Here is a 130,288-nt window from a genome sequence, read left to right on the forward strand (position 1 = left end):
AGACTCCAGTGCTAAATCTCTATCCTTTGCACAGTCCCCCATACCTGTCATTTACATAGTCAAGTGAATACATTTAAATAAACAGCCCAAGGGGCAAACATCAGTAAATAGAAGATAATTCATTGGATCACTGAGTGACTGCAGATCATTCTTATTCTGAGGGCATTAAACATTTCCTTGTGTGAACTACTTCAAGAACAGTAAAGAAGACTGAACAGTTTAATACTAAAAATCAGGGGCTTCCTTTATATGTACCGGGAAAGCAACATCCTAAGTGTTCCAATTCCACAATAACAAGGAAGACACTGGGGCAGAACCTGCTTTTGCAATACGTAAGCTGAGTTACAGTACTGCTGAAATGGCAAATGTTTCCAGCCACTGAACATCCAAAGCAAAGCTTATTAGCACTGAAAACAAGAACATATGTCTTTCTTACTAGCTTTCCTGTTACACTTCATTATTATTTTGCACATAATTGTTAGGTTTAAAGTGAGTTTTCTTTGTGCACTGTCAGCGTATCTTCAGAGCAGCATGTCTTACACACCTTAAGAAAAGTTGCACGAATGTATTCTATAATGTCTGCAAAATATGATGAATTAACATAAAAGTATGTTTATAATCCGTCTAAGTTTTTTGCACTCTAAGCTTGTAAATCACACACTTACACTGCCCCAGTTTAATGGTTACTATCAAACAGAAAAGCTGTAAATGAATGAAACCTGCTGCACCCTAGTGGTCTGCTCTTCCTTGGCGGAAGGGTCAGATAGACTCCAAAGGTGCTGCTTGTTTTTACGATAGTCCCTCTCTTTTGTTTACGATATACCCCAGCTGATATCATTAAAAACATCAACATCTGGGCTTCGGGGGTAAATGAATTATTGACATATGCTTCATCTCATTAGAGTCTGAATTCCTCACCACGGCTATGAATTTTTCAGTAGATGCTCTAAGCTCAACGCATTTTACATAAGTGCACTCTGCAGTTTATTCTCATGCAGAACCCTGTCAGGAACGAGACCAGAACATCAACCACAAAAATAATCAGTGCATCCTCAATAAAACTATCCTTTCTCCATGTGTGTGATTTCTTCAAAGAGGTTCTGAGTTGAAACCCCCAATTACAATTGCTGCAACATGTTTTGAGGTTTTCAGAAGGATTTCAGTGATTTCTCTGCAAAAGTATTATAAAGGACGGTGTCTTTTAAGCAGCTGCAGGTTCTATCATTAGTATTTCTTTCTTCTTTCATTCCTCTCTTGCACTATACTTTCCATCACTTTGCCCATGCTTTAATCTGTTATTTTTCTGCTTGTTTTTATTTTCCATATGAGACCAACTTTAACCAACAATTATGTTTTGAGAAGACTTCACAAAACTGATTAAAGGGAAATGTGTTTGGGTTGCAAAATATCCAGCACTGCAAAACCCTCTAAATCGCCTTACTGGAGCAATGTTCGGTTAAACCCTATGCACAATGACCTATTTCCTAACCTCACATTCTTTCTAAAAGCATCTTTTAAGGGTTTTTTTTTTGGAACCAGTCAGAATAGAGAAAAGCAACATAAGCAAAATCATACACAGCAGACTTTTGAGACCATATGCAATAGAATGTGAAACACGAATCACCACCACTACCACTGCAGGTCAAAAAACACACTAGAAAAAGGTAAAGCTAGGGCAAAATATTATGGCCTCCAATAAAGCCTCATACTGAGTTATAGAAACAAGTTGTGTTCTAAAAACAAACCAACAATATTAACAGGAAGACAGTCATCAGATATTAAGCTTGTAAAATGTCATTTGTTTGAATGTGGACAGTTTAATTTTGAGATCTATTTAGGCCACAAATGCTTTAGGCTAGCTACCTGAAATAATGGGGTTTGGATTTTGGTTTTCAGACACAGGCTGAAGGCATTGTAAGTTATCACGAAGATTAAACTCATTACTTTGACAGATGAGACTTGGCTGAATTCTATCATTTTGCAATCCCTTTTCTATCCAGGCACCCTATGGATTCAGTTGCAGCATACAATGAAATGGTTTGTGGAGCTTAACAGACAGCAGAGAAAATTCTACCCTATTATGGACAGCAGTGCAAAATTAGGCTGTAAGAAAAGAAACCTAGGTTGGACATATATTGGAGACTCACTTCTAAACAGCTTGGGCCACATAGGAAGTTTCCTGTACAGGGAAGTAACCATTTTCAAATTATTGACAAAAAATGTTTCAGCAGTGCTCATCTTAAGGCAAAAAGAACAAACTAAATAACTAAATGCCCGGATCTTAAAGAATACTTTGCACATTTGCATTGTGCTTTATTAGTAAACAAAGTGCAATGATGGATTTTAAAATGGTCATTGAAAGAAGCTTCATAAAGTAGAAAGATCTAGACCTTGTCTGAAGAAATTGTGGATATTCATTCACACAAATACCTTGTGCAGCACTCTCCAAGAGTCTTGCAGTGACTGACAAGAGTGATATTGGTCTGCAGATCCCTGTACCACAGCTGTCAGCAGTCTTAAATAAAGGCAGCACCCTTTGATGTTTTCCAGAGGCCAAACTACTAAACCCGTGGTGATGGAATGATTAAACAACTGTGTTAATAGAAGAAACTTTTTTGAAAGCCTAAAGCGGTTTGTTATCAAGAATGTCAAGGTGCAGTAGTATGATTATTTTAAATCCTAGATTAGTTTCTAAAGCCCTAAGGTATGTCTAAGTTAAATTTTGGAACACAAATAGCAGGTTCAGACAACCAAATGTTTATTAAAGCAGCAATTGTAATCACATTCAACTATACACATATATCATATACATGTACACAGCAACTACTTGGCATACAGATCAAATTGTCAGGTGGTCACATGAATATCAGTGCAAAAATTATTTTAAAAAATGTTGAAGCATGATTAATTTGGGGAGGGTCAAAGGTGTTTATCAAAAATGAGTAAAACAGTATTTTTTTACGCTTGGATTTCAAAGCTAAAAACTAGTATTTTTTCCATATACAAGAAGCTGAAAATTTCAATTAGGTGCAAAATACTTGATGAATTATGCCCCTTGTGGCTCCTGACAGAATAGAAATCTTCCTTTCTGCGGATATCAAGTTTAGAATGTTGTATCTCAAAGAAAGCACTTGTGGAAGAAGAGATAAAAACAGGACAGAAATAGCAAAAAGAAACCCTGTGTATGTTAATCACCTGCCAAAGAACCAATTTTACTGTGATTTCACCTGAGGATTTAGGAAGTTACCATCTCCTAAATGCATCTCAAAGTGGAAGCACGAAAATCTAGCCGAGTTTTTTTATATACATAATCTGATCAGTGTTTAAGCAACACTAATGAAAATTGAAGTTCACATAATCAGACAATAACTCTGTTGCTAATATGCAGTTTAGTCCACCATATTTCAAACCTCTGTCCACTTATTCCTACCTCCTGTAGAAAGATAATGGGTACCCATGCCTAACTGCACACAGACACTAAGGCTTTCAGACAAGTCATTTACTTTTGTTTTGCTCTAATTTACACAGTGTATGCTTTTGTCTCTAAGCCTGGAGATTTAATATCGCATGCCCCATTGTAATATTCATCAGTGTAAAAGCAAAAATTCTCAAAAACATAGGCAAGTGAATTATTTTGGTGTCTGCCTCACGGAGGCAATCAGAAACAAATTGAAAATGTTCTCTGGCTGATTTTCACCTAAAATTCAATCTGAGGAACTGATGGGGCAGACAACATGGTAGTGACAGACTACAGGTTATGTGATCCCCAAGAAATATTGAAGGTAATGTTTTACTAATTTCCTGACTCCATAGAAAAGCCATTACTTACAATGTGAACTGAATCTAGTGCTGAATGCATTTCTACTCTGTGGAAGCAATTTCCCAATTAGAAAATGAGCAACAGGTGAGTATGTTTAAACGAATGAAAGCTGCTTATCTATAATTCATCTGGATGTACCCAGAGTGAGAGAAAAGTAAATTCAATTTTTTAACCACTACCACAACAACTCACATGGACTTACTCAAAGAGTCCTCACCTGTAGTAATCAAATTAGTCGAATGCATTGAACATCCACGTTTATAGAATGATAGAGTATAGCTGAAAAAACAAGCAATTCCTTTTGAAGGAGCTGTTGTTCTTGTCAAGTCCAGGTTGCTTTCTGGTTTATTTACTCTTCCTGGCCCTAATTTGTCAGACTTTGAAATTTCATTTCAGCTTTGTTACACTGCCAGTAAATTAGGCAGCATCATTAGAATGCCATGCCATTATACTATTTTAGAGCCATCTACATTCTGAAACGATTAATTTAAACAAACTCAAGCATATCAGAATACATGCATATTGTTTAACTACAGTATGTGTCATTATGAAAGCATACAATTTACACAATAAACATACATCTATAAGACTATCAAACCAAAGATATATTATGCATCTGAGACAGAAAGCTTTATAATTTAATTTATACAAGTTGCCAAATCTATCTTATACAGCACCACCAAATGATTACAACCCATAAGTGTTACCATAAATCATATTCCCATTAGCTCAAAAAGCAGTGCTTCACATGTGTCATGTCTCAGAAAAAGTGGAAAAGAGACTGCTATATCTTCCAAAAGAGAATCATAACTCTAGTGCCACCTCATTTTCACGTGCCATTCCCTTGTTCCTGCTTCCTCTGAAGTTTTGACTCCAAGACAGAATTCCCCACAGGACAGGTTTCAAATGATTAGAAAGATTATTTTTTCCTCCTTCCAACATAAAGCAAGCTGAAACATGAGCACGCTGCATGGTGAAATCTCAATTTAGCGAAAAACAAAAACCCTTACCTGCATAATTTGCTGTGCTGAATTGTTCTCATAAATCTAGGCCAAGCATATTAATGTGAAAATAAGGAAACAGCAAATGAGAAAAAATACCACCACTGTAAACTGAACAGAAAGGCTGAAAGTTATCATTTACTATTTACTCATTGTATGCAGTAAATATTTTAGTGGGGCAATGCATACCAGTTAGTGAGTGCCTTACTTACATGCCTGCTGCAATCAAGTGAACAGCAGCTGAAACTGAAGTAAACCTAGCCAATTACGAAGATGGAAGGTCAATGGGCCCATCTCATTTAGGAAACTGAAGACGTGTAACATTATAGAAGGATGTCCTTGAGAAAGCATTGCCTAGATGTTTCTCATTGGGTTGGTTGAGTTAGGTTTCTTCACCATCTGCATTTGTTTTAAACCTCTGACAAAAGAAGCAGGGCTGTATTTAGTGATTACTTCAAACCCAGGCCCCGAATCATTAAATGGGAAGACAGACTGTTCCAAAGAGCCGTTACCAGTTAGAGGAAAAATGTCATTCATAACTGAAGCTCTAAACATGGCTTGTATTTCAAAAGAAGGCGTGAGCACATGGGGAACAATATGTTGTGCAAGATAGCGGGCAATATATCCCTTAGCTTCTTGAAAGCTCTTATTAAATTCACTTCACAATTGAAAGGTAATTTGCCAAGGCAAATGTTTCTGTAGTCCATGAGCCATGAGAATCTCAAGAGAGTGAATTTCTTTAAAGATTAATTTCTGTCTAATTCTAGAAAAGCAACACAATCTGACAGACCTCTTAAATTAAAAGTTCCCTAATAATAACTTCTTCCAGAAAGGCATTCAGGGGTATGAGGTCTATTAAAAATATAACTATAACACTCCATACAACATTCTTATCAAAGATAGGCTCTGTCATTCTAAAGTATATTAAGCAGTTAAAATTAGCAAAGCAATTAATTGAAATAGACAATGAACAGAGGCTGAAAAAGTTATCATTTACTATTTACTCGTTTTATTTGTTTTCTAGAACAGGAGGAGGATGATGGCATGCCCTGTCTAGACAGAGAACAACAATAACAAAAACAAAATAAGTAGAAGATGAATGCAAACCTAAGCTGTTTCAAGATCAGAAAATCAATGCAAAAGTGAAAGAGCTGGTGGTTGCTTTCTAAACATGGCAGAACTGTTGTACAACTTTCATTAGGAAGGATCATGGCAAACATTACCATACATTTAAGTCTCTCTGCTTTTCTTTGAAAATGTTTCACACTGATATTTCAGAAAGGGCAATACTCGTTTCCATTACCTATAATGCCAAGCACATAGACACAAATTGTTAAAAGACCTGCAGTTTAGTGACAGGAACTCAATAAGAAATCACGATTTTGCAAATGCAAAGAAAAAACAAAAGAACTTAGCTGTTTATTCTAGCAGCTCCTTGCCATTTGCAAAACTTGCTGTCATATTTAGATATAAACAACTAAGCTGAGCTAAAAGATGAGAAAATCCATTCTGAACCATTTTACAGGCATCAAAATACACTTCTAACATCTGGATAAAAGACCTGACATTAGAATTTTACCCCTACTAGTGATTCACGGACAGAAATCACAACAAATGTCCATATCTGATGACTGAAAGTTTGTCTTCTTCAGCAGGTACCCTACAATAGTACAGAAAAGCCGTCTCTAAGATGTGCTCAGAACTGAGATGTGTGACGTTTTCATCCACTTCCTTTGGATGCATTGCAATCACTTTTCTGTTGCTTTTTTTAAAAATTCTGTGACAGAAGACACCTGAACCCCAATGCCATCCAAGGCATGTGTGCACCCCTGCGCTCTTATCCCCACTCTGTATGGGGCACCTTCATCCAGCCCCCTGAAGGTGGAGGCATTAGGGAGACTGGGAGGTCTGGTATTGAGAGAAAGTGTGGAGGTAGATCACTCCCCAGCGAACTGTCAGCCCCTTCTGCTTTAAGGACACTGGAAAGAGATGATGAATAGTATATAAACCATGTATTTATTTAAACCCTGTTAAAAACAAAAAACATCTCTAAATTGTATTATCTCACAGTACCTGTCCGTGTATTTCAGTCTGCTGTGATTTCTCATATAGACTTAATACATACAGCATATTATTGAAAATCTAACCAAAACAAAAGTTTTCAATTGCTGTTTCCTAACATTCAGAAATTGACAGGTTCTTAGATGTGTTCCTAAGAACCAATGGTCTCGTTTCAACAAATAACACTGATTATCCATTACTCCTTCTTAGGCATATTTTCAGTGGAGCTATAGAGGAGTTTGCTGTACTGAACAGCTGCAGGACCCAAAAGCTAGTCTGTACATTTTCATTTCACTTTTCAATTGTATAAACTCCGAAGACATTTACACAACATAATGACTTCAGTTTTCCTTCCAAGTGATGGCATGGATTTGTATTCACATCACCCTTACCCAACTCACTGTAAAGGAAAATTAACCGATAAAACAATAAAATATATGCATATATACAAACAAAGATGGTAGCAAACTGAAATGAAGACATCTCAACTTCAGTTGATGCGTATAACCCTGGACTGAACTGGTCCTGTCTTGGAGAGATTGGGGATCTGTTGAAATTAACTGCAACTCCAATCTTAATCAAGTTGTTTGTATAAAATTTCAAATCACCTGTTTTACAAAGTTGCTGATTAATGTCCTCAAAGCCCATGTTTGATTCAGTGTCAAGCATGCAAAAAATGGATAAATCTGTTCGCTGTTCCAAAGAAGGGAGAACTGAGGTGATGTGGGGATACTGCTTGCTTTTTATCTGGGATATGACGCATGTCTCAATCGTCACATTAAATGCTCAAAGAACGCAACTGGCTGGTTACTTAGTTTGCCATACCTTGTGCTCTCAGGGGCTCTGTGCCTCTTCTCTCTCTGTGCCAGCCAGTCCTCGATGCTCCCCAGTGACAGCTTTCTGCCAAGATCGGGATCATCTTTAAGTCGTCTTTCCTCTGTTTGACACGGAGACACATGCATTTTTTATTCTGCGAGGAGGGGAATCAATTAGAGGAAGCGCATATGAAGTCTATGGCACAGCCACTTAAATAAATGTCACCTCATATTTACGGATATCTTAGTAAGGTGAACATCAATGGCATTTTCCCTCAAACCTTACACACCATGCATCGATTCCCAGTAAACCTGCCATTAAGAAAGCTGGACTTCAAGGGCATTTTAGCACTTCATAGCCTCTATCATCCTGCTATTGCCTGTCCCCTTGGAATTCTCCAAGTAAACTACTCCAGCTTGGGTACTACAACATGCATCACAATCTTTTACTTTAGTTTTTGAAAACTTGTGAATTTTAATCCAATGCAGGCCTGTGGGACTGGAAAAAGCAGGGCAAACTGGATGCACATGGATGAAATGCATACAATATGTAACCTATTTCACAACAGACTAAAGGATGACTGAAGTGTATTTAATAAAGTCTATACTTCTAACCCTTTCTTAATTAATACAATTTAACAAACTTCAATGTATGAAGATAACTGTGTACTTAAGATTGTCTACCACCAAAGATTTATTACTTCTTTTTACTGTACGCTTCTTAAAAATAGTTTTCTCACTACAGATAGTATAACTGCTAAAGAAATATCCCATAAATCTCTAGAAGGAATAGAGAAAAAGCAGTTTTCAAGACTGAAATAAGGTATTCACAGCATTTCTAACATGATGAAGACAAAAGGTTGTTCTAAAACACTCTGTTAAACTCATCAATGGCATATTAGTGCCACCTTGTGTAAAACAGATTTACTCACCTTCAATCTGATGTTTTAAACTTCCTATGTCTCGGTCTGTCATGTGGGAGAACCTACAGTTTGACCCAAAAACACACTGGCCTAAAACACAAGTAAACACAAGACATTATAAATAAAAACTGTTTTACATTTTTGACCTGATGATAAGATGACAAGGTTTTAAACAGGCTTACCGGTCTGAAGAAACTTTCTACACGGCTTTTTGGTTTGCTCATCAGCCAAGATTGCAGATGCATCTGTACAGGAAAAATGAAAAACATTTACTGAAATGCTTTTGCAATATGGGTTAACAGTGCCTGGTGCAAATGCTTATTATAAAGCCTTGCACATTCCTAATAATGAAGAACAGAACTTCCTTTAAATAATGTCTTATTCCTTTTATTGTGAACATGTGTTTGTGCCACGTGTTGCTACTAAATTTAGTTATATGTATAAAAAGACTAATTTGAGCATGTTACATATAAGTTAAATGACTTTTGACATGTCTACATTTTTATGTTATTTTGATTTTCATGTTGCTCATTTTTGAAAAATTAGGTCTGGTGTCTTAATAATAATAATAATATACTAATATAGCGCTTTTCTGGACACTCCACTCAAAGTGCTCTACAGGTAATGGGGATCCCCTCCACCACCACCATTGTGCAGCCCCACCTGGATGATGCAACGGCACCCAAAGTGCACCAGTATCCTCACCACACATTAGCTCTCAGTGGGGAGCAGAACAGAGTAATAAGGCCAATTCATAAATGTGGATTATTAGGAGGCCATGCTTGGTAAAGGCCAGGGGGAAATTTGGCCAGGACACCAGGGTAACACCCCTACTCTTTTCTAGAAACGCCCTGGGATTTTTAATGACCACAGAGAGTCAGGACCTCAGCTTTACATCTCATCAGAAGGACGGCGCCTTTTTACAGTATAGTGTCCCCGTCACTATAATGGGGCGTTAGGATCCACACAGAATGCAGGGTGAGCTCTCCCTGCTGGTCCTATTAACGCCTCTTCCAGCTGCAACCTTAGTTTTTCCCCAAGAGGTCATCAATCCAGGGATTGGCCAAGCTCAAACCAACTGAGCTTCAGTGGGTGGCCAGTTGTGAGTTGCACGGTAACATAGCTGCTGGTCTTATCTATTAAATCGTGAATCTGAAGTGGGCTCTTGCCTCTGAAGTTGTCGAACCAGGCCTTTTTGCTTCTTTGGTGCTGAACACCATTGAGATGCTTCTTCCTGTTGTGCATGTTGTCCTGGAAGGAGCGGTCGCAATAGTCGCAGTAATATCTCTTCCCCATGGTGTCAACACGACTTTCCTACGGCAAAACTAGATCAGAAGAATCACGATGACATTACGGTCAAAAGACAGAAATGGTCTAAGATCAGAGCTAAATAGAGCAGTCGGTTGAAGTAAATAGTTCTTAGATCTGTTTGGACATCATCAACAGACTTACTGGTCAGGTTAAAATGCATGCCTTCTCTCATGAAGTACTTGAGCTATAAAATCTAGCATTTTCGCAAGTAATTATTTTAAATTATAAGACAACAAGCCAGTTAATAATTACCTAATAATAGAGATTTTTAATCGTAGCACTTACATTAACTATCGCCTAACAATTTTAATTGCTTCATAATTTACTTTATTCTGTGATGCAACTTTAAACATTTCACAAAACTTTCTAAATATTATCAACAGCAATGTGGCCTACTTACCTTTAGTGTTAATAAAAAATCCTACACCAAATGCTTACAAGTTTATGTAAAAACATAATTGTTAACACAAACGCTTTACAGAAACCTTCCACACGCCAGCGCATCAGCACAACACGCCAATTTCCGGTTTGAACAGTAGAGGATCTGGGGAAATGTAGTTTTTTTTTTGTAAATCTATGGGTTAGATGGGCTTTCCGTGATTTTTTTATTGCGGTTAAAGTCCCCATCGTATGTGGGTATCGGTAACAAGCGTCGCTAATTATACTTGTACTAGTTAATCTAAAACATTAGCCCAAGACCAGTCCAGATCAAGGTATATGAATCAACATAATAATGTCATAACGTTCTTTCGTCAAAAAAAAAACTACTGGGAGATGTCTGAGAGAAATTGACACACCACCACAACAATTATAATTTATATTTTGTGCACTTTACATTTTTTATTAAAACTCTGCTGGTTTTCAACGACTACCTGGTCATTAAAGATAAGATGTGTGCTTCAGTAAAAGAGCTTTATTATCCAAGGAATTGTATACAACGCCTGACTCTATCGCTCTAGTTAGCCTCAAGAGCTATATTCGATTTAGACGTTAATTTGACGTCGTTTTTATTAACTACAAGTCCCGGCGTTCTTTTGCCACTTCCTGTTCCTGCCTTCGAAGGTGCACTGCAGCAGCAGACATGGGGCCGGGTAGACGGGTCTACAATTTTCTCTTCGGGCGAACCTCTACCTTCGTCTTCTCTATCGTGGTGGGAGCCGTCGTGTTCGAGCGTGTGTTCGACCAAGGTGGAGATGCTCTTTTTGAGTATCTGAATCGTGGGGTGAGTTCATAAAGTAATACCGGCATGGCATTTGTATCCTAGTGCACTGTAGGCCTGACCTTCTAGTTGAAAAGGACAGACTGTAGATTTTGAGAATGCTATCTTAGGCGGCGCAACGACGTACAGAGTTTCACTGTATTTTGTGCCTTGTTATTACTGTCAGTAGTGATCTATAGTAAAAAAAAAACTACGCTATTGCTAAATAGTCGCGTTGTGTATTGTCCACTCGTTAACGTTTTTGCATTCATTTTTTAGAAACTGTGGAAACACATCAAGCACAACTATGAGAAAGAAGATGAGTAAGGTGTGATGAAGTCGTTCCCCTTATTTGTGGAAATCCTCGGATGAAGGCGCTCCAGAAGACGAAGATGTGTTTCTGTCACCCCAAAACCAGAATGAATGCCTGGGACAGAGACTGGACTGATTGTCTTGGACCGCTGGACCTTTCCCAGCAACCCAGAACAGCAGCAAAACAAGTTCTGGCCTATGGTATACAGTGACTACACAATATTATGTTGAATTTGATGGGACTGTTAATAAATTTAATTTAAAAACGTGTGAATTTGTTTTGTATCCACAAGCCTTGGAATGGGTTAGCTTCTACATGCTGTTTTATTAGAACATAATGTTGAAGTGAAGAACACATTTCTTTGTCAGAAATAAACATTTAAAACCTATTCTTATCGATGTAACGTTAAATAATTCCCTGCAAAACAAATAAGCAGCCAACAGCCTAATTTTATTAGATGTATGCATTAAGTACAACTTGAGCAGTTTAAAATGTTAAAATGAACAATAGCTAAAGAAAGCTGTTAAGATTTCGTTCCTTTTTTTGACTGTAAGTCAGTTACAGTGTTATCTGGGAAATTTGATTTCATAATGGGGCAATTAAAATATTTGAGAATTAAGCTTATTAGTGTTATTTTTAACATGCAGGAACAGTTAAGTACTTAACTGCATGCATTAACTTACAGCACTACTACATACCATTACATTGATCCAGCTCAGTGGAAGTACAGGACAACTGAATTATTTAATTTGCGAGGGTAGTGCAGTACACCTAGCAAAAGGATAAGGCCCATTAAACATGAAAGTCTTTCATCAAGGCAATAAGCATCATCCTGCTTCCAGAAGGAATTGTGAGGATTTCATTCATATCTGCTGGCTGGCTTCCAAGTCGCTGAACTGCCTGAGATGGAATTGCAGGGTGAGTTTTCGGGTCATGACTTTGAGCGCCAGGAAGGCAGTCAGGACCTCGCCAAGGATGAAGAGGAGGTAGACGATGTGCACAGCTCTTTCCAAAGGGAGGATAATAATCCCTTCATCCAGCAGGAAGAAGAGCACAATGGGGAGCTGAAACAGGAAGGAAAGGAGCCAGAAACTTGCCAGTTCTGGCACCTGATGAAACAAAGTCAATAAAGACTTCATTGAAACATTTAAATGGCTGTAAATGAAAGAAATATTCTCCCTACACAGTACGGCCAAAGTATGTATAAACTATTAGGAACACAATTTTTCTTTTTGCCATTGGCAGTAAAATTAGCGATGGATATCTTTTGAAAGCAATTCTGTACATGGTTAAGATTTATTTCTGTGCCGCTTGGCAGTGCTGTTGCCTTATAATCATGTGCAGCACCTTCTGTGTGACGTTCGTAATTTCTCCTTGTGTCCATGAGGGCTTTCTCTGGATGCTCTAGTTTCCTACAACAGTTCCAAGACAAGCTGTCTAGGCTCATTGGTGTTTCTATTTGTCCCACCTATGCATGTGTGTGCATGCATACAGTATGTGTGCCCAGCACTGGGCCAGAGTCCCGTTCAGGGTGTTGTCCCACCATTCACTCTGGGTTTGCCAGACCAGGCTCTGTCTCACAACGGCTCTCCAAGGATAAAGCAGTTACTTAAGATGGATTCATAGCATACCTTTTCCTTCAGGTTTCCTACATATCCCAGATAGAGCCGCAAGCACTCGGACACTGTGAATAGGACCATCCCTGTCACCAGGAGAAACTGGTAGTAGCTAGGCAACAAATAGAACTAAAAAACACAGAAATGACAGTGCAAGAAATACTTCGGTCAAATTCACATCAAGTCAATTTTTTAAATGCATTGTAACAGGAAAACAAAGTACCTTTAACTCCAGCATAAGTACTTCAGACACCCACCAGACAGGAAAATAGAAGACATTGAAATACAGCAACATCTGTAGGGGTAGGTGTGACACTATTTCATGTGCTGAAAACAAATATAGTACAGAAATTAAAATATAGAAAAGGACGTTTCTATGTTCTGGCTGTAACCATGAGGTCAAAGCTTTAAAGAATTCGTTGTTACCCAAAACCCATGATGAATTTATATTAACCACAGTTCTATAATCAATATAAATAATTGTGCCGTCAACAAATTTACTTTGAATAATGACATGATGATAGAACATTAGGATAGTCCCATCATTGCCCTGTAGCCTCATGTTGAAGATCTATTTTAGAACATTTATTTTACTGATAAAGTGTTTATTGCAACAGTAACAGCCTATAATTCCAGAATCACTTGTAATACACATATGAAACATTATCCATGTGCAAAATCTGTTAATGTTATCTTAAGAAACTGAATAATGATACATTCAGGACTAAATAGAAGAAGCATTTTACAGTCATGTTATTTTTTACTCAATTTAATTAAATGTAAAGTAAAATGTAATTTTACAGAACATAGATTTTACTGCACCAAGAAAAATTTACACCCCCTCAAAAAAAGAATTCTAATACTATTCCTCAACGAAAGCATACAATGTAATAATGTAGTAATATGAGCTATCGCAAACATGATATAAATATTGCCCTTTCGTTTATGTCCTATTCTTTCAGACATTAAATCTGCATTACCTGCCGCACAAGTCTGTCCATCTCCACTGTCCTGTGTTCTGTTGTGTGTGAAGACAGAACCACTTACATAGGCCAGACCCAGACGCAGGTTCTGTGGTATAGGTGTGTAAAACACAGGCATGACTGCCCCTTCTACAGACACAGACCAACTCCATGGCTCCCCATCTGCCACTAGGCTGGTGGGATTAACTGTACTGCCCTGCTAATCAGATTATGCACAAGAAGGCCTTTTCAGAAGAGATCCCAAAGGCCACTGCCTTTTCAAAACACAAGGCGAATTTGCCGTAGGTGCAGGTGTGCCCGTGAAATACTCAGTAAAACAGCAGGACAGTTTCGCTACGTCAAGAGTAATAAAAGCCCAATGGCATCCGATGTGACTGAAGTGTTTGCACATTTTCTTGTGCTTTCATTTGATTTCCATTCCGCGACCGCGATTAATAAAATATCAAATAAAACATCGGATTGGTCTCCTTTTCAGTTAAATTAGATATCAGCGGAGATCGGGGACGTTTTTAAAATTAAAATAATGGAACATGCAAAAAAACGCTTTCTGAAAAAAAATTCATTGTAACGTGAAACTGAGTATTATTGGTGTTAAATGAAAACAAACACATGAAGAATTTATCTATGTATATTTAAAAGGGCATATAATTGGAGATCTATGCAGCAGAAACTGAGAAAAAGAGGCAAAAGACCACACGGAGACACAACACGCGAGTGATCAAGCACCAGTGATAATTCCTGGCGAGACTTATTCAATTAACCTTACATTTTCCAGTGTCACGGAATTATAACGTTATAAGCTTTCTGCGCCTCGGCAACGTGTTATCGCCCCCATGTGAATCTTACAGGGATCACCGGTGTCTCTGCAGACACCAATCACACGTGGTATCACAAGACCAGAGCATTGTGTGGCCTTTGCCATATATACGCACGAATGTGCTATAAAATGTACTATCATTCACAGCTTTGTTATTACCCAATCATAAACTTATGAATACATGCTACCATAATAAGATTATTATAACAATACAGTTACCAAACATTGTAGATACTTTAGCTAGAGACCTAAATAGAAAACGCAATGTTTTCCAGCCTTCTGTAATTCGTGCAGCTTGTTAAAGCTTTCTAAACAAACACATAAAACTTACTACTTATGTGACCATGCTGTTTTGAAATAACGTCGCTAGTGTTTTTTAATGACAAGAGCAGTATCCCCTCCCAAGCAAAATGCGCAAGATATCTCACAGTCGTCTTCAGGCACAGCAAAGAAAGAAATGCAAACACATATAATTGAGTCATATTGTTGCAGTTTTTTATTATTACTTTAAGTTTGTAGTGTGCTCAGCTTTTTCGTACTGCAAGAAATGCGCTTTCTCAGTTTGGAACCAGACAGATCTGCCTTTGGGTCCCACACGTCATTCTTATTTCCCGCAGCAGTTCCGAATCTGTCCACTAGGTGCCCTCAAAGTTCATCCTTAGGCGCCTTCAGGGGGAAGTGCTGGAATTCTTTTGGGACCTCCTCTCCTTTCTGCGACCTTCTGTAGAATCCCAAAGAATCCAGGAGCCTGCTAATCTCGTCTGCTTTCATGTTTTTCACAGGAACTGACTGCAAACGACAACATTAAGTGTCTCGATCAGGTAACTTGTGCATTTTTGCAAAACACGATTAAAGGCAAGTTCTCCCAGCGCAAACCTGACCTCTACAACATCCTACAGTATTCCTGTTGCTAAAGATTTTGACTGCTAGTTTTGCACTTTGCTGCATGGCTTAAAGCCAAACGTCGAAAACTGATACAAGCCCAAAATTACAGAAGAGGTTCTGCTGAAATGACAGCCTTTTATTAGATCTGGAAGGATGTTTTGTTTTTCTTCCACCTCTAAATTCTGTAATTTCGAAATTTAAATAAAATATTAAATATTGATAACAGGTTTTTTAAACGACAGTATATAGATGCTTCGTGTGTACAATGGACAGGCAGGTCCAGTAGTTGTGGTGTTAATATTCCGCTGAGAGCACACAGCTTACCTTCACAACCTCTTCTTTCGCATTGAAGAACACCAGCTGCGGCTCTTCGCTGTCGTCAGAGTGATATTCTAGGTTATGGCTAAATCAGGAAAGTTAAGGTAAACTGTGTAGTGTTGAGAGGGTGAAAAAATAGAAATTATTCTCTACAATGATATAAATCAGAATATTAATCAGAATTAAAGTACTATGAACTAGGTTATCACGTGTAAGCTGTATACCAACCTGAATCTATTAAGCCTTCAGTACAGACAGTACAGAAAGACAGGTAAATGATAGCTGGTAGTGTTATTATTCCAAGTGGAATGCAATGCTAAAAGATACTAGAGAGCCCAGCGCTCCATCAGAAACTGGTAAAGCTCTGGGATTCTCTTGATGGATCATCCAACCACGCTGGGAGCCTGGCAAAGCAAATATACGATTTATTACTGGCGTCTTACAGGTGTGTGCCCAGAGGGGACATCTACCAGCAAGACAAAAATACCCGTTCCCAAAGAAAGGCTATTTTACAGTCAGTGAACTTACCACCAGCTTCCCTTTGGCTATTTCCAGATTTTGTTCAGTTGTTGTTTCTGAACTTTTATTTGCCATGCTTTCTTTTGCTAATAAGGCCAGCAGACATAGCAGAAAAGCCCACATGTTTTTGGTCTGTAAGCTGCTTAAATAAACTATATTGGTAGCAAGAGGTTGAAAAGGCTGAATTTTTAGCCAGTTGTGGACTAAACCAAACTTTTAAATAGGGGGGTGTGATGGGGGAGTCGGAGGTGGTGTTGGGGATTTTGCCAAGATAATAACCCAAAAGCATATAAATTGTTCAAATGCAAAGCAATAAATTAGGAAATTCATTCTCATTACAATATCATATGGTGTATGTTGGACTATTTGATGCATTTTGCACCCCCTAACTGACATTTAAAATGATTTTTTCCAAAAATACACCCTTGTTAGCAGGTGTGTTATTATCAGCTTTTCCCATAGAAAGCCTCATGCTGATAAATGAGTTCAGACTGCTTTTAACTTTTAACACATCTCATATTAAGTATAGCATGTCATGAGCGAGCAAATTTTGAAATGCTAATCAGGCGAATGAAAACTTCAAAGTACAGTCCCATCTCCCTTTTAATTATGTATTTTGAAATCCAGTTCCTAAAGAGAATTAAGAAATTGAAACCCTCACTTACAAGAACATAAGCTACAATTAAAAATGTATTTCAGCAAATCAGTAAATAACTGATAACATCTTTTTGACTGCAAAAATGTCAGTAAATGGAGCTTTGTTGGGGGGGGGGGGGTTGTGACATAGAGGCTCGAGGAAAGATTATACCTTGTTATAAAACTATCCTTGAGTTAATTCTATATATTATTTTGCTATTTCAGTAAAATTTTCTTGCAGATATTTCACTCCTGGACTGTTGTTCACACTAATACAGTTACATTTATTAAACTTACTGGAGCTCTGAAGAACAATATGGTTCTGCTTTTGCCCTAAATTCAGTCTTACACAGTGGAAAGAGAGTTGCAATTTGAAAGCTTGCAAATGTCTACCAATTAATTTCTTTATTAGGTTCCCATTGAAGAGTGCAGTTTTCAGCCTCACCCCCAGAGGGCTCACAAGTCACATCTCTTGTTTTTCTGGCAAAAGGGAAGGTAAAATGTACTTCCAAGTACAGCCACAGACAATTATCTATCCAACTAAAATAAACCCTTCAGGATAGGAATGTTAGAGAAACCATCTTGCTATTCTTTCCCTGGTCAGTCCTGCATCTCTGACTTCACACGGTAGGCAGTTGTGTGGGTGATGTGTCAGATATGATCATCCTTGATTTAACATTTTCTTTAGTGAGAAAAACATGTGACTTGGCATCATGCTTCCTGCAGCCCTCATGGATAAAGGATAAATATTTATATCTCTGTATATCCTGTGTTGGCCAGGTCTGATTTACCAGATGCACAGAGATGGTAGTCACATGCAGTGTTCAGAGTGCACTGCACCAGTGGAAAGAAAGCATGCAAGTACAGTATTTCACTAACCAGCACCCCCTCTCCTTGCTGAATCACATGTGCACTGGAAATATGCATGTGTCAGAGGTGCGTGACTAGAATAAGAATAAGGAAGTGGGGTAAAGCTTGCTCTTTCCACTGTCAGTATCTTGGCATCTCTACCAGAATATGTGCAGGCCTTTTAGCACCGTCAAGAACGTCTTTAAAAAGCATCCATTTAAATCACGACAATCACGAGTATCCTGACTGTTACTACTATACTCGCAGAATCATGAACAGCAATAACAAAATTACTATGAATAAAATAAAATATTTGTGACTGATAATAGTAATTGTTGTTTGTGTGGGCACTGAACAGAAGAATGTGCAGCCGATTCTCTAATTACAGTCCTTATATTCAGAGCCTATGAAAGCATGGCACACCATTAATAATTCTACACATGCATATGAGAATTTGCAATGTAGTACTAAACCATTGTAGTGAACAAAGTCTATGAAGTAAATTGAGTTTTTTGCTACTAATTAGTGTCCACAAAACACTTATCAGTCTGCTAAAATCAGAAATATTATGGTCTGACATGTATGTCTTTGCCTCCTTTTCTCAAAACTGGAGTAGTAATTCATTATCTGTAATGGCATGTAAAGGGATAGGGTTCACGATAGTTGCTGCGGGTGAGTCCTTCCGGTTTATGCTTGAGGGTATGTAGTTGAACATGAGGTGAAATGTAAATGTGTTCAAGTCGCCCTCCATCACCACCGTCGTCTCTAACTTCGTCATCATTGTCAAGCTTCATCTGAGACCTTTCCTCTTAACAGTTTTGGAATACGTCCCTAACGGGGGGGGGGGAGAGTTGGAGGAGCACATCAGAAGGAGCTCATAAAAGTTTGTTAGCATGGTTTCGGTCAGACAGCAGAGAAAGCAATAACACACATTCCACAGCTGGTGAAAATGTGGAAACTTGGAGCTACGGTAGAAGGCAGGTCATTTGGTCAGAGTAACTAGTCCCAGTGGAGTTAATGTGTAACAGAACTCTCTGTTCCCTGCATCTGAAAACCAGCGGAATAGAAGAAGGAAAAATCTTTTTTAACTCCAGATGGAATTTCAACCAGGTTTCTTCCCATAATTTTAATGGATATGGGAAAGTGTATTCTTTTTATTTTTCTATAAAGCCCCCTTTACCATACCTGAAACAAAATTCCCAAATTTGTCAGAACAGTGTGATTTGTTTCATTTATGGATAAATTAGAAGATTTACTTGATGCTGTTTTGTTTCTTTTGTATAAAATACAGAAGGCATTATATTTGTTTACACTATGGTTGAATTAACTCTGTATCATCCATTGGTTGTGCTGTTCAAGTTATTATAATATCCTAAGAGCAATTAAATTATATAAATCCATAATACAATAATAATCTGATTTCTTTTCTGTGTCTGAAGGTATTCTTTCTTTCATTGTTTTTAATTATTACCCGTCACTGAGGTGGTGTACACTACAATTTCAGGTTTTCTGCTCTACATGTCTCCAACTTTGAAATCCTGGGGTGATTTTATCCGGATGTGCTAGTCCCTGGCTTGTTTTTCAGACTCAGCAGTTAAGTATTGTTACAGTTTACCCAACTTCCCTCCACTAACACTGCTGCTTTACAAATGAAGGTTGTTCTTTTGATCTCTACTGTCTGGAAATAATTTTTATGGCTAATTGAGACCTCATTAAAAACGTTGTTGTTTTTAATTAAGTCTTCTAGTGGCAACTGAACAGCCAGGGAAAGGTTTCAGGAAAGTGAATCTAGGACTCTCCCGTGTGGATATATGGTAAATGTTCCCAGAAAATGGAAAATGATGCCCTTTCTATTGAATACTGTGTGCCATATAAAATATTCCCAGCTCAGCATGGATTGATCTTTTACAAAGACTCCTATCCATGATTTTGTCTGATTAAAACCCTTTACAAAATCAGCAACCTATTACTTGCTGAATGGTATTTTGAGTCATGGGTTTTCATTTTGTTTTGGGAAAGGAAGACTCCAAGATGTGGATTGTCACACATTATTATTATTATTATTATTATTATTATTATTATTATTATTATTATTATTACTACTACTACTACTACTAATACTTATGCCTATATATAGAGCTTTTCTGGACACTCCACTCAAAGCAATTTACAGGTAATGGGGACTCCCCTCCACCAATGTGTAACACCCAATGACAGCAAAGGTGCACCAGTACACTCACCACACACCAGGTAGTTGTGGGGAGGAGAGGAAAGTAATGAAGCCAATTGATAGATGGTGATTAGTAGGTGGCCATTATTGGTAAATACCATTGGGACACATGGCCAGGTTGTTAAGGTAACAGATCTACACTTTTTAAGAAATGCTCAGGAGTTTTTAATATCCACAGAGAGTCAGGTTTTACATCTCATCTGAAGGACAGCGCCTTTTTACAGTATACCGTCACCCTTACTATACTGGGGCATTAGGACCCACACAGATCACATGGTGAGCTCTCTCCACTGGTCCCACTAACACCTCTTCCAGCAGCAGCCTTAGCTTTTCCAGGAGGTCTCCCATCCAGGTACTGACCAGGCTCACACTTCTTTAGCTTCGGTTGTGAGTTGCAGGATGCTATAGCTGCTGGCTATAAATGTGTATATATAATGTGTGCATATAGGTTTTATTTATGAGTAAATATAATATATTTTTAAGTTTTACAAAAGTTGTGCTAACATGTTTTAAGAAACAAAATCTGAATTCCTCCATAATTTTTCTGGCCATTTCTTGGTTTAGAAAGGTTTTAGCTCATGCTTTTAAGAGACATATAATAAGAAAATGAATTAAAACCTAAATATTTGGCAAATTCTATAAAGCCTGAACAATGCAGGCTATGTTTTAGCTGTATCCACCAACAGAAACCACCGACTACCAGAAGCAAGCACTATAGTAGGTAGGCTCTATTTACTTTTAAATAAGCAATCACTTTGCTGAGAAAGCACTTTCCTGAAACAGCCACATTGAAGCTTTGTTTTTAATAGGGGCTCTTGAATTACAATGTGTCACCAAGCACTGTAGTTACAAACTTCTGCTTGTGTAAGAACTTGCATTTTTGTCCATGAGTAATTATGATGGGTGGGAATAAAATGTGAAAGACAGTGGCTTAAAGGAACTGAAGGTGTTGTTCGCACAAATCTCTTGTTCCCTGGAAATAGAATGGTACCAAACACTAGTGACATACCTGTACACTTTCTGTATAGATGTTACTAGTGAATATAAGTGAATGGTCTCACAGCCTACACAAACTGATTTCTGCCTATAGGACATCAATCAATTGCCATAGAGAATACTTAAGCTGAAAAAGGAACAATAGGTCTTTATTTGGGTCACTAATATTAGTTTAAACAAGCTTCTAAAATCTTGAATAACTTGGAACAAAGTTTTCTGTTTCAGAGATTTTCTCCTTGTCATTTTCTATATTTACAATTAAAATTTATAATGAACAATTCCTGTCAACCAACAAACCCACACAGTATCAGGAAGTGGTTTGTGAGGAGGGTAAGGGAAATAATGACAATATCAAAGATTTTTGAAAATGCACAACATACTGTACCACTCCAGTAATGTAGTATGTAATGCTCTGAAGTAAAAGGAATACAATTCTCTACACACAGAGCAACCCATCACATTTAATTACATTTTAAAACAACCAGAGCTGTATTCAATTCAGCACTGTAGTTTTGCCAGCGCTATATTCAATATCTGGATCACTGAAAACCAGTTCTATTTTGTGTGTTTATCAAAATAGACTGGGACTGAACCTTAAAAGAAAAGTCAATAGAAATAAACTAGCCTTAAAAATACAAACTAAATAATAACCACCAAAATTATGATTTATAATAAGATATTTGTAAGCACTTTTATTCTTAAGTGTCAACAGTAATGTTTCAATTATATATTTTGTAATTTGAAGTTTTGGCTGAGCATCATCTTCCAACAACAGGCTGTTAAGGCAGAGTTAAGTGTTTTGGTCCTGATTTCTAAAAACTAAAACATATGATTCGAAAGTTTATCAATTCTAGACATTTGTGAGACTCTAAACAAAGACTGCAGATTGATATGAAGGCTGACAGTTTGTGTAAATAACGGACTACTGACTCCAGACAACTTCAAGAGCGATTCTATTTTAATTTCATTCAATGCATTTTCCATGATGCAATATCTCTTCCTCTGCTTGTAAGTAGCCCTAGGCTTTGGGTATCAAAGTAGAATTTTTCTTAAATATTTTTTTATAAGAACTTAAAAAATACAAAGTACTTTTTGATCAAATGAATAATTAAAAAAAAAATATTATTGAAAAATTCTACTTTGATACCCCATATTATTTGAATCCCCCGCTTTTCTGAATTCTGTGTCAAATGTGCTGCAATGTATCAGGTTTATGAAAAATCATCAGGGTTTTGGATATGGATCTCAAATCCATACAAATTCTGTTCCTTAGAGTGGAAGAAAACTAAATATTCCTGATCATCTCCCCAGAGCAGAAATAGAGGATAACAGTGATTGTGATATAATAAGTTTCATGAAGCATTTAGGACTGTTTTTCCCTAATGTTTTTCTTTCCATTTCTCCATTACATAAACATTTTTCTGATTCTTTATGGACAAATTGATCTGCCATTGAAATGACACTGCTGTCTGATAATTCCCCTGTAAACCTAGTTGTCACAGTACAGTACGTGCTGATGAAGCTAAGCTAGGAAGAACTGCTGTATAGTTGTCTTCCTTTTCAAAATACTGTAAATGAAAACTTTTACAATTTGTGGAACTGAGCATTCACTGCAATCAGAGTTTTTTAGGTATACCTTAACAAACATAATATCTCTAATTCCACAGTCTTGCACTGTACATGGTTAATTTATTTGCTGAATGCAGCTTTGTTCCACAATAGTGGGCTGTTTGGTGTTTTGTCAGTGACAAATCATAATGTAACCCTTAAAACAGGCAAACCACCAAACCAGTCTAAGGCAGGAAATCTCAAAATGAAATACAGGCAAACCCATGTCTGACAGTCGGTGGCACCAAGTCTAGAAAGACATACAGTATTTAAACATTCATCACTTGGAGGAAAGCAATACATACTCCAATGTATTATTTTCACGCTGTTACATTTTACCATGACTCTGTAAAATGTACTGTAACCTGAAATTAATTCTAAAAATCATTCTGTGGGTTTGTATGCTGAGGGAAATCACCTCCTCAGCATATTTAAGATTATTTGGCTGATTAGTTTTGTATAATCAGTATAACAAAAGCTGAATGACTTAATAAGTAATACCTTAGATCATTAAGTATTGTTTCTGGCGATAGTAAAAAAAGAAGTCCTATTTAAGATTTTTAGAGCTTGTTTAAAATGTAGCATTGTTTTTCCTTTAATTCCAATGTTTGTGAGTTGTGCATTAACAAAAATGTTACCACAGTTACATCACAGTGGATGACTATTTAAAAATCTCCAAAATCTATCAATGTTCAGGAGTTAACCACATCAGGGTACTTTGTGGTTACAATATATGCCATGAGACTGCCACTCCAGCTCTCCTCTCCAATCTGCCAAAGTTAATTTAAGACAGGATTGCATGTTTGCTTTAATGGTTTCAATCTGTCTCTTCTCTGTGTCGCAGATATGCTTGTTGTCATTCTAGGTTGCACAGTTCCTACTGTCATGTGTCATGTCTTTTATAGCATCTGTGTGGGAAGAGTTCTGCATTTTTAATAGCTATGCCATCACATCTGGGAAGAGTTACTGACACGTCAAATGCAGATATGGGTGTGAATGGTATTTTTCACATTTCAAATTATCTCCTTATATAGGCTACCTCTATCATTAACATTGTAGGTTTTCCACCTTCAAAAGATTTTGAAATTAATGAAGTTTTGCTCCACACAGAAATAAACATGTTATAAGCAGCAAAATATGATTTCAGTGAACAAAGCAGCACTCAGTAAATAATTAAGTATGATTGATTTACCCAATTGTAATGGTACTGATGATTAGACTACACATACTGTACTTAGAAACTAGAAAACCAGATTGATGGAGATTGCCAGATTATCTCTTTCTGACAGCACTGCTAATACAATATCTTGATCCCTCTCATTGCTTCAACTATTTTCCCCAATCAAATCTAGGATCATACTTTAATTTTCCATGTATTTTTTAAACAGAAAAAGCAGTGCTTCATGTCAAGGGAAGTAGGCCTTAAAATTAATCTCTGTCACATTTTGATGTTTGGTTTGTAAAGCTACCATGTTTAAGAGAAAAGAGCCTTCTATAGTCTTCTGCCCTTATTAACAGCAGCACTGACTATGTAGTGCATATCGAAAAGTCCACAGTGTGCGTTCTGAGTACTGTATGTGAAAACTAAAACCTTGAACCACAGAGTTTCCTCTGCTGAGAGAGCTGTGACCTGTTTTCCATTAAGCAGAAATCCTCCTTGATAAACTCTCATAGAATTTTTGCTGACAAGGGGGAAAATATAATTGCAATTTATACTGTAGTTGTGGACAAAATCCTGCACACTCTTCTATCTATTGAATTCAGACTTCTTCAGTCCACAATGACACACTGTAGAAGTTTAACATTCCAAAGCCCAAAAAAAGATCATAAGAAGAAGAAAAAAGATGTTGTCAACTTTTCAAAATGAATAAATATACTTCACAATTGGATCTTTAAATTATACTTTTTCTTCCATGTTATCATGCAGTATGGCAAGGGCAATTACTGTATGTTGCAGTGACCATTATCTTGGGAAATATGCCTTAACTAACAATGTTTTGTATTTGAATTTTTACATATCACAATTGTGTGTACTTTAGAACTGTAATTACAACACAAGTAAAACCATATGTGGAATGAGCTTTAGATATGATTGGGGGGGGGGGGTCAGTTCTTTGTAATGACTTGAGAAGCTACTGTGGGGGAAAAGAAAATGTTTCGCAATAGCTCTAAGATGGTATTTTATACTATTCATTCAAAAATGAAGTGGATTGTTGGAAAAAGAGTTCCAAACACAGAGAAAGCAAGAGAATTTGCAGCTGATGTGATAAGTTGAGGTTACAAAAGCAAGACATCAACATATGTATAGCAAGTTGGGTGGAGCTCCCTGAAACTGCACTACAGTTTGCAATTAAAAATGTTTGAGTCAGGAAATGGCTTCAATGTGCATCGGAGTTTGGGCAAAGACAGAAATATCATGCCAAGAAAACATTACAGATTTATTAAGCTTTTCTGTTAGATCAAGATTTTAAAGGTATTTTTATGTTTATATTTTCTTTTGGTGTGCTAAGTAATGGGGAAATTTGCTACTTGTCCAGTTTCTTTTCTTTTCTCCACAGCCAAACATTGTTTCTTCTTTCTGTTTTTCAGTATGGAACTAACCTTGTTACTACTTAATTCTTTGCAGTCAATGATAAGCCTCTGGGAAAATATGTGAATGAACTGCTTAGCTAAGTCATCACATCAGTGTGTACTGTATGTTACAAACACAGCAGATCAAAATGAACAAAAGAAGCACAAAATGTAAAAGTGACTCAAAAAAATTACTACTGCTGCTCTGAGAAGATATTAAATAAATATCATGGTCAAATCACTTTAAATAAGGTAGCTACAGGTAGCTGTAGCTGCTACATAATACAGGGAGATCTCTATTAGTTACAGCTGCAAAAGATCACTAGGAATTAGCATTAGATAACCTATAGATTTGATTCACACCCAGAGCTATCTTTATATCTGTTCTGCCTTTCAACTACTATCCTTCAAGGGAAAATTCCAATCCAGAAGCCCCATTATACTGTATATTTATTTAGTTATCCAAACCATATGTGTCAGTCTTAAAAACAGTCCAGTATTAAAACTCTACACTGCACATTGTTTAGCTTCTTAAAAAAACACTTTCATGTGAAATATAAAAATGTTCTGGTGCTCTAATAAACACAAGGGCCAAGGCAATAAATTGCAGATTAGTCATTTTTATGTGACCAGAGATTACAATAATTCTAATTTGCTATCATTCTAATAACAAAAATACAAATTAAATAAGGAGCAAAGGGTTGACATAATTCTTGAATTATATTGACTTAATATTGGATTATATTTATCAATGTGGAATCATGGACAGAAATCAAATTCAACTTCACTTTTACCTTTTTATGGGAGGAAATGATCTTGACCCGGAAGTTAAAATGCTCATTGAATTAGTCCTTATTATAACCTAAACGGTTTTTATTTCTCATGCTGTGTCTGATAATGAATCCCAGGGATTCCTAAAAAGTAGTTTTGATCTCCCTCTACCTTTTAAATTCAAATGGAAAATGATCTTGGTTGAGTCACTTACAAATTATGCCAGGACCTGACCTTTTAAACCAGAAGGTTCCTGGGTTAATCTAACAATTACCACAGTCAAAACTAATCTAAAAGTAGTACTTGTTGTCAGTGTATGAAAGGAGGGAGATTACTCTTAATCTCTGTTCAAATGTGTGAGAAATGAAGTATATGTAGGTAAGCTGTGTAGTTCATCCTGTTTTCCCCATTAAATTTACCCCACATACTTCATTTTTACTCCAAATTAAGATCTTCTAGCTCCTATAAGTTGTCATCTTACTGAAGTTTTATATAGTGATTATATGGTGAGTGGATACTCTTGCATAATGAATATATATAAATATTTTGTCATCATGATACATGCTTCAAAAAATTAATATTTTTCATCTCCTTCTCAAGTGTTAAATTACTTTGGCTTTGATTCTGCTTTGCTTTGCAGAAAATAGTTGCCTTTTTTTCTCCACTCATAAATTTCTTTCTTCCTCTTTTTTTTTCAGCACTCAAATAGCTACCAGATGTGAATGCATTCTCTCCAAGTTACCATAGCAACAGGGAGATCTCATTAGGCTTCTGGGCCTAGGTTGCTGGCTGGCTTACAGGCCTGGTCTTAGGGCCTAGTTGTTTCTTAGTCCTGGCACTTGATTACAGGCCAGGGTCCAGGATATGTTTAACTTGGCACTCAACAAGTAATTTCAGTTACTTTTTTTCATTTTTTTCAGCAAACATTATACCACCATATCTGGATGAAATGAAGCCGTCATGTATAGTTTCTTTGTTTCTTTCTCTCATTTGACATTTGTTTAATAAGGTTCCAACCAGCAGCGGAAAACCTATTTTTAATTGACTGTAGCTTTGATATTGACCTACTGTTGAACTCTTATTCTCCTTAGACAGCCTATGTGGTACCTGATCTGGAAATACAAAGGCCAAGTTCAGGCATATAAATAGGTGCTGAGGAGGCATACTTCTTTTTAAAAAGTTACAACAAACAAATTAAAAAAAACAAAATGTCCTAATATCATTTTTGTTACATCACTGAAAAAAGTATTCGGTAGTAGAACAATTCTTTGTGTTGCATGCTTGGAAATGCATTATGTCTCTTTTCTCTCTCATTCTCCTTGTTATTATAGGAAATGGTCCCTACAGATTTGAATTACGAATTAGTATGTTTGTTACAGATGGGAAGTGTAGTTATAAATTAATAATTAATAAAATGGCCTTCTTGGAGCTTCAGAGATATCATAAGCTATATGGACACTTTTGTGAAATACAGTTCGGATATCAGCATTTCAATAGGAGTTCCCAAAGGGTGGTCTTTTGTTTTTCTGTAAAGGCAAAATTTCATTCTCTTAAAAACTTAAATTTCCTTGTGGTGGTAGAATTCCAGGAAAACATTTCTGTGTCAGAATAGTGAAAGTTAATAAAATGTAAACATACTATAAAGGGAATGTTTGCACACTGTGTATATTTCTACAAAATAAATTCTTCTGTTGTTTTTCTTAGGGCGACTAGACATAAAAGATACCACACTTAATAGTAACCTGTCATATTGCACTAAGAGGGTATACCACTATAAACAGTGGAATATTCAGTTTAATTTTCCATTCTGTAAAGGAGAAGTAACATCATATAATGATTCTTACTTTTAAAGGAACGAAGAAACACCTGACACTTAGCACAGATTTATCAAGTTTTAAAGATTCCTTTCTACATTGTTATCCTTAACCCTTTTTGAGTTATAATAGGTCTGTTACATTGACCTCTGTGTCACATCTGGGATTTGCCTGAGCAAGGAGCTACAGAGGACATTTCATTTGTTTAGTCTGTGCAGAAACAGTAATTGGAGCATCATGTCAGCAGAGAAATGCTCCAAGGTCTGGATTCAATTAGTAACCACATGATCCACATTTTCTATTTCTTTTACTGCTATGCCCCCTTTTTCCCCCTAAAGAGTACAAATATTCAGCACATGATACATTAACTTCAGGGCCCATTGCACAGTGCTCTGACTGTTAGGCCATGAATAGGCCTCTTGTCCTGAAGTGAAACCCAGCAGTGGGTCCCTGGCTCTAGTTTCTTTCACTGGTTCGATCTGAGCACAGCAACCCCTGGTTAAATTGATAGTCTTGTTTCTGAAAGGGCAGCCAGGAGTATCATGAAAGAGTAAAAAAGCAATATGAAGACAACAATTTTCCCCCCAAACTTGTGACTGGTGCAGGAGCCATGTGTCAACAAAACCAACTCCTGAAAATCACACACATCAATGTGAACGAAATTAACGTTAAAATATATCAAACTACAACGTTTACTATGGGAGATCTCCAGGGAATCTATGGTTATTACTGGAAGTGGTGTTAGTGGGACCAGCGGGGGGCTCCCACTAACTACTGCACTAAGTGCTGCGGTCTGTGTGGGTCCTAATGCCCCAGAATAGTGGCGGTGACACTATACTGTAGTGGACGCCGTCTTTCGGATGGGACGTTAAACCGAGGTCCTGACTTTCAGTGGTCATTAAAGATCCCCGGGTATTTCTCGATAAGAGTAGGGAGTTATCCTGGTGTCCGGGCCAAATCTCCCCCCTCGGCCTTTACCTCCAAATTGTCCCCGTGTATGATTGGCGACACTGTATGGTATAGAGCAGTTTGGCAAATGACATGGCATGATGACAATGTTTACTTAACATGGAATTCCTTTTGTAAAGGGGTGACCATTTCTTTACTTCATTCCTTAGTTATTTTTTTAAATTTGCAAATAGAACCCAGTCCCAAACCACTCTTTCACCCAAGTCTGTCACAGTCAGTCATGAGAAATTCAATGAGTATGAAATTTTATTTAATTAAAAAACAAACCACAAAATCACACCAAAAACAAAACAGACAAACAAAAACCTTGTTTGACGCCCTGCTAGAGCACTATGCGGCCTGTTAATAAAAAACAGGCTTGGGCCAGTCAGACTTGAAATGAACCTATAAGACAGGTAATTATTCTTAAATGTTGTCTGTTATTTTGCTGCACCACTGTTTGTATGTTTCATTAATTGAAATAAAAAAAGTTTCTTTGTGGTAGTGATAAGTTAGACTTAGAGGAAAAGGGGTTTATGTGGAATTTACTTCTAAGGTCAAAAAGGGACCTATTCTGAAACCTGAAGAAAATGCTTATCACCACTTTTACAAACAAGATCTGTGTCTCATATAGTAGCTATTGCATCACTTAAATTTAACAATTGCAAGAAAAAATATATGAGCAAGACTAATGAACTCCCCAGTGAAAATTCGTTGTGGTAAACAATAATACATGTCCAAAATGCAAATTAGCCAATACAATATGAAAGCCAGTTCATTGACAACAATAAAATAACAAGAAATAGCAAATATTCCATATTAATAAGCACTGCTTATGCACATTTACAATAATACTGTTAACACAAAGGACTTCTTTACAAATAGAAAAATATGAAAGCTCGTAATTTAGAAACCAGCTGTACCATTAAACAACAACAAAGACAACAATGACAAGTAGGAAAAACCAGCATTCAAATGGTCTGAAAGTCAAGAGGCCTGAACAGGACAAATGCATCTCAACGCCTGTATATTTACACTCTCTGCAGGTACGGTGCTGACATACACTTGGCAAAAACAGATTTCTAACATCATGAAAATATTTCATTTTACTGAACCATTTTGTTCATATGGAGAACACTCAGAGCTCAGCCCCTTCAACTTGAAAGACTCCCTGTCCTAACTAGTGTCTGTTAGCAGAACTAATCTGAAAATCTGTATCATCTGTTGTCTGACATCAGGTAAACCCTGGGCATAATAACTTGAGCTGATTATTTTCCTCAAGGCCTTTAGTACCCAAGCTCTGCTTGAAGAGAAAATTATTCAACAGCTAATCATGCACCAAAATTCAAGTCCTAGGCCACGCTGGGTAGTGTAACAGTCAAGGCTCTGGACTCATAGCTAGAGAGTTGTGGGTTCAAATCCCAGGTAAAGGGATACTTCCTAAAGGAAGGTTCTTCACTCATATTGTTCCAGTAGAATGCCCAGATGTAAAAATACATGCAAGGGTAAATTGCTTTGGATAAAATTGTCAGTCAAATAATCTAATAGTAGACAGACACCATCTTGGTGAGGGAGGCATTCAGAGGGGCTTCACTTTGACACTGGCACACATAAAATCCTTCCATGTTAATATAATGTGCAGATCATAAACTACAATGTGGAACAGTAGCAGTTCTTTTTATGTCTCCAAAACACAAAATGGGGACAAGAGCTGTTGAGGCACGCACACTAATTCCCACACCAGGGATGGTGGTTCATTATTTACCTGGGAGCCTTCCACTCCAGCTATGTTAACATGCAGCAGTTCATTCAGAGCACAGCTTTCAGTAGGTGTAATAAAATGCAACAAATAAACTCTTCATATCCAGCACACCCCAATATACACGAATATATCACTACTGGCATTATTTAGTTGGCAAACAATTTCAAATACTCAACCTGTCAGGGTTCAAATTTAACTACTAGACAACCACAGTACAGTCCACCAATATTCTGTCTTTCACCTTGACAATGACATAGTTTAGATTGTTTTGTGTGGATTTCTGGGTCTACTTTGGTATTTTTGAGTCTTTGCTATTGGTAACTGCTTTGGTATTTTTTGGGAGAAAGGTACATTAACAACTGTACTGCAATATCAGAATTTACCATGTGAAACAGCATTTCAACGCCTTTCTTATCACCAAGACAAAGGTAGTGATTTCAATCTCTGAAAACAAAGATCTATTTTAAATTCATGGTTGATTGTTTTATGCTGATAAGTGACATTTTAGTTTTTTGGTCAATTTCCAATAATGGTGAAATGAGTCAACAGATCAAAAGAGACAGCATTCTTAACTTTGGCTTTAACTCGCCTGGCTGAGGAAAAGACAGTACTAGTCAGAGATCAGGGCTGTCACATCCATTCCAAAAAGTTCCTAAAACCCAGATGCAGATTTTAAACACTGAGTTAAGAGAAAGTTGGTTGAACTGTGCCTTCTCTGGAACGTAGTAGAATGTGTGTTTAACATGGAAAGAATAAAAAAGCGTGTATGATGCAAGTCTGATTAGATTCGGAAACAGTGCATGAGAAGCCCCTATACCACAGGTGACATAATGCAAGTCAGCAAATACGTGACAGCAGTATGGTCTAGTAGCAGTACTAGTTAGAATAGATGAAAAAGTATTCTGAGCTAAATATTGGGAAAGAGAAGGAATATCAGATACGTCTTCGACTGGAATCTTTAGGAGGGGATAGAGTTGAGGGCCAATATATGACCAGTTGGACACCAACTAAAGGGGGGGGGGGGCGGTATACGATATAGGCTGGGGCCATAGGTGCAGTGCACTGGACACTAGACCAGAATTGTAGAAGGGGGGGGGAGGGGGGTCGGAAACCAGAGTGGGTGAGATTAGGAAAAGAGAGAGGGGAGGGGGACAACACTGTCAAAGTTGTTTCCTTTTTCTGTAAGGCTTGCTTACATTAGGAGTCCTTATAGAAAAACTCAGATGGGATGGTGGATGCAGCGATGCTTCTTTTCAACGGAGGGCTGAGGCTGAAGTATTAAAAAAAACAGCTCTAGTCTTGAATGAACATAATGAAGGTAAGACATGCTAAATGTGAAACACCAAGTGCTAGAAAAGATGCAGACAGCCAGGGAGCTTTATGTGTAGGAAAGTGGAAGTGTGAGAAGGTATTTCCATTTTCCAGCTTGAACTGTTCATAAACAGCTGTAACTTTCCAAACATCTTATTACGTAGTTCAGGTGGGTAGCTGCGTCAGCATGCGTAGGCTGCAAAGGAACAAGTAATAGGTTTATTCCGGTGAAGAAGGCTCCACGGCCGACACGTTGTGTTCTCTTTCTTCTTTTTTTCAGCATGGAATAAACCTATTACTTGTTCCTTTGCATCTTATTACGTAGCAAACTGCAGCTGTTTCTTGTACCTTAGGGCCATTGTTACATTGTCCCTCAAATAATGTTCTGTTGTAGAGTATAAGTAAAATCCATTTCAAAACTATACTGCTATTTTGCTTAGATTTGTACCTGTAAAATCTCACAATTACTTTAAAAGCATGGGGATTTTTTCAGAAGCACAAATATGAAAACCACCCTGTAAGTGTTTTGTAACAGTTACAAATGTTAAATACCAATGAGGGCAAGAACGATATTAGCATTATGAAGTAAATCTACTTCAACACGCAGCCGTTGACTTCTTAAGTTCAAATCTTTGAAGGACTTTGGAATCAAAATAATAGCTAACTTTCTGAGATAGCAAATTTGTGCTTGTTCAAAAGCCCAGAGTATCTAGGAGACTGGAACACAATCTTTATAATAAAGATTGAACACGCCATTTTAGTACTTTCTTTTTAGTACCGTTCAGAATCAAAATATTGGCTACTTTACTTGCACATTAGTTATGTATTAAATACTATACTTCAAAACCAGCATCACCTGGAGTATATTAAATACACATATACAAAAATAAGATGCAGAAAAACAGTGAAAGACTGCTTTCTGAATTTCTTTTACTATCCTCAGAAAAAATCAGAATATCTTATGTTGCTTGTTATAACAGAAAATACTAAAAACACTGCATGTTTACAACTACAGCAACATAAAAAACTGCATAAAGTCCAGATAATACTGAATGGCCCATAGTCTGTCTTAGCATTTCAGTACTCCAAAGTCTGATATTAGAAGTTTAACCTTTTCTGTTCTGCAGGAAGTACTGCGTGCAACATTTGGTCCATTCCATAAAATCTTGAAAGCAAGTAAATTCACTCCCATAATATTTATTCATAATAACTGAACAGCTGTTTTTTTCTTTGGTTATTTAATTTTGGTAGGTATAATAGTTGTCCTTTCCATTAGGAATGGAAACCCTGGTAGTTTTCCTTAAACTGTGCTCTTTTCATTTCACTGTCAGAGGTGGCATTATTGCCGTCTTCGGGTGAGACTTAGATTCAGAGTCTAAAGTTCCTTCCTTTCCTTTCTTCCTTGGAGGTTTTTTGATGGGCGTCTTCCTTGGTGTTGGGTCTCCTGGCTCTTGTCTCAAGTTATCAGACTCCTGTTTTTCAAGGGTTTTTGTCTCAGGCGACAAAGTTTCTGAAACAGGGGCTACCATTTTTTGCAAGCTGTTAGACGTGGACAACAGAGGCTTACTGGAATTCTGGTTGACCGCAGCTGCTGAGCGTTTGGCCTTCTGTGGAGGGGTGGGTTTCTCTCTGTGTGCCTGCGGAGTGGACAAGCCATTCTGCTTTGCAAAACCTTCACTTCGGTTAATGCTTTGAGTCTTCTCCTTCAGTTGTGCGGCCAGCAAAGTGGCTGCTTCTGAATTCATGTGAGGATGGATCACTTCACGTGACTTCCTGGGGCTTTTTGGCTCCTCTTTTGCATCGCTGCCTTTTTTGTCAACGTGGAAGTTACCAATCTTCTTTAATGCATTCTGAACAGCTCCATTAATGTGTTCCATCTGCTCTTGGCCTGGCCTAGTTTTGTGTGATCTGTGCTTGTTTGGGGAGTTTGCCCCTTCTTTGGCATCTGGAGAACTTTGCTCTTTATGCTTGCTACCTTTCTCCTTGACCCTGCCACTATGCTTCTCCTCACTTTTCCCAAGGTTCTCACTCGAACTTTGCTTCTTCTCCTTGGCATTTGGTGATACTAGACTTTTTTCTGGTGTCTGGCTGGACCCAGAGGTGCCATGGATCCATGACACTTTGGGCTTCGTAGAAGGGTCTGGTGGACGAGGCTTGGTCCTCTCTGGTGATGGAGGTTTGTCAGTGCCTTTGACATCAGAGCTGCCACTGTCTTCATCATCTTTGGATTGCTTGGATAGCCGTGCAATTTTGGCATACAGGGGTTTGGTGGATTCTGAGCCACTGGTGGATCCTTCACTGTCAGAAGACTTCAGCAGAGATGTTTCACTTGTGTCCCCGAGGCACTGTTTACTGGAACCTGTGTCCTTCAGAGAAGTATATTCCCCAGCATCCTCCTCACTGATGGGCGTTGCCATCTTCTCTACTACATTGGGGCTTCCCTTTTCTTTATTCTCTGACACAGATTCTGGATGGAGATTAAAAAGAGCATGCATTTATTAAAGACAGTTATGTATTGCTGTTGTATATCTCATGTTTTGGTGAGCCTGATTAATAATATAGATGTGTGGGTCTGTTTATTCCCTCATTCACCCATTATTTGCTTATCCCGGTTTGTAGGATACAGGAAGCACAGAGCAATGTGAGCCCATGAGCGTTCTCCCCTTGAAAGTGCTGCCTGTCAACAGGGCTCAAGAGAAAGGAAACATTTGAATATCCAAATGAACCTAATCAGCCTGTCTTTGGGGGCAGGAAGGTAACCTGAGCACCTGTTGAAAACTCATCCAAACATGGGGATAACACACACAAACTCCACAGACCTTTGAGGCTGGATTGAAATGCACAAAACCAGGGTTATGAGTATGTTTTTTCTTTAAATTAATTCTTCGGCAGGGACTATTTTCTCTAAATTTGTAAGAGGCTTGGACAGCCTGTAACCCTGTGCCAATAAAGCAAATTACAACCATATCTACATCACATTATCGTTACTTTCTTTATGTGCAGTACATTTCCTTGCCTGGTATACAGTCAAGATAATGCTGTATATCAAGAAGATATTTTACATGGCTTTATCATAAAGTTCTAGACCCAATACAGGAAGTTGAGCCCAGAAATTATGCAACAATCCTAATTTTCTTCGGAAAATAACTGAATAACGCAATCCTCAGTGAAAATTATAGAGTACTATTTTGTGGCTATGCTATGTAGAATTATAGCTCTGGTAGTTGACTGAAAGATTGGTAACTTTTCTACAGATTTCCATGTTTCACATTTAAAAAAAAAACCCAATGAGTCACAGGCTGGAAGTGTGCCATGGGCTGAGCTGGTCCTCAGAACATTTCCTGTTTTTGTTTATACTGCTAATGGGTGTAGTGTTTGAGTAGATAAGAAAGATAAAGAAAATGTTAAAGTCTGCCATTTGAAGCAGGGGTGGCCTTAGTCTCATTTAGGTTTTAGTAATTTCAAATGTTTTTGTATACAACATGGGGTGGCATGGTGTCACAATAGGCAGCACTATTGCCTAACAGCTCCAGGATCGTATGTTTGAATCTGACCTCAACGTTGTGGAATCTGCATGTTCTCCCCATGTTTCCATGGGTTTTTATCCCTTTTCCCTGTGGCCTTTCCAGGGGCACAGCAGGTGCGAGCTTGGTCAGTATTTGAAGGGGAGACCTCCTGGGAAGTTTGCTGCTGGAAGAGGTGTTAGTGGGGCCAGCTGAGGATGGTCAACTTGTGGTCTGTGTGTGTCCTAATGCCCCAGTATGGTGATGGGGACAGTATACTGTAAAACCGAGGCTCTGTGGTCATTAAAAAAGAGGTTATTCTTGAAAAGAGTAGGGGTATAACCCAGGCGTCCTGGCCAAATTTTCCATTGGCCCTTACCAAACATGGCCTCCTAATAATCCCCATCTATGAATTGGCTTCATTACTCTGTTCTCCTCCCCACTGATAGCTGATGTGTGGTGAGCGTGCTGGCGCACTATGGCTGCCGTCGCATCATCCAGGTGGGGCTGCACATTGGTGGTGGTGGAGAGGAGTCCCCATTACCTGTAAAGTGCTTTGAGTGGAGCGTCCAGCAAAGCGCTATATAAGTGTAAGGAATTTTTATTATTATTATTATTATTATTATTATTATTATTATTATTATTATCTTAAGGTGACCCAGTGGACAGGCAGTAAAATAAAGCACTTTAACTGATTCTCCGGACAGTTGAAGCTTATGTAGCTCAGTCCTACTGCCTGACTCACCTTCATGAGGAACACAGTAGACAGGCCCATCATCACTGGTCTCAAAAGAGGAGAAAGAGCCTTGTGATGACCAGGATGGGGAAGGTTGCTCGACCACAGAGGGGGGCTCGATGAAGCTGCAGTTGAATGTATTTTCAGGGTCATGATGTGCCACTGAAATGTAGAAGAATACAAAATCATCATCCATTGTAATAAAAAAAATAAAATACTAAAATGTTTCAGCATTGGCTGTCTCAGAATAATTCACAACACAGGAGTCTCTTATGATCGAATGATGAGTAGGAGTGGCAACTGTAAAAAAATGGAAAATATCAAGGCTGAATCTTGAAATACTGAAATACCAATATTCCATCAGGGCCATCTTATTTAAGAGAAAACGTAAAATTCGTAATTATGTAGTATACACTAACAATACCATGTCTAGTCATTTAGTATTCTCCCTCCTAGGTTACCCTATATTAGTAATTGTTCTTTATTTGTCTTATATGAGACAAAAAAATCTATGAATTTTATTTAGATTTCTGAAAAAAACACAAATAAGAAACAACTGTGCTAAATTCCAAACAGGACAGTACATGTCTAACGTTTCTGCTTGATTTCCTTCTGCTGCTTTGTTCTTGCTAAATCCTTTTGATGTGGATGTTTTATTCTGACCAAAAACGACAGCTGAGGAAGGGCTGTGGTTCGTTTCCCATCAGTTCACAGGCTGAAAGAGGAGGATTTCATTCTGACCACAGAAGACATGCCTGTTTACTTGGCCATGGTCTCGTTTTGTTTTCGAAAACGTTGTGGGGAGATTTTCCGTGACTTCTCTGCTTTAGGTTTGAGATGTCATGTACGTTTACAATAAAAAACGTCAGTCAAATCCTCCCATTTATGAAAGAGAAAATTCTTTTAAAATGTGCTTAGGTTCTGATTACAGTTCACATTTCTAGAAATAATTTAGGTATTCTGCAATGTACAGTATATATGTGATTATATCATACCCTCTTTACAAAAAATATTTTAAAATATCAGAAAATATATATCAGTTATCAAAATATTTCTATGTGAGCTTCCACCACAGAACAAATGACACCAATGCTCTTCATTGTTATACAATGTTGTGATGATTTCTCATGTTCACAGTCCTTCATGATGTCATCCTGTGGGAATCACCTCTCCTCCGACTTTTACAAACTCTTTTGAAACGGTATGTAAGGGGATGTCAGAGGCACAGTTCTAGAGTGAAAGCATAATGCCCCCTTTTACAATGCTTTTTGCCAAGAGTAGGGTATTAACAGGGATGGAACAAAGCCTGATCCATTTACTAGAATTACATTTATTTTGTACATTCCATTCCACAGGATTCCACTTTTCAGATTGAAGGGACCCCATCTCAATCAGTCATGGCATTAGGGCATCCAGCTACAAATCTTTTTTACCTGCTTTTATACCTGGGTTTAACTTTCTTTCCCTGGGTCACTGCCGTTCAGCTACTCTTTAAGTTGTTGAATCACAACAGAGCTCATTTAACACAGCAACTTCATTATATCAATGCATGTGTGCCTTTCCATTTGCCTCTAAAGTATATTTATTGCATTAACAACCTGTAAGATGTTAAAGTGCAACAAAGTGTTACATAGTATTTTTGTCAGATTGTGAGCTTCTCTGCAATGTCTCTGAAATTCTGAAAGCTATAGATTCTGGCAGTTTATGATTTTGCATAAATTGAGCTGTTTCATTCCAGAATTCCACAGGGTCTCTTCTTATCAGACACAGCCACAAGAACAGTCAGCTAAAGCTTAATTTGTTAGAGCTGAGATGGCACACAACCCATGCTATATAAATACTCCAACGAGGTTTAGTAGAGAGGGGCCACTGAAGCCAGAACTAAACAGCACTACAAGACAAAAGGCACAGGCCTGATGAGACCCAGCTGTAGAGTCACTCACAGCTGCACGAAGCTGGACTTTAACAGCAGGTGTCCACATTCGGAAGTGGTTTTGGATGAGTTTTTGAAAGAAGGAAAGTGGATACAGAGAGGTAGAAAATAACACATTCATATTAGTCAATCACAGGAAAAAGATGACAATGAGGAACGGAAGAGAGGTAAAGCTATTACTGGGAGAATGGAATGGCAGCAGCTTAATACGCCAATAAAAAAGAAATTAATGGCTGAAGTTATCAGGAAAAGCGATGGGTATAGAGCAATGAAAGAGACGATCCCAGGAGCAGAGCATTTCCTTTGACCTCCTCCCTTTGTTTCAAACATCTGCTGCCACTGACCCCACAGTGGATAAATCACAGGACTGACGGAGGCTGGGATAAATTTGGCCACTTCCTGTGTTAGGCCCAGAGGCCCCCCTGTGGAATGCGCAGGGTTTGGGATCCCTGTGAGGATAGAGTTTCAAACAACGACGAGTTCAGTTCTGCGGGCAGGCAACGAGGAAAGCAGAGCATCGGGCGGGGGAAAAAAGAGGCACATTCAGCTTTTCCCGTTGAGTACAGAGCGGGACTCAATCGCTGGAGGGATTTTCAACTGGATGTAGCGTAAAACACTGAAATGAGATTATATTAACTAATAGTTTATCCTGGCTCTCTCTTTTCTTCTCCTTTATTGCTTCTATTTTGTCTGCTACAGTTTTCATCTGGTATTCTTTTTAAGAAACGGATAGATCAAAGTCTTAAGTTGATGGTTTTAACTAACTGTATATATATAGTACTCCATGCAACATATACTTAGATGTTTTTGCACAAAAGTACAATTTGTAAATGGTAGACTACAAAAATGCACTACTCAGAACTAATCAGTTACACAACTTCCTGCTGAAAGAGCTCTATATTTAGTATCTGAATGACGAAAAGATTCTTGAATACTTTAAGTAATTAGCTTGTCTCATGGAAAATCTGACCTTTAAGCCCTCACCATGTTATTACGAGGCTATAACGTGTTCTTTCAACTTTCATATGATCTTATACATAGCTAGATTCCTCGGTTTTCACTACACAAAATTAGAGCTCTGACTACAGTCATTCAAATCTGCAATGCTATTCCACGTTTATAATTTTATTGATCAGCTGTATTGTTTAGTAATACTTATCAAAAGAGTCACAAATGGACAGCCATTTCACACTATTAAGAGAGCAGATCCCATAGGCATACACACTCACTGTATGTTCCTAATGTTTTAAGGAAAGTTCATGGAGTTGAGATGAGAGTGACAAGGCATATAAAAACAGTACTGTAGTCATGTTACAATAATGAAATCTGCTGACTAGAACCTGAAAACAGAACATAAAAACATTTACAAATGAGCTGAGATCATTCAGCCCATCAACTGCAAATCATTCAGCTTTTTCTAATCATTTCAGATAGCTGGGATATCTGCTTCAATAACATGGCTAGGTAGCTTGTTCCTGACTCCCACAACCCTCTTGTGAAGCAGTGACTCCTGTTCTAGGTTTAAATGCACTTTCCCACAGTTTCCACTTGTGTTACTGTTGGGCTGACCTTGTCAATGTGTCCTGAGGATATTCAGAAAGTCTTCGAAAGTATATAAGATGAATCTCTAGCTACAGCTAAAAACTATACTTTCCAATAGTCTACCCTAAATCAGGTCAATCTTAAAGGGGATAAATTGGAGCAGTACCATCCTCCCCTGTGTGTTAATGTGAATTTGGAAATAAGTACAAATCACAGAAATATATCTGTAAATTCATAATCTGTGAAAAAATTGTAATTTGCCTTTACATCCTTATGCATTTACAGTCACAAGGCCAAGATCATTGCAAATTAGAAACAAAAGGCTTTGACGTTCACATATAATTAAAATAACTTTTAATAAAAGATAATAAGATAATGCCAAGTGATCATTTTAAAATGCACTGTACAAGGAAACGTTGTATAAAATCAGTATAATAAAGCAATGTATGTTTGCAGTACTCCTTACATGACTTAACTGATCCCATTTTCTTTTCTATGGTGAGAGAAACTGGGAGAACTCGTCTATGCTGGTGCAACTGATGCAGGTGAACCAGTAGGTGGTGTTCTTCCTCCTGGACCTGAATTTCCAATCCAAGTTACCCCAGTATGATGTAAGAGGACTAACAAATAGGATGAGGACACATTGTGCTGATGAAGATATGCTATATACAAGACATGCAAAACTACACATTAAAGATCTCATGTAACAATAAGGGAGTTAATTCACCTTTACATCCTTATGGATGTAAGCCCATCAACTGCAAATTGCCTGTGTCCTGTGTCCAGACAAACTTCTCTCTGTGCTTGTACAATATAACCTGACAAAAATCACCCCTTCAGAAGCAAAGTTGCCCCTTTCAATACAAATTCTCACTTCTCTAACTGAGTTGCTGTGTAGTGTTGCTGTTGGCACTCTTGACAGATTAACCTTTGATGAATGATCATTCACCAAAGAACTTGTATACCGTGAGCTTTCTCATAATATAGCTCTCAGTTCAAGAGTCACTTTAAAAAAAGAAAAGCTCGTTTAAGGTTGTAATAATATGAACACATGGCATATAAGAGTGCCAAAAATAATAAGGCTTGCGACCAGAACATTCCATTCAAATGAAATAGCATACCCATTTGGCAGTATAAACAGAGTTTTTCAACCCTATTTACAGTGAAAAAATTACTCCACAGGCAAAGGATTTTGTTGGTGTAACCAGGCTTATATATTTTATTTCTTAGTATTGAAACAAATACTAGTTATGAATTTTATTCTGCCAATACTCTGATTAAGAATGCCTCTAAGAGTTTGGGGAAAAGTGTGTTTAATGTCATCTCTGAAGCTCTCCTGAGACAGGAGATCTCATATTTTTCCTAAAGCCTATTTTAGATTCCAGTGGTTTGCAAGGCTACCCGATTAAAAAAAAAAGTCATCTTTGGGCCAAAATAAGTTCAAGGTTTAACAATACATCAGGAAAAATGTAAGAAGCACTCTCAACTGGACAGTATTATAAATACAGTTGTGTCAACCAATCACACAATTATCAAACATCAATTGATTATTTTAAGAAGTCGAAGATGCATGTCACACAGAAGCCAGGGCATGAACTCAAAGTTTACCAGCAAAAACACTAGATCTTTGTTAGTCCTGTTGAAATAGAACCTGCACCAAAAACCAAACCCAGATGATAACTAAAACAAAACAGCTAAACCACAACTAAGCACACTCATAAGATTACAGAGATTATAGTTATTAGATTTTCTGCTTGACATGTATGTGTAAGTAAGCAAACATGTCAGACAAATATCTCGGAATTGAAATGTTTTGTCTTTTTGATAGCTCTATATGGCCATAAACCAAAAAAAAGCGAAGGGAGTTTAATGGAGGTATCATTTCTCTGAGATACGACTGGAAAATTCTGCTATGATTCCACTGCTCTTGTAATAAAAATCCAGACTTTGAAAAAGAAAAATATTCGAAGAAGTGAGAAAAAACTAAAAATAGGTAAGGTATGGCATTGATAAAAAATGGATAAAACTCCAAAACAACATGTTAGGTTCCAAACACAGGTTCCAAAACATTTAGTTTTTCCTCTATTTACAGTTCAGTATTAGGTTAACCTCTGCTTCCCCCTGTGCAGTTCACACACTGTAGCATATGTGAACAATATCTTCAGTTTCCAGGGTTCACACATGGCGAATCCCATAGCATGGATGGAGAAGAGCTAAGTCTTGGGCTTACCGACAACCTTTGGTAGTTTCTGTCGCCTCAGTGGGATTCTGGGGAGTTTGGTACTAATTCTGCTGAACCTCCCACACAGACGTCTTTTGGCTTTTTTGTTGTTAATAGAATTATCACGATCTGGACTGAAGGAAATACAATATGGGGAAAAAATCAGTTTCTAATGTTCATGTGAGACATTTAGAAGTTCTGGTTAGAATATACAATGATGCTAATACATTTCTCTTCCCATTATCATATCTACCAAGGCGTGACCATATTGAAAGTACTGTCAGGTTTTTAATACTATAAATTAAACTATTTTGTCACAGGTAAATACTTAAAAGCAGTTTTTCACTCTCTTCAATACTGCTTATAATACAATTTGTATTAAAACACATTAGCCTGCAACTCCCAGCTGGCAGCCCCACTGAAGCTCAGCAGGTGTGAGCCTGGTCAGTACCTGGATGGGAGACTCCTGGGAAAACCTCAGGTTGGGCAAGGGCGCTCACCCTGTGCTCTGTGTGGGTCCTAAGGCCCCAGTATAGTGACGGGGACACTATACTGTATAAAGGCACTGTCCTTCAGACGAGACATAAAAAAAGAGGTCCTGACTCTCTATGGTCATTAAAAATCCTAGGGTATTTCTCAAAAAGAGAAGGGGTGTAACCCTGGAGTCCTGGCCAAATTTCCCATTGGCTCTTACCAATCATGGCTTCCTAATAATCCCCATCTATGAATTGGCTTCAATACTCTCTCCTCCCCACTGATAGCTGATGTGTGGTGAGAGTACTGACGCACTTTGGCTGTCGTCACATCATGCAGGTTGGGGCTGCACATTGGTGGTGGAGGGGAGTCCCCATTACCTGTAAAGCGCTTTTAATGGAGTGCCCAGCAAAGCGCTATATATGTGTAAGCAATTATTAATTATTAAATAATTAACACAGACCCTAATGTGTAATGGAAAATGCAAAAAACCAGGAGCAGAAATGCCAGAAAAGCACAACCCATTTGAACAACAACTTTAGTTACCAATACTTTAGGAATGAAGGCACATTTACACATTTTAAAAGACCAAGACTTCTATTTAAAACACGGAATAAAAGGCTGGAATGTTTTCTTGATAGAAATACACGTAGCTGAGGACATTGGATCCCCTTTCTCTGGTGTAAACATAGAAAGGGGGCCAAGGCTTCTCACCCAGCTGTCACCGCGGAGGTCTCCTTGTGAAGGTGGTGGGCCTGTACTTACTTGTTTTCATCCTTTTTACGGCACATGCAGCAGCAGCACAGGAGAGACAGCAGGAGAATGAGCAGGAAAGTCACGAGAGCCCCTGCAGCAATCACGCCCATTCTCTGATTAGGATCTGAAGACGAAAGCACAGACTGTCACCAACCTGTGGTCAGCCCATAAAGTGTCCCAGGGTAAGCTGGCTTCCAATTAATTTCCTATCAATGGCATCAATAACCTTACTAAGGGCACGATAATCTGTGCCCTTAATCTCAAATTTCAAGATCTGGGATACTTATTATATCCCAAATATACATTCATTAACTCTCACAGCATTATCCAAATGAAAAATGGAAATTCTAATGGTAGAAATCCAACAGAAACTTAAAATGTAGGAAGACAAATGATAATATTGAACATATGAACATAAAGTAAGCCCTTTATACTCTTTATACAAGCACCACACACATTTTCTTTGAGAGCTACTGTACACTAGATGTGCCCCATTGATTCACACTTCCTTTTCCCCCTGGCTCCAGCACAGACAAGCTGCCTTTTCTTGGCATTGACCTTGAGATCAGATTTCATTCCTTCCTACAACTCAAAAATCACCGTAAGCCAATGTGACAGGTGGTCTGAAGTTTGCTTGAGAAGCGCTGGAGTAGTGAAGGACCCCATGACCTAAGAAAGCCTTGTGTTCTTGTTTGTTCCTGTGACACTATGCTTGGAGACTGACAAGTAGTGCTTTAAATTGCAGTTATTTAACTTACTGTATACTGTTTAGTCTGTCGGGTCCATTTTCATAATGTAAAAACTACAGAAATCTACTTTAAACATCCAATAGACAGTGCTTAATATTGAATTGAAGAGCTCTGATAAAACTTTACAATGGATGTTTGTATTAAATGCAAACTGTAGCCCAGCTGTTACCACATTATTACCTATTCCTGTCAAGGTCTGACTTTGGCCCTTCTCTAGATGTTATTTACATCATAAGCTTGGCTTTTTACAAAAAGATTTAAGAAGAATTATGACATTACAGATTTGGCTGTTGATATTTCTAGTTCGAGAGACTTTTTTGGAAGGCTTGGAAAGACACAGAAAGAATGAATATCTTCTTATCTTTTCAGAATGGTGATAGCTGCACTTGGCAACAAGCTGTGCTACTGTCCATAAAACAAGCTAAAGAAGACCCAAAATGCAGCTGGGTGTTAGGAGTTATCATCTGTGATCACAGCTGAATAAAGGAAGGGCTTGTTAAGCCTTGACATTGTGACATCATCACAGCTACTCTGGATTTCCCTGCATGTCCACCCACACGACCTCTGGTAACCTTGCTTCCCAATAAATTCCCTTTTCCTTTCAGCAGCTATGAGTACAAGCCTTCTCCCTGTACTCTCACTCACTTGGTGAGAGGGAATTCTGCCAACAAACACAGCCATAAAAAAGACACAAGATCCCCTTCTGGAAATACAATCAAGGGCACAGTGATAAGTCAAAGCAATATCTGGATTGACCACCTTAATGTATGTATATAATGTATACTATGTAATCATTATATACTGGTTGATAACTTGGGAATTCATAGCTTTCATACCACAAGGAAGACAACATTTAAATCTACCAGAGACAACTCTGAGCGTTTTCTACAGGCTCAGTTTTCAACAAAAACAGCAAGAATTAACAATACTGTATAGTTTGAGAAGGCTAAACTTAAAAACTTGCCTTGCCAGAATAATTTCTCTCTCACAGAAGGGAAACAAAATTCTGTCAATGACACGTTGAAGAGAACTGTAATACTCATGTGACATAAAAAATAGACAAACAGACTGCAGAGTAACAATCACAAAGCCAATGAGCAATAGGTAATCATTTCAGAATTCAAATGGTAATTTCATAAAATAAATTGCTAAAAAAATATATTTAATCCCCCTGTTCTCAGCTACGTCGTTTTTATCCTTCATTTGTTAATTTAGTTAAAGGTTGAGCAAATGAATAAGTGGACATTTTTATTCACTTGACACTTTTTATCCAAGGAAACCTATAAAAAATAGTTTATCTAAACTGAGACAATTATATCCCTTCATGGGTACCTATAACAAACTGTGCAATAATGAGAGACACAAAAAACCATTGAAATAAGAAAGACAGGATATGGAATAAGTAACACAGTCAATGAAGAGCAAGAAATATGATTACCAAAAAGATCATAAGAATGACGGCCAAAGAATTCATTATTAAAAGAAATGAAATTAGAAAGAATGCTTCTACAGTCAACGTCAAGCAGTGCAGTGTTAATGCTGAATGGTAGGTTTCAAGGTAGACAGGGCATAAAATCCAGAAGTGAAGCCTGAGAAAATTAAACGGTGATAGGAGATGGTCCTGCAGGTAACTCATTCCCCTAAAGAGAGGCTAGAGAACAAAAGGAATGAACAGACAGACCAGGAGATCAAACAGAAGACAGCACTGGGCCTGTCCTAAGGGTTCAGGGTCCATTTTTCCACATCTAGTTAACTTATAAACAGCAGCAGGCCTGGGTGAAGGATTAAGCTGCCGCAGTTAAGGTTTCACAGGATCTTTTTATAATAATAATAATAATAATAATAATAAACTTTATTTTATATAGCGCCTTTAAAGGTGGCTTCTCAAAGCGCTTTACAGGATGACAATAACAATAAATAAGAAGACTACAACAATAAATAAGAAAATTTCACAAGACAGGACACAATTATAATTACAACAATACAACAATAACAATAGAGGAGACCGTGGAAGATGGTATTAAGAAGAGCAGAGGGGTGAAGAATGGAAGCAGTTAAGTAAAGGCTTTTCTGAAAAGGAGGGTTTTGAGTCTGGATTTGAAGGAGTTTAGAGAAGGTGACTCTCTAATATCCTTGGGCAAGGAGTTCCAGAGCTTGGGGGCATAGCAGGAGAAGGCCCTGTCGCCCATACAATGTAGACGGGCTTGGGGGACAGTAAGGAGGGCAGAATTTGAAGAGCGGAGGTTGCGAGGTGGGGAGTAGGGAGATAAAAGTTCAGACAGGTATTGAGGTGCCAAGCCATGTAAAGCCTTGTAGGTGAGCATGAGGATTTTAAAGTCTACGCGGAATTTGACCGGAAGCCAGTGCAAGGACTCCAGGATAGGAGTAATGTGAACACTTGCACTAGATCTGGTCAGGATTCTGGCTGCTGAATTTTGGACATACTGCAGCTTGTTCAGAGTAGATTTAGATACCCCAGGGAGCAGAGCATTGCAGTAGTCAATTCGAGAGAATACAAATATGTTGATCAGCTTTTCAGCCACAGTTAATGATAGCATAGGGCGTAGTCTTGCGATATTTCTAAGGTGAAAAAAAGATGTTTTGACAGTATGCTGTACATGTGGGTCGAATGTTAAGCCAGAATCGAATATAACCCCAAGGTTTTTCAATTTTGATTGGAGCTCAAGTACAGAGCCATCTACAGACAGGGTTACAGGACTGGCTTTACGAAGTTGATGGGGGGTACCAATAAGCATGACTTCAGTCTTGTCACAGTTAAGATGAAGGAAGTTTTGAGTCATCCAAATTTTTATGTCAGATGCAATTAGATAGAATAGAGACAGCCACATCAGTGTCGGGTTTGGTATGGATGTATATTTGAGTATCGTCAGCGTAAAAATGAAAGCTGAGGCCATGTGATCTTAAAAGCTGACCAAGTGGGAACATGTAAATGCTGAAGAGCAAGGGGCCCAGTATTGAGCCCTGAGGGACACCAGACTTGACAAGACCAATTTCAGACCTGTACCCATTGAGAGAGACAAAGTGACAGCGATCAGTGAGGTAAGACTTAAACCATTTGAGGGCAGTGTCAGAGACTCCAAACACAGTCTCGAGACGAGAAAGCAAGATGTTATGGTCAACAGTGTCAAAGGCAGCACTGAGATCAAGAAGGATGAGTATGGAAAGAGAACCAGAATCAGAAGCTATTAGGAGATCGTTGGTGACTTTGACTTGGGCGGTTTCTGTGCTATGAAGTTGACGGAAGCCAGATTGGAGGGGTTCGAAAAGGTTGTTTGTCATGAGGTGGTTATGTAACTGAAGTGTGACAGCACGTTCTAGAATTTTAGAGAGAAAGGGTAAGTTGGAGATGGGGCGAAAGTTGTTAAGATTGTCGAGAGCCATGTTAGGCTTCTTTGGCACTGGGGTAATAGCAGCAGTTTTGAGGACCCTTCTATCCCTTCTCCACAATCCTAAGTTGCTGAAAATGTTACAAGACCTAGAAAAACTGCTAGATTCCTGATCTTTAAAGACCAGTGTTGGGAACTACTGCTCTAGGATGGCAGAAGCAGATGAGTGGAAAGGATGGAAATACATGGGGGTTATATGGATTATAAGGAAAGATGAGGTCATTGGAGATAGGAAGTCAAACAGTGATGGAAAGAATAGAAGGTAAGAACACGAATCTTGAACTGAATATTTTAAAGCCCAATTCATGCTGCTTTATGATTTCATGGCAGCCCAGTCTCCACAAAAACTGTCATCATTTCCAGGCAAAGCAGGAAGACTGTGGCTTGGTTTCGCTGCACAAAATATTTTAGCAAGATTTCTCCAACATTACTGGAAGAGTGTACTTTATTGTCAGACAATTCCAATCTAACTTCATGGCCACAGTTCAGTCATTTACAGTAAATCATGTACAGTATCTATTGTGTATCTATTTTTTAAAGGGGTTACCTGGGGATGTTTGACATTACAAAATCCTAAGCTGGTAAGCGAATATTAGAGAAAGCACTGTTTTTATAGTACATTTTGGTTGTGGTGATAATGTAGAAAATATTTTGATGACACTCTATGGAGTCTACAAATTTGCAGTGCTACAATAACTCTGTATAAATTTGCAATATTTTTATTATTTTACAACACATTTATTTGGTTTGCTGAAAATGGCCATGAAAAGGGATTAATTAACCTCAAATAAAAAAAAACAAACAAGTTTAAAAAAATAATGTGTATGTATTGCATACTGATAAAAGATAAATTCTAGAAAATATATTGAGTTTACCATTGGAACCAGTAGAAAAATTAAGGTGTTTACATAACACATCAGATAGTGGATAATTTACCTGTAAGTATACTATTTAAATATGTTTTATGCAAATGGGCACAATTTAAATAAAGCATGGTACATCAAGGTTTTCAGTTTCATTCCTCTTATTACTTAGGTGACTGAAAGTAGGCTAATTTAAATTAGAAAAGTTTTCTTACGTAAGGTGCAGGAGCCAGAGACAGGATCACACTTAAGATCATGGCAAGAACAGCTGTGAGCACAGTTCACACCATATTGACCAACTGGACAGCTCATATTACAACTGTAAAGAGAAAATAAATAGCTATAATATAAATCAATAAATTGGACTGAGGTAGTGAACTCTTCAATCTGCTTTATAGCAGAAAATAATTACTACAAATTGAAATTTCTTAGTTGCTAATGGAATTCTGCTTCCTAAATACAAGAATGTAATTAACTTTTTATCATTTGTGAATGTTTTTGTCAGTTTAACATAAATAAGATGTGCAGACAGACTCTAGGGGCCTTGTGTATTTTACTAATCAGTCTCTGACTCATCACTTACTAAATTGCCTGAGAATTGTGTCTCCACCCTTGAGATTCTTTCTGGCATCAGACATGTTCATAAAAATTAAATAAAGACAGAGACGAATGATAGCTAGCGTCTGACCAGGAAAAAGAAGATAAATGTAAACAGATGTCATTGAGGATGAAAGCTATTTAGCCTTAGGATAAAATATCTGTCATTTATAAAAAACAGCATTAGCAACAACTTCTTTTTTTCTTTCCTCCCACACAGATTTGAAAGTGTCTTTCCACTGTTTTCCTGTCATAATATTTTTATATCATATTTAGGTTAAGTTTGAAGGGTGAAATATTTTTCTATTAAAAACAAGTAATCAGGAATGGAGAACCTGAGCCAGACATTATTGTATCAAACAGTGGTTCACAAGACAAAAGATGCCTTTTATTTCTACGACAGGCTTTGAAAACATCACATCACTTTTAATAAGAGCTTAGCGAATTCAGGCTCATTGGCCAGGGTCAGGGGGAGTTTTGAAAACCCCCAGCTGAAATCTTATGTGTTCAAATTAAAATGCGTAACCTATAGGCACTTTCAACATAAAAGTCTTAACTTTGGAATATGGAATATAAACTTACTATGTCCCATAAAAACCAGGATCACAAAGGCATTCACCAGTGGCAAAATGACATCCCCCATTAAAACAATCACTGCAGTCATTCTCACAGTTCTCCCCATACGTTCCATTGGGACATTTCATTTCACACCTGAGGAAAGAAAGAACAGGTCACTCTTAGTTTAGAGACTGGTCAAAGTTCATTTTCATTTTTTTTTCTGAAACTGTTACCAAAACAACAGCATCAATCCAGTTCAAAATAAAAAAAAATACCGGCTGGTGTGCTGTCATTATTTAATGACTAATTCATAATTGCACCACTATAATGAAATGTTATTAAACTAGTTAAACTGTGGCCTTCAATTTCAGCTTTCCAAAGGGAAACCAAGGAGCTCGGTTTTCTTGCCCATTTGAAACAAAGCCTCAAGTGACCGGGATCGTGAGCATGAACAGATGACCACGACTGTAAGCGTGAACATTCAGATACACTTTGGAGAGAAAAAATAAAATTACCGATCACCAATCCAGCCAGGGTTGCAGTGTGAACATTTGCCATCGATTCGGTTGCAGTGGTGGCCGTCTTTACAAGGGGGGCATACGTCCTTGCAGTTCTCCCCGAAGAAGCCTGGAGCGCACATCTGGTCACACTTGGTGCCATTCCACCCGGGTTCACAAGTCACACACCGCCCTTCAGTCACCTTGCAAGGCTGCTGGCCTTTACAATGCCCGCACCTGAGGGGTGATTCGGCCTTTTACTGCCCAGTAACACACGCAGCCCGGGTAAATTAGCACAGTCGGGGTTTAAATGAGACGAAGTGACAGCATGTCAAAGTACAGCTTCTACTTGTTCAATACGGTCGTCTGTATTCTGCTCTCGGCAAGGTTCATTCAGGATATTACCTCAACATCATCTTAATTATCCTGGAATCAGAGTCAATTAAACAGCAAATTCATGAAAGTTCTAACGCTGGCAATGGTATATATATTTAAAAAAACAACCTAAAATATTAGCATTAGTGAACCCCAAAAATGGTAAAATGACACATACTGAACTGCAAACAATGGACAAGTGTACAATTTTGCATTTTTTTTTGCATTAAGTGTATTATACAATTGAGTTTCTCTGCAACACTTTCACTTACAGCGCTGTAAAAAAAAAAATCAGTTCTGCAGGTAGAAGATTGCTTATCTTTTTTTTTTGTGGAGGTATTTCATAGCCGAATGTGGCCAAGTGACCGTCATGATTTGATTCGATGAACAGCAGTACTGACGCAGGCCCAGTGCAGGTTAGTTTATGCACATACCTGTTTCTGCAGCCTTGGCCATAGAAGCCAGCAGGACAGGGCTCCCTGCAGAACTTGCCCCTGTAGCCCGGCGCGCACGTGCACGTGCCGTCCGCCTGGTTGCACTTGCCGTGCACGCACTGGCAGAAGCGCTCGCAGCGGGAGCCCCACAGCCTCTCCCGGCACTGGCAGCGCCCGGTGTGCTGCTCGCAGGGCGAGTTGTTGCAGTTGCACTGGGCACCGCAGTTCCGGCCGTACCAGCCGGGATTGCAGATGCAGCGGCCGGTGCTCTGCTCGCACACCGAGTGGATGCTGCAGTAGCAGTTGTTGGCGCACTGGGCACCCCAGAAGCCAGCGTGGCACGAGCACTTGCCCGTGTCCTGGTCACACTTGCCCCGCTGGCAGGGGCAGACATTCTCGCAGTTGGGGCCCCAGCGGTTGGGATTGCAGGTACACTTCCCACTCACGTCGTCACATTGCCCGTTGGGGTGACAAGTGCACTTTTCTTTGCAGTCAGGACCCCAGTACTGTGGCGGACACTCTGCAGGAAATGAAGTTTGGATATTGTTACAGCTTAAGGTACCGAGAAGTGTCTCTTTTTTTAGATGACGTTTGTCTGAAGTTTGGAGTTTCTAGCTTCAGAGCAAAGACGGTGTTTGTTGAGATGCGGGATTCATTGTAAAGTTTACCTTGGTATACCTAGGTAAGTTGTGGGTTAATGACTGTCAATGAGTGGTACAGAAACATACAATATAAGATCACATTAAGAGCACAGAGGACAAAAAAACAGGAGAAAACAAGGAAGGAGTACAACAAGATAAGAGTATGAGGAGAATAATGGAGAGGAGAGAGGAGCTGGGACTTGATGCTTGTGCCAAACGAGAGCCCCTCCTTTCATGATCATCCAAACAAAGCCTGACTGGAGCTGAGTATCTGAACCTTGCTGGAGAGAGCTTGCTATTCTGTGTTTCTAGGGAACCTGGGTTTCCAGGGGAAAAGATACCTCGGTTAGAGACATCTTTCCTGCTTAGGATGCATTTTTAGAATAGGGACATAGGCTCCCATTTATTTTGTGGTATCTGGGGTACAGTGAGAGAGGTGTAACTGCACGTTGTATCACATTTATTTAGAAGGCAGCCTATCTCTTACTTGACCTCTGTAGGCGTTAGGTGTTTAAGACTCAAAATAAGTCTAGGGGGTTTTCTGGGTGATTAGAATGTTAGGCCTCTGAAATGCCTTGTTTGTAAATACTGTACATAGAGCAACTTGTGTGTTGTATTTTTTGTTGTGTGTAGTGAAGTTTGTGTATGGTCACTTTAATAAATATTTGTTTTGCTCTTTTCAACAAAGCTGTGCCAGAAAACAAAAAATTCACATGCCTCTAATTACACCACCTGCACGGGTATATTCTGGAGAAATCACTTACAAATTGGGGGTTATGAATCATTATTTTACTTATTGACTAAACCACTCAGTCAATTCCAGAAACTCACAATTTTCATAACCCCCCATTTGTAACAGTATGATGGGGACTCCTTAAACACATGCTTTTATCTGCAATCTAAAAAGTTTATTTACGGTTACAGTCAATGTCTCTTATTCAGTGGTTCTTTTTCTTTTGCAGTTGAGGCAGTATTGAATTTACCTTGTACTCTTGGCTGCTAACAATCTTAATATTCTGACCAGACCATGATCAGTCTTTTACATGGAATTGATATATGTTTCCAACTATCCCAATTTATTTTCTATCAAGAAAAAAGGGTAAAGCCTTCTACAATGAGACTTCTACAATGAGAGTACTACAACAGTTAACTAACCCAGAATCCTGTAAAAGATTCACAACTCTTTTTCTGGATTCTTCTGAGAGCTGCTTTCTGGGATTAGCAGCAACGTTGCCAGAGAATTTCAGAACAAAGGGTACAGATGTGCTTACTGGTTTCACAGCTGGCTCCAAAATATCCATGACGACAGCGGCATTCATTAGGTCTCACACAAATCTCATTCTCTTTGCAGGTGAAATTTCCTTCACAGATAGCTAGGAAGAGGAGGAAAATAGACAACATTTTTATTTAGTTTCTTTCTTGTAATTTCTTATTACTGTTTTTAAATTACAAGACACAGTGAGCTAGTATTTCCCAGAAATGGCTGTACAAAAATAGTTTAACTGCCAAGTGACTATGAGAGCATGCAAGTAGTTTAATGTGCATAAACAGCAAATAAAAAATAATGTGAAAAATAACAGAATATAAATTTTATTTAAAGAACTGTAAAAAGCAACAACGTTAGGAAATCCCATACTTACGTTGAATACATTCTTCCCCTAACTGCTTCCATCCAGAACAGCACACAAAAGCAGATGTACTAAATGGGGAAAAATATGACAGAAATTAGACTGCAGAGCATTTACAGCATTTAGCATTTTTAACCTCATGTATGTCCCAGTTAAATGACCACATCTAGTTCTCTAGACATTCCCTTAACATCTGCTTTTGGTCTTACTGTAATACTATTTCAAATGCTTTGGTCTCCCAAAAATGTATGATTAATGATGGAATGTTCAAGCTAACACTTTCAGAAATAACAGTATTTTATAGATTTTACAGCATTTAGGTTCATGTTGTAAATAGGGAATTCACTTTATCAATGAGCTCCATAAAAATATACTTATAAAATGTTTACAATAATTTTTGATACTCATGTTTAAACTAAGCATACATACTTAGTGCAGGGTGCTACAATATTACACATATACTAAATGTAATTATATTCAAAGTATAATTAAATAATTAATTACACACTTTTTTAGTTTTTGTGTAAAGAGTCCATCTACCATTTTCAATAACCTCTAAGTCCAATACAGGGTCACACTTAGTCTAACCTGGCAGATAATGGGCGTAAGGCAGAATACACTGTGGATGGAATGCCAGTCCATCACAGCGCCCACACAAATTCAAGCAAGAGCATGAACTGAGCAATAATTTGCCTGCCCATATATTATTTTTAAAATCCCCTCAGTACCATTACATTTGGTGTTAAGATCTGATTTGTAGCTATACTGAAATATAAAACATTTGTGTAGTCATCTCTGATGCAAGCACTGGCACTGTACTCTGTAGATCTGTAAATCTGCGATCTACAGACTCTGTAGATCAGATCTGATATGCTGCTTTGATTTACACATGAATAAACGATGGTTGGTGCAGAAGATGGAAGCCCATGTAGGGGGTAATCTGCATTCTATCCCTCCCACGTGTGAGATTCAACAGGACCCTGTGCAGTTTTACCTCCTCAGAAGTGCTCAGAGGTTTTCACATGGCCAAGTTACAAAGGCTGTTCTCTCAAGGACTGAGCACTGAAAAATCTACTCCTTTAAAAAATAAACAGGGTGTCTGAGAGACAACCTATGGTTTTAGGCAACACATTGACCAAAGCTACTACAAACACAATTACAAACATTTGCTATTAACACATACTGTATATTCTGAACATTACATGTTCATTCCTGAGCATTTTACATTGTTGCATAAGCTCTAAACTTTCTCAGTAGCGACGGCGTTGATTGGGCACAGATGGTGAGTGCATTTAACCTGTTGAATGTCAACCCTGGTGAACATCAAGAAAGAAAAACACATAAAGGAACTGATCTGCCCCCATGCCAAGATAACAATGCCCTTGTACCATTGGCGCACGTTACAGGCTGAATAACCCATCTACAGTAGCAGAACCAAGTCCTCTTTAGCAACGGATCAGTTTTGTATAGATCACATTCATGAACATCAGTGGTGCAGATGCTAATTGCTGTGTACAACAGACCGATACATGTGGAGGTCCATGTGTGAAGGTCTCAACAAGAGTGATGGAGCATCTGGTCACAACAGAACTCTACCCAGAATGATTGATGGCAATTTAACTGCACAGAGCAACACTGATCAAGTCCAGGTACCACACTTTCTGACATAACAACATTCCGGCAGCACAAGGCATGTTGCTTGTGAAACAGCATCTTCTTTGAAAGATAAGAATGTGCCTGATAGGCCATCAATGCTGTTCTCACCACACTTGATCCCCTTTGAACATTTGTGGGATGAGTTGGGATGACATGTGGCATCAAGGGTTCATCAAGGAATGGGCTCGTGGAGGCTCTACAACGGAATTGAACAGAATTCCTGGCAACCAAGACAGCCTCAGCAACCTGGTGCGAAGCATGAAATCACAGATGAATAATGAATTCATTCATTCATTGATAATGAATTAAATAGGTAACATCTGCTCAATAAAGAGTCAGGGTACCAGTTAACAAAATGCTGTGGTCAATTTCCTAATAATAATTTTTGTTAATTTGTTGCAGTTAAAAGTAATACATTTCTTTTGATGTTCAGTATAGAAAGCATTTCTACAGGCAACATGAATAACACAACAGTCTATTACAGGGCGTGTCCTGCTGGTTCCCATATATACAGCTGGGTGGAGGGGAACAACTGGGGTAAAGCACCTCACTCAAGGTACAACAACAGTATCTGCCGAGGAACCTTGAACCCACAACTTGCTTACTACGAGTCCAGAGAATTGCTCACTACGCTATACTGCCTCCAAAATTATGTATATGTGGTTTGTAAATACAACAATACAGTTAACAATAGTCTGTGATTTCAATGCTATTCCATTTTTTGTGGTTATATCTTTAAACCTCATAACCCACTTACTGAGGAGTGTAGCTTAGTTTTCAATAATTGCTACAATCTTAATAAGCAGGCATGCTCCGGGCATACATTCCCAGAAGATGGAACTCCCACATACTGCATTTTTCTTCCTACGTGTTAAACCTATTTAATTTGTCTTATAACCTCTGCTTCTGCAAGAAAATGTAAAACCACAGCAATGTTGTAGGAGTTTTGACTCAGACAAAAAAACAATTCTCCTAATAGTTGCACAAAAAGTAAAGTATTTTGGGAAGTAAAATAAATGACACTACAAGATTTGCTTTTCACCTATATAATATCAAGGCATTAAGAAGAACAGACTCGACTGTGTTTCAGACACAATGTAAGAAAAGTGAATTACATCCACCTGGTCTGCTCTTTGTTTGAATAATAGTTTCTGAATAACAGCACTCATTGTTATTTATATTGCTATTTAGAATAATAAATATTTATTATTACAACAAGAACAAAACACATTTTGCAAAAGGGATCAGGATTGCTTGCACATTATTCTGAGGCATTTCCTCTAATAATACAATTTACAGTATAAAGTTTTTTAGTATCTTTGAGACAACTTCAGGATAGAGTAACGTCTACAGTAATTTTAGACACCGTGCCCTACTAATTTAGGACCTTACAATTAATATTTTGCTTTTTCTGTGACAACACTCACATATTGCTATGAATATGTTATTTACAAAATATTTTATGAGTATGGTCAATATAAAAATAAAGTCAAAGATTAGATTTGTCATTATGGCAACATGCAAAATCCAAAACAAAGTCCACTGACAGCGATAAATAAATCTTTCAGCAAGCATACAGTCATCTGTCAATTTACGTTATCCCTAGAACAGTTGCAGAAAAACATTCCAATATTTGGAAAAACCTATATAAGCTTCCTGTTACTTACTTTTTTAAAAATTAAAAATGTATTTTATACAGTATATAATCTACATTAACATTGTACTGTATGTATGCCAATGAAACGCTAAGAATACAATTCTCAGATGTTGCCACAGATCATTTTGGCAGTCCTCTTTCTTTGCCAGTTTAATGTATAGTTTATGGGACCCCCTGGTAGAAGCTTTTATTTATAACTGAGTTAATCTAAACATGGTGAATGAAAAGACATTCTGTTATATATCAGTCTGTTGAGGTTGTTTGTGGAATTCAGATTAAAGTAAAAGAGAGTATGCAGTAACATCTGTAACTGTTCATCGTCTTAGGACTTCACACATTAAAACATTGTATACACATAATATTTTAAGGATTTTAAAATTGACAATCTGCTTCATAACAAGATCTAATCATTAAATTATTAATATTCAAATGGATTGAATCTGCTCCACGTTTGTGATCTTGATTTCTATGTTCTTACATTCAAACAGTATGATTGTCATTATGTTTATAATGCTGTCAGTACAGAGATCATATCTTGCAATACAAATCGAACCAGAACTGTGACAACTCTGCACACCATCTGTCCTTTCCTGTGATGAATATTTCATAAAACTGAACAAATTAAATTGACAGTACCATTTGTGGGCATAGTCTGCATAATAATTTAAAACACAGTTAAAGTTCGGCAAATTAATAGCAAAACACTGTATGTACAGTATAATGTCATGGAAGTAATTTGCACTGTACGGGATTTAAAATAATTGTAGACTGAAAAAACACACTTTTGCTTAAAATTAAAGAACGGAGCATGCCAAAAACATTTTTATAGAGTGTTGATATGTTTGACTTAAGTCACACATGTGCTGTAGTTGAGTCTTTTATTAGTATTATTCAGTGCATGGGTGTAGGGTGCTGAGAACAGTCTATGGCTTCCATTAAAGAGGCTGTGTCTGCCAGCACTACTGGCAGGACTCATGCCTCTGGGGTTACTGTAGGTCAAAACACTTCACTGTGTCTTCAAACAGTAGATGGAGGACACACCTAGCAGGCTTAGCTACAGTACTGACCACAATTCTGATCATTGTACTCATTATTGTCACCATCAATAACCTCTGTATAGCATGAGGAATTTTAGCACAGTTAGATATTTACGGCTAGTTACGTATGTTAACAAAGTGTTATTCTTCCCTGCTGTATGCTAGCTCTATTAAATATTTCATGTCATTATCAGTGTTTATACATGCTTTACTATAATCACACAAAACATTCCACAGTATTATTGTTCGTTGATTCTAAATTTAGGCAAACGCATTGTACGCCTCATCTGTCGACATTTTTATTTGCTGTAAGCTGCACAAGAGCAGATGTTTTCTATTGTGTAAACGTGTGCAGTTGATTGCTATAAAAAGCTATCATTTTAACAATGATTGGTCAAAATCTCACCTGAGAATTGGAAAATAATCTAGAAGTCATTTTAATTCCCTGTAGGTGCCTATCAATGTTATTACCTCGCATATCTAAGAGGGACAAATCACAGAGTCCCACCCCCCAACACATTCATTGTCACTTACTCTTACGCAGTTGAAAGCTAAGTGGAAAAACACCTAAGAAGTTTCCTTTGATGTGGGCACTCCATTAAAAGAGTGCCATATGAGGTCTAGACTGGTGCTGTTGAATGTGCCAGTCCAAGCAAGAGTTCAAGCTGGTTTACAGCTTCTCTTTCATTGCTATCTAGTTTATTCTGCTGTGCCAGTACCTCCATCTTAACCACCATGCATTGCCTTTTTAATACTTAAGAGTGCTTATGCATGGGAAAAAACAAAAGCATCGACACCATCTTGGAACTGGTGTACTGACATCTAAATGACATTGATGAAAAGCACTGTTTCTGCATTAGATGATACCAACTATTGTACTCATGGTAAAATATTAAAGTGAAGTGAAGCTAGTTTATAATCAACACACGTACATTACGGGTTTAATAATAACCAGCTTTGATTCACCATGCAAAGCAATTGATGTAAAGACTTAAAATAAATGTGGTAACTCTTTGGCACAACATTCTCTTTGGCAAATTAGTTTTGTGAACCCACTGAACTTACTTGGCAAATCCATTTTGTTTGAGCTATCTGTGAGAAAAACAAACATTTTGTGTATTCACATCTAATGGGACTTACAGTATATGACTTTGCATTGGAGATGTAATACAAAAGCATTATGTTTAGTACATATATAGTACAATTAAACTACTTCATAATAGCGGTACATCATCGTGTTGAATATACTTGAATATACTGAATATACTTCATATACATATAGCAAACTCCTGCTAAAACTACAAGTGACTCTGTAAATACGGGATCAAGGTCAGTTCTTCAGACATTTCCATCACAGACGCACATCATTTAATGTTAATACATTTCACAGCTTTTTACATTCTTTTGTCTGGGTAGTGTACAGTTATAAAATAAATGTTGCACAAGCATATGTGTACAGTAGTACCTGGAAAATATGGAAGTAACATAGATACTAGTAACCTTGGAATCCCATTGAATGCAAAAGAAAAATAAAGCAAGATCTGAGCTTGACATACATAATTTCTCTCTGTATGGTGTAATGGAACAATTATTCATATAAAAAGAGGAGGATGGCCAGTTATTTCACACAAATGTGGAATCATTCAGGGTTTGTTTTGTAAACAACGTCACAATTATTAAATGTCCAGTGCTCATCTGGGAAATAAAGAAGCAGAACTGAAAAATAGATTGATTTAGATGCACTTAGATTTTAGGCCCACTGAACTCTGTAACTCCTGCACTCTGTTAATATTGTAACTCCTACTTTCAATTCTGTATACTAATAATACTTTAAACAGCTATGACTGGGATAGCTGAAGTTTACATGCCTATTATCCATCAATATTCCCATTCCAGATGTATAGCGAATAGAGTTTATATAAGAAGTATCTAGATAGAATATATGGATACATACATTATTGATGGCAAGCTTAGTTTTGGACGATGACTGCGGTCAGAATGGCGCCAGCAGTGTTATTTTTATTCTTTTTTTTTCGCAAACATTGTGGGACTTGCTGTACAGTACATGAAAGGCGCCCCCGCGTGGAAGTTGCTAAAATGACAGCAAGAGGCTTTGCCAGTTGTGAGCGCGCATCTGGATGACTGGAATCCATCAAGTTCAGCATAGGTGACACATGGATGTCTATTGCCTATCATCAATGATACTAACGCCAGCAGCAGGAAAGTACTCTTTCATGCGCCACAACTGTCAAAATAATTCGAGAATATCTGCTTTCAGCCCTAGAACTTCTTGCACCTACCACTTTAAAATTAATCATCTTTAGAAATACACCATTTCGCAGCATAAATTAGGTTGCCTTATTTGCGCGTGGACAAAATGACACAAATGGTTTATTTGTACAGATTCATTTTGTTCTGTATCCCCCTCAGGAACCGTTATCCCGTACAAACAGTATAAGACGCCATGTGTTCAGCTACTCACCCAGGTACTTTACACACATTCCTGCCTTTTGGGTTTAGCTCTTGACTGAAACTCAAGCAAAAGAATAAGCTTAAAACCACAAGAACTATGAAGTTTGTCTTCATTTCCATTTTCCAAGAGACGGCATCCTTCCAAACGCTCCTTTTATCGGTCATTCCTCCCTTTCAAGAAATCAGAAGTTTTAAATAAAACTTCTTAATGTATAGCTTTTTTTCAGTATCTTCTGTTCCCCTTGGTTTTAGAAAGCGAACAAGACGTGTTATCCAAAGGAGGGCACGAATAATCCAGAGTTCCGTGGAAGAAAAACAAGCAGACACTATCCACGTATCTCTGCGATGGAGAGAAAAGTAGCGACGTCGCTCCAACTCCAAGAAAAAGCAGCGACGGGGGGAAAAAGCGTTACAAGACCCCAAGTTGCACAAACTTGACAATCTCCTCTGTCGCTGGCTGTGGGTTTTCCGCCCTGCATTAAAGGAAAGACCACTTTATCCTTAAACTTTTAAAAGCCAATTACAGCATCATCAAACGAAAGATCAACTTTTAACATTGCACCGCAAACTTCTGAAAGCGTTGTCAGGCTGCACATCTGCTTGTTGTTGTGACCCGTCAAATGGGTGGAAATCGGCATTCCTTTTGCAGCAGACTGTTTTAAAGAGAGAGAACCTGGAGGAAGCAGAAGTGAACTGGGGGGAAAGTTGCTATCGCCTCCAAGTGTGTGTGCGAGCGTCCCACATCTGCCGTTCCCTGGGCGGAAATGGGAGTTTGGAAGTCAGGCTCTATGGTAGATTTTTTTTTTTTGTCGTTGCTTCTGCTTGCTCTTTCAGGAGTGGCAGAGGGAAATGCCTGATTTGCTCGGCCTATTGCTTGGTACAGACTTGGGGAAGTGAAGACAGTCTGCCTTTCGTCGGACTCCAGTTTACTTGTTTTCCGTTTGCAGTGCAACTATAAGGGCAAAATTCTGCACTATCTGGCACATTGCAGAATTAATCTACTGCGGAAAAATAATACACTCCAGTTTCTACTGATTTCATGTTCATTTTCTGTACTCTATTATTTAATATTTGATATAGCTGTAATTCTAGTCGTAAATATAATAATAATAATAATAATAATAATAATAATAATAATAATAATAATAATAATAATAATAATAATAATTGCTTACACTTAAATAGCGCTTTTCTGGGCATTCCACTGAAAGTGCTTTACACGTTAATGGGATCCCCTCCACCACCACCAATGTGCAGCCCCTCCTGGATGATGGATAATGTCTTTAATATAAAGTTAACCTTAATGCAAGTTAAACAGGCTTTTCAATATATAAATACTCCCTGAGATCCCCGAGAAGAGGGAAGTGTGACTCTTCACATAAGGGTGAATTTAACATTTGATTTTTCGAAATTTCGGAAATACGCAATGCGGCTTTTTCCCTGTAAATATAACCACAGATTTATTCAGATTAATTTAGTGCAAACAAATTCTCTCTCTTATATATACAGTACACATAGACACTCCAGCTGCTGCCTATAAGTTTTCCAGCCTTTGGAATTACACTTCACAATAGAATAAAATATTTTATTGTGAATATTGCTTTTTAACAATTTCTCGGTAAGCCGATTCGAGACACAATGATAAACTAGATTCAATGCCTTTCTAAGGGAGTGTTCCGTGCGCCACTATGAAAAACACGACAAAGGGTTAATGTGAATAATGTTGACTTCGCGCTGAGCATCTGAGTCGTAGCCCGTGCCTGCAGAGCCACCGGAAAGTCGCCCAAGTGTAACAAGGTCTCCCCCTGGTGAAGCACAGTCATACAGAACTCTAAAGGCTATAAAGATTGCATGTTTATCGTCCCCCTGATTAAAATGTTAATAGGTATTTAGGTGTTTTAATACTGTCTTAAAATGATCTGAATTAGTTCAAGCTTCGACTCCGTGGATAGGACAGTATAATTAATACCCCCATAACCACGGTACTTAATTGTAAAAACAGTTCAAGACCGAAGCTATTTAGATAATCTTATCTTTAAGACCTCTTTCATGGTCTACGGCGCTTAAAATGAGAGGAGTCGAACATGTGTTTTTTCTTTTACTGAGACAGGGATGCAGTTAATACCTTACTGCCTCCAATACAGAAGCACCAATGATGACATTCATCACCTGTAATGATTGAAATTTATAGAATGTATCACCTTATTTGTACCCAAGACAAGTGAAGGTCTATTTACTGTCAATTTCTAAATTGGAATCAGGGGTTGAAAACCATTGCTGTAGGTCACACAAAATCACTTATTTCTAAATAATGTGATTACTTGTAAGTTATTGATTAAGTAATCAAATACCTTGTTTATTACAGGGGCATCTGATCCTTGAGGCTTGAAGGGTGTTGAGATTTTGGTTTCAAGTAATGAAAATTACCTCAAATTGCCCTGTAATTAATCACCATTAAATTGTTCCATTTGTTTAGAATATAATGATGTAATGTAAAGGTTGCCTAAAACACCCCCTGAAATGACGGTCTCTTGGAACAGGGCTGCTGAACTCCGTTCTAGTATCAAGGCAGTGGTACTGTATGCAATTGCAGTGCTTCTGAGATTTACAGTAATTCTGCAGGGTTTCATCCCAAAGTTGTAATAAATAGTTTAAGCAAACCACCTACAGTATGTACATAAGAAGCTAAAGTGCCTGCCTTTAGGTGTTAATTGTTTGCTAATTACATGAACATCTATAACTAGCAGGAATCCAGTCTGTGAGGACTAGAATCACATACCCACATACTTCATCAATTAATGTACTAAATTAATGGAACTTGAGGGTTGATAATTTCTTTTCCTTATAATTTCCAAATTATTTTACCAACTTACAGCCAATTGATCATAGTTCAGTTGTTCCGAGTCTTTAGAGACAGAAGATTTAATGGTGACCTACAGCAAAAAACCTGTTAGACTGGGGCTCCCAAGAAGTGGTGAGATGTTTGAAGATGTTGGCCCTAGAGTAAGGTGTTCCATTCATGACCAGGCTTGTGAAGAATATCTAAACTAATGTGCAATGTAGCTGCATAATGATTATCGGGTTTCTCTGCTCTGGAAATACTCTAGACAGGGATAGGCAGCCTTTGTCCTGAATAACCCGGATAGATCCTGAAGGTCTTAGGAACACTTTCTTTTAACACCTGAATTTCTTGCCCACTTTAATTGTTTAAATTAAGCCATAAAATCCGAGATAAAATAAACACCAAAAGCAGTTTTTAGTGCAGGGGGCCTCTGGGAACATCTGTATCTATTGGTGTTCATTTGTTCAAGTCTTGATTTCTTAACTGAACTTTAATTTTTTTAACTAATTAATTTTCCCCATTGGACATTTTTAATCGATTTAAACTTTTAAACAGTTCTGCAAAATACATCATGCAATTTGATATATGCAACATTAAAGCATTAAACATAAAGCATTTAGGAGTCATTCTTGTAAATAAAATAGGTCTAATTAAATTCAATTACTTAACTGAATGCTTAAAGAAATGAATGCAAGTAGGCTCTAGAAACCCCAGCCAAGTTTAAGTTGCTCCAGCTTATTGTGCTCCATGAACAAAGTGTGCTGTTGTTGCTCTAGATGGAAGTTGATTCTTACATAACAGTGCAAATACAGGCGACTCCCACAAATCCCAGTGTTTGCGATCTGATACGGGGATTTTAATTATGATAAATGAAATTAACTGTCAATGGCAGTGCCATTCACTCATTCAAGGTGCTGGAGGGAAGTATTATAGGTAATTGTTAATACTCAATGTGTTAAGACCAGGAAACATGAGAATATAGATCAATTATGTGAACAACTGAATTGAAATTAAGTCATTGAGAGTCCAGAGTAGACCTCCAGAAACAGGGCTGAATATCTGGGGGTTACTGAAGGTTATTCTTACTAGAGTGTTAGGTTTTGGGGTACATTTTGGGATTTTTACAGTATCTGTTAACTGTTAGGTTTAGGGTTTTTGGTACTGTATTTAGCCTTGTAACCTCAAAAGAATGCTCTTGAAAGACTCGAAGCAAGTTATTTTTAGTGATTACTGATTTTTTGTGTTTGGTTTGATTGGTAAATAGTACCATCGGTTTTGTAGCACTGGCCAATAATTAAGTTGCAGATTCAGTGACAGTGGAGTGAAGTTTACCATTTGAAATTCTGTTACAAATTGAATTAAAATTAATTTCTAATATAATTAAAATAGATCAAAAGCATAGGCATGTATAGTTTGTGGAAATTCATTTTATAACAACACTTGCAGGACAATACTTTTGAGACAATTATTTTAGCGCTTCGAATTTCCCCTTTTGAGTATATGAAGTGAAAACAACCACAGACAGCTGTTTCATCCTGGTCAGATTTCATTACCATGACATACAGTACGGTAGCTACTGAAATGGACACTGTACTGTATACATTTTCCTAACAAGGAACACGGACAACAGAACCTTATTAAGAGGTATACAGCTGCCATGACGTGTGGAAATTAATTTTTGTCTGGTTTCCAGGCTGTTTAATTTAAATAACAGTTGCTCAACTGATCGAGTAAAATTCTTTCTTATCTATGGATCAGCTTAATAGCTACCTGTTAGGAGCTCTTGGACAACAGGCTCTCCAAACGCAGGGCTGTAGATTATTTTGCCCAGATTTATTCTGGTAAGGTTGTTACATAATGTTTTTTGTTTCCAAACTAGAACACACCGAACCGACGACCTCTCTCGTCTTTCACAGACGCACCGAGCAGCGCAGCAGTTCCGCGCAGGGGCCAGTTCTCACATTCATTCTTTGCGTCAATAACACGTCGCGGGTGGGGAGCGTTACAACAGTTTAAACCAATCAGGGGAGTCAGTTATGCAGTGCCTCCTAGTTGAAATCAGAATGGGCGTTTCTTTTATTTTGTGCATTCAATGGTACCGGTTTAGCGTGCTGTTAGGTAATCCCCTGCGCTGAGCATCAGTCCACAGTTGCTACTGCAGTAGATGCCAGGGCATTTTCCTTACCCCACACCGCTGAAAGGTCCAATGTCTTATGCAAACCTTATTCCGGCCTTTTCCAAGGCAGTTTCCAGCATCTCCCTGAGCAGGGCAGCTTCGGTTTCGTCCTCCCTTAGGAGTCGGTCCACGGTCGCAGCTCCGCAAAGCGAACCGAAACCCGACGGCGACAACGGCGCAGACCCGACCCGGGGCGTGATCAAGCGGAAGGCAGCGCAGGTCGACCACATCCTTCAGACCGAAGATGCCCGGCCGGAGCCCCATCCCGAGACAGTGATCGACTTCGAAAATACCAAGGAAGCTTACAAAAGCAAGGATAGCCTGGAGCTGCTCAGGAGTTTGCTAGTTTTTAAAGTGTGCACCTATGACGTCGTTGTTGACAGGAACAAGGAGGTGCGTATCAGAAGTTTAACTTTCAGAATAGGCAGGTGTCAGTTTGAATAAATATTGCCGAACTTTTATTCATGACAAGAAATATATAAACGGAGACTCCTCTTTTTCTAATTTAGACTTTGTTACTTTCGGAAATATCTTAATTTCTCTTAACATTGCGAGATTTTTCAAAAAGAGGCGCAGCTTTCGCCCGACATAATAGTAGCTAATTATATTTTATTGACGCCATGTGGTGCTGCTGTTATCAAATTGTATAAGTTTTAATATTTTATTAGTGAAGGTTGCTTCTTTCCAGCTGGGGCGGTATGAACATATACCAAATTGCATTCATCTAACATTAATAATAATTGAGAAAAGTAAAATCTGAGATATACGTTTCTAAAAACGCCGCATATTTATAGGGGATGTGGATTCGGTTTATGTGCAGTTATTTTAATCCACGATTATGAGCGAAGGATTGTGCTGTATTTTTCGTGCATTATGAAACGCAATCATTTTCCTTCCTTGCTTGGCGGGCGCCCAGAATCGAGTTTATTGGAGTTTGTGGTTCTGCAGAGCAGAGACCGTTCACACGCCTTATACTGTTTTTCTGAACAAACGTTACCATTATAACGAGCCTTATATTAATTAGCAGCACATAATGCCTAAGCATAAGATATCGCCGCCTTTCCCCATGTCATTAAATTTGCTGGGTGTAAACTGACTTTCCCTTTACAATACACCAGTTACAAGTTAATATTGCTTCATTACCTATCAAGACTGAGTTAGTTTGCGACCTACTGAAGAAACATATAGTCCTGTGCAATGCACATTGTGTTCTGCAGTAGCTTACATGTTATACACAGCACAATAAGGGTCTTTATCCTGGGCCAAGTGCAGTGAGTTTAGTTTTTCAACAATTGTTGAAGCTTTTTCAGCATTGGAAATATGTAAGAAAAATGTAGTTAACCCAGTTTTAATTTCTTGCTCCTGGCCATTTCATTGCAGAAACAAGTTCTGAATGCTTTACAAAGCTCCGCGTTGTGTTTTTAGAGGCTATGTAAGCCAGGTAGTATTCATATTTGTACAATGTACACTGTTCTCTTGCAAAATGAGTTTCTTATCTCTACCAGCCTAATGCTTTTTGGCCTTGTTGAAAGCTATAACTGTGACAATAGTCTTGAACTTCACAGGTGCTATTCCCAAGTGCTTTTCCTTTCTTTGTTTAGAGACTCACTCAATGATGTCCAAAGGCTTTTCAGTGGAAAATAATTGGCACAGTGAATGTTAATGCACTACCTGGACTACATAACTGTTATTGGTCTTGCACATATGTTCATTTATGTGTATAAACTTCACTATGGAGATTTGAGTAAATTACGTTTTTAAATGCAAATTTTGTCTGTCATGAGCTTGCTGTCCCACACATTTTAAAAAATGGACAGTAACTGCACAAGATTTGTAGTATATGTTTATGTGCTGCACCATAGTGCTGATTTGCATAACAGAAATGTGTTCTCTTATCATAAAACTCCCTTATGTAGTAATACAGCAAATTAAATGAGAAAAAAAGATGCAGATGCACTCAAATATGCAGCCCATCTTCCAGGATTTATTAATGTATGTATTATGGGGTCACCACAGGACAGTTTTGAGTTTGCTTTTGATTCACACTGCAGCTATAGGAAATGTGTCTGCTCTCTTGAAGCTTACCAGTCTGAGCAGGAAGTTACTGGGGAAGACTCTCTTCGAGAAGCTGATGAAGATGACCTTTTATGGGCAGTTTGTGGCCGGAGAAGATCAGGAGAGCATTAAGCCGCTCATCAGGAGGAATCGGGCATTTGGAGTGGGATCTGTTCTGGATTACAGCGTGGAGGAAGACCTCACACAGGAGGAAGCTGAGAAAAAGGAAATGGAGTAAGGCAGAATATACTTTTTAATGCAGGGTTTCACAGGTCACGGTTTACATTAGTTGTGAGTCTTTGCTGGCAACATCATATGATAGTAGAGTGTCATGTAAGATAATCTTGCATGTCATCAGAAGGCTTTAAAGAGAACTGAGCAAGCCAGTGATGCTTTTTTGGTTATTCAGAAGCACTGAATGCAAACCTGACCTTTCAGAGTTGTACAAGAGTGTTTTTATTGGCTGGTACTGGCAGCTACAGTTTCATGCTATCATTTGTTGAAAGATCCAACCCTATTTGTAGCATGTTGCATGACGTTCACTACTTTCACTATCCCAGGCATGTTCTCTGATATTAGATCTGTGCTGTGTGCCTGTGGTTGACTTTGGGGATGAATGAGTGACTGGCGTTTCTGTGGTACTATTTTTAGAGTGTCTGCTGTTTATTTTTGCGTGAGTAAACGAGTTCTGCTGTTTACCGTGCAATGCTTTTTAACAACCAGTGTATAATTCACATTTTTACATTTCCTTGAATCAGTAACAAGCTCTTATATGCCTCACTAAGAACTCTATTACTCATATGCATTATACTGTCAAATAATGTACTCTCAGAGAAATAAAGTGTTATTTTTCCCATCAACAGTTAATAGTTTTGATGGCCAACAATTTAAAAACAACACCTGATTTTAGTTTAGAATGGATGCTTAAAGTATTCCATTATATCACACACTCCATATCATTATATGTATTGCAGGAGGGAGAAAGCAAGCATCATTTGTTTTGCTGCTAGATAGAACATGCGGTCTAGTAACTGCCCCTGTGCCTATTGGTCAGATTTGCCAAGCCCTCTTTTTATGATTGGCTGTGAGTGAAGGTATCTGATGTTGAGCCTAGCTGCTTTGCTGTGGAAAGTCACATGTAGCCCAAGGGAGAGAGCCTGAATAATCAGTCATGAGCAGCTAAGGAATGTTATGCAATGCTTTTTGGAAATATGTAGTACAATTACTGGATCTGCAACCACAAACACTTTGAAGAAGTAACTTAATAAAGACCTGAGCAATAGGGAACAGTGGGAATGTGTTAGAACTTCTAGGATAAAGTGGAAGTTTTATTTAAAGGTTTATTTATTTCATCTGTTCTCTAGGAGAAAGAGAAAGGTCGCATGTTTTCTGCAGGGTGTTGACTTAGCCCATATTTGCTCTCCAGTTAGAATTATGTAAATGTTATTCTTATCGAATTTTCTTAGTTTTTTTCTCTTTATATAGTATTTTTCCATGAAGGGACAAACAAAATATAATATAGGCATAAATTACCCTGAGCATGTTTCTTCTGGCAAGAAATTCAGAACCCCAGTGTTTTGCTTAAGAGTTTGTAGAACCAATTTCAGGTTATTTTTAACAATGAGGGTTTAATCCAAATTAAAGATATGTATAGGCCTAACCCTAAGATTAAACATAAAATTAAATATTTTTTCTAAGTTATAACAGCAAAATAAAGTGTTTAAAACATTTCTGCCGTATACCTTTAATGTTATGAAATGTTTAAGTGGATTTAACAGTGCCAGTCCTTTTATGTAATGTATTTTAGAGCCTAATGACATTATAAAGGCACCAGATTATCTAGTTTGTATTTGTTTTAGTAACTGGTTTATTTTCATTACATGATGTTGCTTTGCAATTTCTTTTGACACCAACAGCACTGACTCAAACAGTTTAATCTGCAGAGTTTAATAGCAATAGCTATTCTGAGACATTTTCATGGGGTCATTCATACTGTTAAAGCTCAGGCATAAGCACTTCCTGGCATCTGTTTACTTGCTGATAGCTTGCAAGGATGAAATGTAATAATCTGTTGAAAAGCACTCATTTTGATGCCTCTAATATCAATAGGCATTGCAATTGCAAATACAGCCTTTTACAGAGATTGTAAACTAACTTGTTATGCTGAAAGTTAAGAAACATTATTCTTCACTGGGCATTGCAGTTAGAAAGGGAAATCTAAAACATGGTGGTTTTATACAAATAAACAATAATCAGAGGAGGAAACCGGAGCACCCAGTGAAAACCCACAAAAAGATGGGGAGAACATACAAACTCCACACAGACAGCACCCCAGGAACTGAACCCAGAGCTCCAGCTCTGTTCAGACAGCAGTATTAACCACTGCACCACCATGCCATTCCTCAGTATAAATATGAAGTCTAAACGCAAAGTACTAGGAAAGTTCAATTCTTGATGGTGTGAGTGATTTTATTAGACGCAGAGGAAAATCATGCAATCAACCCACTCCTAAGATACCAGTGTTACTTCATGCACTCCTAAAGCTAATTGTTGAATCTGTGCAGACAAAGATTGATGCGTGTTATTGTTGACTTATTATCTGTGTTCAATTTCCACCCCCTGGCGATGCATTTTGAAGGAGATGTCACTCAAGGAAGCAACAACAGTATTCTCTCACTGCCAACAATGCCAACCTATACAAATCAGTTTTCAAATGCTATATTGCTCCAAAGACCAGTTAGTCTGGATAATTGCTAGACTTGATTCATAAGCAATTTAATCAAATTAAAGATATCTAACAACAACAGTTTTGTGAAACTGAAGTGTCTTCTAGGGACCTGGTTGTCTGTTTTAGGCCACCAACATGGACTATTAGAACAGTAGGATTCAAAGAATTATAATGTTTGAATTGAATGTCAATAACTTAGAGCAGGGCTTGACTGAAGGGCTGAACTGTAACTCAAACTCCAACAAAAACATTAAGTTGCAAAATGTTGTTTGGACGATCCTAGTTGGCTACATCGAAAAATAACATTTGGAACAAAGGAAAAAAACAACAACAACCCTGCCTTTGTTTTTGACATATGATTATGTATGCATGATTATAAGATGTTAACACTAACATTAGTAATAATCCCATGTAACGAGGGAAAATCTGCTAATTATGGATCTTAGCTGGAATGTGGCAACATAGACCTGACAAACTGACAGACAGGATTTAGCTGGGGCTGTGTATGATGTTTAGAACTATAATCCATCTTCTGGTGTGAGGGTTCATAAGAACTAGGAATTGAGAAAGAGAACATCTGAGGTCCGAAAGTTTCTTATCTATATTTCTGGAGTTCATGGATGACCAGGTCACAACAGACAGAGTACACTGTCTGAATGTGCTAATCTAGGGAAATGCAAACATTACTTGGCTGAGAGCAGAAAAGAAACAGTTTCAATTTTGAACAATTAATATTTAAGTTAAGAATTTAATGTAAAACAAGATTATAAAGGGAAATAAAGGATATTTTTTAGGCAGTGTTTATCTACCTTTCAGGCATCTTTAAAATATTTAAAATATTTACATGAAAGAGTTCAAAAGAAATGCAGTTGAATAAGGTAATTCATTTACTATGAAATGTTTGTTCTTGTCTTTAATGTGCCTCATCAGGAGTGTATTTTCTGATTTACAAGAGCTCCACTTTAAAGCTGAAACATTTTCTTTTTGAAATTTATCACCAGGAGGCTGTGAGTGACCGTGTGTTTGCTGGAGTGTGAATGCTACAAGGCTTTTAAGCGTCTGCCTTTAATGGGATTGCTCTGCAAAACCTCGGAAAAAACGAAGAGGCTGGTTGCCAGACAGCTCCAGCCTGCTCTGGTTCTCCTCCGAATTCTGAATTTAGCACGGTACTAAGTGGCAGGCAGGCTGTCAGCTAATATCAATCAAGCGTAGAGCACCTGGTGTCATGGCCTCATCTCAAGGCAAACAGATTGTTGCTTCCAAATTGACAAGGTCTAGACGTAACTAGGCTTTTAAAATCAAAAACTGACATGAGGCAATATTTACCCATGAATTCAGAAATGCTTGCCAGTGACGTTCTTAAAAGCAATTTTTTCCCTCTGAACTGTTAACAACACGGCTGGGATAATGTCTGGGCCTTAGAATCAAAAAGTGGATAGTATTTGTAGAATACGGCTTGCAGCCAGTGAAATACAAACAAACTATTGCAATATAGCAGTGAACATAGCATGTGTATTTGAAGAGGTCGGTTAGGAGGCTTCTCCTTCACATGGGTTCCACCATGTTTGAACATTTCTTGATAGTGAACTAGTTTACTGAGAATGTTATTTATTTCTAAATAAATGGCAATTTAATGCCTCTGTTTTGTCAAGTACCAAAAGCATTATACTGTGGTAGACATCTGGTTCACGTTAGCCAAACCCATGGTTTTGTTAAACAAAAGGTACTTCCTTAAGAGTGCTGCCTTTAATTAAAAGATACATAAGATGTGTTTCTGCCTAATCACAATATTTTGCCACTAACTTTTTCAGTAATTCCTATCTTTATTTTGTATTTTCTTTTTAGTTCGTGTTTGTCTGAAGCTGAAAAAGAAAGCCGTGGTATGTAAGATGACTTGTAATGCTTAGGAACATGTGTTCTGTTTTCCTTGAATTTAAGTTGACTGAAACCAGGAGAACAACTGTAATACTGTTTTATTTTTCTATAGAATTGTATATAATAATGATTATAGAATCTATAGAGCAGATGCCTTCTTCAAAGCTTGTTGATTTTCAGAACATGTTCCAACCCTAGTTACAACCAAGTTTCTCCTTTTAACAACCACAGTGTAGTGCATTGCAAACTCCATACAGTACTAAAGTATATTCTAGGTTAAGTGGAGTTCCATGCTATCTCCCTCTTCCTAAGAGGATCAGTTAACTGATCCACGTGTTTTTTTTTTTATTTGTGGCGATGATAAATTTTGTCCAGAGAATTGATGGTTGACTGCTTTGAATTCAGGAGTGGACCACCGAGAGAAGAAGTATAAAGCTCATCGGCAGTTTGGAGACCGCCGTGGAGGAGTGATCAGTGCCCGCACCTACTTCTATGCTGATGAGGTCAAGTGTGACCAGCACATGGAGACTTTTTTGAAGTGTATCGGGGCCTCAGGTAAGGCAGAACCTGGAAGGCAGTGTTGTTAGTCAGGGAAGATGAAAGCAGTTCAGTAGATTTGGTTGTATTCTCGGTATTTTGTTTTTGGCTGAAGCCAATCTGACTTGTGGAACTCAAAAGAGCATTTTAATTTTACTTTTGAGTTGCTGCTGGTTTAGCACTTTCTCTGTTGGCTAATCAAGGATTTTCCACTGTAATCAACCAGGAGGGAGTTCAGAAGACGGTTTTTCTGCGATTAAGATGACTGCTTTGGGAAGGCCACAGTTCCTGGTGAGTTATATCAGAGAATGTTCTCATAGTGGGTGATTTCCTGAGGTGGTTAAATGTATGTTTAACCGCAAGACATAGGGATGTCATAATGTCCACACTTTCTGCAGTATCTTAAAGTCAATGAACATGTGTCAAGAATGAACCCTATCACTTTGGTTTCTTCTTTGCAGCTTCAGTTCTCAGAGGTGTTGGTAAAATGGAGGAGATTCTTCCATATTCTTGCTGCTGAGCAAGGAAAGGCTGGCCTTTCAGCTTTAGATGTCAAACTGGAGCTGGAGCAGTTGCAGGTATTACAATTCTGGCAGTATTCATGTTCCTAATTGAGGTCAGGTCTTATCTTTGTTTGAAGTCAGTATGAACATTTAGTCTATTAGACATGGTGAAGGTGTTAAGATAGTTCCAAGGGAATGTAGAGAATGTATTTCTAGGACTTGCAGTTTACCTTGAATGATCTTGAACATAAGCTGGAATTTAGTGAAAGGAAAATGTTGTAAAATGTTTTTTTGACCTTGAAAATAGACATGGGTCCAGACCTACTGTACATATATTAGTCTGTATTGATGTATGTTATGTGAAGTTGTACATTTATTGCAATGCATATCCATGCAAGTGTATCTGTGCAATGCACTTTGACCACCAGATCCTAAATTGACATTTTCTGCATTGTACAGTTTTTGTGCACAGTTTTTGATTGTGTTTTTTGTGATATTTGTAGTTAAATTTATTTTTATTTGAAATGAACAAGCACATATACTGTAATGTGTTTTTAGAATGATCTTTTTTTTCTAAGGAACATTGTCTTTTTGTTTTTGATGATTGTTTTGTTCTGATATGTAAATTTAATTCTTTGAACATCAAATGAGTTCGGACTCTTGCCTAAGGTAAATCTCGGTTCGACAAACGTTTTTATAAAAAACCTAGGCTTGGAAGAAGCACATTGTGTGTGTGCTTAGTCTACTCAGTAGGGTTTAATTGCATACATACAGGGGTAAGGTTCAGGTTGTCTAACTTTTTTTTTCTTGTAATTCTCAATGTGTGCACAATGGGAATTCCACAAGCAGACAGAATTGTAACCTTAAAGAACAAAGCACACTTCTCTGTATTTATGCATTTTGAAAAGGGGATGTTTAATTAAATATTCCTCCACACATACATTACCTTACCTAGACCTGATTTGCTAAAATAACATTATTACAATTAATCAGTGACTTCCCACCTGTTTTACATCCCATAATATTCTTAGTCCCCCTCATCTTCATCATAGGAATCCTCTGCCAAATAAGGAGATCCCCATGGCAACCACTGGACTCCATGATTGATAATCTTGTGTCCTCCTTATGAACTTTCTCAGTTTCCATAGCAACCTGGTACCAGCATGCCCTATATATGTTTATGTTTAAGATCGGCTCCTTATCTGCAAGGCCTGGCAGTTTTGCCCACCACGTTCCATCATTCACGGCTATCTTATGTTCGTCTCTCGACAACTAACAACATGAGCAACTCTAAGAAATGCATGAGACTAATAACTGGCTCTAGAACGAAGAAAAGGCATAAGCAGTGATACATAACATTACTCATTAGATCAAATTAATCAATACATTGTTTATTGCTCAGTCTGTCCTTTGGGCATTTACACATCACTCCTCCTGGGTACCAGTGTGGAAACAGCAGGTTTGAATGTTAGAGGTACAGTTAGTTGTCCTGCACTCTTTGTTTGAAAAACAGCTGACATGATGCTTTTGTGTTTCACAGGAAACGTTGACTAAGCTGGGTGTGGTTTCCAAAGAAAACACGGAGAACTGGTTCACTGGAGAGAACTTGGGTTTGTCTGGGTAAAGGAGTAATTAAAACCATATATCACTTGACAGTAGAATACTAATGCATTGCTTTCTGAGCTTTTCAGGTATACATGAACAATCCAAAACAATAGGTAAATGCTTAGACAATGTTTTTTATTAATTTTGATACACAACTAATCACTTAGGCTGTATCTCATTGGGTCTTTTCCAGGTCTTGTTTCCTTTGTGCAGCTGAACACAGTACTATAGAAATGCATGGCCAGGACAGGTATTACTGTATGTTCAAATGCAACCAGAACAAAGTAACAGAAATCTTCATTTCAAGTGAAATGTGAAGGGAAAGAAAAAAGGGTTAGTCTGTGAAAATGCCTGTTCTGCCCTAAGCCAAAATCTGATCTGACTTTTTATGTTTCAGGACCATAGATCTGTTGGACTGGAACAACTTGATTGATGACAGGACAAAGATCTCCAAGCTCCTTGTTGTCCCAAACCTTGAGGTTATGTATAATAATATATAGCTATATACTGTGTATATTATATATTTATATACTGAAGATTTGGTAGAATAGGAAAAGGACTTTTCAACATCCTTTTTACCATTTCTTATACTTTAGACTGGGCAACTTGAGCCCCTGCTAAACAAATTCACTGAGGAGGAAGAGAAGCAAATGAAACGAATGTTGCAGAGAATGGATGTCCTGGCCAAGGTGAGGTCAAACTGCACATCGACTGGCTACTGCCAGTAGCAGTGTGGGACTAATACCCAGCTGGTCTGCCTTACTGCAACCGTTATCCTTCCTTACTGGAAAAAGGAACATTTTGTATCTTAATTAACAACAGTGACTGTCAGTAAGCAACAGGTTAGATCTGAATCCTCATTGAAAATGCTTGTTACTGAAGACTTGTTTTCTGTAGCCAGCTCTTAAAGCACTTGATTTGTTTTCCTCTCACTAACACAGACGATAGTTAACACATTAGTCATTATGTAGGCATACTGATATATTTTTACAGTGTTCTTTGCTCTTTTATTTGCAATCATTTCTGTGGCCAACTAATGCTGGTCTGAAATGAAAGTACACTAACAAACATTGAACTGACTATTTCTTTGTGCTGCATTTACTGGAGTTTGCAACATATTTGATGAGTTAGGGAAGTTGTATGCTCTTATGCTTCAATAAGATTGTCAGGGACATACTAAGAGGGAGATTTTATACTGGAGCTGTGTTGTGACACCGAAGTGCATAAAAATTCACCAGCTAGTTTGACGTATCTGATGTGATCCTGTGCTTCTCATCCCTGTGGCCCAGCATGCCATAAAACACGGAGTGAGATTGATGGTGGATGCAGAACAGACTTACTTTCAGCCAGCAATCAGCAGACTTACTCTGGAAATGCAGCGGATTTTCAACACTGAGAAGCCCATAATCTTCAACACATACCAGTGCTACCTCAAGGTGAGGTGTTCAGCTCCTGGAGAACGAGAAGGAAATATAAGCCATAAAATTGCTTAATATCCCTATTACACAGCCTAGCATTGCCCCAGATATGTTCAGTTCATATCCTTTTACGGTCAGGATTAATTTTTTATTGGAAACAGCATGGTGCCTTTGTATGTTTCTATTTAGCATGCCTGGGCTACATTTTCCCAAATTAAGCAGCTGCAGATCTCCACAGTGGGAAATTATACTAAATTCTTTATGTTTTAACCTAGGCTTTTACACCGAGTATGAAATATGTTGAATACTATGTTAACTAAACCTGATAATATGCAAGTCAGTGTGTCTGCTGTGTGTAAAGCACAGCTGCAGACTCTGTCAAACTATTGGATATGAAATAGTTGTTAAACATCTGTTAAAGTTAACAGAGTTTAAAGTTACATTTCCTAATTGACACAGATGCTAAGATACACTGGTGACCACCAGTATCATTTTCAAATAATGTAATGGGAGCTCTTAAAATAAGGCAGAGTCTTTCTCTGTTCTGTGCAGGAAGCCTATGATAACGTTTCACTGGATGTTGAGCTTTCACGACGGGAAGGCTGGTACTTTGGTGCCAAGCTTGTTCGTGGGGCCTATATGCAGCAAGAGAGGACCAGAGCAGCAGAGATTGGCTACGAGGACCCTATTAACCCTACATATGAAGCCACTAATGACATGTATCACAGGTACTGGATTAACAAGGAAGAACAGTGGTGGAGGTTTGAGAAAATGAAGTTAAATGTCCAGCACATGTTTGAGTATCATCTTGTTGCAAGCCTTAATATTACAGCTGCAGATAGAAAACTAATTGCAGCGGTACTGTAGTTGTGTAAAAACTGAGTTAAAGTCAATATACATTAAACTGGCCAGAGCTGTGTTACTGGGTTGTTTGTTAATCTTTATTATGCTTTAACTCCTTTCTCATCAGGTGTCTTGACTATGTTTTGGAGGAGATTAAGCACCACAGGAAGGCCAATATCATGGTGGCTTCTCACAACGAGAAGACAGTCAAGTTCACTCTGCAGAGGTGAGACACTCTTTAGCTTTGATGCTACCCGAGTTAATCAGATAATAAAAGGAATACGTTCAATACCTTATTCTCAAAGCGACAATGCTGTTTCTGAAATTTGAAGCAAGCTTCTGAGCCTTTTTAAAAGTTCATATTTATTATTTGGTTGTCACATCTTGGAAAACAGAACAAAAGTGAACAGTCTCAACATGGAGCTGAAAATAAGTTATTGTGCTTAGGAAGCTGATATAAAAGAACTTATAATAAAGTGAGATAAATTATGCAACAGGAGCTTATAATAAAGTAAGATAAATTATGCAACTGGTTGTTGAAGTTTTCAAAGGACATAGTACTCCAGTGAGAAGAACAAAAGATTGTGTAAACTTTTCCCTGGGCCTTAATTTTATGAAAGCACAAACTACACTCAGTAGGCTAAACTGTGGAACAATCTAATAGCATTCATGGGAGAAATTAGTTTCACCCTTTTTATATTCTGCTTTAAATCTTTTCTTTCCATTTAGTTTCTGCAGCAGCTATAAATGCAACTGCTCAGATTTTTTTTGAAGATACGGAAATCCTTTTCTGATGAATTTCAGTTGAAAACTGTTTTAGAGAACTATTTATTTGTTTAAAAGAATTCGTGGACTATAAAAGCAATTTGAATTCTGTGCTCTCTGGTATTCTGTTGCACTGACAAAGTCATCCTTTAGAGGACGTTCTTGTAATTTGTGATGACTTTTTCAACAGGATGAATGAACTGGGGATCCATCCATCAGAAAACAAAGTTTATTTTGGCCAGCTGCTGGGAATGTGCGATCAAATCAGCTTTCCCCTTGGTAAGGAGCTCAAATAAGTATTTAGGTTGTGCTATTCACACCTGGCTTTCTTGTTTCACTTCTCTTTTGATACTTGGCTACTGTGAGAGTATTAAATAGCTCACAGGAACTGGAGGCATAGGTGAAGATTGGGTGTCTTTTAATTGTGATGCACGATCTGTCTGTGAAATATTCACACATTCATAGCAGTTATCCCTATGACTGGAAGACAGAAGAGCTCATGTCAAAAGAGCTAGAGATCGTACAATACATTCCATGTGTCCCATTTATACTTAACCAGGTGACCTCTCTCTCTGGGTTTGTTTTCTGCATGAAAGGCGATCCTGATGGATAGCGCTAATGGATGTGAACATGTATTTGATCAAATAATGGATGAACTGTTCAAGTGACAGTAATCCTAGAAGGCCTTAGAAACACACTGTGCACTTGTCTGTTTGAGCCTTTGTCTCAAAGATGTACTTTTCACTAATTTTATGAGCTTTAAAATATAGAAAAATGTCCTTGCCGATGAAAGAAGAAACCGGACCTCTCTAAAATCAGTGTGTCGGCTTGTTGTAGAATGTTCATGAAATTAAAGCAGACTAAGGCTGCTGTCCAAATCCTGTTTAACAGCAGGTGGAATAAACCTCAGAGATCCTCTGACCTCGTTCTTTGTTTGGTAGACTGTGGGAAGACGACTGGAGAAGTGATGTGTTAATGTGTGCATTGCCTTGCTCACTCCTCCACAGGCCAGGCTGGTTATCCAGTGTATAAGTATGTGCCGTATGGTCCAGTGCATGAAGTGATACCCTACCTGTCCAGGCGGGCCCAGGAAAACAGGGGTATTATGCAGGGTGCGCAGCAAGAGCGCCTCCTACTGTGGAAGGAACTGAAGCGGAGATTCCTCAACGGCGAGATCTTTTACACTCCAGTTTACTAAAGGACACAGGATGGAGAAAGACTGCACCACTAAGCATTATTCTCTGTGTAAAATCTCTGCAGGAGTTATGGGCATGTGTATGAAACTGGGCCTGGCATATTTTAAACCCTGGAATGTCCACATATCTCCATGTCTAATGTGATTTTTCCCTCATCCACTATGGGTGAAGCTAACTTCTCACAAAACCAATAGTATTTTATTATATATGAGTAAGATTATAAACAGAGATTTTAGTGGAATCATAATCATCAAAATAAATTGTTACACTTATAGCAGTTTTGTTTTTATATTATATAAGCATCAGGTAAGAGACATATGATAGTTTTATTTAAGGATATTTTTAATATGTATTCAGGCTCCTATAGCACATTTATGTACACATTTTAAATTACAGTGATTACAGCCAAGTCCCTTATGAAACAAAGTTCTTTTTTTTTCATTCCTGGGGGAATGGAAAATGTCATAACCTGGCTCTAGAGAATTAGATGGAACATGCACATTTGATTAGGCATTTGCAATCAAATTGTAGAAAGTGTTTGGATTTAGTAAAAGGGTTTAATCTGTGAAACACAATTGTGAACCCCATTTTAAATTAATTATTATTATACATTTTCCAAGTGCTTTCTTGCCTCCATGAGACTCTTTCTTTTTTAACCACTGATTAAATCTTGACTGTTTGGATTTTGGGGATTATTGTTCACTGCTATTCTCGAAAGTTGTCCTGAAGTACATTCAGAAATTTCTTGATTTTTCTAAGTGGTGTTTAATTATTTTATTGTACATTGTATGCCTTTTTTTGGTCAGACTTTAAGTTATATTCATTGTTAGTAACCTTTTGTATGTTTCCTGTGGTAAAATGGAGGCTTTCTGTAGTAAATATGGATGGTATTTGGGGGTTTAAGAATGTGTGTACTCTGCTTTCCTTTGATTTTGAAGGTTTGCAGTTTATTATACCTCAGTCAAGATTTCACTGTAGTTTCAGTGTAATTTACTTAGCCTTTTCTCATCATAGTAGACTTTCACAAAGGTTAGGTTCATAACTACTGTACAGTGTTAAAAGCTGTATTTTTTCCTCAATAGCCATTTACATTGGTGGCACTTGAACACCGAGGGAAGTTATCTCTTTGAGAACCTTAAAATTTACTCTTTTTTTTCAAAATTTATATTCTAATAGATATCTTGAAAGGACTTTCAGCTCCTACTTGAGTTCTTGCTGTTAAATAACAAACCTGTCAGAATCAGAGTGGTAAGGCGGGCGTTGTTTGCAAAGTGAATGGCATTTATATAATACAGTTTAGAGCTGTGAATTAGCATAATAATTAATACCCCAATGCAATCTAATGGAACACCAGGTTGCACATTGTTTAAATACACAGTGTATTCTGTAGTTCATAATGGAACTCTCTTAATTCTGCTAGTCATGCTGTCTCAGTCAGTGCCCATTTGAATTTTGGAACAGGAGCCCAATAAGCACCAGCTTTCTGGTTCATTTTCTTAAGATACGACCTAATTTGTTTGCCTTGCATCTGCTGCAAATGATATTGTAATGTAACTGTGCTTGTCTGTGGAGCAATGAAAATGTAAGTGCCTTTAATTCAATGAGATGGTTAACATAATATGATGTTCACACTTCCCATAATGCCATAATGTGAGGCCAGTTAATTTAATTTCCTGCAAAGGTGACTTGACTTTCACACTTGGTCTTTATTGAAAAGTGCATTTGTATGGTGAGTTTATCAAAAGACTGTCTCTCCCTTCTGCCTAATACCAAATATTTTGTTATTGTATTATATTTTTTCACCTGTCCTCTTCTATGGAATCTTTTTTTATAAATGCACAAGGTTATGCTGCTTTACAATTAAATACTGTTAAGAGTTACAGTGTTAGGTGTAAGAATACTGTTGTGCCTTAATATTTGCTTGAATCTTTCTGAAAATAAGAGTGCTGTTCTTCACCATTCAGGGAAATTTATTTTTCAATAGAGGCATGTTGTCAACATGAAATCATAGATACACTGTGAACTCTGAACACATCACTGATCGTAGAATTTTACAGGAAAAAAAAGTCTTATCCAAAATCAAAGGCAATTAATATTAATTTGGCTAAAACAGGATTTCCCAAACCCAGGTTCTTCTGGCTAGGCTTTAGGTTACTTTATTGGACATTTAACAATGTGAGACATTGACATCTTTAGAAACTCAGGTGAAACTTTCAAGGAACACGTTAGAATTTATAAATAACTAGAAAGTGGTAACTTTTTTGAGGCGCTGAAGAGCAATTAATAGGTGTTACCACACTTAAGATTGTGTACGAGGTACTTTAAGTAACTGAGAGCTAGAATGAAAATTGTGAATAATCAGTTTCCCAAGAAAAAGATCTATCAAAGCCCTGAATGAAAAAAGAAGGGATGTGCATTAAATCAAATCTTTAGCCCGTCTGCCCATCACAAATTGAAACCCAACATGGCATCATAGTGTTTCATTGTTCAGATGTGGGAAATCTCCAGCAGATGGTATGTTTCTGTCTAGTGACCCACTACAATGTGTTTTAAACACGCAATCTGGAAATGTGGTTTGATCCAAGCTTTGGTTATGTGTGAATGCATTGTCATGTTATGGTTCAACTCTCAGGATGTTGTGTTTGTTGGAAATGGTATTGGTTATACAGTTTATTGACAAATAAAGACATTATAAAAATGATTGTTTAGCAGTATGTAACATGATAGTTCAAAGTTGAATTGGAACAGTAATGTCTTCTTTCTTTTTGAATAGGCCTTTTCAATTTCTAAAAGTACTAAAAAGCAAATTCCTGACTGTATTGCATTGTATCAGTTGTGTAGAAAGGTTGCTTTTCTTCTAAAGTGTTTTCCAGATTACCATAAATCTGAAAAACTGGTTACACACAACAAAATGGTTAAAGGCGGCCAATGGATCTGTACAGCGAGCTGAATTAATAGTGCAATGTTTGAAATCATAGTATTGAAACAAAGTTTGTACCCAATGCAAATAAAAGTTAAACAAATATTTTCTCTAAATTTCTTGTCTAAGAGACTGACATAATGAACATTCCCTTTAGGGACAGGCTGTATTTGACTTTCACAGATTTTGCATGCTAACCAGTGCTTGGAGATTAGACAAAATTCAACTATCAATCTGTTTTTATTTCCACTACTACTAGCCTTTAATTTGTGGAGAAGAGCAAGGACCAGGTTCTCATTTTGGGGTGACCTGAATGTAGGAATTACTCCTGCAGGTGGAAAAGACTGCTGTGTTTTTATGGCTCAAATTAAGAATGAAATGGTTAATAAGGTTTCTCTTATGATTGCATTGTTCCACTTAATAAAACAAAGTACATCTGTGAATTTGTCCTTAAGCTTTAGTTTTATAGGGCGTTAAAAGTCTTCCCCTGCCCAAATCAGGTAATATTGACCATTGTGAGGGTGAAGTTTAACATAACAGTACAATGTAGTATAAAAGAACAAATTGGTGATTGATACATTAGTTTTTTATAATGTGCAATAAAAAGCACAGGTGGCTTTTATACATTTTATTCATGAGAGATTTTATAGTTCTCAGTATTGTATGCTTGGGGAATGTTGAAAAAAATGAAATGGCAAAATTGGTCAGCTATAATAGTCTGGAATCATGTATTCTTGAATGTCCCTCTAAAAAAGTCCTGTTTGTAGAAAATTAATATTTTTATCTAGAGTATCATTCTCTTAACGTCATGAAATTAAAGCAAATCATTTGGCTTAGGTATTATTGAAAATTGAAATTGTAAAACACATAATAAATGTTGAATAGTAACCCAAGGACAAAGATACCTATTAAAATAAATAGCACCATATATCTAGTGTATGAATTTTATTTCCAGCCACAAAAGAATGACAAATTATTTTGTTGTCTGGATTTCATAGTGCCAGCAAAATAACGACAGCATTTGAAAAAGAAATAAAAACAGAATGTGAAGAACAACAGGTGGCAGTGAGGCTTTAGAGACACTTAGCGCACTTCTGAGAAAGATATTCTCAAATGTTCTGAAAAAAATGCTCTGACTGCATTTTTTTTTTGGCAAGTGTCAAGATACATTTCTTTCATATTAAACATTTCTCTCGTAATGGCTTCGACACTGACAATCAATGACATCCTGGCTGCTCCAATGTGGGGTTTCCTAGCAATGCCATATGGATTCGATTGGACTGTACAATGTGGCAGAGCAGTCATTAGCTTGAAGGATGGTGACAGAAGCACTATAATGAGGAACAAACTATACGCATCCCTCTGAATTATTAATAATTAATTGTTCTTCTTTTCCCTGCATCAACTGAATATTATGTGCTTGGGTTTTGCGAGAAAGCTGGTAGGAATACTAAAATGTTTATGAATCCAACTGCTGCAGCCTTACAGTCTCATCTTCTAAAAGGGAGTTATGTCTTTGACTTCTCTGCTTTTCATCAGCCATTTATATTATTAGGAGGTCTTCATCTGTCTACTTTGTTAGAAAGGTATCCCATGTCAAGCGCAAAAGCGATTCCAAAAACTAAAAATCTATGGTAAGAGTTGTGATATTGTTTCTGAGGGAGAGGAACAAGTACACAGATATTCCATTTCTAAGGGACTGGGGGAATAACCATACTATTTTCACCTCAAGTAAAAATGTCTTTTTGCTATACATAGCAGAACAAAAGTCTTTCCATGTTATTGTGACATTGCACGTCCGTGTCTTTCAGTTTGATGTTGTGTCCACACAGTACCCAGGATGTCTGTTTCTGTTGGTAAAGAAGGAACTGGACCATGCAGTAAAAGCAAAAAACACCTTGGCAATATGAAACGTAGAACATGCACACACAAAAAAGTTAACCATTTCAACTATGCTTTTTTCCTGTTGCAATTACCCTAATCTATATTATTCATTTTCAATACCTAGTTCACCTACTCCAATATATCTGCAATTTCCCTCATGGAATCAATAAAGTATCTATTTATCTATTTCCATTATCCCCTTGTTGCTTTAAATATGTACCATATCTGTCACTCTTATAATGGTTGTGCTCTTTATTTTCAGGGAACAGGTGGCTGAAATGGCAGTGCACTCTTTCTTCAGTGTATTCCCTAGTTTGTTAAAGACTATTGAATTAATCATGCATTTAATAGATGGTCTTTTTCCTCCCAAACTGCTGGTGAGACATCCTGAACATTGTTTTGCCTCAGTTTTTGCGAAGGCCAAATTAATAGAGGTTATAGTGAATAGACAAAACAGTGTGCATTAAACACAATGTAGTGAATGAACACGTTCTGAAAAAAAATCATACGGGCTAAGGAAAAGATATTCATTTAGCAGTATTTGTGTAGAACTGAGTCAAATTGAGCATAGACTGAAGAAGACGATGTGATAAACAAGCCACAGACAACTCGATTGTGATTGAGTTTCTCTGACAGTGACAGGCAAATGAAGTGCAAAGATTCAATGAATCACTATATTTCTGGCAGGCATTTCTAGTTACTTTGTGTTTGCCAGTTCCTTTCAATGCTTTCCATCCCTGTGTTAGAAAAAAAATGTGATCAAGATTTTTGTGGGGAACAAAAACAGCCATCAAGCAAACACAAAGGTCCTTTCTAATTTATTTGTTCAGCTACACGTCTGGCCCAATAAGCGATTGCTACCAACTGAGTATTTTTTTTTTGTTTTTTGGCTCAAAGCAATTGAGAGGGGGAGTCACATTTTGTAAGAAACTGAACTGTTAAAAGGAAAATGAAATACAAACATCCATTCATCCATTAATTCAAAGACTTATCAAGACATTGTTCAAGGGCCATTTAAATGTTTTCCTCATGTTTACGCATCTTTTGTCCTTGTATTTGTGATTTTGTTAGAGGCCATGTTTTTGTTCTGTATTGGTTCGTAAAGAAACAGATTACTTGTAGCAGCTAGCCTACTTTATCTGCAAACCCCCCAATATGAGAATGTATTTGATTACATTTTATTTGATAAAAAATTACTTTGTAAAATATTAACTGGGAAGACAGAGAAAGCTGGGTTTTGCAATTGAGGAGCAACATTACACCATTTTCCCTTTTCATTTTTGTGTTACTTAGCAAAAAACATTTTTTTTCTTCTCCTAAAACCAATGTTATATTCTTGTATAAAACAAATACTGTGTGATATGCAGGATTTTCCAAAGTCCCATAATGATAAACCTATTCAAATGTATTTAAATAGTTCTTTAAAATTTTGGTCCAGGCCTAGCTCAAATGTATTTCTGAAGGAAATAGGAAACAAGGAATGGAGTCACACAAAACACAGAGCAATGAAATATTTTAAACAGATTAAAATAAGAGCAAAAATGCGATTCAGTAGTTATTAGACTGAAATATGTATTGTCTTGTAACATTTATTTAAAATCTCATTAAAAGTTGAGATTAACATATGCTGTTTTCCTATCACAGGATTTAATTGCATGATCATATTTGAACCCCCCCAAACAGCTGGTTTTGCTGTAATACTGTAAATTCTTTTCAGCTGCAGTAATAATTAAAGGCAGGCTATTGGACAGAAAAGGTCACAGCTATTTCCAGGTATAGCTTACTTAAATGTGTGGGACTGTATGACTCATCTAGAAAAAAAAACAGATCATTCCGGAATTCTGGCTATAAAGAGGCCAGCAAAATTACAATAGCCAAGTATCCATATCTTTTTGTTAGATATGTGAATGAATGAAAAAAGACTGAGACTAAATCTCATTTGATTTATTGACTTTAGGCAGAATTGAACTCAGGGCTCAGTTTTCGAATTCCTGAAAAGAAAGCGAATTAAATACCTTCATGACTGCAAATCCCATTTCATCAATAGAATTTTATAAGCCGTTTCATTGATCTTTTTTCTCCCTTGTTGATTCAGGACGTGCTTGCAATATCTAGACAAGTCTGCTCATTGATTCTTACAGTTATTTGACCACACACGTCTGTGCTGTACGATGATTCACCTGGTAAAAGCCCACACAATAAACACTAAGGCGAGAAAAAAAGTGTTTTTTTTCCCCTCGCCCCACCCCACCCATTTCCCTTTTGAAGCCCAAAGAGCACGTTTGGTTTAATTCCACTAGGTGGCACTAGTGGTTTTCCAACAAACTGCATCATATTTGAGTACTGGAACGACCGCAGTACACACCGTGCCCCAGCTTAAATCTATCAAAAGAGCCCTGCGTCTGAGCGAGTACAGCTCAGGGCAGAATAAAACCTAATAACGGCGTGAACATAAGAGCTGTTACGTGCTACAGAGCGTGTAATGTGTTTTAGGTACAGTAAGGTTGTTTCTTTTAGAGCATCTATTATTAAAATGCAGCTCTTTAAATATTTTAAATAAAATGCAATAAACTAATAATATTATTTAAAAGCTTTCTAATTGTGTATATGAGAAAGTACAAATAAAGAAAAGATAAGTCATAATAGAATGTAAAACCGTTTTTCAAGGTTTTCCATCTGAAAGGCACTACAACAATGACCTTACCTACAGTACAGTATGCTTGCCTTGTATAGTTGAGTCTATGATTTTAATAGCAGAACGTTGCTTTTTTGACTTGCTGTACTACTATGTCCAAAATAACGACTGTTACTTTGTGCAGACTCCAATTAGAGACCTTATTTTAGCCTTTGAAATGATTCCCACAGCTCTCCAGTCTCACATTTTGTATAAACACAAAACTTCATTAACCACATACTCACACAAAGACATTCCTTGTTTTAGAATCTGCCTGTCTGCTACAGTTTAGTTCTTACCAGCAACAAATTGGAACTGCCTGCAGACCTTATAAAGCATTCATTAGCTTAGATTGTCATGAACTTTCTTGAATCTATTAGTTCACATCAAAACATATTGTTCCTGCTGGAAACAAATAAGCAACAACAACAACAAAAAAAACTTTCTCAGGACCACAAAACAAAAAAAAAAAAACACTTTCAACCTGTTCTCAGTGTCGCTTTAATTTAATGTAACTTCAACACATTTTCTCTCCGAGGGAGAAGGTATTGCAAGGTCCTACCATGCCAAAAAATATAAAAAAAATAAACTCAGCTGTGCTGTCTTTGTATGTACAGTACATTAGAAGAATCCTACAGCTTTGCACAAGATAATACCATTGGTGTGAACACTTTTATTCCTATTTTGATTTCAGGAGTTGTAAATCATCAGTTAATCCCAGTGTGGTTATACTGAGGATTAATTTTAGCATAAATCCTAGAATATTTGAGGAGTTTTAAAGATTTGCTTTACCACCTGACAGAAAGACATTCTGCTCTCATCTGAAACTGTAGCCCCTGTTTTCATTGTGTCCACTTTCGAAGATGTCGGGGATCCACCTTGTTTGATGTCTAAAAACAACAGAACATCTACAAGGCCACAAAAGGCTCATACTTTTCCTCCTTCTTTTCTTTGTCATGATGAATTTAGTACTCATGTGGAGTGACAGACAGAAAGCACAAGGGAACATATCCCTTCTTTTATCTCGGAGAAACTGCAGCTGCAGTGCTGTTCTCCCACTCACACCAAGTGTGGTGTCAGCTTTCCTTTTTGCATGTCGTTAGCTACACTTTATTCTCAAAAGTCTTTTTTTTTTTAATCAGCAAAATGGGCTGCTGGCAAGCAATCCTGCATAAGATAAGCATTTTCACCATTTCTGTTTCGAAAGTCTTGTTTTCTTACAGACATCTCGAGATACAGACATTCTCATGAATGCGGTTGAGAGAAAACAGGTCTTTCTGATATTTGGCTTGGTTTGAGGGATAACCACGGAGGGGAGGAAGTCAAGACTTTTTGAGGAGCTGAAAGGTCCTGATTTGACTGTGAAGCTGGGAATGGGAATGTAGCGTCGTTAGCTACAGTTAGCTACAAACAGTGGTCTAGAGCACTGGTTCCCAACCTGTGGTGAAGAGACTACATGGGATCCAAGAAAAAGAAAATGCGATCCAGAAATAAATTCAGGACTGCTACCATTACTTACTCAACATATTCATCCACATCCACTTCTTCACAAAGATATAATGAATAAAACCTGCACATAATTTTAAGGTGTGTACACTACAAGTCTTTACAGATTGCAGACTATTTCTTTGTTAAATTTCCTTATATAGTGGAGTGTTAAAGTTAGTAGCATGTTCTGCAACAGGTTTCTAAGCTGAAATGGGCTCTTGCTCTCACAAATGTTGGATTGTGGGAGCAGAGGCCTGTAGAGCCAGTTGATTGGCAGGAATGACGACTTCTAAATTTTCATTCTGAACTCCCTTTCAGATACAGTAAATGTATTGATTTTTGCACTGAAAATGTTTTTATCCCAGTTTGGTTCAGATATTAGGAAAGATATCTCCCTGAAAGTGAAACTGCTTTGACAGTTTATTGTGGGATAAAAAGACATCATACATAGTATATCATAACCTGCCAGCTATACTCCAACAGTTCATGCTAGACAATATAAATTGGTTGTGCTGTTAAGGACCAAACCGAACAAAATATACAGCCACATCAATATTTGGGTGCAAATTATGATTTCAAATGATGATTTCCTTTATTGAATTATATGAAAGCAAACTGCCTGTAATCACAGTAGGCTGACCCAACGTGAGTAATTACATTAATATCAGTTAATGGAAATTGTTTTTTTTTATACCAAAAGCACTTTGATCAAATGAAACAGCCAATGAAAAAAGTCAGGTGACTCACAAATGAGTGCCAGTGAGAGTGGGCGGGAACGGACTGTTGAAAACTCATTGCTTCTCACAGATACACTTAACAGCACTACTAATGACAGAATGAAAGGTCAATAGGGAGAATAAACCGAGATTAACAAATCCCTATGTCAGATTACCCTTGGGAAGCTTAAGGTAAAAAAAAAATCTGTTAATTCTCTACATCTCCACACGGTTTCACCTTATTTTCCCCGATAAAACAATCTAACTCCTCTGGACAACACAAAGACCTAATTTAAATTCTAGAATAAACATCAATTCATGTTGCCCCTCTTTCATCCTTGTTACTAAGGATCTGCAGCTGGAAGAATATGGCATGTTTGTTATATAATCCTGCTCAATTCCATCTGGTGGCATCCGGCTTCTACCACTAAGAAGTCATTTCAGGGGATAATGTGTCCTCAGATAGGGATCTTGCCACGTGACATTTCAGCAATCATGCCTACACGCCATTAAATTGTTCCTGGCTGACTGACACGCTACACCTGGAGCAGGTGTTTGTACTAGACAGAGGCTGCTAATGTAACAGCCGAGTCACATCTCTGAGGTGTGGAAACAGCATGACTTCTTCCAATTCTACCATCGGACATATACTTAGCACAGCTGTTGCTGTGCTGAGAAGATCAATGAGAGCACATGCAAGTCTTCCATGAAGCAGAACAGTTTGAACGGTCGCGAAGTGTTAAATGTCTAGCAGCTATGAGTTTGGGGCTTTTTAGCTGCACGAGGAAGGGAATATAATTCTTTAATTATCCCAGATTCTATTAAATGCAGCATGATACTGCAGTGTGTCCAGGAAACAGCTGTCTCTGTAAAATATGTGCTACAACACCAAGTCCAGCTCCATCCTAATGGCTCAATTCAGAAGGTCACAATAATGTTACTAGGGTGACTGTGGAGGCAGCTCCTGTCTGAAGGTTTCTCAGAACTGAACAATAAAAAAAGCCCATAAATCAGTAACAGCAGCAACTGATGAAATCCCTGCTTTCAGCCATTTTACTGTTATGTGCACTATTGGAGGGAAATTGTCTGAATACATGTTTAATAGAAAAAAAGGCCTTAGGCTATAGGTTTTAGACTGCAGTAAAATAGCTGTTTCTCCATTGCATCCTGAATGCCTAGGTTAGGTAGATAGGCAAAAATAAATGGAAAGTGTGTGTTCTGAAGGATCAGGGAAGAGATCTGTGTTATACTGGTGATCCACCAAAGAAATCTGATTACAGGTCTGCACCACCCAATCCTTAGATAGTACATCTCACTGGGCTTGTTTTCCAGTTATTGGAGAATTAAAAAGAGCTCTCTCTAAACATGCAGGCTGACAGCTGATTTTGGCAGCAATACGGTGGCCTAATAACACAGCTCCGTAGCCTTGCCTGCGTTAACCTGATTAGCCAGCAGCTCAAAATAAAGATTCAGACCTTTTGTTATTGCCTGGTTAATTCAATAGCTCTATTGAATTTTCATGGCATCCTTTTTGCCCCAGACCACTGTTAAATTTAAGACATTGGCTTCAGACAATCTGATTAGCAAGTGGTGCAATGTTGTGTTTTAGTCATTCTTTAATAGGTGCAGGAGGAATACGTTTAGAAACCAGTGGTAGGCTACAATGCATGTAGTTACATGTCTCTATGAGTATGAGTCTGAAAATTAATTAGAGGAAAAAGTCTCTGAAACTATTTGTTTGTGAGATCAATACTTAATTTGTCTTCGTTTTATCAAATAGTATGAACATTAGCCCATCACTGAACTCCTATTTCTAATTAGAGTAAGACTTCCTTCGTTTAGTGACTTGTAGATCATTTAGTGGGTTCGAAGAGCTTTAGTCTAACAGCCCAAGAGAAAACAGATGTCTTTCTTCTCTGACAAGGGAGGGGAAAACCCAAGATGGAACAAGGTTTAAACCCAAGTCCAGACCTTTTCACCTTGCGTTCTGGGTTGACAACAAAGCAGTACATATTCCCAAATGTGCAGCACAACTTTGGAAGCTTTGGAAAAAACATCATGAGAAGAATCAAAAGATGAATTAGCTTTAAGACAGAATTACCTGCTGACTGGTCTAAGACTAGGTTAGTCCAATCATCCCCTCTGTCTGTGGCTAGTCTAGGAATATGTCATGGACCTCAGTATATTCCTATTGTAAAAGTACAGCAGATAAATGCCAACAAGAACAAAACAGTAATAATTTGCTGTGAGACCTGCATAAGGCCTCCATTTTGCTAAAGCAATCTAGATTAATAATAATAATAATGTTGCTTTATTAGCCCTGTACAATTTCTTGCATTAGGAATTAATCTTTTCACATACCCCAGCTTGCTCTCCATGAGACACAGATAGGGAGAGATGCTTGGGGTCAGAGTGCAGGGCCAGCCATTGTACAGCACCCCTGGAGCAGTTGGGGTTAAGGGCCTTGCTCAGGGGCCCAATAGAGTAGGATTCCTCTGCTGGCTGCAGGATTTAAACCAGCAACCTTCCAGTCACAGGCACAGATCCTTAGCCACAGAGCCACCGCTCCGCCCAAGATTATAAGAAAACAGAGCACATCTTAATGGACGGTAAAGTGCCAAATAATTACAATAAATGTAAAAATAGAGCCAAGAGGTGGCAAGAAATCCACATACAAAAAGTTTTCAGAATAATTTGTACGTTTGTACTTTTGATATAGAACAATTTCACAGTAGTCAAATGTGCAGTTTGGTGTATGAATTATGGAAAGGTGAACATCTTTTATTTTTGTTTGTTTATTCCCAAAGTAATCCGAGATGCTTCCTCTTGTTCTCCCATGAGTAACACACACAGTAATTTCAAAAATGACTAATGTCGGCTCCCCACCGGGTGAATGGATATATAAGTGGTACAGCAGTAACTCTGACACTTGTTATGTTGTTCTGAGGTTTGTAGGTGTAGTAAGTGGAAATAAATTTGATGACCTCCTACTGCCATAACCCTTCCAATCCTGATATGAGAGTAAAGTCACAATTACAGCACAAAAGGATATGAAAATTCTAGTGTTACATCCCAGGGTAGTATAACTACAGTACAGGATTCCTTTTCTAGATACATAGAAGCCCTCTATTTAAATATCTTACAAATAAGAATTTCCCTTTGACAGCAAACATGAAGGGATTGCTCAGAAACCTGATGGCTCAGAAACCTGATGGCTTGGATGTCTGTCAAAATTTCTTTTAAAATACGTTACGTTTAATAACCAGCCTCAAATAATTTAAATTGAACAATTTGGTGCTTGAGAAGTAAATAGGCAATACTTTAAAGACAATAATTAATTAAACAAGTACAAACACGAGCTGACACAAACAAAAACAAATGAACATTTACAGACCAGCATGTACAGTAGAAGTACAAACACTCTAATTGTTCACACCTTCCAGATTTAATTGCTCAAACTGACAAATGCTTATATGTCCATAAGCAGACCCACATCTTTCTGTTGTAAATGCAGTTTTCATACAACAAGAATAGTGAGGTCTTTTTGTTTCTGTTTTGATGATATACTGTATGTTATTCCTTCTTCTGGTCTGTTTTTTAAATTCAGTGTTAACTACATGGACAGTTTGGGCTCTTCCAGAAAGTTCCACATTCAAATGTTGTCATGTGATGTCTTTACTCAAGTAGGGGTTGGTTATCTGATCAGATAACCTGGTCTTGGTAGATGTGCAGACACATCAACAGATCTTGTCCTTTCCATCTATCCATTTTGATCACACCTGGGCCTGAGCGGCTCAGAGGCAATAAAATAATCAATACAGACAACCACAATATACCCAACACGTAGCAATATGATATTTTATATTTAACAAGAGAGACCACACACAGAATAAAATAAACAGAATAAAATAAATATATTGCATTACATGTATAGTAAGTATTTGTTTAACCAAATATTTTAGCAATATGATATCGTAACCTTTTAGTACTATTAATATGGATATGCAAATACTCCAGTGTTAGTCCTGTCCTTCTCATGCAGTTTTCCTAATCAGAGACTGATGTATTTTTAAAGAGGAGGGAATGAAGATTGAAATATGTGTTCGATTTCCTCGAGCAGCTCACAAAGGAAAGGCAGGGCTCCAAAACTTAAACAGATGTTCAGTTAGATACTTGATTAATGGCATTTAGATTAGAGCAGACTGTAAAACTGTTCACCACACTTCCAAAAGAGACCTCTGCAGACAGGGGTTAAAGCAATTTAACCTCTGGTCAGCAGTTGCCCAGTAGTGTTATAAAGATAACACAATGCCAGCTTGCGTCTGAAGATTGATAAAAAGTATGTCTCATTAATCATAACTATTAGTTTGTTTCTCACATCATTTGTTATGCTTATGTAATTCAGCTTTATTGTATCTTTGCCATATAAATGGAAGAATATAAGAGCCAGTAGTATTGTTAACAAATGATTTTTATCGGCTGTTCCCCTGTACATAATTTAGAAAGCATACAGACTGAACCCCAGCAGGAATCGTAAGGTAAATTATATCCTAATGTACTCATTCACATGCAACTGGGTTTTGGCTGTTAGAGCCTACAATTTGCCCTTAGTGCCCAATTAGGCCGTTTCAATCGGTAAATAGAGAAACTGCCAGAAACTATGAACCAGTTTATAGTCTGAAACCAGCCTCTGGTCACTCACAATTGGGTTATATTTCAATAAAAAGTGCATTTTATTTATGACTCATTTATGACCCAAAGATCAGTACTGTAAAAACAACAAAAGAGGCTTAATTACACCGATGATAGGAGTGACAGATCTGAGAGATAGGTAAATTGTATACCTAATTGTATCAATATTTAAATTTTGTTAAACAAGCAGTGTTGTTGTTAAACAAGCAGTATTTTTGGTCATTATTATAGGAACATGATTAAGGCACAATATTTTCTCAATTTGTTCAATTTATATAACAATATTAATCCAAATAGATCATAAAGGAATTTACATATAGGAGGGGACCCACTTCTACCACTACAGCATCCAACTGGGCAGTTATTCTGGCCAGCAGCCCTGTACAGTATCACACTTTGGATTAGGTTTTCTGTCAGCGGGAAATATGGTCAGTTTTTAGCCCATAGATTTTCAGATGTAACAATTTTGACACAGTAGGAGATAACATATTTTCAGTATGTACTTGTTATCGTCACATCATCTAGATAGCTCATAATGAAACAGGTATGACTTCTCCCCCTACGAGCCAAGTAATGAGAATTAATTATTTATTTCCATAAAAAAGTGAGCCAGAAAAAAATATTTTGTGCAAGGTACAGCATAAGTGTTATTGCTGAGATTGAATAGAAGAAGTGCTTTTTGCTATTTTGGGACTTTGTGACTTAATGATCCATCTAACAAGATTTACAGCTGTAAAAAAATATTTCAATCCCAGAATCCTCTCTTCACAGTAATGTTTCCTGCATATTATTCCAATTCCTTTTTAGTGATGTTTTTTTTTTATTGTTACCTCTCAATTTAGCTGTAGTTTTGTCAGCAATGCATACAATTTCTTATTGCATTCTGCACCATAAATTAGATTGACTACCACTTAGTGCCTGCACTGGCTGTAATTATATTGACCATTTTCTTTGAACGATATCACAGACATTCCTTGAGTTTGCTGCAGATGCATTGTATGTACCTAACATCCAAAGAATTTGTGGTGTATTGAGTGGAAAATTATTCTCTCTTGGTTTAGATGTCTTGCAAAATAGTTCATATTCATAAAGTAAAGGAATTGATGTATCAAATAGGTACTAGAAAGCACTGAAATGCTGATAAATTCTAAAACATTGGTGATTGAGAGCTATGCTAGAATGAAAACCAGACACTGATTTTCTCCATAACCAGGGTTGGGAACCAGTGGTATAGAGTCTTGATGTAAAGTGAAGAACAGTCATGAGTTTATAAGACTCAGATGCTGTAAATGTTACTAATATGCTAAATTCTTTGTTTCAGTCATCACCTTTTTTGAGGAAGCTTGAAAATTAAAGATTTACACTGCCTTGCGAAAGTATTAGGCCCCCTTGAACTTTTCAACCTTTTGCCACATTTCAGGCTTCAAACATAAAGATATAAATTTTTTATTTTATGTGAAGAATCACCAACAAGTGGGACACAATTGTGAAGTGGAACGAAATCTATTGGATTTTTGAAACTTTTTTAACTAATAAAAAAATGAAAAGTGGGGCGTGCAAAATTATTCGGCCCCTTTACTTTCAGTGCAGCAAACTCACTCCAGAAGTTCAGCGAGGATCTCTGAATGATCCAATGTTGTCCTAAATGACTGATGGTGATAAATAGAATCCACCTGTGTGTAATCAAGTCTCTGTATAAATGCACCTGCTCTGTGATAGTCTCAAGGTTCTGTTGAAAGCACAGAGAGCATCATGAAGACCAAGGAACACACCAGGCAGGTCCGTAATACTGTTGTGGAGAAGTTTAAAGCCGGATTTTGATACAAAAAGATTTCCCAAGCTTCAAACATCCCAAGGAGCACTGTGCAAGCGATCATCTTGAAATGGAAGGAGTATCAGACCACTTCAAATCTACCAAGACCTGGCCGTCCCTCTAAACTTTCAGCTCAGACAAGGAGAAGACTGATCAGAGATGCAGCCAAGAGGCCCATGATCACTCTGGATGAACTGCAGAGAACTACAGCTGAGGTGGGAGAGTCTGTCCATAGGACAACAATCAGTCTTACACTGCACAAATCTGGCCTTTATGGAAGAGTGGCAAGAAGAAAGCCATTTCTCAAAGATATCCATAAAAAGTCTCGTCTAAAGTTTGCCACAAGCCACCTGGGAGACACCCCAAACATGTGGAAGAAGGTGCTCTGGTCAGATGAAACCAAAATCGAACTTTTTGGCCACAATGCAAAACGATATGTTTGGCGTAAAAGCAACACAGCTCATCACCCTCAACACACCATCCCCACTGTCAAACATGGTGGTGGCAGCATCATGGTTTGGGCCTGCTTTTCTTCAGCAGGGACAGGGAAGATGGTTAAAATTGAGGGGAAGATGGATGCAGCCAAATACAGGACCATTCTGGATGAAAACCTGTTGGAGTCTGAAACTGGGACGGAGATTTATCTTCCAACAAGACAATGATCCCAAACATACAGCAAAATCTACAAAGGAATGGTTCACAAATAAACGTATCCAGGTGTTTGAATGGCCAAGTCAAAGTCCAGACCTGAATCCAATCGAGAATCTGTGGAAAGAGCTGAAAACTGCTGTTCACAAACGCTCTCCATCCAACCTCACTGAGCTCGAGCTGTTTTGCAAGGAAGAATGGGCAAGAATTTCAGTCTCTCGATGTGCAAAACTGATAGAGACATACCCCAAGCGACTTGCAGCTGTAATCGCAGCAAAAGGTGGCTCTACAAAGTATTAACGCAAAGGGGCCGAATAATTTTGCACGCCCCACTTTTCATTTTTTTATTAGTTAAAAAAGTTTCAAAAATCCAATAGATTTCGTTCCACTTCACAATTGTGTCCCACTTGTTGGTGATTCTTCACATAAAATAAAAAATTTATATCTTTATGTTTTAAGCCTGAAATGTGGCAAAAGGTTGAAAAGTTCAAGGGGGCCGAATACTTTCGCAAGGCACTGTATTTGTTTTTCAACACCTCGTGTAGCAAAAATGAGCTATACTGTTAATTAGTGAAGATCGGTTAGTCCACTGAAGTATACACAGGGACCAAAAGTAGATATTTTATGGCAAGATACACTCCTTCAGTATGTAACTCTATTTTGCTTTGCATCTTCATCTGTACAAAAAATCACAGCAAAATGCTGATTTTGTAAATATGATTCTAGAGCTGAATCTAGTTAAACATTAATAGGCGATATAAACACAGGTTGTTATTTGAATGAACTGCACCACATTTGCCAGGTGTATATTTTCCATCCACCTTCTCTGATTCTCCATTCTGGTGTATGCAAGTAAGCCAATCCAGGTGGATACATTTATATCAACACAAAGAGTATGCAATTTAAGCAATGCAGGTCTATGTAGTTTAAGAAATCCAGAAGTATGAAATTAAATAAATCCAGGTGTCTGTAATTAAACCAGTGCAGAAGTATGCAGTTGTACCAGTCCGAAGCATATGAAATTAAACCAATGCAGGTGTTTGTAATTTAAGAAATCTGGGGTGTATGTAATTGAAATAATCAAGGTGTATGCAATGAAACCTGCAAAAACAATACAAATAAACCCTTCTGTGTGTTTCACACAGACCAAAATTGACAGTTTCAGTGAATTATATCAGAGTGCTTGGTGGCAAGACAGATGTTCTTCACAGCAATGCATACTATTGTTTTGTAGTGGCAGCTGAGTCATTGAAAAGATTAAGCCTTGTCCCACTAGTCGGATTTAGAGACTGCCTCTTCATGGTGAGCACCATCTCAAAGTCTCTTTCAAAGAGCCATGTAACAACAGGGTGTAGTAACTGCTCCAATTATAGACACCGTTTTTCCTCCAGTTAAACTGACTCTGAACTCTACTTTTCTTGGAATTTATACACATAGGGACACATCTGCATGCAAAAATGTTCTTTAGATAGATAGATACTTTATTGATCCCGTGAGGGAAATTGCAGTGCAACAGCAGCTTAACACAGACAACACAGCCACAGTGTAACAAATTATATAATAATAATACAATACATACAATACAATACAAGAGTTACTCACAGTCCGGACACACAAGAGGAAACTAGAACAGAACAGTACACAGAAAATCGTATCACACGTATGAATATAAATATAGATGTAAATGTATTGCACAGGTCCCTGGCATATATTGCACAAAAAAACGGTTGTAAACGGGAAAAGAAAAAGAAAAAGAAAAAGAAAGAGAACAGATGTAGCAGTAGATGGGTAGATGCGTTCAGTCCAGAAACAGGTCACTGTCAATGTTGCCTCTGCCCAGACGCAAGGTCTTATGGCAGAAGGCAAGAATGACCTCCTGTAGCGCTCTCTGTTGCACCGTGGATGAATCAGTCTATTGCTGAACGTGCTCTTCATTTCTGCAAGCCTGTCATAGAGGGGATGGGAGATGTTGTCCATAATGGCCTCTAGTTTGGACACCATTCTTCTCAGCCACTACCTCCAAGGGGTCCAGGTCAGACCCAATGACAGAGCTTGCTCTCCTGATGAGCTTGTTCAGCCTTTTAGAATCCACTGCTCTAATCCCAGGGCCCCAGCACACCACTGCGTAGAAAATGGCACTCGCTACCACCGACTGATAAAACATATGTAGCATCTTACTACACACATTGAAGGACCTGAGCCTCCTCAAGAAGTAAAGTCGGCTCTGTCCCTTCTTATAGATGGCCTTGATGTTCTTAGACCATTCCAGTATATCGTCGATGTGGACTCCCAGGTACTTGTACGAGTCCACCATCTCCACGCCACTCCCATGGATGTAGACAGGAGTAGGTTTGACCTTTTTCCTCCTGAAATCTACCACCAGTTCCTTTGTCTTTGTTACCATATAATGATATACCATTATATGGTATATCATTTTATCATATAATGGGATGCAAACATGGTATCACAATCCAAAAATAACAGCAGTAAGCCTCTTTCACCCAGAAATGACTGTTTAATTGTCAATCAATATGTTACTGTGGGCAGCTTAAGATTAATAATAATAACAATATAACAATATAACAACAACAACAACAACAATAATAATAATAATAATAAACCTTATTAAAGGTTGAGATTAATAATAATAATAATAATAATAATAATAATAATAATAATAATAATAATAAACTGTATTAAAGTCTTTAAAAAGCCTTTAAAGGCACTATATTTTATATAGCGCCTTTAAAGGTGGCTTATCAAAGTGCTTATATAAGTTATAATATCCCAATCATCAAAAACATGTATTTTTCTCTTATATGCTTGTGTAATTAGAAAACAAGGAATTGAAACAATCTGTAACAAGTTTGTGCTTTCAGCCATACTGGGGAAGCTACTAGACCTATTCCATGTCATTTACACCAAGTCTATTTTTTCTCAGAGTTGCAGATCTTCAAACTTTATAGCTTATGCGTTTATTGTTAGTGGTGCAACATTATCAACTTCTTTAAGAGGGAAGGAAAAGCACTGCCAATGACATGCTGTCATACCGCTTTGTGAATTTCTCTGACCTTTTTTCTATTGTGGACAATGATTCACTACACTGCAACAAGGAATGTATTAAAATAGGTTCTGACTTTCTCTCAGCACCTTATCAGCATATATGTGAGTACCCTAAGGCAAGCAAAAGCCCTATACATTTTGCACATTTATAAAACAGACTATCCTTGAAGGCATTTATCAGTAGTGAAACAAAGTAGTGAGAGTACAGCATACTGTATTTCTAGTGTTTTCTAGTTTTAAAACAGATGATGAATTCTGTTTAACTGGTACCGTTAACCTTTTGCCTCTGCTAAAAATTGTATTGCATAAAAAAGTATTGCATCAAAATCAAATCAGCAAAAATGGAAAAGCAACACATTATGCTATGTCTTTTATTTATGACAGCTCTACCTTAGATTTTTTGTGTCACTGAAGATATAAAGAATCTGTTTTTTAGAGTAATAGCAGACTCTGTCATAACTCCTTTTAGAGTGTGTACAGAGTCATTGTTCCTCTGAAACATAAATATCAAATATCACACAAATATCATCTGTCCAAAAATGAATTTGCCTGGGACCTTTGAGTTCTTGCAAAGGTCACATGCAAAACTCTTTCAGATCTCCTTTAAGGGTGCACACAGGGTTATGAGTACTATGGAACACATACAGAAACATATACTTGCTCTACCAAGAAATATATTTTACTCTGACCTCTCCTAAAAGTCAGACACATAACTTTCTTATAACATAACTGAGACTCCAGTTATCAAAAGATATAGTTACCTACAGTAAATTCAATATATATAGTATATATTGTCATAAAATGTGTTTCTTCTGACTTTTGACATGTTCCAAAGGTAGAATGCAATATGCTTCTCGGCTCTCAGTTATCACAGTTTGTAGCTATATTTATTATTATTGTAGCAAGGGGATTGCTGCACCAACTGTTGGCTTCCTGACGTCACTCAAGACTTTCAGAGAAATCTTTTGTTCCCCAAACCATAATGTAGAGAAGAGAAGCAAATTGCAATGCTCACTGAAAGAATTTTTGATTTATTCGATTTTTTCTGAAATTTCAACCATTTGTATACATTATACGGGCCATATAAATATATAACTTTAATGGTTTACGTAATAAATAAAGCTAAGCAGTGTTGAGCCTGGTCAGTACCTGGATGAGAGACCTCCTGGGAAGCTATGGTTTCTGCTGGAAGTGGTGTTAGTGGGACCAGCGGGGGACGCCCACCCTGTGGTCTGTGTGGGTCCTAATGCCCCAGTATAGTGGTGGGGACACTATACTGTAGTGGACACCATCTTTAGGATGAGACGTTAAACCGAGGTCCTGACTCTTAGTGGTCATTAAAGATCCCCGGGCATTTCTCCATAATAGTAGTTAGTTATCCCGTTTTTTTTGGGCCAAATTTCTCCCCTTGGCCTTTACTGTGGCCTGCTAATTGTCCCCATGTATGATTGGCTTACACTTGCCCTGCGATAGACTGGTGTCCTGTCCAGGGTGTACTGGTTTCCCCCAACACCATATGGTATAAAGTGGTTTGGCAAATGACATGACATGACATGACTTAATAAATAAATTACAATATCATTCCAGATTATTCCTTCAGTGACTTTCTGAACATGCTCTGTAGAGTGGTAAATCGGCATAGATCTAGTACAGTAGGTGGAAACAGCTGTATATCACACTATAACAATATGACAGTGATAGGCAAGTAATCAACACATTTATACAAGTGTTATAAAAGATTCAATATGTTTAACTAGTGACATTATTTACACTTTGACTAGATATGACGATAGGATTAATTTATCCATAGCTTTACCCAGAAAGAAAAGCTAGTTTTTCTCATTATAATCTTTTTTCACTTGCTTCTGTTAAAGAAAAGCAGAATTTCATCCCTCTGTTGCCTTTGTTTTCCAGGCTGTACCATCGTCTGGGTTTCCATCTATTACAGTCCTGGGCTATCATATCTAAAAATAAAAACTTAAACTTATTAAGATTGTTTTAAAATCTGGCTGTATGAAACCACTGGTATGAAACCTCATTCTATCATGGATAGAATAAACAAATATCAGAAAGTGTTTTTTTCACAAAGAGAAGAATAGTTTCTGCACAAACTACAGTACAATAACCATCAAACTGTCTTTGCCGTGTTAGGGATACATGGCCTGTACTAACTGTTACTGTTCAAATGTGTTATGCCACATTGCTTTAGTAGGTTGTGACACTGGGATGTCCACAGAAGTCTTCAAAACTTCTTGCAGGTCTCTAGGGTTTTCATTATAATACTTTGTTTTTGAGATATGATCATGACCAATATCCACACATATTCTTCTAAAATTAGTTTTGTGAACTAAACATAAATGCATTTGCTTCAACAGAGATTAGATGTTTTGGCTTTCTCAAAATGCTGAACATGAAGTGACAAGTGTGGTTGCCGTCAAAGATTCTCACATCTGTTTTTTTAAGTTGTAAATGAGAAGCACAGATGGATAAAGCTGTTGATTTTAAGTGTTGCCTGTTCATTCATATCTGAAGTGACAGCCCTTCTTGTCCATGATCACTAGAGTCTCCAGAAGTTTGAAGTACTGTATACCTACGTGTACTCCTCTATACACTGTATGCAGGAAACCTAGCTATAGTCAGCAAATATGAATTAAATGCTTATATTCTAGCATCCCTGTCCAGATGTAAGATGTAATGGTGCATTGAAAGTTTTTTCTTTTTACTGTCAAGAGTAATTTTAGATTCATAATTGTAGCCATGTTACATTATTAAACAAAAACTTCTCTGATGAATAATTGAAGAATAAAGAAGGCATCGGAATAAAAAGCACTTTTAAAAAAGTGTTCAGTGTGGATCATCATCTTGTTGGTCTTTACTTTTTCCATCTTAAAAGTGCATAGCGCCACTGTGCCACCACTGTTTTTTTTTTAAAGAAAGAACATTGAGTTTTGTTAGCAGGCTGAGCAACTAGCCAAGTGCTGCTGTGATTGGGTGGACTCAAGCTGGCCATAGTTTTCTTGGGCTCCTTCCCAACAGCAATGCTTGGGGTTCAGCAAACGCCTGCAGTGCAAACATCACCATTCTGAACCTGTTTTCATTTTCAACCCCTTACAAATAGGAATAAGAGCTTTAAGTTGCATATAGTAATTCAAAAATATGGATTTTATTTATTTGATATACAGTATGACAAGAAAAGGCATCATCATGATTTGCATGATTCAAGTATGCCATTAAAACAAAATTCACTGTGGCCTAATGGATACAATGTAGCTTTGAACACCTAGGTTGAAATTCCTTGCAGTAAAAATATTTTTTGAACTTTCAGAAGGCATCTTGAAGGAGGTTTGTGTATATTTAATGTTTTTTTTTTAAGGAGAATGATTCTTTGTTAAATCATCAGAAGGGATAAAGAAAGAAAAAGCTCAACAGAGCTTTTGCAATATCTGTGTTGATTTATTGACTTCCAGCTTATGGAGACATTCTCCAGCAATGTAGTGCCCTTTAGAAATGTATGTCCTTACACCCTCATGAGACTGCTCTGAAAATCCCCAAAATAAATAAACAGTGGGTAGACTAAAACCTTGTGTACAGGAGCATACACAACCAAACGCATGACTCTCTCTCCTTGATGGATATATTTCACAATAAGCATGAGCACAATAAAAGATTTGGATCTGATGAGTAATTCAGTATTTCTCACACTGTTAATCATTTTTTTATTGAGTGCTGCACATAACCAGGATCTATTTATTATCTTAAGCCATTTAACCATTGATTCTCTACCCAATTACAGACTTACCTGACAAATTCGACAACTCTATAAAAGAATAAAGAGAATAACAAGAGAAAATTGTAACAATTCCAGTATTGTAAGGAATTGGGATGGCAAATATTGGCATTGTATTCTTAATACATTATGCCATGAAGAAGGATATGTACTGTGAAAGTGTAAAAATGTATGTGTGAACTGGTTTACAGGAGATAGTACATACTGTACATTTATGTATACAGATGCAAATTAATGTACAATATACAGCAGAATAAGCACACGTACCCTGTGAAAGGTCAGAACAGCTTCTCAGGAGAATTAGGCCACAATACCAGGTCTATTACCCCCGGTCTGTGACAAGAGCCAAGGGGTTTTATCATTTCCGTAACAGATGGGATAGCATTTCACATCACATCCAGTGGCAGGCACCTCAGATTCAGTTTTAATTAACCTAGATCCCTGGGTATTTCTTTCTGATCTGCTCGTGTGATCACGATGGCATTGCTTCGATTCTCCCAACCTCTCTATCTCCTTTTTGAGAATGGTGGGTTGGCTGAGCATGAAAGGGACAACCAGCTTTTTAGAAATGCATCTGCCTGGCCATTGTTCGGGTGGCATGATTAAAAGCACCTCCTAGGATTTGTCATTCTGAACTTAACACAACATTGCAATTGTTGTTTTAGTGATTTTGCATTTACACAAAAATGGGATCAGATGTGATTGTTCTTATCACACCTAATAAATTAGGGGTGTAAGCGCTTCATACTGTACCATTCATCATAATGTGAAGCTGATGACTGCAAACTTTTCATTTTAGATTCTCATCTCACAAGAGGCGGAAGGCCAGTGCTTTTGGAGCTGACTGTCAGAGCTGAACACATAAAGGCAGTGAATATTAATAGGAAAAAGAGGAGTGAAAGGGAGCTAAATGATGGGCAGAATCTATTTAGATTAGGAATGGAATTAAGGTTTTCCTTGGTGGTGTCCCTGGCATAAATGCAAGGATCGTACAGGCAACACTGCAGCTGAGCAAAGAAATTTATATATAGTGTTTGGCTCATACAGATACACTGTAGAGGAGTTTAGGTTAATCCCTGGAGTTTGGGACAATAAATTGTGCTTATCAGTGATGGTACACTAACCATACAAAGGAAACGTAGCCAAGCAGTAAAAGAAATATGGATTGACATGACCCTCTGACTTACACCATTCACAGCAGCAGAAAGAATTGAGCAGGAAGTTTAGAAGTGTTTCAAATTAAGATCTGTTCCATCTACAGCAAGACCCATCCACTCAAGGAAGTATATTACCCTTCAGATTTATGGAGTTAATGTCTACTTGGTTAGTTTTTTTTCGGGTCTATTGTTATTGTTATAGTGTGTATTAAATAGCAATGTTTATCTAACGCACAGTTTTTACAATCATCTTTTAAATGATTCTTTTAAAGGGCTATTAATGCAAATGTGTGCCAGTACACTTCCTCATAAAATCTAATTTTTCTGCTGGCCTGTCTTTATAAAGCTGCAGCTTTATATCAGCTTAGACTTAAATATAGAACAATGCTGATAATGCTAGGATTTAAAGCCTCTAACTACAAGGTAATTAAACCATCTCAAAGCATTAGGATTCTCTAATGGAATGGATGTAGATAGGCACTGCAGGTGACAGACTGTATGGAGCATGAATAAACATACATGAAGTAGTGTGATATGTTGACTATCACTACACATATAGTGCTTCGGAGCTGTGTAGCTTACTGTGTATATGCCTAGTGTAAAGCAAATTAACAAAGGTGTAATCAAATTTGGGTGAATCTGGGAGAATCTCTAGTTGTTTGCGTGTGAAACATTAGGTTGCAGCCATTAAATATCATGATCTTTAAGGGTCCCCCCTTAATTCAACAGTTAAAATAGTTTCTTGGTTCTCTACCAGATTTGCTGTGTAGTGGGGCTGCTGTAGCAAAATTGCTTCACCCACCCATGTAGGGAACAAAGTCTAAATGTAAAGCCCTTTCTTTTGATTTTCAGTATATAAAAGTGCTATGTAAATGCAAGAATTATTATTAGACCACAGTAACAATTTCCATACTCCTTTAGCACTCTTCAAAGCTTGGTAAATGAACTTCAAGCACATTTTCTTGCTTTTCAAAATTAAAAATATTTCAGTGTTTAACGAGAGCTTTATAGTGCTTCTAAAATGATTCAGTTCATTTAAAGACATAAGATCGCTTGATTCCTTCATCAGGTCTCTGTTGTATAAAACTATAAAGTCTTTTAATCCCAGCCCAGTTCCTTAATCTTTGGCGCATATGGTCCCTGGATAAAGTGGAGCTGTTCTGCATGTGAAGCTGAAGTTTTCGACAAGCCTTTCACTGTCAATGAAAAGAGTGTGATGAAAAAAAGTCATCTTCCCTGTCCCTCAGTATTTAGTAGCCATCATCCTCAAACACAGAAGTCTTCCTCTCTATGTGACTTTATGAAATTTAGTGCCAGCAGGGTTTTGGTTTTTCAGTCTGTATTTTTTTAGCTTTCTTTAGCTACTTAATTACCAAATGAACAAGATGGGCTGAATGACCTTTTGTCCTTTGCACCCTTTGTTATGTAGTCATGAACATGTGGTGGTGTGTTTGGTGTGATGGTTGCAGTCACACCCTTATCTCTTAATCAAATGTGGCAAATGTTTCAAAAGGGTAACCTCTGTCATTGCTGGACCACATAGTAGTTTATTTTCTTTCCAGCTCAGTGAGACCTTTGATATCACACTGCAGCCACTTCACTCAGGATAAGAGAAGTTGCTCTTACACTGCCCACTCTCTCCCTCTCTTTTTTTGCATTTCTATTCACTTAAAAAGCAATATTTACTTGTCATGGCTAGCACCTATTTTTCATTCGTCCAGAAGAGACAGGAGAGACCCAGTGCCCGCCTTCTTGTCGACAAATTACATCTGCAGTGAGCAGGGCAGACGCTGATGTTATTGATACACTTGTTATAAATTTAATTTGGAAGGGAGAGAAACTATCGCACCTTCCCCGAGTCCCACAAGAGAACAAATAACAATTCTGAGCAAAGAGAAAATTGAGAGAAACGCTGGGAAAGGCTACTTTCTATTCCAATATGTCAACGCCATGTTGGGCTATGCTGTGAACATTACTCTCTGCTCTGTGTTTCTCCTTCGTATAACGTCTTACAAGAAAATAAAGAAATAAACACAGCTGTTTAAAATGGTGAAATATAAGGCAGGGGAAAAACATCAATGGCCAGGGAAGCATAAATACAAAAATCCTGCCCTGCTGCAAAAAAGTCTTTCCATTTCAATGACACCATTTTGTTCTGGTCTACAAGATCAAAATGCAATTCTTCTCAATGCAAAAACAGGTAAAACAGTATTTAACATAATTCAGCTGTAATACTCATATTAGGACAGAACCTTAGGATTTGGAAGAACAAAGGGTTTGTATAAATTAGAATAGGTAAAAATGAAGGTAGAAAAGAAAATCTGTATTTTGGCTGGTAGGTGAGGTGGAACGCTGATAGCACGTATATACAGTAAAGCAGAGATTAACCTTCATTCATGGTAATTAGATGGAAATGGCACAAACTCTTGAGTATAATATGTTTCTGTTTTTTTATTCTAAGGAACAAAGCACGCAGGGAATTGAGTATGGATTGCAAAGCTGATCAGGGTTTACAACAGATTTCCCATTAATGTTTTTCTATTATTACAAATGCTTCTTTTGCTTCTGTCTGACACAGATCTGCTGAAAAATAAAAATGTCCTTCCTCTTCTCATCTTATGTGAGAATAAAAAACATGGCACTTAATTGCATTGTTAAATATAGTCTAAAATGTGCAGTGGTAGTTTCTGTCAAATGTGGTAATTACGACAGCTTTCAGCAGGCGCTACAGAGAAACTGTCAGGATCCTCTAGGTGCATTTTTACCGCAGCTTTAATAAAATCCTTTCCTGTTTTTTTTCATAGAACATCCTTCTTTCTAGCCTGGCCCCTACACTTCTTTTCTTTATTCTGTGTAACAAACAAAAAATTAATGTCCCTGAGTGTGTCATATATACAGAACATTGGATGGGGAAACCAATATCATATAGATTGACAACAGATCCCCTAATCAACCTGAAATCCTCAAGCTGAATTCTTTTGTTACTTTGAAACAGAAACAAAACATTCAGCCCGCAAAACAAGACAAAAAATAAGATGTAAATTTACGTCAAGGTCTCTCTCAGCTTTTGTCACGGTTCTGTAATTCCTGTGCCTTTCCCACTTTTTTTTTTAAATCACAACAGTAAAATGGAAAGAAAAGCCAAACAAAATATGACTGCCGGTAAAAGGCCAGTGCCAAAAATGTTGAAAGTCCAACATCATTATCAATCTCCAAAACTGCAACATATACACCCTTGCCCTGCCCCCTCCTCTCCCAGCAAAAGATCCATGTCTTCTGCTTTAACAAATTACTAGACCTGTGCTCACAATTAAACCGGCAAAAAACACACATATATAATATATATGCGGCAGCAGAACATGATGCAAACAAGCAAATAATCCTCTTTTAACAAGATGACTGATCTCTGCCTTTGTCCGAGTGCCGAAGCCGCACAATCAATGGCAGTAATTTAGCCCCTGTGCAAAAGGGCTTCTGCAGTCAGCCCTCTAATTTATCAGGTGGATCGGATACATTAGACAAGGCTCTGGCTCTTGGCAGGGAATCCAATAGAAGGCAGGGCACTTTACAGCCGCAGATTGTGGTGTCTTTCCAATACTGTCAGGCTAATCCCACCTTGGCTATTAAAATAGAGGTCCTAGGGCTTTTGAGCAGCTACAGTCATCTTTTATATGTGAGGTATAAAACTTCAGGCCTTCTCCTGATTGCTAATTTTCTCAGAGAGTAATTTGGAGTTATGAGTTCTTTCTGTCTGAGATGTAGAGAGGATTTAGGGATTGGCAACATGAAATGAGAAAGATGTCGCTTGCCAGAATCAGTTGGAGAGACTCTGGGTCCACCAAATTAGGATTCCTTTTCATTTTAAAGTGATCTTCCTTGCATGGAATAAACTATATAATACCTATGAATTCCATAGTTTTATATGTGCTGTACTGTATGTACAGGACTTATTATTGACATGCTTACAGCGTGCTATTTTTAAATTTGTATTATGTTCTTAAATATTTCTTGATGTGTTCTACAAATTCATAAAGGCTGCAGAACAAATCCAAACTAAACTGTAGCTCTGTACCAAAGAAATTCGCTAAATCAAAACAACGCAATTAATTTATTCCTATTTACCTTGAGAATACAAGTGTGGATTAGATGATTAGAACACTGTAACAGCCATTTGAGGTTCTATAGAGCTATTTGCTGGTAATGCATCCACGGCTGTCTTTTACAATGAGATAATTTAATATTAGTTATGTTTAGTTTCAGATTATTTTCAACATAAACCTTTTTACATTTCTGAAAGATCACAATATTATTACGGATGAGAAAAAAAAATTGTACAGTAACTTACAAATCCTAGCTGTAAAAGCCCCTAATAAAATGATCCTTGTTTAACATTATAATCACTGACATTACATCAAATCTGAAGTAGTGTGCTGCACATACAGTAGGTCAGGTCACTACTTAACCCTGTGTTGCAGTATCGAGATCAAATTTGCAGGCTCACCTGGGACATGTAGATCTCTATTGCACTCCTGACAACAGAGACATTAGACAAAAAATAGAGCAAAACATTTGCTAACAAAAAATCGAATTCTCATCATGTGATACAAAGGTTCGAGAATGAATTTGGGTTCGGTGATTTGGAGAACATCAAAGTATATTCCTGTAAATACGATTGTCTTATACCTAAGATATGAGGTTCTGTGAACTGTTCTCACTATTGGTTTCAGAAGTGTTCTTCAATGTATTTAAGATAACCTTTCTCTACTAGAGAACAAGTCTTAATTTGGGAGTTTTTGAATTCATTACTGTCCATCCATACATTTTCTTACTGCTTTATCCAATTCAGGCTCACAGTAATCCAGAGCCTGTCCCGAGAAGCATTGGGTACAAAATGGAATGCACCCTCTGGATATAGTGAATGAAAATGCAATGGCGATGGAGAATGATGGATTGTTTCTTTGAAAATGTATTAATAGCATATTTTAAGATTTACTATACTTTAGAACTCCAGAAATAACATTGTACTTATTAGGTCTCGTCTTTAAAAAACAGACAGCAAGACAAAGTCAAGCAGCTGAAAGTGCTTAATAAGCCTGGTGATATGACTCTTCATATCTAGTCTAAGGAAAACAAAGATTGTGACAGAGAAGCAAAATCAGCACTTATCCTGAAAAGAGCATCTATCAAGTTTACCATGCTGTACCTCCGGCTGTTGTTCAGAAAAACATTACTCAGCAGAGGATATCCCAGAGAAATTATAAACTTTAACACAGACTTCTAGAATTTTTTTTTACCTTTCTTTGGAGAATTTATAAAGCTTTTTATTCAATTTAGTCACAAGTACTTTTTTAAAAATGAATAAAAAACATAACACATTGTGCTAAAATAATTAAGAGTTATAAGGTTACATGTTAACAATAAGTTGTCAATGTGGACATGAAAGTACACTATATGATACTGGAAGGTTTATGAGTTACCAGCTTCTAGTATACATATCAAACTTACTAGTTACTTAAAATTCTTAAATAATTTGATTGGCATAATCTTTTCTATTTATGTGTGCAACACTTTTTTTATTTTGTGCCTTTACACTTGGACATGCCCAAATTCAGTTTTTTTAAAGTTAAACAATAATACTTTTTTCAGAAAAAGTGAAGGAAGTGCTACTAATGAAATCAGTCCACTTATTTGAAGTGAGTTAAATCATTCAAGAGTGGTCTTAAACAAGTGAAGCAAATGTTTTCATTACATGGGCTACAGCGCCTTGGAGATTTCCCAAACTTCTGCAAATAGATACATGAAATGAAACTTTAAAATGCTGAATACATTTCTAAACGAAAAGTCTCAATTGTGACTCAAACAGAGATTACAGTAGCATACAAATGTGGAAAAGCATAAATGAGCCAATTTTCCAATTTTAAGAAACATCATAGACTTCATACACTTTCATAGCAGCTCCAGATTACTGTCTGAGTTTCTCTGGACCCCCCCAAAAAATAGAAGAAGCATTAAACTAAATAATTGATCCCACTGCGTATGTGAACTGAGGTACAGGGCCTCAAAAGACTACATAACATTCAAGTCATCTTTCTCCTCCTGCAGGTGTTTCTCTCTGCCAAGCCTCATTTGTGTTAATAGGTTTTTAGCAGAGGAAAATCACATTCCCTCTGTAAATATCACCCATTTCAGTCCACAAGATCTAATACTTGGGAGGGCAATGTGATGATGTGAAAGATCCAAGACCGAGGTGAAGTCAGTATACCATTTCTAACAGGATTGAGCTCAGGTTTTTAAAAGAATCTTTTTAAAATAAGATTGGTTGGTGTTGCCTCAGGTTGGTCAAATGACTCGTCCCAGGAGCCAGCATGACACTACATGTGTTATTCTATGCTCTCCCTGCCAGTTCACCTTCTCTGTGCAATTGCAGGTTTGTTTTCAGAGTTTTAAATGATTTGGTTACGTAAATATTCTGAATTCTGGGGAATATTGTAGCAGCTTATGAAGGAAAATAATCAAGCAATTAAATAACCATTAGTTCTTTTGTGAAGATACGATTAAGCATGAAATCCATAAAAATTCTTAGAGACAACAGGAGTTATAATTTGGGGTGGCACTGGAAGAGTAATTTGGACTTCCTACCAAGCCAAAAATACAATTCCACATTGACATCCACATGTAAATTTAATAATGATCAGATGCAATTATTTCTTCTTGTTTTAAATCATAAGAGACTTCCAAGACAGCTTATATTTAACTAATTTAATAACAGTGGTATAATAGGTCCTAGCATGCACCATCAGTGCCTGTTTATGACACAGAATTTACTGTTTACATGTCCCCCATGGAGAGAGTGAGGAAGCACAGAGAGGCTTCTCCAACCTGCCCACACTTGGTCGAGTTTGTCCCTTAACATGAGCCCTGGTTCACTAATCCCATCTCTGCTCCAGTGGTGCTGAGCCCATTGTGGTCCTCCCCGTAGGGGAACCCCTGTCACAGTCAGTCAGTGACATGTCTCTGGTTCAGATTTGCAATGTCTGGATCATTGGGTTCAACCTGCACTAAACACAATTTAAACCACACAAGAGCCCAGTTCTAGTCTTTTATTTGCAATTCTGTGTTGAACACTAGTGCTTTAGCAAAAAATAAAAGCATAATTAAAGATGTTTGGCCATCAATCCTCTGTCTGTCGACTAAATGTGTTAATATCCACCTTTGCCTTCATTCAATTAAACATCAGCTCACCAACATGAATTAGGTTCCACTGTGTTCAATAAGAAATGATTCAAATACTCAGCTGTTCCAAAATATGTGTGGCCAGATGCACAACTGTAGTTTTCAAAGACACAAATCATTCAATATATTTCCTACAGAACTGATATAGTGAATCTTAAAATAAGTAAAGTTGCTTGAAGATAAACTATTTGGAAAATGGAACTGGCGGAGTTCCTTAATGGACACAACAACTTGCCATGGAGTTTACAGAACTCTACCAACTAAATCATAAGGACTTAAAAATGTCAAAATTACTTTTAGGATTAGAGGGACTGACCTGTTAAACTCACCATGTGTGACTGAAGATCCTCTTTTTTAAAACCGCATTTTCCCTGTTGGGTGAAAAGCATGGTGACTTTGGGGAAAAGTGCAAAGGCAGATTGGGGAAATTGATGTGTAACCTGCTGAATGCATTAAGCATTCAAGACAGCACAATGAAGCGAGGAAGCTGCTGCATTGAACCTGCCGGGTTCTGGGGTTGACTCTGTCCTTAGTCAGTAAGAATAGGTTGGACTAGCTAGTCTAAAATGATCTCTTTCTGTGGTTTCTTCCTTGTACAACTGGTGATGAGCAGCATACTGAATGGCCTCTCTCATTTGTTGCCATTCTGAAATTCTGATTTTCAGAACATGAAATGAATTTAGAAAAAACGTCTCTAGGTGTGCTGTTCTTTTTTACAAGGTCACAGACAGTCCCTAGAAATGTCAACGGCTTTCTGAAAGAGTAAAAATGAAATGAACGATAAAAAACGGCACTTCTGTTGTGTCGTGTTTAATCTCTGACTGAAAAGCTCTTTTTACACTGTTAAGTCTTGAAGGACAGTTATTCTCATCAGATGTTAAACACGTTTGTCATTCAAAGTGTATACTGTAGGCTTTATCAAGTCATGTACAAAAGGTTTAACCAAAGCTTAAATAATCTACCATTAGTTGAAATGAAAAAAAAATATGAAAATTCCACACTGTTAATATTTTCATGAAAGAACAAACCTAAACTTAAATATTCGTGTTTTTGAATACGTATCTGGATTAGCAATAACCTTTTTGGTAAAGAAATAGCACAACTGTATCTGCTAAAACCCTCTGTTTATATAGCAGTTCAATACGAGGAAGTACATTTATTTATTTTATGAAAGTCTTAACACCCTCATTAGTAATCTTCAATTTATATAAAGGTTTAGGCAGACATTTAACTTAATAAAATGATTAGACAAATCCTTGTTCGAATTACAAATTAGAATAGTGTGCCATTCAGCATCCCAGTGGTCATTTAAAGCTCTGGCCACACCTGCCTGGTGCTTCCGAAGTTCCAGTAAAAAACAAATAGACCATGGCTGTTATGTGTGGTGAATAAAAGATACAAGAAGTAATTTTCTCCTGTGCATGAACTGACAATTGGACACTAGCATCACTCATAAACAAGCTAACTGTGCATTAGTCTGTATCTTAGTATCACAATGTTCACACTGTGCTGAGACACAGCAAGACGCCCTTGCCTAGATTACTGGCAAGTCAGGAAACCAAAAGAAAGCAATATCTCATAACATAGCCAGCCATGTATAACCCAAGCCCTTGAATTTACTGAGCCCAGCAGAGAAAAGTGACAACAGATCAATACAAGTGATTAATTAACTTCTAATGAGCTCATTTGAGCATCTAGGGGCAGAAGCCTGGAGACATCCAATGATTATGTAAGTCCTAGTCTTGTGACAGACTCTGCAGAAGCAATTAATCCTTTTTTAGGAAGACCGATTTGATTAAATCATCCTTTGATTTCTTTAAAAGATTCTGTGAACATGAACAGCCCAGCCACAACAAATTGCAGAGTCTGTACTGTATAAACTTACTGAACATACTGCATTGTATTCTCTTTCATAAAGGCACTTGACTGAAATACCTCTGACTCACAGACGGATTGGTCAACAAGCAAATAATTTCACATGTGTACTGTATGTGTACTTGTAGATAATGAATGTTTTGTCCTTATGTGGTTCAGTCAGAAAACAACATTCTAAATTAATTACGTTTCCAGCATAGTGTCTTGTTAGACTGGTACAGTAGCTTGCTCAAAGATGAGATTTCATGGTTCTCTTTTATGATCAAACATACATGCATCTTTAGTATACTGTATACTGTATACGACCTTCAAAGCCAGTGACAGAACAAGCAGTACTGCTGATACCAAAATGGAACTTCAAATACAGTAAGAATGTGCCTGAGTTGCTGAAACAATGACACCCTGTAGTTACCACCAATCTTGTACCAATCTTGTGTTTCATCTGATCCATGGAATCTGTTCCTTCAAGTGGAAGTGTTTCTTCAAATAGAAAAGAAGTGATTACTGTATGTTAAGAAATACAATTCCTGTGTAACTTCAAGGACTTAGAATGTTGCATATGAAACAAAATGTGCAAATTGTACAAGCTTCATTTAAGGCCACATTCAAAGGTATAAATATATATTTAGACAAACATATATGGTTTTGGTGCTATGAATTCTAACATGAAAGAAAAGATGACCATAACATTTTGCTTAGGGTTTGTAGTTAGTTAACAAATAAAGACAGACAACTGAAACAAAACTTGGGAATTTCTTAATGTATAATGAATGCCTAGAGAAGAATAGCTCACTTAAACTATATTCTTCAATCACTATACAGAGTTTAATTGTCACTGATTGCATTTTGTGCCTAGTAGTGATTACAAAAGGTAAACATTCCTTGCCATGTGACACCTTCTTCTGAAATGTAAACTATTTCAGTTGGAATTGCTGCAGCTCTAAGCTTAATTACTTGAGGAATGAGTATACTTCTTATTAAAAATCAACAAATAGCAAGCAAATAGAAAATACAGCAAAATTCAAATGTACATTAGTTGGAATTGATAAATAATTATAATGTGTATTAAAAGAAATAGCTCCCTTCTCCCAGCAAATGTTTTTCTAAAAATCTGGAGTTCTACATAATAATGTAATAAAATATTTTATAAGGTGTAACAATTCTCCTTGAGTTTATTCTGAAATTTATGAAAGTGTTTCTGAGCTTTAAAACAGCCATCTGATTCATTTTACCTTAAAAAAATTGCCAAATTGTTTAGAATACTAACAGAGTTTAGAACAAATGGGGTTAGCGTAGCAGAAATATGTTAAATCGGTTTTCCTCAGTTGTCCTCTTTCAAACTTTGAACAGAATGATAAATGTACAACACTGAAAACTGAAAAGTTGTGGGGATTATTTAAAAAATGAATAAGGAACTTAATATACAGAGAAATGCTCTGAACCTGGCTCCGGTCTTTTTTTTTAACTAACCTCTTTGAATTAAAAGATTTGCTGCAGAATAATTTGTCTTGAGTTGAAATTAGTAAACATTGCACCATCCATCATGGACTGACCTACTATTGATTGCCAAAGACCTTTTCTTTTTAACAGAAAGAAATACCATTCTTTGACTTCAACTTGGAAAACAAACTTACTGTAGTTTTTTCTACTTCTGCTGCTTTCAGCAACAAAGTGCTAGCAGCAGAGTGGTACCATAAGAGAAAGCTGTTTCTCTCTGCAGGCTTCTCCAGGTTTAAACAATTTGAGCAGCATGTACAATAGTAATTATTGCAAACACACTGAATGTGTATTTTGACATTTAATTTATTAATTAAAAGGACAATCCAACATGACAATTACCCCCCAAAAAACACAGTATTTGCATTGTCTATAATGTTTAATTTGTTGTGATCACAGCCTGAAAATAAGAAAGGCTTTTTTCTTGGGGAGATCGGTCCATAATTTGCAAATAAAGGGAATAATACTGCTTTGCAGAAATAAAAAAAGGGGACAAAAGATCAAAAGTGTAGATTATTATTTTCACTTACTCTATTTTCAGGAAAATCAAGGGCAAACACAGTCATGTGAGTATTCTCTTCAGTACAGCAGTAAACCAACACCTTCATTCCATTTCGAACATGTGCTACCGTGGTTGGTGTAAACAGCTAAAAGCATCCTCTTTACCACAGCACAGCACAAAAATGGATGCTTTAGGAGGTTAAAGAGAGAGACGGAAGAAGCAATTACATTTGGATTAAACAGATTAATGAGGATATAGCCCTTCTGTGACACACATCAATTTGAAAAGCGGTAGAAGCTTAAATACAGTGCACAAGGGATTGTACAGTATTTTGCATGTCTAACCTAGTGGAATTTGAATTGGGATTAAATGAATATCAGTTACACAGTTGCTTACAGTGCAGACAAAATATTAGTATTTTCTTAACTTTTTTGTGCTTTTTTTAAAAAAAACGCACAGATACTGACAGGCAACAAGGCTGATTGGTAATTGTTGATGTATATGACTACCAAGCAGCTAGAAATTAGTTAATTAAGTGTGATTAATTCCTAATGTTTTAGATTATTTTCATACGTATGCTGTATAAATTTCTAGAATTGAGATGCAGATGGGTGACTGCATGGATTAACAAGGGCCCGTGATTAAGACTAATGGAATGACAGGTTTAATGAAATCCTTTGGCTTTTTGTAAAGCAACACATGGCAGGATGCTGACACCCAAAAAAATGGCTGCGTGCCTTAATAACAACCTTTCAAACGAATACTATAACAGCACATATGGCACCCTCTCTTTGTAACCTTTCTTATATTCTTATATTTCTAATCATCTGAAGTTAACTAGAACAAAGAGAAGTTTAGAATTATGTAACATCACATTCAATGAGAGAAAACCCAATCCTGAACTTCTATCCTGACCAGCTAAGCATCTGACCATATTGATATGAGTTCCAATTCCCAGAAACTGTTCTACTAAAATTCAGAAATTCATGATTTCTTTCCCACCGTTTTCACTTTGCAAAGAGGTGACTTTAAAAAATCTGCTGTGCATCCAGCTTCCCAGCAAATGAAGAGCAGCAGTCGTCATGTTTGCTCAGAGTCTTATGTAACCCTATCTTATTTTGAATCAAAATCAGAAAAGAGACTATGCTTTCCAATACCCAATCACAGAGTGAGCTGGTGTAATTATAGTAATAGTTATACTTGGTAACACACAGACAAAAGAAAAAATAGGAAATACCCCCACATTTGAGCAGCAGTTACTAGAACCTTATAGGAAAATACGGTACTAAAAATATAAACTAACTGAAAACAGAAATACTTTAAAATATTTACCAACCATGACTTTAAAATGTTAATTAACATTAGTAAAATTTAATTATATTTGGGTTATACCAGGTTAACTTACATTTGAGCTGGTCTAACCCAAAATGAAAGAAAAAACCCAAACCTAAAACATCTGGCCAATTAGCTTTTTGATGCTGCTCATAATGCAGTATCTGCAAGAGGACATTATAAAGAAGAACAATGTAAAAATGAACAAAAACTTGATAAACAAGAAGAAATGTTTCTGGTTTCTAGCAGCCCAAGGCCTTGCACAGGTGATCTATGGGTTGCAAATGTCTCAGTTGGACAGCTGGCCAAGGGTAGCCCTGCTGAGTAAAGCCTTTCCATCCCCTACACTATCAGCCCATGATGAACCACTGGAGAGTTGATTAAGGATGTATAGTCCTATATGATATATAGGACTAGATAGGATAGAGTGCTTACTGATTGGCCCGATTAAAATGTAACAAAGTAAAACCATATACAGTATATTTTGGAAACTTTTAAAATATGCAAATCATTCTGCTATTTCAAAAATAATTTTGCAAAACAGTTTTGAATTGTTTTTGATGAGTGCCTGTGAACAGTACTACTGAAAAGGCCATTTGTGACTTTTCTCTTCCGGTTTATAAGAAAAGACCTGGCACGGCCATGTAATTAAAGTCACAGGTCGCAGCAGCAACACTCCCCAAGCACCAGGAACAGCAGAATGAGAGTGACATAAATGAAATGTACGGCTAAGAGTTAGGGGAATTAACAAATTTGTTAATTAAATTTTCCTGTGCTTAGGGAAATCGTCAAACCCCAGATCTTGATTCACACTGGAGTGAATACAGAACATTGGATTATTATCCATTTTTCTTTGAAGAAAAGGACCTTTGTGCAATCGTTGATTTAATATCTACAACTTATACATGGCTTTGTACTCTAACTGAAGGACTGCTTCACAGTAATATTAAAATAATTAAGCTTCTTTAGTACTCTTGAGTTATACGGGCTACAGTACTTTGTAATTGTAAACACTGATCAAGCAAGATTATGCTAATCAAGCTAATAATACCACAACTACTAACTAATTATTATCATCATCATCTTGGAAGTCTAAAATAAAACTGTTAACATAATTTAGAAGTATTCAAAATGAAGAATGGAGCTATAGTTCTGTGGTTAATACATAGCAGAAGACCCCTCACTCCTTTTACAAAACACACTCAGGGGAGTGAAGATAAAGTAGTCTAAAACTTTCTTCATGAACTTCTTTCCTTTGCTAGGAACATTTCCAAAAACTTTAGTATGGAACAAGAGTACAACGTGAGTGTCATGCTAGGTTTGGATATCAATGTCGCTGTTACCAGTGGTGTTGTTGCAGTACCCAATTCCATGTCCATCTATAGTAAACACCTATCTATATGTTTTTCCTCATTCTGTCACTGTATTTTTTTTCCTACTAGAAGTCAATAATACTGAAGAAGCTGATTTCCCTGCAGAGCATGGAACCAAGATGAAGTGAAAAAAGATTAATAGGTATAAAAACACTTCAGTGATTCTACAGAATGATGCATGATATTTCTCCTTAGAAGGAGAGATATGAAGTTTTTTTTCCTAAAACAAAAGAAAATATGCCTACATGTCGATCCTCTTTGAAATGCAGGTATTTCTTTGAAGCCCAGTAAAATGAAGACCAAGAAAACATTTGCTTTTTCTTTACTTTTACCCTGTCCCATTTTTTTAGAACAACTTGTGAAACGTAATGTGTATGATTAATATTATAAATTAGAGTGATTTGGGAGTGGGGATGAAAAGATAAAGTGAAGGTTTTAATGTCAGACATGTATGAGCAGAATTTGTTTTGTTACTTCCTACTTGTTAAACAAAATGAATATTATACATATTATACATGTATATTTACTGTAGATGAATGGTTCTGTAAGTCATTCTGAAAGTTAGACTGATTAGTTAGATTAGTTAGATTTATAAAGTATAAAAATTCCCACATTTTCCTAGCTCATATAATGGTGAACACCAAAAAACAATTTGTTTAGAATAAGAAGCAGTTTGCAGAAGTGGAAGAATAAGGAATTAGCCTATTAAAGGACTCAAATTAAATGAGTTTCATCAACACTGATTTTTTTAATTTATCACACAACTTTCTACATTTTGGAGGTTGTACTGCAGGGTATACATTTGGAAAAACTGTGTTGCTTACAAGTCTGAAATGATTTAAAAAAGAATCCAGTGTACAATGCAAAAAACTTTTTTTTCCCACTTGTATGTACGTACAGTACAGTGTATCTAAGCACAGGGTTAAGATGATATTTTTTAAGAGTAGTGAAGCTTTATACTTCAGACCAGCAGCTATCTAATTCTGCTTTGAAAAGAAAAGGGATTTTTTTCATTGCATTTCCCTTCACCTCTATTGAATGTCCTGGAGGTAGAACAGTTCATTAATGTTGGAAAGGGCTGAGCTAAGACAAGCACCAACTGTGAGAAGTGTGCCAGTCTCTTCCTTACACTCCAGCTGTGATTCTGTTTGTTTTTTCAGCTGGTATGAACCTTGGTAAGAACTGTGGAAAGTGCCAACAAGACCATTTTGGTTGAAGGCTTTCCTGCCATCACAAATCCAATTAAAATGTTTTACCCATTTCATGTTTAAGAGGATACTGTGGATATTTCCAGGGATAAATCTTCAGAAATAGCAGATGTATTGTGTTTTTAAGAAAGAGTCTGCAACTGAAGTTGTACATCATCAATTGCCAGTCAACACAGTGGTATTTCTCTTTGAAAAGGGGAATGACCTTTGGTTTTTCAAGGCAACCACAGATGAGCTCCACAGATAAATAAGATAGGACAGTATTAAAAAAAAAGCTTCTCTAAGCAACCTGACAGGCTTGCATAAATATATCCTAAACCTGCCAGCGTTTCAAAAGGTCCTTTCCTCTTGCACACTTTTAATCAGCAAGACAGAAATCCAAGAATTTAATTACCTACATACAGTACAGCAAAGCATTCACCACACAATTCCTTCAAGAACAGACCTTGAAGTTTTATTTGACCCATTTGATATTGCACAGAAATACCTAGGAGGCAGCAACCCTACTAATAAAATAAGTTTTTTTATATGGTATTACACAAGAAAGTCAAAGCACTATAGGGCTTTTGAGCCCAGGATGCTATGCTGTGTTTTATTTTTCAATGCAGGGGACTCACATTAAAAGATATTCAGTACTGAGTGTATATTTGCAATGATAATATTTCTGGATACTATTTTTCCTTTCATTTCTACAGTTTGTCTTAGAGTCCAAACAAAACAGGACAGGACAAAAGAAGATTTTTAATGGCTTTTTATCTCTTTAATTAATGACAGTGTGCTCAATTGGGCCTATGAACTTCATGTAAGTAAAAAATAGACATATTATTAAAAATTATATACAAAGGTTCCAATAAACATACTAAACTGATGTAAAAAAACTTATTGTAGTTTACATCAATACAACACCTTTACTAAATTCTTCACTTTTCTCTGGAAGAATCTTTGTTGCACTGTGGCAACCAAGACTGTACATAGAATTATAAATGAAAAAAGTATTTAGAAGAATTATGCAAAAAAAGCCATGAGAATATGATTAAAACTCCATCGAGAAAGCATGAAAAAAGAAGAGAAAAGGGAGGAATGACTGGAACTAAAATAGCAGAATTCTAAGAAGAGACTAAAAAATAAAATGGTAGCTCTGTATCCACATTCCAAGATTTTTAATATTTCAATGGTTTCAACAGTTTTGAAATATCTTTTGAAAGTCCTCCAACATTCTCTCCTTTGAAGGTAAAATATAAGAAGAACTTTTACTAGATGCCATTCTGGCAGTGTGATCAACCGGGATTTTTTTTGTCTTGGATAACACATGAGCAATAGCAATCCAAAGATAATCACAAAGAAAAATCTGGAAGTGGCCATCACGTAGGAGGGAGGTTAATTAAATTAAAAGACTCATGAAAGGCATGACAATTAGGCCATTGACCACGAGGAGTGCCTACTTAATTGGGCATATGGATATTGACTGCTCGCCTAATCAATAAACCAGCACACCTTCAAAGCCATACTCCATCATTCTATGAAGAAGCACCTCAGGTTATAACTGCAGCCTCCTTTCATGTTATGTCAATGCACAGCAGCTGCAACATTTTTTTTCCTTCAAATGGCTGGAGAGTGAGAATCCAGACGAAATCCTTCAGCATCCAGAATCTAACACATCATCCTATAAAAAATCATCTGATGCATACTTGCTGTAACCCACTAGTTTTCCTGACCTAACACCTAGACTGCTGTAATAATTAATCACTTCTACACTGATTCACATTACAAAAAAGTATTTGTTTCTTCCCAGTACTTCCCAGGTAAATACCTGAACTTTTCTGAATAGCTATTGTAATAAACTATAAGTAAAAGGACTGAATGTAAAATTATAATGTCATTAAACCTCAGTTTATCAGCACCAAATATTATCATTCAACACAGAAAATATGATATTATATTAAGTATAATATACTAAGGTTTCTTATTCTGAATTGCATGCTGCATGTTACCACATAATAATTTCAGGTAAGTGCAATTACATTGCAATTAAAACACAATGTTGTGTATTTGTCTAAAATACTTGGAAACTAGTATACTGCACATAAACATACAAAATAGGGTTATATTACATTGAGAGTTAGAGTTTCTATCACCAATGTTTTCACAATGTCTTTACACAGCCTGCACTGAAGATTCTTGCCACCAGAGCTTCTAAGAATTAAGACGTTTTTAAAGAATGGTGATTGCTACTGTATGTACTAGGACCCATATGTTCAATTGCTTCTACTTAAATCCTCAGAAAATTGCTCTTTAAAGAAAAACAAATTGAGACAGATTACAGCTGACAGCTGTTTCTCTTTAGATGATCAAAATAATGAACCCTGTCAATACATACTAATTACAAGTTTCAGGAATTATACCAGAGCTCAGTGGGAGCCCTGCAGGACAGTACCTTGGACAGGCCAGTACCTACAGGACAGTACCTTGGACAGGACAGTACCTACAGGACAGTACCTTGCACGTTTGCCAGACTCACACTGCACTCTCTGTAATAGATATATAAGTATTGCCCAGCAAACAAAAATCTGACTCCAAAAGGCTTAATAATTGATCTTTCTGCTATCCCAGACAAATGGAAATGCAAATTGAAAAAGAATGTCAATGTTCCTGAAAAAGACCAATCCTTTTTTTAAAACCCACTGAAGTGTTTCAGATATAATTTGACAGTCAATTAAAAAGGAACAAGTAAAGGTTTATTTCATGCTGAAAGGAGAAGAAAAGAAACACAATGTTTCGGCTGTGGAGCCTTCTTTGGGTGTGCACAGCCGAAAGGTTGTGTTTCTTTTCTTCTCTTTTCAGCAGGGAATAAACCTTTACTTGTTCCTTTGCAGCCTACGCCTGCTGACACAGCTCCCTACTTGAATTAATTAAAAATACTACCTTAAATTAAAAGTAATGTGGTAAAACCTCAAAATCCTTTCCCCTGTTGCTACTTAATTTTGCTGTCTGCCTTTACAGTACACAGTATATCTTCATTTTCACACCTATACTGTATGTTACAAGTACAGGTTGGAAAAACTTTCCTTCTGAAAGCCCGTCTAATAGTTATAAATGTAAATGTGACATATTTAATCAGATTAAGCCTTCTTTTTAGCTTCTTAGAATTACACAGCAGGAATATCTTGTTTATATTTATATACACAGACAACTTGCTTATTTTAGTGCTGCCATATCACAGAATAAATAAAAACATCACAATTTCTAAAGTGGCAGCTGACTTATTTTTGTATTAATTATGTTAACAGCTGTCATGTTAATAGAAAGCAGACTATTTGTTTTCTATTCATATTGTTTTATTAAACAAAAAATGTAATATAATACAGGAAGCAGCTTTGTACAAATATTTACAATCCAGGAAACATTTTATTTAAACAAGGGACTACACATTGTTTAAGTGTGGTTTGTCCACTAATGAATCTTTTATTTCCTCGCCATGATTCCATGATCTCCATCTTGTCATGGGGGTACCCTGGGTACTGACACGGAAGCCGTATGAAAGCACAGCCGAGGAAAAGATCAAAGATATTTAATGCAAAGCAAACACCCTGCTTTCTCTGCACCCTTCATGAATAATTGCCTCAGTAATCAACAAGACATTGGGAAGCTTTTTTCTAAAACAAGCTGAATTCAGTTTAGTCTTCTTTGATTATGAGATCAGTATCAATTTCAGTATTGATTTTTCATTTTGCACAGATCTTTTCCTTTTCAACTGCAAATGAGTATTATTTTGAGCTTTCTTGTTTTCTTCACAGTGAGGAGAAAATAGATGGTCCCAGTATTCTTGCTAGCATTATCCCCAAACAAAAGTGTATACGCTTGTATATACTCATTTATTTAGAATGTTATGACACCCAAAACATTTATGATTTTAAAATAATTTAATACCTAGCTGCTGTAAGATTCAGTAAGCCCACGAACAGACAGACACACACAAAACATCCATTTTCTATCCACGCCTTCCAAATCATGGTTACTGGGGAGCAAGAGCCTCGCATGATACAGGCAGGATGGAACATTAGTCTGTTGCAGGGCAGACAGCCACAAACACAGAGGTGCCCACACTCACACATGGGATGGTTTTCCAAATAGTTTTGGACTGTGGGAGGAAACCCACACAAGCTTGAGGAAACATCAAGCAGACAGCACCCCAGGGCTGGCACTGAATCCCGGGTTTCAGCACAGCAAGGCACTTATGCTAACCACTGCACCACCATGCCACCCCAGAACCCCAAAAAATGAACTTAGCAAACACATCTTGAATTAAAAAAGACATGCTGTTACTTTATTTACAGTGGTCATACATCTTGGCAGTACAGGTGTGAATCGGTTGTAGACTACGCCACTACAAAGGGCTAATCTGTGATAACACAGTGAATTCCGAGTCAGCAGGGTTCATCACTTTTGTATGTGAAGGTATAAATTCTATGACTGATAGCTAATGCTCGTGCAGGACCATTTATTTTGCAGTGTCACCATTGTAATGCCCCATTAGTGCCACTGGCCCACTTTTTTGAAAGGAGTGTGACCTGATTTTTTCCAGGTGTAATGAGAAAAGTGCAGGTCACCTTTATAAATCAAAGTTATCTTTTAGTGAAAACCCACACCCAGGGAACCAATTGTGTCTGACCCTTCTACGCACTACCAGTTAATCTTCCAGCTTTCATTTCTCACAGAGGAAACAATGCTGACAGTCACAAATAGGTGTCTGGATTCTAAAGATTTAAAATGATTACCTTTCGTCCGATTGAGAGTACTTTTCAGCCGTGTCAATCTGTGTATCTCTTGTAAATAATCGGGTTTCAAGTTTTTTTTACCTCTTGGTTTCTAATTTCAAACTTGTTCTTAAATGAAATATATTCTAATGACAGTGGTCTATTTTATATACACACATATGCATCCATACAGATACAGTAGAAATGTAAGGGTTAATTCCTCAGGACTGTAGAGCCTTTTTCATACCTGAACAGTTCATAATGCTGATAGTAACTGCTGCTAGGCTGGACCACAGGAGATATAAATACATCCACTAACTCCAGGAGGTACATCTGGTACCCTCTGCCTGTAACTCTAGCCAGTACAATAATTTTCTAGATGTATTATGAATTTCATTATACATGTGAGAAAGGCAGGAAAGTTCAGGACAGAAAGATAATAAACACAATAAATAAAGTGTGTATTAGAGTCTCTGACTCCTTTTGCATTAACACCATCTCATTGTCTTTGGTCAGGAAGTATAATGAAAAAGACTTTTAGAAGACCCTGTTAAATCTCATTCAGTTTTCAATGAAAAAGCCATTTCACAGGTATACTGTTTCTCAGCTTTTATTCTAGTCTTTTATTCTATTTAGGTAACACAACTGGGGATCTGTGTGGAGAGAATTCTGCACATCTCTGTGATCAGCTATACTGCATACTACTGTAGGTATTTTCATCTCATCTCTTCTTCAAATGCATGCTGATTTTTTTCAAGAAACAGACCAGTACATCTGAAAACTCCATTATGCATAAAGCTCTTAAATACCAGTATATACTATGTATATAACTTACTATTTAAAACAAAATTAAAAAATAGCACAAATTAATCAAATTGATGTAGACAAGGGATTTGTTCTCTTTTATAAAAGTGAGATTTAGGCTAGGCCCAGGATAGGAAACATCTTTAAGTAATTAAGTTCCACATTACATTCCCATTGATTTGTCTCCTTCTTTCAAATAAATAATGCAAAGCCCTAGACTCTAATTGTTCATATTAATTAGCCTCCCCTAACACATCCACTGGGCTCACACTGACCTTTCTTGATGAGTCCTTATCCCCACACCCCACCAACATCAAGCCAAACAGAGGGTAATTATAAACGTAGGGAACAGCTTGACAGAGGACCCCATATTGACTGAGGGGAAAGCTGTGGTGATTGAATGACGTACAGAATCTGAGTTCTCATCACACCACTTCAAAGGGACCTTGGCTTTCATGGCCAGGCTGATTTCCGCCTGCTCAAGTAATATAACCTGCTATTGACAGACTCAATGTGATACCGAGTTGATTGTTAGTGCTAAATATGGAGAATGTGTGTGTAAGTCACATACAAATCTTGCTCCTAAAGGACAGAGATAAATTATAATCAGAATCAATAGAAAGACTCTGCACAGACTTTTTTGTTGCCATTTTTTCCCCTTAAAGAATATAGATGACACCCTGTAATGACTGGCCAAGTTAATATGATTGTACTGAATTCATGTCATATCAGGTTGTAACAGGAGGTGATAATACATTCTGACAGCTTATTTTAATGTATTAAAAAGACAATGTGACACAGTGATAGACAAAGGACCAAATTTATAATAACAAGCTAACGCCAGGGTGACCAGAATGATTCTTAAGGGCTGTGGCGTACCTGTTTCTCTCTCATTCCCTATACCTAACTATTGAGTTTAACAAATGATTTACTCTACTTGTCACAATTATCAACATTTCCAGGCCGGCTTTTGCTGGATAGGTTGAAAAGACTTATTAAACTTGCTCAGTCCATCTCTTAGAATAGTTTTTTGGTCATTTCAGAGAGAATTAAATATCTGTATTAAACAAACAGTGCTGCCTGTCACATACTGTACATAGTCACTTATAATAACCTGAGTTTTGAAAAACCCGCAGTCTAAAACAATTGCAAACACATGCACCCGCATATTAATACACTCTCAGTCAATCCCCAGATCTCAATTTTATTGAAATGTTTTGGAACCAGTGGGACATGCAGTTCAATCGCATGCACCATTACCCTTATCACCACTGCAATGCATGGAGATCCCACTGAAAGAATGGTTTGGGCTTAGGATATTAATATTTCGAATCCTTGTGGAACACGTGCCACATCCACTTTGAATGGTTCCAGCTGTTTGCAGAGACAAAACACCTTATTCAGCAGAGGTTCATAACATTTGACTGATGAGTACAGTTAGCTACTGTACTATTCAGGATTTTTGAACAGGTTATCCAGTTCCTTAATCATTGTGAATGAAACACAATGTCCTACTTAGACTGTGAAACATACTATGAAACAAGTATGTTCATACTATGAAACAATTCTGGCTGAGTTAGGGGCAAAATAATAATGGCAATTTTTAAATCAAGTGATGTAATTTTATAACAAAATTAAAATATATGAAATGATGAGCTAAAATGATAAAAAGATTTTTGTTAGTGTATCCTGAAGTGTTTTACCATACCAATAAATGTATACTAAACACAGCAGGGATTTTTTCAGACTATATCCTGTGAAACCTGGTCATTCATCTTCCCCAAATCTATTTCTCCAAGCACATCGACAATTTCCAAATAAGCCTTGTTTCATGATACTCAGTGCTACATTTAAACAAGACTAGTGCTGTTTTCCTTCAGATACCAGGTCAGTCTCAGCTTTCTGTTTTTTTTTAATTATTTTATGTCCATCTTATAGGCACATAAAATAGACTAAGGTATGTGACCTAATTGTGACATTACGGGAAAGAAGAAGTGTTGTGAAGTTTATTATAATTAACTGTTTTTCTAACTATATAGATTTCATAATTTTGAACTACCTAATGTGTGTTTCACAAAAAGCCTGGGATCTGAGTGGAAGATAACAGACTTCAACCTGACTGTCCCAGTCTCAGAAGGAAGTCAGGTAAAACAAGTTCAGAGACAAGGATACAGAGATATTTATACAGGATATTAGAATTGTGCACCCTATTATGCTGCTGGAAATTGTGGTAGAAGCCTAGTTTTGCAGAATCTGCAATCACAATCTGAATTACTTAGGGCCATCCATGAGCCTCATCAGGAAAAGTGTTCCAAATAAAGATGGATGGTCAGATGGAAGTTATTTATTTAGTGAATGCATAGTCCTTGAGCCCAGCGATAGCTTCTGGTCCAGCTGTGTTGAGGGTGTGCAGACAACTGGGCAGTCCTCTAGGATGCATTGCATAGTTTGCTCAGACACACAGACACACACAGGACTTGTACTTGTACTGATTCCCCATTTATAGAGGTTAGTAAGACATGCATCATGACCAGGAGCAATGAATCAGTATTCACATCACACCCCCTGTCAGTACCCAGGCATGCCTAGGAAAGCTAATGATCCAACTAGCAGACAAAATTCTTAGAGAAGCTTCAGGACAGCAGCCTCAAAGAATCCTAGTCCAAGTCCCAAAGCCAAAAAGATGGAAGTAGGCTCTTATAGGTTTACATTTCTGAAAAGTGCTGTTTTGACACCTTCCATAATTATGAGATAAAGGAGTATGACCACCATTCATATAATACTGACCTTAGTAGTGTTAGATATATAATCATTTATTTTTTATAGAAATTCATTAAGCCTTTTACCTCTCCTGTGACCTTGAGACAACTTGTTATGCAAGCTGGCAAAGAGAGCAGATGCCTTTAGTTTTCATCCTTGGCAGATGGCGGTTCCAACTGCAAAGTGTGATCTTAAGATATTTTTGTACCCGTAACTGAGATGCATTCAGAAATGAACTGGTAAATCTGAGCTTAAAGAATGGGCAATAAATCCTTTGTATTCGGTTGCATATTTGCTCATTAGGAGAAGCTTGGCTTGACTCACCCAAGGAAATAAACTGGGCATGAGATGGACGTTATTTCATCACACAGTCCTTGCAAAAGGCTTTAATCAGCGGACCAGACAGACACAAATGTTCACAAAGCTAACAGTGTAACTTCTTATTCTATGTGTTCTTATATAAAGTTATTAATTAATGATTTACAGCAAGTTCCAATAGCTGGAATATTGAAGTTGTGCTGCAGAACAGTGGGTACCTATTGCAGTCTTTACATATAGAGAGATTTGATTTATATTTTCATATATACCATATAAGCTCTAGACTGTAGTTACACAGTGTGGTGTTTCATATTGACAGTATAAATAAGGTATTTATGGTTACCAGGCTTAATTCTGAATAAATTATGTTCCAAGCACATGGTTTGTTTATATATATCAAATATCTATACAGTAAATAGATATGGCAATTTTCAAGTTTAGGTGAGATATCAAAATATAATGACTTAAGGTGGAAAAGATAAAATTGAATAAAAACAGCAAATGAACTAATTCTAGTTTTAGCCTTGTTTTAATCGGCTTAAACTCCTATGGAGGGGTATTAGAAACCTAAATAACATGGAATGAGAGGGACTTAAGGAAATTAAGCGTTGAAGAATCTACTGATGCTGCTCTTCACAGCTGGTTCCCTGCATATCCTCTGTTGACCTGCATCACTTAAGCTGCCTTGAGCACAATACCTGCACATTCGAAAGCCCTAAAACAGCACTAGAAGGCATTATGCATGATTATTTGGCACAAACTGTAAAATAAGCATTGCTTGAGACTCTGAGGCCTGCTGTTTTCCCTCTGCTGGTGTCTGTAGCTTTGTATCCTTGGAATACACAATTTAGGAAAAATAAATGGATACACAAAACATAAAAGTTTTACAAAACAAAACTCAAGAATTTTGAGTTTAAAAGAAAAAAATGTGTGCAGTCAGCAATAGTGTCAAACAGAAACACATAAAAAAATGCATCAGAATATAGAATTAACTAGAAGAGCTGCTGGAACTACTGATACTATATCAGCAGAAAATAAGAAGAACAGCTTCAATATAAACTAGCTACCACAGAAGAGATTTCAAAAAGATGTTTTCCTCTTCCACCCCTCTTTCCACATATAACTCTCCTATCCATTTCATTCCCACATCTAGTCCTCCTACCTGAGTCCAATATCTCTGGTCGTAAAAGGTGTCAAAATAAAAGTTGAGTTGATATGCTCTATTGCCGGTGAATTATGGATTAACAGATTAGTTTGAGTATAAAACGTCAATGGTGGTGAGACTTAGAAGACACCTCAGAGCCCCCAGGGTAACTGAATGTCCTGATCAGATTGCAAGATCTGCAGTGGATTAAATGATATAGATAGCTTTACTTCAGAGTCCTTCAGCTGCCTTAGGCCCAGGCACTCATGTCTTTTTATTTTATATGTCAGCATTTTTTCTATATATATACAATCTAACCATGAGGAAGCAGTTATAGCAAACGTTGACCTTTTACAACATTTTAGTCCACAGCGCTCACTTACTTTTTTTTAAGAATCACACAGATTTCAGACCTATGAACAGTAATGTCATTTATGTCTGTTGGTAATTAGCAATCAGTAATAAAGGAATATGTGCAAACTGATTTACATTAGACAATGCAAAATAAATCATAAAAAATATACAGTTTTATAAACAACATTAAAAAAGAATGAATATAATTCTTGCCAGAATAATAGATGAAATAAACACTCAATCTTTCGTTTACAGTTTAATCAGTGGTTTATTGTATAGTCTAGCCTAACAGAATCATCTTTCATAGTTTCATTGATTTAGGATTTACTCACTTATAGGAGGAGCACCCCTTTTTGTCACTACTGAAGTGCAGAAACCTGGGGGAAGTATGGCAACCAATATGTATCAGCAACACTCCTACACACCAGATCAGGTGACAAATGACTTCAAAATTCAAATCAAAGGGAAAGTTTAAGGAAGTCAGATTGTGCCGATGCAGTGTTAGAAGCTAATCTTACAAACAGTGCCATGGGATCTTTATAGACCAAGTAGTCAGGATGGCATTTAACAATCTAATCTGAACGATGACACCTCCTGTAGTGTAGCACCAAATGTTTTTTTTTAATGTTGAGACCAAAAAAAAGGTTAAACTCCCAACATATAATTAGTTCATGAGCCACACATAAAATGGTAATGATTCAGATTTCAAAGCATCAGATGTATCTTTCACAAAATGAAGCTAAATATATACCCATTTGATGCTTATTAATGCTTGTGGAAAACACAGGTAAATATACAAAACATCTTATCTGTAAGGATGATATTCCATCACACATTGTCTGTAGAAAAAGTGCATCACAAGTCAAGTGGACTTTGGTGGTTTTTGTCAAAATGAGTTTTCTCTACTTTCAACCGAATTTAATTGAATTTGTTCTTTGCATGATTTTCTGTGTGTATGCATTACATTTTGCTACTTGAAGGCTTAAATTATAGGCGGTTTAAAGAAATATTAGTTGCTCTGAAGTTGCAGAAAGCACCAAGTCACAGTATCAAGGCTGTACTCTCATTTTGTGTCTACAAATATCGACCTTGTCTTCTCTAAGGACACTTTTACTTGTAAATAAAAGTGTGGAGTCTAATACAAAATAAATACAGAAATGTATGATGATAATACACATGGTCATTGGAAAGTATTGGACAGAGACAATTTGTAATTATTTGCTGTCACAATGCTTTTCAATCCCTATAATACTGATCAACTATAATCCTGCAGCTGATGTGATGTAGGGAAGCAAGTGGCAACATGTTATACAACAATAATTTACAGAAGAAGCCGATTGTTCTTCTTTTTTAAGGAAATACACTTCTTTCACAAAATAATCAAACCACTGCTGTATTCAATAAACATCTCCCTAACATAAAATGATATCTCCCCATTTATCTAAGAATAAAGTGCAATTTTTGACCTGCAAATTACAACCAGACATTGGAATTTAGGATATTGGACTACAATGTTATCACACATTTTAGAAAATAAACAAACGCAAAAGATTTATTTTTCAAGGCCATAATAAGTAACTTAAGTAAAATTGTCAGATGATGATAGATTTTATTTGGTCAACATTGTAATCATTTGGTCAACAATTATCAAGTAGTGGACATCTAGTTTTCTAGAGAAGTTCTAGAGGGTACTGTATTGCTATAAAATGAAGCAAAACTGTAAAAGGTTTCCTGATTGTCCCACTGTTTAATTTGAGAATAGGAAAATGGATATGAAAAACATCTATCACCAAATGGTTGGGCAAGAAAGTGAACAAAGCTACAGTATGTAAAAAATAAACAAAGGGAGAGGATTCAGTAGGAAATTGAGTGTCAGCAATATTACAAAGGCTGCTGAAAAGTAGGACTATAGTAGATAGTCAATGTTCAAATTCTAA

General features: G+C 37.3%; 6 protein-coding genes across 6 annotated transcripts; 2 read left to right on the plus strand and 4 right to left on the minus strand.

The window, feature by feature from the left end:
- Positions 1-5,807: 5,807 nt before the first annotated feature.
- Positions 5,808-10,467, minus strand: zmat5 (zinc finger, matrin-type 5). Its single transcript, XM_006640188.3, has 6 exons — positions 10,332-10,467; positions 9,790-9,945; positions 8,803-8,865; positions 8,630-8,710; positions 7,708-7,819; positions 5,808-6,800 (listed from the first exon to the last, which is right to left on the minus strand). Exons 2-6 carry the CDS (start codon positions 9,914-9,916, stop codon positions 6,659-6,661), a joined length of 525 nt encoding a protein of 174 aa, XP_006640251.1. The 5' UTR covers positions 9,917-9,945; positions 10,332-10,467; the 3' UTR covers positions 5,808-6,658.
- A 500-nt stretch (positions 10,468-10,967) lies between these two features.
- On the plus strand, positions 10,968-11,707 carry uqcr10 (ubiquinol-cytochrome c reductase, complex III subunit X). The gene is made up of 2 exons (XM_006640189.3): positions 10,968-11,153; positions 11,409-11,707. The coding sequence occupies exons 1-2, from the start codon at positions 11,013-11,015 to the stop codon at positions 11,454-11,456; spliced, it is 189 nt and encodes a 62-aa protein (XP_006640252.1). The 5' UTR covers positions 10,968-11,012; the 3' UTR covers positions 11,457-11,707.
- A 16-nt stretch (positions 11,708-11,723) lies between these two features.
- LOC102690768 (transmembrane protein 17A) lies at positions 11,724-14,328 on the minus strand. The gene is made up of 4 exons (XM_006640317.3): positions 14,039-14,328; positions 13,282-13,385; positions 13,074-13,187; positions 11,724-12,551 (listed from the first exon to the last, which is right to left on the minus strand). Exons 1-4 carry the CDS (start codon positions 14,157-14,159, stop codon positions 12,306-12,308), a joined length of 585 nt encoding a protein of 194 aa, XP_006640380.1. The 5' UTR covers positions 14,160-14,328; the 3' UTR covers positions 11,724-12,305.
- Positions 14,329-15,337: 1,009 nt separating this feature from the next.
- Positions 15,338-16,720, minus strand: selenoe (selenoprotein e). Its single transcript, XM_069182200.1, has 4 exons — positions 16,590-16,720; positions 16,389-16,465; positions 16,068-16,146; positions 15,338-15,647 (listed from the first exon to the last, which is right to left on the minus strand). The coding sequence occupies exons 1-4, from the start codon at positions 16,701-16,703 to the stop codon at positions 15,504-15,506; spliced, it is 414 nt and encodes a 137-aa protein (XP_069038301.1). The 5' UTR covers positions 16,704-16,720; the 3' UTR covers positions 15,338-15,503.
- A 12,532-nt stretch (positions 16,721-29,252) lies between these two features.
- scarf2 (scavenger receptor class F, member 2) lies at positions 29,253-60,656 on the minus strand. Its single transcript, XM_015366385.2, has 11 exons — positions 59,823-60,656; positions 53,003-53,061; positions 52,634-52,735; positions 50,722-51,241; positions 49,931-50,149; positions 49,440-49,568; positions 48,476-48,579; positions 43,251-43,365; positions 42,021-42,145; positions 36,325-36,477; positions 29,253-34,543 (listed from the first exon to the last, which is right to left on the minus strand). The coding sequence occupies exons 1-11, from the start codon at positions 59,975-59,977 to the stop codon at positions 33,393-33,395; spliced, it is 2,832 nt and encodes a 943-aa protein (XP_015221871.1). The 5' UTR covers positions 59,978-60,656; the 3' UTR covers positions 29,253-33,392.
- Positions 60,657-64,726: 4,070 nt separating this feature from the next.
- Positions 64,727-81,380, plus strand: prodhb (proline dehydrogenase (oxidase) 1b). Its single transcript, XM_006640190.3, has 14 exons — positions 64,727-65,223; positions 66,911-67,119; positions 71,459-71,493; positions 71,894-72,043; positions 72,252-72,316; positions 72,487-72,603; positions 74,069-74,148; positions 74,531-74,612; positions 74,730-74,822; positions 75,423-75,569; positions 76,104-76,279; positions 76,522-76,620; positions 77,350-77,438; positions 78,167-81,380. Exons 1-14 carry the CDS (start codon positions 64,819-64,821, stop codon positions 78,355-78,357), a joined length of 1,938 nt encoding a protein of 645 aa, XP_006640253.2. The 5' UTR covers positions 64,727-64,818; the 3' UTR covers positions 78,358-81,380.
- The last annotated feature ends 48,908 nt before the right edge of the window (positions 81,381-130,288 follow it).

Source organism: Lepisosteus oculatus, chromosome 22 (genome assembly GCF_040954835.1).
Source record: "Lepisosteus oculatus isolate fLepOcu1 chromosome 22, fLepOcu1.hap2, whole genome shotgun sequence".
Taxonomy (NCBI): Eukaryota; Metazoa; Chordata; class Actinopteri; order Semionotiformes; family Lepisosteidae; genus Lepisosteus; species Lepisosteus oculatus.

Bases quoted from the DNA above. Each gene is read 5' to 3' on its own strand.
- zmat5 (XM_006640188.3), bottom strand. From the start codon at position 9,916: ATGGGGAAGAGATATTACTGCGACTATTGCGACCGCTCCTTCCAGGAC. The intron at 8,866-9,789 runs GCAAGAGCCCAC...TTTCCTGTACAG, and splicing joins CTGGTTCGACAACTTCAGAG to ATGCATCTGCAATCTTGGCT. The intron at 7,820-8,629 runs GTGAGTAAATCT...CGTGTCAAACAG, and splicing joins TTTAAAACATCAGATTGAAG to AGGAAAGACGACTTAAAGAT.
- uqcr10 (XM_006640189.3), top strand. From the start codon at position 11,013: ATGGGGCCGGGTAGACGGGTCTACAATTTTCTCTTCGGGCGAACCTCT. The intron at 11,154-11,408 runs GTGAGTTCATAA...TTCATTTTTTAG, and splicing joins TTGAGTATCTGAATCGTGGG to AAACTGTGGAAACACATCAA.
- LOC102690768 (XM_006640317.3), bottom strand. From the start codon at position 14,159: ATGCCTGTGTTTTACACACCTATACCACAGAACCTGCGTCTGGGTCTG. The intron at 13,188-13,281 runs GTACTTTGTTTT...TGTGTTTTTTAG, and splicing joins TACTTATGCTGGAGTTAAAG to TTCTATTTGTTGCCTAGCTA. The intron at 12,552-13,073 runs GTATGCTATGAA...TTGTTTCATCAG, and splicing joins TAGGAAACCTGAAGGAAAAG to GTGCCAGAACTGGCAAGTTT.
- scarf2 (XM_015366385.2), bottom strand. From the start codon at position 59,977: ATGACCGATAAAAGGAGCGTTTGGAAGGATGCCGTCTCTTGGAAAATG. The intron at 52,736-53,002 runs GTAAGTATGGGA...TCCTCTTCCTAG, and splicing joins AGGGGAAGAATGTATTCAAC to CTATCTGTGAAGGAAATTTC. The intron at 48,580-49,439 runs GTAAGTTTATAT...TTCTCTTTACAG, and splicing joins CCTGGTTTTTATGGGACATA to TTGTAATATGAGCTGTCCAG.
- prodhb (XM_006640190.3), top strand. From the start codon at position 64,819: ATGCCAGGGCATTTTCCTTACCCCACACCGCTGAAAGGTCCAATGTCT. The intron at 71,494-71,893 runs GTATGTAAGATG...CTTTGAATTCAG, and splicing joins AGCTGAAAAAGAAAGCCGTG to GAGTGGACCACCGAGAGAAG. The intron at 74,823-75,422 runs GTGAGGTCAAAC...CCTGTGGCCCAG, and splicing joins GAATGGATGTCCTGGCCAAG to CATGCCATAAAACACGGAGT.